This window comes from Rattus rattus, chromosome 6, assembly GCF_011064425.1.
Source record: "Rattus rattus isolate New Zealand chromosome 6, Rrattus_CSIRO_v1, whole genome shotgun sequence".
NCBI classification, from domain to species: Eukaryota; Metazoa; Chordata; class Mammalia; order Rodentia; family Muridae; genus Rattus; species Rattus rattus.
The window spans coordinates 60667742-60782550 of NC_046159.1; the positions used below are offsets into that span (position 1 = coordinate 60667742).

At 49.0% G+C, this 114809-nt stretch overlaps 6 protein-coding genes across 9 annotated transcripts; 3 read left to right on the forward strand and 3 right to left on the reverse strand.

Moving 5' to 3' along the window:
* The first annotated feature begins 22263 nt into the window (after window positions 1-22263).
* On the forward strand, window positions 22264-24734 carry Egr4 (early growth response 4). The gene is made up of 2 exons (XM_032906189.1): window positions 22264-22591; window positions 22907-24734. Exons 1-2 carry the CDS (start codon window positions 22459-22461, stop codon window positions 24205-24207), a joined length of 1434 nt encoding a protein of 477 aa, XP_032762080.1. The 5' UTR covers window positions 22264-22458; the 3' UTR covers window positions 24208-24734.
* Window positions 24735-50578: 25844 nt separating this feature from the next.
* On the forward strand, window positions 50579-62225 carry Fbxo41 (F-box protein 41). The gene is made up of 12 exons (XM_032906190.1): window positions 50579-51594; window positions 54035-54260; window positions 54708-54781; window positions 55014-55372; window positions 56152-56393; window positions 56575-56690; window positions 56788-56940; window positions 57071-57166; window positions 59034-59152; window positions 59330-59488; window positions 61315-61430; window positions 61543-62225. Exons 1-12 carry the CDS (start codon window positions 50696-50698, stop codon window positions 61603-61605), a joined length of 2622 nt encoding a protein of 873 aa, XP_032762081.1. The 5' UTR covers window positions 50579-50695; the 3' UTR covers window positions 61606-62225.
* A 3928-nt stretch (window positions 62226-66153) lies between these two features.
* Window positions 66154-83096, reverse strand: Cct7 (chaperonin containing TCP1 subunit 7). Its single transcript, XM_032906191.1, has 12 exons — window positions 82442-83096; window positions 74736-74889; window positions 73916-74022; window positions 72752-72877; window positions 72338-72390; window positions 71754-71925; window positions 69758-69922; window positions 68638-68826; window positions 68001-68098; window positions 67527-67659; window positions 66903-67109; window positions 66154-66588 (listed from the first exon to the last, which is right to left on the reverse strand). Exons 1-12 carry the CDS (start codon window positions 82445-82447, stop codon window positions 66364-66366), a joined length of 1635 nt encoding a protein of 544 aa, XP_032762082.1. The 5' UTR covers window positions 82448-83096; the 3' UTR covers window positions 66154-66363.
* Window positions 82623-87725, forward strand: Pradc1 (protease associated domain containing 1). 4 transcript variants are annotated; one of them, XM_032906194.1, is made up of 6 exons: window positions 82720-82812; window positions 83176-83431; window positions 85852-85952; window positions 86422-86531; window positions 86838-87005; window positions 87219-87725. In XM_032906194.1, exons 2-6 carry the CDS (start codon window positions 83365-83367, stop codon window positions 87337-87339), a joined length of 567 nt encoding a protein of 188 aa, XP_032762085.1. In that variant the 5' UTR covers window positions 82720-82812; window positions 83176-83364; the 3' UTR covers window positions 87340-87725. The 4 variants fall into 4 exon arrangements, 3 of the variants coding, with proteins under 3 accessions (XP_032762085.1, XP_032762086.1, XP_032762083.1); XR_004388287.1 differs by lacking the exon at window positions 83176-83431 and having other exon boundaries at window positions 82623-82812; XM_032906192.1 differs by lacking the exon at window positions 82720-82812 and having other exon boundaries at window positions 83072-83431.
* A 975-nt stretch (window positions 87726-88700) lies between these two features.
* On the reverse strand, window positions 88701-102871 carry Smyd5 (SMYD family member 5). The gene is made up of 13 exons (XM_032906196.1): window positions 102761-102871; window positions 96667-96775; window positions 96041-96180; window positions 95161-95282; window positions 94764-94833; window positions 94182-94286; window positions 93330-93392; window positions 93133-93203; window positions 92807-92913; window positions 92368-92424; window positions 90293-90387; window positions 89640-89710; window positions 88701-89560 (listed from the first exon to the last, which is right to left on the reverse strand). Exons 1-13 carry the CDS (start codon window positions 102854-102856, stop codon window positions 89413-89415), a joined length of 1254 nt encoding a protein of 417 aa, XP_032762087.1. The 5' UTR covers window positions 102857-102871; the 3' UTR covers window positions 88701-89412.
* A 4091-nt stretch (window positions 102872-106962) lies between these two features.
* Window positions 106963-111668, reverse strand: Noto (notochord homeobox). Its single transcript, XM_032905288.1, has 3 exons — window positions 111290-111668; window positions 110032-110243; window positions 106963-107109 (listed from the first exon to the last, which is right to left on the reverse strand). The coding sequence occupies exons 1-3, from the start codon at window positions 111666-111668 to the stop codon at window positions 106963-106965; spliced, it is 738 nt and encodes a 245-aa protein (XP_032761179.1).
* Window positions 111669-114809: the final 3141 nt, after the last annotated feature.

The window sequence follows — 114809 nt, forward strand, 5'->3', positions numbered from 1 at the left end:
TTTTGCATTGATGTTGGCGAGGTGGGACTTAAGAGGGATTACAATTAGGAGTGTGAGGGACAGCAGGAAGGCAGAGATAGCAAACCAAGGGTAGTGGGCAGTAGCTGGAAACATGAGTGAATAAACTTCAAGCAAACGTAAGCAGTCCGGTTACACTGAGAGCACAATTCATTCCTGTCAAAGATAGAAAAGTAGACACGAGAGACTTAGAGACATTTAGAGAAACAAAGAAAACAACAAAGTAATAAAGCTTGAAATCTGATGAGCTACGTCAGTTAGGATTTTCCTGATGGGTCTGGAGAGCCAGACAACTCAGAGGTTAAGCACACTTCCTGTTCTAGCAGACTAGCAGAAGACCCAAGTTTATAGTTCAGCACTCACCATTAGGCTGCCTGTAACTCCAGCTGTGGAGGATCTGACAACCTCTTCTAGCCTTCACGAGCACGGCACTCACATAACACACAGGAAGCATACACTCAAGGACGGATGAAAACCAGAGAGAGAGAGAGAGACAGAGAGACAGAGAGACAGAGACAGAGAGACAGAGACAGAGAGATGCACACACAGAGAGAGGCAGAGAGAGAAAACTTCACCACTTCAATGGGAAATAGGAGGGACAGATTCCCCCGTAACCACAGTTACCCATGCTTACAAGCCATTTGACGTAGGTGCTGGCAATCAAATGCCTGTCCTCTAGAAGATCAAAGTACCCTATGCTCTAACTACTGAGCCGTGTCTGCAGCTCCTCAGTCACTTCTTACAAAGCCCAGGACCACTTAGAAACAAACTCAGTGCTGGGAGGGGTGGCTAACCAGCAACCTCTAAATTGTTAGACTAGAAGGAAAACTCAGGAGCCATTACGCCCCTCGGCAGAACCTCAGGAGAAAACACTGACCAGCCCTGGAAGGGAGGCGCTGTCCTGACAGAGGCGCTGGGCGGGCTCCAGTTCTTTTAGCCTAAGAGTCCTGTCCTGGTGGAATTTCCAGAATGTGTAGAAGGAAGTTATATCCAAATTGGTGGATGATGGCTTCAAGATGAATAATATCTCAGCTATATTTGAACTCTTCTTAAACATAGAAAAAAAAAACTGCTACAAGAAATAGCATTTAATCCGAGCGCTCCTCTCTGCCAAGTGAGGCCATTTAAGGATCTGCTAAATGTTAAACCCGCTGAGCTGACTTGCCCTATTGGTACAGAACAAAGCAGACAGGAGGGAGACAGCACAGAACAGGCCTGACTGGAACACAGGAAAATCATCTTAAGTGAGGGGCTGTGTTAGGTGAGACTTGGACCACATTAAGGTTACATGTGGGTTACTACCCGAAGACTTGTTCATTGAGTTATTTGCTTGGTAGAACTTATTGCATAATTAAAGTTAATTAAATGAGGGGTTGGGGATTTAGCTCAGTGGTAGAGCGCTTGCCTAGCAAGCGCAAGGCCCTGGGTTCGGTCCTCAGCTCCGGAAAAAAAAAAAACAAAAAACAAAAAAAAACCAAAAACAAACAAAAAAGTGAAAGTTCTCTATGAGGGTGAGATATGGAGTGGAAAACCAGGAAATCTTGTGCATCTTCACATTACTTTTCGATGGGATGTCCATTTTTTTTAAATTCACTGTGTGTGTCTGTGTCCACGGATGTGTCACCGTGTGAGAAGACATCTTCTCTCCTCCTACCACGTGGGTTCTTCGAATTGAAACGAGGTCATCAGGTTTGACAACCAAGTACATTCACCCACTGAGCCATCTCACCAGCCCATATTTTTGGCTTTTTTTTTTAGATAGAGTATCATGTAGCCCAGGCTGGCCTTGAACTTGCTGTGCAGACAAGAATAACCCTGAATTTCTTTTTTTTTTTTTTTTTTGGTTTTTTTTTTTTTTTTTTTTTTTTTTTTTGGCGGCAGGGACCGAACCCAGGGCCTTGGCGCTTCCTAGGCAAGTGCTCTACCACTGAGCTAAATCCCAACCCCAACCCTGAATTTCTAATCCTCCTGAATCCACATGCCAAGTCTGGCATTTTAGATGTGTACCAGCATGCTCAACAAAATTGGATATTTTTCAATTTAGAGGGTTGAGGATTTGGCCCAGTGGTAGAATGCTTGCCTAGCAAGTGCAAGGCCCTGGGTTCGGTTCCCAGCTCCGAATTAAAAAAAAAAAAAAGGGAAAGGAATAAGGAATTCAATTTAGAAAATATTAGCTACACAGAAAGAAACACGCTTCTCCAAATCTGGTGTGTTTCAGATGCGCTCCTCCAAGTCTCAAAAGGGGCATCCGAAAGCTTGGGGTGGACACCTCCTCAGTGGTGAGCTGTTGTTGTAAGAGGAAGCTCCTGGGAGTGGAGACATACAATATATACTTGTATAAAAACACAAAATGAATAATTTCTTTTTTTAAAGAAGAGGACACTCTTTGGCTTCATCTTCTTCCCACTCTAGTCCATTTGGTAAAAAACTATCCCTTCAAGGGGGCTGGAGAGACGGTCTTGTGGTTAAGAGCACTGGCTGCTCTTCCAGAGGACCTGTGTTTGATTCCCAGCATCCACACGGCAGCTCACAGAGGTCTGTGACTCTGGTCCTAGGGGATCCAAAGCCTTCCCCCTGGCCCTCACTGGCCCTCTACGCTTATGGTGCACAGACAGTCAGTCATGCAGGCAGAACACTCATGCACATAAAATAAAAACAAAGGTTCCAAAAATTCTTTAAAATATCTTCAAAAGTGCTTCTATGGCATGGGGTCATGTACTGAGCAGGGTGAGGTGAACAGGTCCTGATTCTGGAATTCCTACGGACTTGTAACTTATAAATGAGGAGGAGAGGCTGCATTCAGACTACCCTGAAAGCGCCCGATCCTGTTTGATCTCTGAGGTCAATCACGGCCATCCCTGATTAGTATATGAATGGAAGAAATGGCTAGGAAAAGCTGAGAACCTGAGGGATTGGTTTTTATTTTTGAGACGGGGTCTCACACTATGACTCAGGATGGCCTGGAACTCCCAGTAACACTCTCCTGTTGTGATACATCGATGCCGGAATTAGAGACATTATCCACCTTGCCCATGTGTCTGTGTGCATTCACATGAGGGTGTATATACAAAGAGTCATTTTATTTGTAATCATGTGTGTGCACATGCGTGTGTGGGTATGTAAAAGTCTGTAGATGTGCCTTCTCCCCTGGATCTGGAGTTGCAGGCTGTTTTGATCCTCTCTTTGTGGGTGCTGGGAACCCGATTCAGGTCCTTTGCACGAGTAGTTTCTCTTAACTTTTGAGCCATTTCTCCAGCACAGGGAATACATCTGTGTGCATGTGTGCATGTGTGCATGTGTGCGTGTGTGCATGTGTGCGTGTGTGCATGTGTGCATGTGTGCATGTGTGCATGTGGAGGTCAGAGGACAACTTCAGGTGTCACTCTTCCGGTTTGTTCCATCTTATTTTTTGTGACAGGGACTCTTACTGACCATACAGACTAAGCTGGCTGGCCCTCGAGCCCCAGGGGTGCTCTTGTCTCCACCTCCCCATCAGTGGGATCACACCCAACATTTTTATGTGAGTTCTGAAGATGAAACTCAGGTCCTCACTTTGCTGGCTGATACATCTCGCCAGCCGTGAGTTTTAATACATAAATCTCAAAAAGGTAACTTTTACCTTATAGAGCCCAAGTAGTCCATTCCAGGTAACAGTCTTTTGTTGAAGGAAGTCAGGACAGGAACTCAAAAATCAGGGAAGGAACCTGGAGGCAGGAGCCGATGCAGAAGCCATGGAGGGCACTGCTTACTGGTTTGTTCCCCATGGATTTCTCAGCCTGCTTTCTTGGAGCACCTAGCACCACCAGCCCAGGGATGGCACCATGTACAAAGGACTAGGCCCTCCCTCACCAGTCACTGACTCAGTCACTAAGAAAATGCCTTGCAGGTTTGTCGTTGTAGGTGCCACTGTTGGTGGGCTGTTTCCTGGAAGTGTAAACCTGATTAACCTTTCCTCCCCAACTTGCTTTTGGTCATGGTGTTTCATCATAGCAATAGGGACCCTAACTAAGACATTGCTCACGGGGTTGGGGATTTAGCTCAGTGGTAGAGCGCTTGCCTAGGAAGTGCAAGGCCCTGGGTTTGGTACCCAGCTCGAAAAAAAAAAAAAAAAAAAAAAAAAAAGACATTGCTCAGGACTTCTTTGGCTCTACAAGGTAACCAGATCTTATAGAGGCATTTTCTTGATTGAGGCTCCTCTTAGAAGACCCCAACCCATGTCAAGTTGACATAAAACTATCCAGCACAAGCAAGAAGAACAGAGATTGACTTGAAGACATCACATTTACTGATTTCAAATAGATCACAAAACAGGGATCTACAGACACCTCTCTCAGTCAAGTGCCTGCCACACAAGCATGAGGACTTGAATTTAGATCCCCAGAACCCGCACAAAAAGCCAGGCATGGTTTGTAACCCCTGGACAGGGAAAATGGATCCCTGGGGCTCTCTGACCAAACAATCAGGCCAAATAGTGAGCAAATGGTTCACTGAGAGACCCTGTCTAGGAAGATACTGAGGAAAATGTCTTGGTTAGGGTTTTACTGCTGCAAACAGACATCATGACCAAGGCATTTCTTATAAAGACAACATTTAATTGGGGATGCTAACAGGTTCAGAGATTCAGTCCACTATCATCAAGGTGGGAGCATGGCAGACATGGTACAGGAGGAGCTGAGAGTTCTACATCTTGTTCTGAAGGCAAACAGAAGACTGACTTCCAGGCAGCTAGGACTAGGGTATTAAATCCCATGCCTATAGTGACACACATACTCCAACAGGGCCACACCTCTCAACAGTGCCACTCCCTGGGCCAAGCATATTCAAACCGTCACAGAGACTAATTGAGGGAGACAATTCTGTGGACTTCCGACCTGCACATGTATGCACTTTGCACATAGTCATACCCTTGTACACACATGTACATATACACATACACTGTGCATTCTCACACACAGTAATAAAAAGCAGCAAACTATTAGCATAAAAACAGACAAGTGGACTGACAGATCAGAATAGAGAGCCCACAGACAAACCTCTCACACATCTCAGGCCAACTGAACTCCAACCTGAATATCAAAAGAGACACACTGAAGAAAAGTAATTTGTTCAGTAGCTGCCATTGGGGAACAGACCCATGCAGTAAAGGATGCAACTGGACCCTTAGTTTACAATAGTACAAAAATACAAAACCCAACTCCAAACAAATGGGAAGCTTACTTTAAGACCTGAAACCTTCAACCACTAGAAGTCAGTGTACATGAAAGGCTTCTTGTCATAGGTGTGGGTGACAGTTTTGATAGGGGAACACATCAATGAGGACAGCACCCAGCCTGGGGATGTAACTCAGTGGCAAGGCACTAACGGGGCACTTGAGAGGTCCTGGGTTCAATCCCCAGCATTGCAAAGGAAGAAGGAAGAAAGAAAATGGGAATGAGGGTAACAGAACAGAAAGGCACCCTTTGATGAAAAGATGACTTCAGGTCATATATGTATCAAAGGATTAAGCCCCAAAATATATTAGAAACTAAAAATTTCAGTAACAACAACAACAACAATAAAACTTACTGGGAACTGGAAAGTATGACCCTCAGATTCCTCCCCTATAAATGTTGACTATAAAATCATCTGCCTCGGGGTTGGGGATTTAGCTCAGTGGTAGAGCACTTGCCTAGCAAGCTCAAGGCCCTGGGTTCAGTCCCCAGCTCCGGAAAAAAAAGAAAAAAAAAGAAGAAAAAAAGAAAAAAGAGAAAATCATCTGCCTCCCGGGTACCTCCCAGTAAACTGAAAGGAAGTTTTAAAAGGGGGGGCAGTCTTCTGTAGCTGGTGTCCCTCAAATTAAAAAATTAAAACATTCCCTGTAGGGGTTGGTGATTTAGCTCAGTGGTAGAGCACTTGCCTAGCAAGTGCAAAGCCCTGGATTGGGTCCCCAGCTCCGGAAAAAAAAAAAAAAAATTCCCTGTAAGGTTCAAGAGGTGAGCAGAATTTACAAAGTCTCAGAAAGCTCCTGAAATTTACAAGATTCAAAGATCTGGTGTCATGTCCACACACACATACACATACACACACACACACACACACACACACACACACACATACACACACACACACACACACACAACCCGCTCCCAATTACACCAGTAGTCACAACTGTTGAGACACCAGCTGCTGCCTGCAAGTTCTGTAGGGAGCTCCAGGGGTGAGCGCTGCTGGGAGGATGGGCTTCTCCATGGCACAGCTGCCTCCAAGTGACATCTCCTACCTCCTGCCGCTCTTCGAACCCCTCATACTTACTGGAGCAAGAGTTGAGTTTACATCTTGATCCACAATCACAGGCTAGCCTTTGAGTCCTCGAAGCTCACCCCAGTGACACACCTCTCCCAACCAAGCAATGCCTCCTAATTCTTCTCAAATAGCTCCATCAAGTGGGAGACAGGGCGTAGCTTGGACAGCCTCTGCTTAAATCACTGTTCATAGCGGTTGTTCCCCAATAACCTGAATGCAGCTCTCCATTACCACTGATTCTTTCTCTTCTCCCCACTCCTTTTAAGGCTGGATACGGCAAACTGTATTGATAGCATTTGAGAGAGTATGGCTCCCTTCTGCCCATACAACATCAGTGGATGCAGAGATGCTGCTCTGGGCAGCAGCACGGCAATCACACCACAGTTTCCCAGAGAGGCCATCCACAGTCTTCTGGGTGATGGCATGGACTGTGGTCATGAGTCCCTCAACAATGACAAAATTGTCATGGATGACATTAACCAGGGGGTTAAGCAGTTGGTGGGGCAGGAGGCATGGCTGACAATCTTGAGTTGTCATAGGTATCGTGGTTCATGCCCATTACAAACAGGACATCACCAGAAGAGGCAGAGGAGGTAACAATCCTTTTGACTCCATCCTGGAAGTGGGCCCTGACCTTCTCCAAGGTAGTGAAGTTACTAGCAGACTCCAAAGCAGACTCGGCACCAGCATCGTCCCATCTGATGTTGATGGGATCTTATTCTTGGAAGATGGAGATCCCATTGATGACAAGCTTCCTACTCTCGGTTTTCACTGTGCTGTGGATCAGGAGAATGTGGACTTCTGAAGCTAAGCCTGTTAATCAGTCTTCTTGTGGCTCTAACAGAACACCTGACACAAGTAAATTAAAGAAGGGAAGGCTTACTGTGGTTCACGATTTGAAGGAACACAATCCATTACGGTGGAGAAGGCATGAGGGCAGGTGGGTGGTTGTGTTGCAAACACAGAGAAGATTCAGAGGGAGTGAGCTAGCTCAGCAGGTAAGCTGCCGTGGTACAAGCCTGGCAGCTGAACTCAGTCCCCAGAACCCACATAAAACGGAGGACAGAGTCGATTCCACAGATTTGTCCTCTGATCCTTGCACACACGTGCCATGGCATGTGCATGTGCACACACATGCACAGACACACACACACACAGACACACAGACACACACACAGACACACACACAGACATACAGACACACACACACACATGCACAGACACACAGACACACACACAGAGACACACACAGACACACACACAGACACATACACAGACACACACAGACATATACACAGACACACACACACAGACACACATACAGACATAAACACAGACACACACACACTCGAATAAAGTAATTTAAAACAGACAGAATGGAAAGAGGAAGGAATGAAGAGATGAAGGTGGAAGGGTAGCAGGCATAAATGGAATCTTCCCGTGTGTAAATGAATATGCAAGACAAGGAGGACTGAAGCAAGGCTTCCATGGTTAAGAACACTTGCTGGGGGCTGGAGTGATGATGGCTCAGTGGTTAAGAGCACTGACTGCTCTTCCAGAGGTCCCAAGTTCAATTCCCAGCAACCACATTGTAGCTGGCAACCATCTGTAATGGGATCTGATGCCCTCTTCTGTAGACAGTGCAGTGCACTCATATACATAAAATAAATAATTCTTAAAAAAATACCAAAACCAAAAACACTTGCTGCTCTTGCAGAACACCCAAATTCCCTTACCAAGTCACATGGCAGAGCGCATGGCCTGTAACTGCAGCTCCTGTGGGTCATGTGCTCTCTGCTGGCCCCCTCGGACACTGGCACCCATGTGCAAAAATCTACACACACCACATAATTTAAAATGAGTACTTTTTTAATGTGCAAAACTAATCTTTAGTGATAGAACTGAGGAAAGGGGTGTCTGATGGCTAGGAAGGGGACAGAGGTGTCTCATGTCTTGATTTTGGAGAAAAGTCAACAGATACCCAAAGGATTTGCTTACTGCCCTGTGTGTGAAGTATAACTCCATAAATAAACAGTGCGTGGGTGGGAAGATCCTGCTGCTGCTGCTGCTGCTGCTGGTCCTCCACCTGAGAAAGTACCCACCCCACTGTGGGAAGAACCCAGGAACCCTGACCCCTCTGCCCAAGTGAAGCTAATCAGCCCCATGTGTCCCTTATAGGATGGCTTCTGAGCTGGTGTGCAGCTCAGGGATAGAGCACCCAGCACCTGAGGGCCTGGGTGGGGGGGATACTAGGGGGTGGGGCTGCCAACAGGCGGTACAAGGGTGGGTGGGGTCCTCAGAACTGAACTTTGTCCTTCCTGACTTCCCTTTGGAACATCCTCCTTACTATATCACACTGATCTTTCTAAATTTAAAACTGTCACCTGCAGTGCGTGATGGCACACGCCTTCAATCCCAGTACTTGGGAGCCTGACATAGGCAAATCTCTGTTGAGTTTGTAACCAGCCTGGTCTACATAGTGAGTTTCAGGCCACCTGAGTCTATATAAGACCCTATCTCAAAACAAAACAAACAAACAAACAACCCCCCCCAAAAAAAAACAAAATACCTGTCTTACCTATATAGCTTGACCTTTCCTGATGCCTCTGATTACTTAAGTGAGTGGTAAGGTCCAGATACCTTAGCAAGTTTTTAAAACTATCCTTCATGGGGGCTGGGCAAAGGAGCTTGCTGACAACTGATGGTGAGTTCAATCCCCAGGACCCAGAAGGTAGAAAAAAAAGAACTGATTCCTCCACCTGTCCTCTGAGCTCCACACTGGTGCACATGGTGTGTCGTGCACATGCATAATACAGGTAATAAAAATCACTTTTCAGTTAAAGGTCCTTCGTGGTCCTAAGCATGTGCAGCTAAACCCGGCTTCTCCTTTCCGGCCCCTTCCATGACTTCTTTTCCAGCCGCGGAGGACTTTCTCCAGCGCCTTGAATTTCATTTCTTTGTTCTTTGTCTCCGACTTTGTATACACTGTAGCTTTTGCCTCCCACGTCCACCCTCTCAAACTTTCTCCGTTCCTTGGATCACTTCTACCAACCTTCTGAGAGCAATTCCAGTAGCACTACCCAGGGGATTCATCCTAGAGAACTCTGATTGAACTTCTTGCTTCCCTCTCCCTAGGCTCTTAAACCATCCTGTTCCACTACTATCATGGGCATCACACATTTATGCAATAAGTCAGTGACCAGGCTGAAATTTAATCAGTAAATATTTAGATGGACGGATCGATGGATGGAGGAGAGGAAACTGCAAGATGGTGGCACACACCTATGCCCCTCAATCAGGAGGCAGATGGGGCTGGATCTCTGTGGATTTAAGGCCAGCTTGATCTACATTTTTTAGTTCCTTGCAGTCTAGGGATACAAGATGAGACCCTGCCTCAACAACAAAGGAGGTGCCAGAAAACACAGAACACAAGGCTATCGCTGTTTCTTTCTTCTTTTAAGAGCTATATTTTTTATATATGAGTGTTTTATCTGCATGAATGTAGGTTTGGCCCTCATGAAGCCAGAAGAGGTGGATGGACATCCTGGCGTTAAAGGGGGTTGTGGAGTCCTGGGAACTGAACTCCTGACCTCTTGCAAGAACAAGTGCTCTTAACTGCTCCCCAGCCCCAACCCCCTTTCTTAGATGAATATATTGTCTCACCTTGCCAAATCTTTTCTTTCCTTTTTTCCCCTCCTATAGCAAGCTCTGACCCTCGACTAGTTCTTTTGTTCACTCTAACTCCTTTTGTTGTTGCTGTTTTGCTTTTTGTTTGTGCTTTGCCTTGCTTTTGTGGTCATTGTTTTGAGCTAGTATCTCATGTAACCAAGGCTGACCTGGAATTCCCAATGTAGCCAAGGCAGGTCGGGAACTAATCTTCCTGCTTCACCTCCTATGTGCTGAAATTACAGGTATGGACCACCTCATCTGGGGTGTGTGGTGCAGGAGATGAAACCCAGGGCTTTGTGCCTGTCAAGAAAGCACTCTCGAGACCTGGCTACATTATGTCCCCGGCTATGTTTTGATTTGTACACAGGGTCGGTCCACTCACTATGAAGTTCTGACTGGGCTGGCTGAGTCTTGAGTGCTAGGATCAGACTTCTGTCACCATGCCTAGCCATAATTCTAACTCTTTTCCAACTGTGAGTGTTGGTAGGATTTCATTGGTAAGGAAGCACAGGAAAGGTTAGCCGAATGTTCAAGGTCAGAGAGCAGGCGAGTGGTAGAGCAGGGTTAATTCACTTCCCATGACTCCCAGCTTGATGTCTTTACTCCTTCACTAGTGTCTCTGTCTCCCTGCAGAACATGGATCCCTAACGAACATAGGGATCACTGGTTCAGCCTTTGCAGGAGCTGCCGTTTGAAGTCCTATTGGAGTTCTTTCTTCTTACTAGCTATCCTGTTCCAGAAACCCACTGCAGAGCATTGAGCAAACCGGCCTTGTTCTCAGCCCCTGCTTGCTACTGCCTGGGAGGTGACCACAGGCCCTCTTCTTGGGTCTTGACTAACAGAAGTCCCTGCTGGTGCACGGCAAGAATCTGTGGAACCCACTGGTTGCCAAGCCAAATGCAGCTCCGGATTATTCTAGGAAACAAATAAGTTGTTTTGCTCTGGATTGCAGGAATTTCTAATTGGGGATTTTTATTTTGGGCATCGCTCCTTGGAGCTGGCAGACAGATGGAGGAGGTGACTTGCTCCAGGGGCATGTTAAGCAGAGGGAACTACTGATTTGCCCTGGGGTAGGAGAAGGTGCCAGGGCCTGTGGTGGCCCAGCTCTTGTCTTCACTGGCTGAGGCCGAGGCCTCTTGGAAGGCTTCCTGGTTCACAGTGGTACCCTCTTCTCTTAGAATGGTCCTGAAAACAAGTGCAAGCCATTAATGATGCTGTTAGCTGTGTGCTCCCCTGCCCAGCAGCCAGAACACTGCCTTAGGAAACAGGGCAGGCCTTCCCTGCCTGGCACTCACTCCCTGCCTGGGACTCCCTGCCTGGGACTCAGAAGGAGCCTTCCTTTACCTCAGCAGTAGAGGGTAGCACAGGAATCTGCTAATGGCCAAGTTTCCAGTCACCAGCAAGCGCATAAGAAGATGTGAGAACACTCCAGAAACTCTTCGCTTCCTGATTCAGCTATAGCCCAGACTCCCTCATTTTGTTATTTTGTTAATCAAATATGAAGTTGATGAGTTATCTGTTCAAGGTCATGGAATGATTAAATGGAAGACCTGGGCTGAGCCCACTATCTCTGACTCCTAAGCGTAGTCTTTGCTCTATCCTTGGGTCATCCTTGAATTTCCTAAATGTAGGCACCCCCTTTTAGCTGATGAATTCCTCCCACACCATCACCCCAAACTCACTCAGGTCGTATTTCTGTCCTTTACAACTAGAAGCCTAGTTTGGTGGTAGACAGGATTCAGGGACGCAGGCAGAATACCCAGACTCAAGAGTCATGGACCCATCTGCCCGTGTGTGTCTTACAGTCATGTTGGGTCCTAATTTAATGACCAATCTATTTCAGAGAGGAAAACTAGAAAAGCTGAGTCAGCCAGCAAAGTGCTTTCCTGCAAGCTTGAGATTCTCATGGAAATTCTGGATTTTGTGGCATTCAGTTGTAATTCTAGTGCTGGGGTCTGGGGAGGGAGGTACAAAGTTCAAGGTCATCCTCAACTATCTACTAAATACAAGGCTAGCTCGGACCACCTGAAACCTTAGCTCAGACATTTAAAAAGAAAAGGAAGATGAAGGAGAAGAGAAGTAAAGAATAAAAAGATGAGCTCAAGTCAGACGAGAGGAATCAGGTCTGGAGAGATGGCTCAGTGGTTACAGGCACTGACTGCTCTTCCAGAGGGCCTGGGTTCAGCACCCACATGGCAGCTCTTGACACTCTGACACAGACACACATGCAGACAAAACATGGATACAACATGATAGAAGGAGAGAGGAAGCAGGAGGATATCAGAAATGACTGGAGTAGGATGTAGTGGGCTTGACCTGAGCGTCTCAGTTCTGTTCTAGAATTCCAGACCCGCCAGTCCACTCCAGCAGCCTCCTTTTTTCCTGTTTACCCCATGAACTGAAAATCAGTGTTCTTAACATTACCATCAGCTAACATATCCAGGGCTGGCAGGATAGCTTAGTGGGTAACAGTGCCTGGTGCTAAACCTGACAACCAGAGTTCAAGCCCCAGAGAGCCCACATTTGATTCCCAGCATCCACATGGCAGCTCACACATCTGTAAGTTGTCTTACAGATGTCCAGATCTGGGGAGCCCGACACCTTCTTCTATGTGAGACCCTACGGGCTCCCCAAGTGTCCAAATTTCATTTCTGTTGCTGGATAAAATATCTAGTAAAAAGAAGAAGAAGAAGAAGAAGAAGAAGAAGAAGAGGAGGAGGAGGAGGAGGAGGAGGAGGAGGAGGAGGAGGAAGGGAGGAGGAGGAAGAGGAGGAGGAGGAAGAGGAGGAGGAGGAAGAGGAGGAGGAGGAGGAAAGAAAAAACGTTAATTTTAGCTCACTACTTGAGGTTTCAATCCATCAAGGGAAGTCATGGCATCGCACTCATCTATGCAATGAACAATTATATTGCAGTGAGTCAATGGTCTGGTTTGAGGTCTTCGCTTCTGTGACACCATCAATATTGGATCCTCACTGGGACTCTGGGCTGTCCTGTTGTTGCCCTGTGTCATGGAGATCCTGCAGTTTTGGATGGTGGGACTGGCCGTTTTACACATCCCAACAGTTCGCAGATGATACAGATTTTGGGGTGGACCAACTCAGAGCCCTGAGTCTGAGCCTGGGTGACAGCTCAACTGGTCAGTGTGCTGGCTCTCCCTGACCCACACCAGCAGGGGGAGCTCTTCAGCACTGCTCCAGCTAGGCCATGGGCAGAAGGCAGGGTTAGTTCTCCTGCTCTCATGTCCTTGGGGACAGCTCATCCACACCCACACCTCCAGAGCCAGCTCCACTGTGCTGCCCCGCCAAGGCAAGGGGCCCAATCCCCCAAGTGCTGCAGCCTTCAAGGGTCAGCTCTCCTGCTCTCAGAGCCTTGGGCACGGCTTCCCTGTGCCTTTGTCATCAGGGTCAGTTCCATTGCATTGCACAGACATCCATGCAGGCACAGCACCCATACACATAGCAAAAAAATAAATACATCCTTAAAAATAAAATAAGCTGACAGGTGGTGGTGGCACATACCTTTAGTCCCAGCCCTCAGGAGGTAGAGGCAGGCAGATCTCTGTGAGTTCAAGGCCAGCCTGGTCTATAGAGTGAGTTCCAGAATAGCCAGAGTTACAGAGAGAAATCCTATCTTAAAAAACCACATAATAAAATAATGATATAATGATGATGATGATGATGATGATGATGATGATGACGACGACGACGACGACGATAAGCGGTGGAAGGTAATGCCTTTAATTCCAGCAGAATTGGGGACAGAGGCTAGCTGATTGCTGTAAATTTGAGGCCAACCTGGTCTATCGGCCTGATAGTGAGTTCCAGGTAGTCATGGCTGTGTAGAGAGACCCTGTATCCAAATAAATAAATAAAATTAAATAAAAATAAAACATACAAGAAATCCAAATCCACTGTTGGCCTCAAAGGAGGACCATGCTTAGAAACAGAAGGAGGCTGACTCCAAATCCTCTGATCCATCTATAACTCATCTGAGCCATACCTCTCCAGTGATTATCTACCCCTCAGCTCTATCCAATATTTACTTTGAAAGAAAAAGATGTTGTGAGACTTTTCTTAGAGTCATAAATCAAGTTCTTTCTAAGTCCAGTTTGGGTTTTAATTATAAGAATATGGGAAACTCGAAGGCAGCTAAACCATTAAGAAGTCTGAACACTGTCAACTGCCTTTTATACAATCTTTGGGGAAGGAAAGATCTCATAAGGATCTTAATATTGTTGTTAGCTTTAATTTCCAACTTCCCTCAATCTAGAATTACATGGAAAGAGTCTACATAAGGGATTGTCTTCATTAAACTGGCCTTTGGGAGTTTGTTTTGATTATATTAGCTGATTAGTCCACTGTGGGTGGCACCATTCCCTAGGCATGGAGTCTCAGACTGTGTAAGAATAGAGAAAGCCAGATAAGCATGAGGGTTGGGCGGGGTGCATAGGTTCATTGATTTTCTCTCTGCTCTTGACTCTGCATGTGACTAGCTGGTTCAAGTTCCTACTGTCTGTGACTTCCTTGCTGTGGTGGACTGTAACCTAGAATTTTGAGCTAAAATAAATCTTTTCTCCCCTAACTTATTTTTGTCAGGATATTTTATCCCATCAACAGAAATGGAAGGAGGACATTTTGGAGGAACTCTGGTCTCTTGAGGGCCTCGTGTCAGTTACCACTGCTGTTATGCTTCAGCATGGCCACCATGGGGTCCAACCCGGAGGAAACAGTTGCACTAGAGAAGGGTGCAGAGTGGAAGTCAAGAGAAAAGCTAACCTCCCTCACAGTGGGAGAGTAGCTTCTAGGAAGCCATCTTGTTCTCCTCTCCACATTGCCCAACAGCCAAAACAGAGGAAAGTATGGAGGGTACAGAACCAACCCCCATTCCAATCTAGTCCTTAGCCCAGCCACTGTAGAAAGCCTCACCTTCAGAGTCCACCATGCTGTAGAAGGATGCTTCCATTCATGTGCCTGGATGGGAAAAGAAGGCACACCAAGGGCCTGTGCAAGGATGCCCATCCCTACTAATAATGTTTACAATGCATCTGGGAGAGCATTGGCCAGCTTGCCGGATGGCTCCCCGTGCCTCTGCTTGACCTAGAAACTGAAGTCTTTTTTTTTTCCCAAGGAAGGCTTGGCAGTATTTATAATGTTAAATGTTGCTACCTTTGACCCAGCCACCTCTAATCTTGGAAATCTAGGGAAGCTAATGACTTCATGCCTCAGATCACTCACCTGTAAAATAAAGGTAATAATAATACCGGTGAGCTTGTAGAAGTACGTGATGTTGTGTGTGAAATCTCAACGTCCAGCAAATGGTGCCCATAGTAAGTGGTACCTGAACTAACATGTTAATACTCCACCAATAAGGAATGGAGAGATGTCTCAGAATTTGAGGGCAATAGTTGTTCTTTCAGAGGACCTGTGTTCAATTCCCAGCATCCACATGGCAGCTCATAACTGTGTAACTCCAAGTTCTGGGGGGCCTGACACCATCAGACATACATATATACAGGCAAAACACCGATGCACATAAAATAAGTAAATAAGTAAATATTTTTAAAAATACCCCATCAAGGGGTTGGGGATTTAGCTCAGTGGTAGAGCACTTGCCTAGCAAGCGCAAGGCCCTGGGTTTGGTCCCCAGCTCCGAAAAAAAGAAAAAAAAATACCCCACCAATACTCCAAATATAAACAAAAGACTTGAGGCAGTTGGATTCCTTTTTATCAATTTTTCAGATAGGGTCTCAACTATGTAGCTCAGGATATCCTTGAACTTATGATCCTCCTGCCTTCGCCTCCTGCGTGCTAGGTAGACAACCGTGTTCCACTGTGGCTGGCTCCTGTTTTTAGTTTTTGTTCTTAGATAATTCTTTTTAATCATGTGACGTGTGTGTCTGCGTGTGGGTTTGTGCACACAAGTGCAGGTATCAGAGGGGTCCTGAAGAGGGCATCAGATCCCTGGAGCTGGAGTTGCAGGTGGTTGTGAGCCATCCTGTGTGGGTGCTGAGAACCAAACTTGGGTCCTCTGCAAGGGCAAATTTGCTATTAACTATGGAGCCATTCCTCCAGCCCTTTTTAAACACGTTTTTAAAAAATGTTTTATATTTATTTTAATATATATATATTATATATACATATATATAATATATATATGAATGTTTTGCCTTCATACATGTATCTGCACCATAGGAATACCTGTTGCATGCCCTGGAACTGCAGTTGCATGGTTTATAAGAGACCACGAGGGTATCAGGAATTGAACCTGGATCTTCTGCAAGAGCCAAATAGTGCTCTTAAATACTGAGCCACATCTCTAGCCCCAGTTCTACTTTGTTTGGCACAGGGTCTCACTGGGTAGCCCAGGCTAGCCTTCAATTCATTATGACATGGTGGCTATGTAGCCCATATTGGTCATGAACTGCTAGCCCTACCTCCTCTACTTCCCAAGCGCTGGGACTAATTCAAACATAAGTCACTGTGCCCAATGATTTTCTTTTCTTTTTTTCTCATTAGTTACCATACAGAATGCCCAGATTTTCCTTTACAATCAGTAAACTTTGGGATTTAAAACATACAGATGATGCTGAGAACGTCACTGGGTTGTTAGAGTGCTTGCTTGTACGCACAAAGCCCTGGGTTTGATCTCCAGCCCTGTATATACCAGGCACAATGGTGCGTGCCTGTAATCCCTGCTCTTTGGAAACAAGAGTAGGAGAATTAGGAGTTCAAGGTTATCCTCTGCTACACAGCAAATCCAAGGCTGGTCCTGGATGTGCGAGACCATCTCAAACGACAGCTACAATTTCAAAAGCAGGGTGTGTACAAGACAGAAGAGGCGCTTGTCCAACATATCATGAGGGTCTGGATTTCAGCCCCATCATGAGATCGAGAAAAAGAAAGAGAAGGGGGAAGGGAGAAGGAAGAATGAAAGGAAGAAAAAAAAATAAAACGACTGCCTATTTTGCAGAAGAGAGAAGGGACAGAAGACCCTGGCAGGGGTCCCTCACTCCATGACCAGATGATTAGATTCCTGCCCTGGTGCTCATGGAAACCTCGGGGCTCTGCATGAGTTGAGGGGAGGCTGGGCACACTGTGGACACTCCTTCCATCCCTGCTGAAGTTTCATTGGCCTTTGGAATTGTCAATCTGGTAGCCCCATCCTGCTTCTATTCGTTTTAAAGTAAATCCTTCAGGAATTGGAAAAGGGAAGGGATAGACAAAGGAGGGAAGAAAGAACAGAAGAGGGGCGAAGCAGAAAGAAAAGAGAGGAACAAGCTAGGGATACGGTGTCCCTGCATCCCCGTGGCCCCAGGAAGTGGGGCAGGGAGCTGCTCTTCAGAGCTGTCAGGAGTCACCATGGCGACCGAGCACTGGTCTCTTCATGATTAATACTCCCAGGCAGCTGTCTTCTCGGAGTCTTTTAAAATACACACAGTATTATTTGAACACAATGATATTTAGAGCAGAAAGATCAAGGTAGGGTGTGGGGAAAGAGCGGTCCTGTTAGCTGAGCTGTGGCAGGGGGCTGGGTTTCTTCTCAGAGAAGAAAGTAGGCTGGCTTCCCTGCCATCCCCTCCTGGCTCAGCTTGCTCTCTGGATGCTGTGCTTCCCCTGCCAGGTGCTGCAGCATCACCATCTGAACGGCCCTCACAGCGCCTGGCATCAGGCTGTGTTCAGTGAACACTTGGTGAATGAAATCATTCATCCATCCATCCATCCATCCATCCATCCATCCATTCATTCATTCATTCGGCCCCATTTTGTTCGATTATCTAAAAATAAACTCCACCTTGCCTCTACCATAGAAATATGAAATATCCTTTTCCTCTCCTCAAGGACACACACACACACACACACACACACACACACACACCTTACTGCCACCATGATCAGATCAGGTTCTACAACAGGCATCTGTATGAGCCCCTGTGGTCTTGTCCATGGTGGCCCTGACAGTCTTTCAGGGATCAGTGATGGCTAAGTTGTGTTCCCACCTTGAAAAGCTAGAAGATCTACCACCCACAAATATGTTCTGTGAATCATTCTGTAAACAATGTTTTCTTAAACTTGTAGAGCAGACCAGCCTGAACGCACCACTCTGCCCCCACCAAAGAACAGAAGTTGCCCTGGCTGCTTCACACATCTCCAGTGTTTCATCCTTGAACCCTGAAAACAGGAATCTGCAGCTCCTTACTCCAAAGAGGTAGGAAAATGATACAATGTTTGCAAAGTCTAGGCGGAGAGTTTTTCCCTTTTGAGCATACATGTTTTTCTACCTGAGGTGTAACCACCAGAGCCTGGCTCCCTTATCTTCTATCCCTCCCCAGAGATCTTTATTTCCTTTGAACCCAGAGTGTCAAAAAGTTCAGAGGGAAGGCAGGGGAGATGAGGCAGGGGAGATGGTGTGGTTGGTAAAGTACTTGCTCCACAAACATGACGTCAGAAACAAAAACAAAACAAAACCCAGTCAGGTGTGGCGGCGCTTGCCTTAGTCCTAGATCAGGTCCTAGGAGCTTGGGCTCAGCTTGTCCTTCAGAACCCATGGACCCTGAGGTCAGTGAACAATCCTGCCTCAAAAGATGGCAGGGCCGTGTTAGCTAGGTTTCTACTGCTGCGATAAACACCAAGATCGACAGGAACTTGGAAAGGAACGCGTTTATTTCAGCTTACAGTTGTATTCCGTCATGAGAGAAGTCAGGGCAGGAACTCACTGCAGGAAGCTAGGGGCAGAAACCTTAGCAGAACCCTGGAGGACCACTGCCTGCTGGGTTGTTTCCCAGTGGCTTGCTAAGTCTGCTTTCTTATACAACCCAGGATCGAGAGCAGCAGAGCCAAGAGTGAACTGGCCCTTCCCCCACACCAGCCACTAATCAAGAAAATACCTGATGGTTTTTTTCTCAGTTGAGGTTCCCTTTCCTCAGATGACCCTACCTTGTGTCAAGTTGACAGAAAATTAGTCAACCGGAGAGTGATTGAAGACGGGGCTTGGGGATTTAGTTCAGTGGTAGAGCACTTGCCTAGCAAGCGCAAGGCCCTGGATTCAGTCCTCAGCTCGGGGTGGGGGTGGGGGGCAGTAATTGAAGACACTTGACATTGGCCTCTGACCTCCATATGAACGTGCATGCACAAAGTTGGAGGAAAAGGGAGCCACAGTAGAAGGCAAATACTCAAGTTTCCCATCTAGTCCCTCCTTGTTCACAGGGAAACAAATACGGATAAATGCTTTATCCTCCAGGAGTAGCCATTTTGTGTGAATGTGTCTCCTGATGTAAGTACACAGAGTGACAACCACACCCACCCACCCCACATGCACGCACACACACACACACATACACACACACTACCGCCACTACCATGTCCTGTCCTGGTGTGCCAGGCCCAATTCAGATCTCGGTCTTCCTGTCTCCTAATCTCTCCTCCTTTCCAGCCCAGCCCCAGGTCTGGCCTCTAGCAAGAGCAAATTGAGGTGACTTGGATGCTTGTCCCAGCACAGACCTAGCCCAACAGCTCTTGGCAGAGAGCGGTAGTGGCCTGGCACCCCACACAGGACTACGGGACTTATCCATGACTAAGAGGGAGGAGGAGGCTTCGGCTGAGGGAAGAACAGAAGGAATGAGCAGCCTGGGGCTGGCCAATCTGGCCCGACGGGCCACCCGAGGAGCCCTGGACACCTGCCCAGCCACGCTCCTCTCTTCCCCTCCCCTTAGGCCACAGGATGCCAGAATATATGTGAGACACGTGTGCCCTTCCTGTCTGGTGTGGGCTCACCTGGCCTAGGCAATGCCTTTGGATTCGAGTCAAGCTCTGGGTCTGAAATAGAGCAGAAGAAAAAATTTCTGTGCATGTGTGTGCATTCCTTACAAACAGGTTTCTTTTTAGACAAGGTTTTATGTAGCTCAAGTCTGGCCTTGAACCTCTAACCGCCCTCCCCCACTTCTCCCTCCACAGTGCTGGGATTACAAAGGTGAAGCACCACACCTGGTCCACATAGGGATGTGTCTGCACCTACCACTGAGCCGCAGCAACATCCCCGCTTCTGTATTTTCAAAATGGACACATGAGAGCTAATGACATAGAATTTGAACCGTGGCCATCACGGGACCACATCTGTGCATGGTTGCAAAGAATCTTTCACCCAGCTTGCAGACTTGGGAAGATAGATGCATGGAAGTCTATCAGAGTGTTCTGCAGATGTGTGATGGAGTTGATTCTGTTAGCACTTGGAAAGTCACTGTGGGTGGAGTGGCTGCTAAGGATGGGAGTGGACCTCCCCAGTGGAAGCTGAACTCTACCGTCTGGGCCCAGAGAGGAGCCTAGGGGATGAACGCTGAGAGGATGCTCAGTGTTCTGCCACACTGCGTTTATGCAGCAGATAACGGGGCACAGACTATTGACAAAGCATAAAGGGAGGGGATTCTCGGAGATACACTGGTAGCCTCTCTGAAGCCCTCACCCCACGAGGAATTTATCTCCATTTTGGGGAGAGTGGAAATGAGGTAGTGGACCTCAGACCTGCTACCCTGCCCTCCGGTGCTCAGAGTCCCTGAAATTGAAGCTCTTTACTTTTCAATATTGTTTCAGGCTGGAGAGGTGGCTCAGCAGTTAAGAGAACTCACTGCTCTTGCAGAGGACCCAGGTCCTGTTCCCAGCCCACACTGGGCTACTCATAACCACCTATAACTCTAGTTCCATGGGGGCATCCAGCATGTCTGGGCTCTGTGGGCATCTACACTCGCATGCACATACCCACACAGAGACATAAAATTTACAATAATAAAAATAAATCTAGGGGTTGGGGATTTAGCTTAGCAGTAGAGCGCTTGCCTAGCAAGCGCAAGGCCCTGGGTTCGGTCCCCAGCTCCGAAGAAAAGAAAAGAAAAAAAAATCTAAAATGTAAGAAATGTTATTTCAGGCTGCCATAATGGCCTTTAATCCCAGAAGCATCCGGTCCCCTGCAGGTGGCAGAACAGGGACTGCCACTTCTTTGGAGGACAATTTGTCAGCTGTCTGTCAAAACTTGAATATCCTGTAGCTTAGACTTACATGTGTGAGAATTTATCCTGGATGAGTTCATATTCATAGTTAAGGACAGCGACACCAACATTTTTTTTAAAAAACAGAACGTTGGAAGTCACCCATGTGTTCATAAATAGGAACCAATCCGAGGCTAATTCAGGGTCTTCCTGAGAACTATTCAGCCTTAGAAAGTAACAAACTAGGTCTTTGTCTTCAGACACGATGCAATCTTTCAGCTAAAGTAAAAAGAAAATTTCCAGAACAGTTTGATGTATGGACAAAAACATTTTCCCAAAAACTACTTAAAAAATGTCAACATGGCTACCTCAAGAAAAAAAAAATGAGAAACCTTTAATTTTCAGAATGTACTTTCAGCTTGGCATGGGGACACCCACCTTTACTCTCAGGGCTCAGGAGGCAGAGACAGAGGCTGGTGGATCTCTATAAGTACAGGGCCGTCCTGGTCTACACTGTGAGTTCCAGGTCATCCAGAGCTGCATGTGAGACTGTCTCAAAAAAGAAAGGAATGTTCTTGTATACTAGTTGATTCCATCCACCTCCATTATCAAATCTTTCATTATGACGATTTTTTGTTTTTCCAAAGCACAGAGTAAAATGTTAAAACAGGAACACACACACACACACACACACACACACACACACACACACACACACACACACACACCTAAATAAAGGTGATCTTTAAGGACCTGCTCATCTCAGACCCCCAATGCAATCACATCTAGCTTTTTCTGTGGATGGTTTCAAACTCAGATCCTCATGCAAGTCAATCCTGCTTGCACCTCATGTGCTCTTAACCGCTTCAGGGTTCCTAAGTGTGCCGGGGACTTCATGTTATCTGGTTATGTCTCTCCTTAGCAAGCGCACAGGTGAAGAAACTGGTGTTAGGTGGAAACGAACGTTTTAAATGGGAAACAGCGGACTCGAACTAGTGATTCTACGGACTGGAGGGCGCCGGGCATCCCGGGCTCTCACATGGCCCTCAGCCCCTGCGGGGCGCACCCGTGGCCCGACGCGCACGAGGCTCCACGCTCTGGGGACTCGCGCGCACGCAGCGGCGCGAGCCCGGCGGCGGCAGCGACGTCACAGGCCGAGCTTTCCTTTTCGGGAGTCCCCGGCATACATCCTGTGTCCATGTTTGGTCATTTACGTCACGGCGCCAGGGCCGGGGCCTCCCGAAATGGCAGTAGCCCGGGGAGTCGGAAGCCCGGAGCCAGCGCCGCCGCAGCTATATAAGTGGGGGGACTGTAGGTTGGGGGAGCCCGGTTGCACTTTGGAGAAACCAGGAGCCGCCGCCCGAGGCAGGTGCGGGCGAGCCAGGGCGCCGCGGCCCCCCAACCCTCGTCCCCGAGCCAAGCGCCGGGAGCCTGGAGCTGGGGCGCCTGGATTCCCTGCCAGCCGCGCGCGCCCCAGCCCAGCGAGGCCCCGGGCGCCCCGCCGCCACCACGCCATGCTCCACCTGAGCGACTTCTCCGGCCCAGACGCGCTCCTCTCCAAGCCCACCGAAGGCTGCGCCCATACCAGCCCCGAGCTGCCTCGGCTGCCTGCTAGGGACGCTCCCTCGGCCGCCGCGTATCCTGGAGGTAAGGAGCGGGGCTAGGAGCTCGAAGAAGCCGAATGCGACGAGGGGTGATGGGAGAGGCGTGCGGAGGTGGGGTGGGGGTCCCCAAGCGCGCGGTACCATTCCCACTAAGGCCACAGGCGTCTGTGTGGGAGCCCGTGCGTATGCGCGCCCTGGGGCGTCCGTGGGGGTCCCTGCGCTGCAGGATCCGAAGTGCACGAGGCGCTCTGCGGGTGGCTTGCGCCAGGAGGGCTCGGGTGGAGGGGCTCGCGGCTGCAGGCTCCGAGGCACGCCCTTGGATGTGTGCGGGGCTGATGCGTGGTCCCTCCTTTGGCAGGCGACTTCTTGAGCTGGGCTCTGAGCACCTGCGGCGCCGGGGGGGACTTAACAGACTCCTGCTTCCTGGAGGGCCCTGCACCCACGCCCCCTTCGGGCCTCAGCTACAGCGGCAGCTTCTTCATCCAGGCGGTTCCCGAACACCCGCACGACCCGGAGGCCCTCTTCAACCTCATGTCTGGCATCTTGGGCTTGGCACCCTTCCCTAGCCCCGAGGCGGCAGCGTCTCGGTCCCCCCTGGATGTCCCTTTCCCCGCGGGCCCCGATGCCTTGCTGCCGGACCTTTACTCCCCGGATCTGAGTTCGGCCGCCTTCCCGGAGGCGTTTTGGGAGGCCGCGCCTTCGGCGGGCGCTCCCTCGCAGTGCCTGTTCGAGCCCCAGCTCTCCCCGCCCGACGTCAAGCCCGGGCTGAGGGCGCCTCCCGCTTCGCCAGCGCTGGACGCTGCTGCTTCGGCCTTCAAAGGGCCCTACGCCCCCTGGGAGCTGCTGTCGGCCGGGGCTCCGGGGAACTGTGGGTCGCAGGGAAGCTTCCAGACCACCCCGGAGGCACGCTTTTCCGCCGTGGGGACCAAGGTCGAGGACCTGCTGTCCATCAGCTGCCCCGCCGAGCTGCCCGGTCCGGCTAGCAGACTCTACCCGGCAGGGGCCTACGATGCCTTTTCGCTGGCCCCAGGTGACTTAGGGGAGGGGACCGAGGGTCTCCCGGCGCTGCTGACCCCTCCGGGCGGGGAGGGAGGGAGCGGCGAAGGCGGAGAGTTCCTGGCCGCCCCTCAGGCGCAGCTGTCCCCGCTGGGCCTGCGCGGCGCCGCCACGGCAGACTTCTCCAAGGCCCTGGTGGCCGACCTCCCGGGGGGCAGCGGAGTGGCGGCGCCTTCATCCCCCGCCGCCTCCTTCCCCGCGGCCAAAGCCCGGCGCAAGGGACGCCGGGGCGGCAAGTGCAGCGCGCGCTGCTTCTGCCCGCGGCCGCACGTCAAGGCCTTCGCCTGCCCCGTGGAGAGCTGCGTGCGGAGCTTCGCGCGCTCCGACGAGCTCAACCGCCACCTGCGCATCCACACGGGCCACAAGCCCTTCCAGTGCCGCATCTGCCTGCGCAACTTCAGCCGCAGCGACCACCTCACCACGCACGTGCGCACCCACACGGGCGAGAAGCCCTTCGCCTGCGATGTGTGCGGCCGCCGCTTCGCGCGCAGCGACGAGAAGAAGCGACACAGCAAGGTGCACCTCAAGCAGAAGGCGCGCGCCGAGGAGCGCCTCAAGGGCCTGGGCTTCTACTCGCTGGGCCTCTCTTTCGCCGCGCTGTAGCCGGAGCTGGCTCCGTAGGTCGGCGCCGCCGGCGCTCGGCGCACGCGACAGGGTCCTGCCGCTTCCTCGTCCCCGCTGCCTTCCCTGCCTCTTCCACGCACGTCCGGGGCCACCCGCAGCCCAGCTCCTGTTCCCCCGAAGCGCCCGCCGCTCACGCCCTTCAGCACGGGCTCCGCGGACAGCGCCCGCTGTTTTCGGAGCCGCCTTCCTCTAGCCAGCCGCTCTGGGGACAGTCCTCTCGGTCCACCCACAGAGCAGGCGATACCTTAGGACTGAAGAGAGTTTTTGTAACTGGCGTAAGCCCCACGCCTTCCTCTTTATCCCTTCCCAGAGTCAAGCTGGGGATGTACCGAGCCGGTCTCTCAAGAACTTTGTACAGCAAGTCCAGCAAGCCTTTGGATGTGATGTCTTTGCTTTGGGGTTATTTCCTTTTTGTTGTCGTTCATTTTTTGTAAAGCAGACGCTACTCTCAAGCATTTGACAAAACTGTTTATTTTTGCAATTAAAATTATTGTGCTAAAAGTTTACCGAATCTGCCTTGTAAAAACTCCTAATCCTGAACCCCTAACTTCTGTCCCGGGACAGTATATGCCAGGAAGCAGAAAATACCCACATTGGTGAGATGCATGCCTCTAATATATTACTGACAAGCACTCCTACGGGACACTGTGACACACACACATTAGGCATTTCATGAATACAAGAGAATGAATTGATAAGCATCTTCACAGCTGATTGAAGGGTTAGCAATGTTTCTGGAACCAAAAGTGGAAGGCAAAGAAAGGTAGTAAGGGCATGATGTCCTCTAGGCCTCAGTTCTCTAGTACTATTTTCAAAATCAGTCAGTGTAAGTTGCTTACTGTGTGATCCAACTGGAAACACCAGGGTCAGTTAGTTATCCCTAACTCGAAAGGCTTGCTTTCCAGTCCTGGAATGGAAGGAAGGAGGAGCCTTTGGAAACGGCTTCCCAAACAGGAAAGATGTGGCACTAGAGGGCGCCCTGGGCGGCAGAGGCCGCTGCATTTTAGTGAATGTGATTATTCTGTTAGTGTTTGCTACCATAGATACATCTGTTCAAGAATTTCAAAGATGAAAAAAAAAAAAAAAAGAATCACATGGGTTCAACTAGATCAGGCCTGAGGTTGTGAAGAACAAGCTAGAGGCTCCCAGAAGAGCCCTCTCCAGGAGAATACAGTCCTTTTATTAAACAGCCTTTTATGGCACAGTCAAAACCCTTTCCAAAACTTTACTTCCAGGTTAAGCTTTTATGGTTTGGGGGGTGCAGGCAGGCACAGGAAAGCATGATTCTGTAACAAGGAAGGTGGGACATCCTCTTTATCCTCTTGTTTTGCTCCTCAAAGTCTTCTGCCTTTTATAAGGCCTACCTTTGCACCTCCTGAATAACAGCTCTATGCTAAAGCAAGGGTAGGCCAGCTCAGCTGCCTCTCAGGAAGGGAGGGGGAGGGGGAAAGAGGGAGGAGGAAGGGGGAGGGGAAAGTGTTTAAAGGTCAACTTTATGTAATGTTCTTCAGGAGCCATCTACTTGGGGTTTCAGTCGTTTTTATCTCTGTATGTGTGTACATGTATATGTGTGTGTGTGTGTGTTGCATATGTGTTTACAAGTGCATACCTTTGCAGAGGCCAAAGGAGAATGTCAGATGACTTCCGCCACACTTCACCATATGCTTTTTCACTTAATTACTTTGGATGCATAACTGTTTTGCCTGGATGTATGCATGTGTATTTGATGCCTATGGAAGTCAGAAGAGAGCGTCAGATCCTCTGGAACTAGAGTTCCAGATGGTTATGAGACACTGAGTGGGTCATAGGAATCAAACCTCAGTCCCCTGCAAGAGTAACAAGTGTTCTTAAGCAACCACCAGGACATCTCCCCAAATCCCTCCTACTGTAGTTTTTCTTTCTCTTTCTTTCTTTCTGATCTGGTCTCTCAAAACCTAAAGGTCAGGGTTTTGGCTAGACTATCTAGCCAGTAAATTTCCTAGATGCACTTGTCTCCACCCCTCCACCCTGGGCTTACAGGCATCCACATGTTATCATTGGCCATGATCGACTTTTACTGTGAGTACTGATAATTAAAATTCACACCATCCAGCTAGCATAGCAAATGAGCTTACCCATTGATCATTTCCCAGCCATCTATCTTGTTTAGTTATTTTGTTTTGCTGAAGAAATGTAGCTTTCTTAAAAGAAAAGGGGGAAAAAATTCCCAGAGTAGGAGATACTCTAAGAGAGAAATGCTCTCCTTGACTTTTGAGATAAGGTCTCTTACTGATCCGGTCTGACTGTCCTTCTAGTGAAGCCCAGGGACCCTCCTGCTTCTGACTCCCCAGCTCAGTTATCATACTCTGCCCAGATTTTCTTTTTTATCATAGGTTCTGGGGCTGGAATTTAAGTCATGCTGGCAAGGCAAGCACTTTACCAACAGATCTCTGTCCAGCCCCCAGCTGCTCTTGAACCAGGAAAGACCACAGACAGATGATGCCCTGGGTTGGTGTTTCTGCTTTCTCAGCCCCTACTCTCCTTGGTGCTTGCCCTTCAGTAACCTGAGATTAAAACATTCCACCCTGCAGGGGAGCTCCTTAAACCGGGAGGTGAACGACAACAAAAAGCTTCAAGACCTCCCGGAAACTAACCAGATTCACTAGGCTCCTCCCTTCCAGAGTAAGTGGAGCCCAGTTGCACACTCAAACTAGGTGAGCCGCCAAGAGAACTGAGAAGGGGAAAATCTGCAGAAGACTCAGACTAGATCAGGTGCCTGAGACCAGTCAAGCTTCCAGCTGAAGCGCCTGGGAAGTGCCTGGAAAAGACCCTCCAACCTGCTGAGCCGCCTGCAGGCTTGTGCAGTGCACGTCACGTTTCCCAGCTTTTACAAGATGTGTCACCCAGGCTGCAGTGGGCCGTGGCGATGCAGCTGCCTTTGAGTCATTTCTGCTCCTGTGAGTAACCTCAATAAAACTCATTGGTTCACCAAGTTGGATGTTGGTGTCTGTACTTTGGTCTGTCATGAGTTCGCATCCAGGGGTGAGTAGATGAATGTGTTTTGTCTCCGAAGGAGATGCCACTCAAATGCAACCCCAACAGCTGACGGGAGACAAAATGACTGAGTCCCAGACCTGTAGCCTTTTCTCTCCCTAGTTATTAAGTGCCTGAGGACTTGTGTATAATAAACTAGTTGTGACAAACTGATGCTGTCTCTTCCAAAAGAATTGCTATTTCAGAAGTACGGCCTGCAGGGGCAATATTTAACCCTTTGGAGCTCAAATAATGATTGCCAGATAAGTGGTAGATTCAGGAGACCTGAGATAAAAGGTGAACCTCATTATCTTACTAACTATACCTTCATTCACAGGCATGGACCTCAGACTTTATTTCTGTGCAGAGTTGGACAAGGAAAAGCATAAAGGCCCAGCTCCTCCTCCTTCTCTTCCTCTTCTTCTACTTCTTAACTTTTTATTGGTTCTTCGTGAGTTTCACATCATGCACCCCAGTCCCACACATCTCCCCATCTCCTTGTATCCACCCTCTGCCTTTGCAACCCCTCCAAATAAAAAACACAAAAAATAAACAAAGCATAGAAAAAACATCTCATCGTGGAAGCAGTAGCGTATCACAGAGTGTCCCATGGTGTCTCCCTCTGTGCACACATAATCTCTTGCAAATGTTCATTGCAATGAGTCATCATCCTGGTTCGAGGTCTCTGGCTTCTGTGTCATGAGGATCCTGCAGCTTAGAATCAGCAGGACAGAAAAGGCCCACATTTTAAGCAGTGCCAAACCATACCACCTGAACAAAAGGAGGTCATATAGACAGGCTGTCGTTGGTGGCTGGTCTCTGAACCAGAAGGTCCTTGCCCAGTCCTGCTGGGTTCCATCACCGTGGTCATCTCTGTCCTTCCCCACATTGTCCTCATACCCTACTATTAAGTTTAGCTTGTAGTAATTCTGGTGAGTGGCCAAGAAGTCCTTTTTGTCCCCACGTAGTAGAGATTCCCCAAGGGCTTTGAAGGAAGAGAATGTTAGGCCAGAGATGGAGAAAATTAAAGTCAACCAGAAAACCTAAATCAAACTCAAAAAGCATCAAGGGATGTCAGTTCATTTTCATTTTGACTTGATTTTTATTGTTTTATGGTTTATTGTTTTAAATTTTATTATTTATTTTGCTTTTTAAAATAATTTATTTATTTATTTATTTATTTATTTATTTATTTATTTATTTTTTGGTTCTTTTTTTTTTTTCCGGAGCTGGGGACCGAACCCAGGGCCTTGCGCTTCCTAGGCAAGCGCTCTACCACTGAGCTAAATCCCCAACCCCAAAATAATTTATTTTTACTCTATGTGCATTGGTATCTTATCTGCATGAACCCCCAGAGCTGGAGTTAAGGACAGTTGTGAGCTGTCACGTGGATGCTGGGAATTGAACCCGGGTCCTTTGGAAGAGCGGCCAGTGCCTCTAACTACTGAGTAGTCGGGCATTCTTTGGCATCTTGCACATTTTCCTTTGTGATCCATTGTTTTATGAGTTACTGCTTTTAGCTTCTAAAGTCATCTGGCATTGGGGATTGACCTGGGCAGCAGGGCCCTGTGGCCCAGATTGAGGATATCTTCCCTCTTCCCCTCACCTGGCACGCTAAGAGTATGAGTCAGTGAAGTCCTTGGTTGTGCTGAGTGGAGTCATGAGCCCAGGCCCTCCTCAGGCTCACTCAGCCTCCACAGTGCTACTACAGGCGCGCCACACCACACCCAGCTGAATCTGTTGACAACTCCTTTGCTTGGAGCTCCTGTTCCATACAGGTATAAATAGTTACAACTTTTCAGAGGCAGTCTCTCCTTCTCCAAAGGGCTTACAGGTTACGTGACTTCCTCCCCAAGCCTTCCAGGGGCTGCACTCAACATTTTTCATGCTTTTGTGCTGACATTTTTTTCTCTGTCTAAATTCCATTCCCTTCATAAAATTGTGCATGTATCTGTCTGTCTGTCTATGTATCTATTTATGTATATATGCATGTATGTTTGTATGTATGTATGTACCTATGTATGTATGTATGTATCTATCTATCATTTATCTATTATCTATCTATCATTATCTATCATCTATCTATCATCTATCTATTTATCATCTATCTATCATCTATCTATCTATCTATCATCTATCTATCTATCTATCTATCTATCATCTATCTATCATCTATCTATCTATCTATCAATCATCTATCTGGCACTGCTATCTATCTATCTATCTATCTATCTATCTATCTATCTATCTATCTATCATCTATCACCTATTTATCTATCTATCATCTATCTATCTATCAATCATCTATCTATCATCTATCTGGCACTGCTATCTATCTATCATCTATCTATCATCTATCTATCTATCTATCTATCTATCTATCTATCTATCATCTATCTATCATCTATCTATCTATCTATCTATCTATCTATCTATCTATCATCTATCTATCATCTATCTATCTATCTATCACCTATCTATTGTCTATCTATCATCTATCTATCTATCTATCTATCTATCTATCTATCTATCATCTATCACCTATTTATCTATCTATCATCTATCTATCTATCTATCATCTATCTATCATCTATCTATCTATCATCTATCTATCTATCATCTATCTATCTATCTATCATCTATCTATCTATCTATCTATCTATCATCTATCTATCTATCTATCTATCTATCTATCTATCTATCATCTATCTATCTATCTATCTATCTATCATCTATCTATCTATCATCTATCTATCATCTATCATCTATCTATCTATCATCTCTCTATCATCTATCTATCATCTCTCTATCATCTATCTATCTATTATCTCTCTATCATCTATCTATCATCTATCTATCTATCTATCATCTATCTGGCACTGCTATCTATCTATCATCTATCATCTATCTATCTATCTATCTATCTATCTATCTATCTATCTATCATCTATCTATCATCTATCTGGCACTGTGGGCCCAAGCCAAGGCCTCATGCATGCTATGCATGCCCTCTACCCACTGAGCTACATCCTCAGGCCCAGAAATAAGAATTTTGATGAGATAAGCTCTGGAAACCTTGGACAAAGCAGCCTAGAACATTTGCTCTGTCTTTTCCTTTCACCCCAAGCAACCCCTGTTCCGTTTGAAATAAGACCAGTATAACCAGTTTAAACTGCCCAACTATTTCCTGACTCATATCTCCTTCCATTCCATCACACAGCACTAATAGTAGAAACTCTGTAGAACATCATTCGTGACATAATAGTGGTTTAACCCAAATTGACCAGGACATCTAGCCTTGTACCAAAATACTTACACCTGGGCCAGGGAGATGGCTGTGGAGGTAAAAGTGCCAACAGCCCACACAAAGCCTGATGACTTGAGTTTATTGCCCTAAACCCACTAAAAAACCAGACGTGACAGGAACCTGTAATCCCAGCATGCCTCTCATAAGGTAGGAGGTAGAGACAAGAAAAGCATAGGAGAATCACATGGACGTTCACAGCCAGCTAGCATGACGTATGGAAGGCAACTGCAAATAGATCAAGAAAGACCCTGCCTTAACAAAATGAAAGAAAAGTTGCCCTCTAACTTCCACACACAAACCATGGGACACATGAGCCCATATTTATATATGTATGCACACCAAGGAAATATTTTTAAAACGCATACACTTGGGGCATGGTGGCACCTGCCTGTAACCTTAAGACTCAGAAGGCAAAGTGGATCTCTGTGAGTTTGAGGCCAGCCTGGCCTATAGTGAGAATTCCAGGACAGCCAGATTAGGGCTGTATAGAGAGCTCTTATCTCACAAACAATAAAATCTAATACATAAAGACTGGGGAGGTGGCTCAGCAGCTAAGAGCACTTGTTGTTACTGGATTGGACCTGAGTTCAGTTCCTAGAACAGCAGCCCATAACCATCTATAACCCCAGCTCCAGCTCATGTTCCATTCTGGCCACTGTAGTACACACACACACACACACACGCGCGCGCGCGCACACACACACACACACACACACACACACACACACACAAACATACACATAACTAAAAATAAAATCTTAAAAAGAAACACACGTATACTGCACAGATAAAACCTCCCACGTGCAATGTAAATTTGTCTTCCAGCCACCTCCATCTCTTTATCCTCTCCCTTAGCAAAACATTCCCACCTTTGAGCTCCCTTTAGGGTGGAAACCTCCTCTGATCCATATGTGTGACCTCCACCTCAGCAAGACAGCAGGGTTCACTTAAGGATTTAATCGCCGTTCTGACTAGTTCACAAGAGCAGGAAGAGAGAAGGAAGGTGTCCAGAGAGCATGGAGCAGGGAGAGGAGGAGAGATGAGAAAAGGCAGAATGGCAGCCCTGACACAACAGGGGGATCCTGAGAGCAGGACTATACCTCTGACTGGCTGGGACCTGCCTGATTCTTAATTCATGTTTCCCTGCGTAGCCTTGAGAGCCTTAGATGTGTTTGTCACCGAGCACTCTCTCTTTTGGTTTCTCTGGACCACATGGAGTGGGATTTACATTTTTAGAACAGTGGTTCCCATAACAACCAAGCAGGAACTGTTGTCTGTGAAATATAGCATGGTCACACATGCGCACATGCAGTCATGCATATGCACATACATATATGTGTGTGGGAATATGTGTGTGTACCTATGTACATAAGCACACACACCGTCACATATACATCCACATGCATACACAACCATGAACACATGCACTCACAAATACACACATGCACCTATATATACCTGCATAGCCATTCAAATGCATGTATACACGTACACAGCACACTCCATGCCTTAAATTGTTTTCATGTAAGCACAACATGCACAGAGTAAAGGCAATATCACAACAAAGGTCAAGATGACAAAGAGACACTTTTGGCTAGCTACAGAAACAGGTGGATTTATCAAGTTTTCATTTTGACAGGCTCAGGCCGGGAACTCTATTGCAACAAAGAAGCAGTGTGCAGACGCTGTGTTTTGCTCATAGGATGGATTGAGTACCTGGCCTTCAAATTGTGGTCTTGCTGTTCGCTGAACTTTGAACTTTAGCTTCTCCAATGCAGAAGTGTGTGTATTTTCTCACTTTTGTGACAAAAAAAAAAAATCTTGACACAAGCAATTTAAGGCAGGAAGGGCTTACTTGGGCTCACTGTTTGACGGGATGCAGTCCAGCAGGGCCAGGAAGGCATGGCAATAGGAGTGATTGGCAGCTAGTCACACTGTGTCCCCAGTCAGGAAGCAGACGGCAGGAGCAGTGCCCGACATACCTTTGTTTTCAGTGTGGAACCTCAGTGCATGGGACAGTGCTGCCCACGCGGGTGAGCCTTCTCATTTAAACCTCTCTCTAACCCCCTTTCAGACACACCTCAGGTGACTGCAAACCCCCTAGAGCTCACAGAGAGGATGAACCATCACAGAGAGGTAGTAATAGCTTCTGCTTTGTTACTCTATTGGAAAGTGAGTGATGTGTATTAAAGCGCCATCGGGATGCCTGCTGCTTAATTGACAGGGACTTATATCTTAGAAGCGTCCCTTCTTAATCTAAGAAGACTTCCTGGAGGTGGAAAGGCTTCAGGGATTCAGGAAGAAAAAGAGGGAATACTTCATTGGCTTGGCCACTGTACACTCCCCAATTCTTGTTAGATGTATCATTTCCCCCTAGACCAGTCTACAGATTCCTTACCCACACTCCATTTCCCTGTGGCTTCTGCCTCTCATGTATGGGATGGGGTCAATGGAAGCCTCCCAAAGCCTCCAGCGGAGTACTGGAACTATGCTGGATTTCTGCTCTGCTGCAGGCCCCAGGGTACAGACCAGCAGAGGCGATGGAGCCCAGGCACCACTGTGTGGTTGAAGTATCATCTCCCTTTTCCTCGTTCAAGGCCTAGTTCAGCCCTAGCCTTGTTTGGGAACACCAACCGGCTGTTTTGTTTTATTTTCCCAGTTCAACTCCAGCCCTACGAACTTCCTCTATTGCAGGGCAGCCAGGCTGTGCCTACCTCCGCAGATAGGTAGGCCTGAAGTCAAGGGTGAGGGGTCTTCTAGGTGCTTCCCACTCAGGAATTCTGGGGCTAGCCTATGGAAGCAATGGGTTTATCTGGAGCAAATCAATGTCCGGTCCCCACTCCTTTCCTTTTGTAGGACCTACGTGCAATATTAGGTCCGGAAACATGACACAATGTGGCCCAATGCAGCCAAGTCTTCCCAAAGACAACACGTCTGACCTGAAGTCACTGAGCACAAGACCTGTACTTGGGCTTGCTGCCCAAGAGGATGCTGAACTGTGGTATATGCCATAGCGCCCATGCCAGCCTCATTTTGGTCTCCAGAACCACCCATCCCAAGATCTGCTCCTCACTGGGTGCAGGCCAAGTCCTAGGGGTGGGTTAGGGTGGACAGGCCCTGATTAAAGGTGGGCAGCAGAGGACACAGCTGGAAGCTCCAAGGCACAGGAATGCCTTGGTGGTGGTGCCTGGTATGGGGAAGGTTGCACTCCCACCCCAGTAGTACCCATCCTCCACCCAAGCCACCAGCTTCTGCGGAAAACGTGGGGACCAGGCGCAGCCGCTTCTGGCTGCAACTGCCGCTCCCCTCTTGCTGGAGAGCCCGCCCCGGAGGAGGGGCCGGCTCCGCCCCACCTCCGGGCCGCCTCCCTCCCTGTCTCCTAGCTGCGCCCCGGCCGAGCGCCCCCTCCTATCTCCCCCTTCTCCGCCCTGCGTACCCCGCCCGTGATCGCGTCGTGAGCCCCTCCCGCTGCGCCGGGCTGGGGGATTCGGCCGCCCCCGCCCCAACCGGGAGGCGGCGGCGGCCACCCAAGGCTGCAGTGGGGACCAAGATCTAAGGCCCAGCGGCGGCCCTGCGTCTGGACCGGGCACGCGGGGGTCTGTGCCTCTGCGCCCCCAGCCCAGGGCCACGGTGCCTGGCCTCACCACAGGCTGGAAGAGGTAAAGGCAAGTCTGGAGCGTGCTGCGGGACTGGTCCTGGAGAGGCTAGGCAGGGAAGACCTCAGCCGCTGCCCCCTCCTTCCCTGCCTTCTTCCCTGTTGCCCTCCTGAGGCCGCGAGGCCGCTAGAACTGGGAGGGATTCTGGGCAGGCCAGGCTTCCAGGCAGCCAAGGGGTTAATTTAAGGAATTAAAATCAGAACGGGTTTGAGACCAGGCTTCCCCTCCCCCCTCCCGCCTGTCGCTGCCTGAGCCTTGTTGGGGGGCGGGGGCGGGCTCCAGAAAAAACCCACTGGGACTCTGGACCTTAGAGAGGGAGAAGGGGGAGTGCCCTGAAAGCCCAGTCCTCTTCACCTGCTGGTGATGGAATCGGGGAGGGTCTTGGTAGGCCTGGCTGGGCACCTGTGCGGGTTGTAGGTGCGTGCCGGTGTGCACGTGTGATCGTCTGGAGGTGTTCATATATGTGCACACATGTTTCTGCCTCCCCACACCCCAGTGCCTTTGCGGGTGACTGTGCCCACAGTGTCTCTGGAGGTGTGGGCTCCACTCCATCGCCTTGCATGTGTGTGTGATACTGTGGCTGTGTACACTGCCTACAGTCTGCCTAGGGAAGAGTGAGGCCTGCCCCCTCCCTCTGGTTTAGCCTGCGGTGAGGGGCTCAGATGGCTTTCCGGGTGTGGGATCCAGGTGCTGGAGCCTGTGTGTGTGTGTGACCTTGGGAGGCGTGTGCATGTTTTTAGGACCACGAGAGGGGGTGCTTAGAACAGAAAGGCAGTGTGTGTGTGTGTGTGGGGGGGTGGCCGGGAAGCAGAAGATTGGCTGCGATGGCTCCTGTGGGTTTTTCAGGCTGGGTGACCATTCTGTAGGCACATAGCTGCAGGGTTCGGGCCCAGGCTTCCTGGAAGACTGGGCAGGGGGTTTAGACAGACAGGGCATTCCTTTATTCTCCACCCACTGGGGCATAATGGGGGTATAATGTGGACACCTCCAGTTACCTCTTCATCCTCAGAGGCCTCCACCTGCTGGTGGAGGCCTCTGGTAAACACCTAGTTTAGAGCTTCTAAATCCATCCACCACCACCCAAACCTTACCCGCTCTGTTGTCGGATTTCTGCCTTCTGTGCTTCTTTCCTGCAAGTGGATTTTTCATTGGAAAGAGGGAAGTGCTCCTGGGCCCTGAAAGCCAAGTGGGAGGGAGAGAAGATAACAGTGGGTAGGTCAAGCAGGAAGTTGGGAGCCAGATAGGGAAATCACAAAAACAAACTCTGCTAGCTTCTTAGTTTGCCTGATCTGAATTTAACTGGTAGGACAGGGGACAGAGATCTGTGACATATTCATTCCCACACTGAGGAGTACTTAGCTTTTAGGGAGAGTAAAGAGGTGGTGAAGGTTGTAAAAATGTAGTAGTTACCTGGCCTCTGAGCTCCCTAGACTTTCTTCTGATAATGCTTTGTATAGTCAATCAATATTCCCTTAGTGCTACTATGGGCCCTTTATCCAATGAATACTTCAGGATTGGTACAGACGCTCCACTCTCAGCTAGAAGGAAGGTAGCACAGAATAAGAGTTGGTCAGGTTGTTGGAAGTCTTATGTTCAAATCCCAGTTTGTAAAGGGTTTTTTTTATTTACTACTATATAACCAACACCCACAGAAACTTTGGATGGAGGTTGTTTGTTTGTTTGCTTGCTTATTTCAGTGCTGGGAATTGAACTCAGGACCTTGCACCTACTAGGCATATGATCTACCACTGGCCTTAAACTTTCAGTCTTTCTGTCTCCCAATTTGCTAGGACTTCAGGCATGTATCAACCACTAGCAATGACACTGTTTCTCATGGTCTGTGAGCTGCCCGTGACTGTGGCTAAGGGAATCTGTGAATATCTCTTGGAATCACATAGTGATCCTCAAGGTGGCCTTTCAGCGCCCCCCCCCCCGGCCTCCTTTCAACAGTAGCCTCAGGTAATCCTTCCTACACAACTGGGACCCAGCCTCTGGGTCCCAAGGCTCCTTAAGGGAAAATGTTCCAAGATGACAAGTCCTGATGTACAACTACTTAGTGGCTTCTGCTTGCATGAAGCTTGTGATACCCATCTGGCCGAGCTCTGAGTCAGTGTGGGAGGCACAGAAGGCACACAAGGGCAAGACTAGAAAGCTTGATTCCTCAGCAGCAATTTGTTACAGGTCTTTATCGGCCGTGGGCAGGTGATCTGACCAATCCAAGCCTTGCCTTCCTCATTCCAGCACTGAAGCCTTCCACCTCTTTGGGAGCACTGTTGTGAATGTGGTGATGGACCAGAAATAATTAGGAAACAGACGTCGGTCCACTTGACTCTGTCATCTTGTGCTGGACACATGACATAGAATAAAGCAGGTGATCATGAAGCCTCAGAGGTCAACTAGAGCAAACCATGGGGATGAGAAGACACAGGGGATTCTGACCTCTTAGTAAGTGACCAGGGAGGTACAGTGGCCACCCCAGCCCAGCCAAACTAGTGAATCCCAGGTTCAGTCAGAGACCCTGTTTGCTAAAGAACAAGTAAAGAAAGCATCTAACACATGCACATGCACACACGCATGAACACACACACACACACACACACACACACACACACACACACACGACACACACCAGACAAGTAAAATAATCTCTGAAGAATGGTCTCTTACTCCTCCTTCTTTGAGACAGGTTCTTATGTCGCCCAGACTGGTCTCAAACTTGCTGTGAAGCCAAGGATGGGCTCGAACTTTAGATCCTCCTGCCTCTACCTCCTGAATGCTTGGATAGTACCAGCAACCCAACTGAGTTATATTCCCACCCCATCTGCTCGGGGGTGAAGTATACCTGCAATCCTTGCCTTCAAGGGTGGCTGAATCTGTTCCGCCCTCAGCTTTGCCAGCACCAGCTTTTGCCTCTTCTCCTTTTCCACACAAACTGCCATTGAGCCTCATCAGGGTTTTGCTCCATTGGGAAGCACTGGGCCCTGTCACATCTTCAAATAAAGGCTCAGACTGGTCTCCCTTCTTGGGACTTTATTCTCCAGCTAGTAAGGCTGCTGCATGAGGACCTCTGATAAATCAAGCCTTCTTGTCTCCACCTTCCCAGTTCTGGGATTGTAAATGTACACTGAACTTTTTGTGTGAGGATCTGAATTCAGTTTGCATGCTCCTGCAGAAAGCACCTTTCCACAGCCTGTGTTTTAGATCATATGTGACATGCACGACTAGGTTAATACTTGCAAAAAGCTTCAGAAGTCATGAGGATTGCAGGATAGGTGAATTTAAGTCTAAGTAAACAAGGATAGAAGTCCAACGGGCAACAGTGACTACAGGAAAAGCAAGAAGTCGACCACATTGGACAAAAGCGAGTCGTGTTGCTGTCCGGGGTGCTGAACTGGTAACAAGGCTGTTGGTTAAGTTGGGAATTGTAAGAGTGTGTACAATGGTATTAAGAGTTTAGAATTACCCACTTAAAGGTTTTGGCTGCCAATATTGAAATAATCCATTTGAATCTATTTATTTGTTTGTTTTTCTTTGAGATGGTGTTTCTCTGTGTAACCCTGCCTGTCTTCAACTCACTCGAGATCAGGTTGGCCTTGAACTCACAGAGATCCCAGATCCACCTGCCTGTGCCTCCTGAGTGCTTTGATTAAAGGCATGCACAGCCACTGCCCGGGGAACTCATTTCATCCTTTATTGATTTTTTTTTAAATTCACCTCAAGCTTTAAAAAAGAGGAGAGAAGGGAGAGGGAAGGGGGGAAGGAGGAAGGAAGGGATCTTCAGCGCAGTTTCAAGCTCAAGGCATTATCTGTATCTCTGACCCATGGAAGTAGGTTATCTCTAAGATGTTCATCCTCTCCTGTCTTAAAAATTTCGCCCACGTTGCCTCCTTCCCAGCACAGGGAACTCATGTCTTAAACACACCCCAGCCCACAGCAGCCAGACTCACTAAAGCAGCCCTCCTAGCAGTCCCCAGTGGGTCTTCCTCAGTTCCAGTCCTACATGAACTTGCCCACTCCTTCCAGATTTCATCCACTCTTCCCTAAGTTTCCTGCAAACTCCTGTTTCTGCTGTTGGTTCTTGAGATTCTTTGGCTCTTCTCTGTCCTCCATCTTTTGAAGGTTCCATCTTCCCCTCTACCCCCTTCTCTTCTCTCTCTGTGTTCCCACCCTGGGTTTGCTTGCCCAGTATCATTTTATTTTAAAGCATAAGTTTGGGGCTGGATAGATCACTAAGCGTTAAGAGTGCTTGTTGCTCTTGCAGAGGGACCCAGGTAGGGTTCCTTAACCACAGGCAGCTCACAACCATCTGTAACTCCAGTTCCAAGGATCTGATTCTCTCCTGGCCTCCAAGGATACAGCACACACATGATGAACGGACACATATTCAGGCAAAACACTCATACACACAAAATAGAAATAAATAAGCCTAATTTTTTTAAATGCTTACATTTTAAAAAATGGTGTAGCTTGGGCTGGAGAGATGGCTCAGCGGTTAAGAACACCCGACTACTCTTCCAGAGGTCCTGAGTTCAATTCCCAGCAACCACATGGTGGCTCACAACCATCTGTAAAGAGATCCGATGCCCTCTTCTGGTGTGTCTGGAGACAGCTACAGTGTACTTATATATAATAAATGAATGAATCTTTAAAAAAAAAATGGTGTAGCTTGAGCTGGCTTTGAACTTGCTATGTAGTTATGAATGACTTTAAACTTTTGCTCCTCCTGCCTCTGCCTTGGAACTTCTGGGGTTCTAAGCGTTATCTGGCCAGAAATGCATTTACTTTCTTGAAATTGCACTCGCTTGCTTTGTGTATGGGTGTATAGAATTGGATGTACACACGGACAACTTGGGAGAGTCCATTTTCTCTTTCCACCATGTGGACTCCAGTGCCACTCAGGAATGTGGCAAGTGCCTTTACCCACTGAGCCACCTTACTATCCCCAATAATGTATTTTTGGCTGCAGACTGCAAAGTAGGTACGAGTAGCTTCATTCCTGCTTTGTATTGCTGTTGTCATTACCACCACCACCACCACCACCACCACCACCATCATCATCATCATCATTTTAAGTGTATGCATATTTTATTGCATGTCCGTGTGTATGTGTGCATCATGTATGTGCCTGGTTCCTGTGGAGGCTCAAAGTATCCTCTGGAACCAAAGTGACAGGTGGTTGTAAGCATCCATGTGGGTGCTGGGAATCAAACTTAGCTCCTGGAAGAGCAACAAGTGCTCTTAACAACCGAGCCATCCCTCCACCCCCCATTCGTTTGTTTGCCTTTGCTCCTTCCTCCAAGACTGGGTCTCACTCTGCAGTCCTAGCTGGCTTGGACCTTGTAAACCAGGCTGACTTTGAACTCACAGACGTCCACCTGCCTCTATCTCCCAAATGCTGGGATTAATGGCATGTGCCACCACATCCAACTCTTTGAATGGTGTGGATGTCAGGGTTTGCATTTGCCTTCTCGTCATAGAGATCATCAGAGCACCTGAAGCCACAGGGAAGTGTGGGCGGGAGCTGCCTGAAGTGGGTACTGGGGGTTGAGCTTAGGTCCTCTGCAAGAGCAGTGTGTGTTCTTGACCACAGAGGCTTTGTTATCTCCCATGCTCTTTCCGACCATATCCTCTTCTACCCAGATGTGTCTGTGCGACCTGTATGTCCTGAGCACTGTGCCCGTGTGGTATGTGTGACTTTGAGCAACACTCAGTAAGTGGAGAATGAACTCCTGTTTAACTACAGCTTAGGTAAGAAGTAAAGGCTTTGGTTGATTAGGGGAGAAGAAATCCAATCTTATTTACTTTTAATTACATCATTTGTGTGTGTGCATGCATGTGTACATGTGCTATGACCTAGAATAGAGAGGTCAAAGGACAACTCAAAAGTCAGTTCCCTCCTTCGATGTGTGGGTCCTGGGGTTTGAACTCAGGTTCAGGCTTGGTGACCATCTCACCCATCCCCAATTTTATTTTAACCAATAAAAGATCTTTTTTAAATTTTAAATTTATTTATTTATTTTATGTATGTAAGTACAATGTCCCTCTCTTCAGGTACACATCACATCTCATTACAGATGGTTGCGAGCCACCATGTGGTTGCTGGGAATTGAACTCAGGACCTCTGGAAGAGCAGTGCTCTTAACCTCTGAGCCATCTCTCCAGCCCCCAATAAAAGATCTTAAGACCTCTGTAACTGTGAAGAGAGGAGATGAAAGGGTGTCGGGCATACCTGCATGCAGGGTCTCAGAGAAGTGGGGTGACTCCTCAGCTCCTGGCTCTGCTTCCTTGGGTATTGGCACGTTTTCCCCTCTGTGCATGGACTGTGTGGCGGGTCAGTCTGTGCACTGACATCCTTGTTCTCTTCTAGAGTTGAGTGGAGACTGCACAAGGTCTCAGAAAGCTTCATCCTAGCATGTGATCCCCAAAGGAAAAGAGGACTTCTCTCCCCCCTCCCGCAAATCTAATGAAGGGTACCTCTGACTCAGTTTAAGAATTGTACCCATCCTGGGTCAGTCATGACCAGGGAAACATGGCTAGATCCTTTGTCCACTTCCTGGGGATTAGTAGGCCTGCCAGTAGCACATGGAGTACAAAGGGGTAGCTCGCCAAAGAAAGGCTGGTTGCTGCGTGATCAAAAGGTGAAGTTGACAATAATGTCCCCTGCGGGACTCAGCAGGGTCCACATGGCAGTGCAAGCCATAGAGTAAGATTCCCTATGCTTCTGGCAGGAATAACAGATAAGATTGTGACAGGACACACTCAGCTCGGGAGGATTTAAGTCTTGTTTGGAGTGGTGAGATGGGCCTGAAAGGCTAAACATAATAAATAAATAATCCTAGCCAGAGAAAACTGAAAACTGGGCTTAGAAAGAAAGGATCGCTGAGATGGGTATTCTGGATTAGAGCCCCCCCCCGCTCTCCCACCCGCCATGCTCAGATACAGGCGGGAATCTAAGTAGATGATGAAACTGCGTCTTTTTCATCTTTTCTCATCCTACTCTCTACCCTCCATCATCCCCCCACCTTCTTGTGTGTGAGGGAGTGTGTGTGTGTGTGTGTGTGTGTGTGTGTGTGTGTGTGTGTGTGTGTGTGTGTGAATGTTCGCATGTGTAGCACTCATACTCGTGTGAGTGTGCCAACGTGTGATGGTTGGCGGTTGATGTTAAGAGTCATCCCTCTTGATCTTCCACCTTAGTCATTGAGGCAGAGTCTATCAGATGAACCTGGAGCGCTCTGATATGCCTGGTCTTGTAGTCCAACTTGTTCTGTGGATGCCCTGTATCTTTTTTTTTCTGATGCTGGAATGACAGGCGGGCTGCCATGCCCACCAGACGGATGTGGGTTTCTGGGGTTCTGAACTCTGGTCCTCATACTTGCCCAACTAGCACTGAATCATTGAGCCACCTTCTCAAGCCCCATCAACTTCTGGGTTGCCTTCAGGGAAAGCTTCATGCTCACGTGGAGGTGTGCAAGTCTAGACAAGAGTATTCCCAAGAACAATTCACAGTCATTTCTCAGGTGCAGTAGACAGCAGGCAGCTGCGGGATGTGCTGGGGTAAAGAGCTTCTGGGAGATCAGTAGCCTCTCTTCCCATCTGTGGGTGTTTACCCACAGACCTGCCGCAGGCCTGTTTCTCCCTCTCCTTGATTTCCTGGAGCCTGGCTAGTAGGGTGACATGGAAGCTAAAAAAGTGCTCTTCAAACGTGGGAAGGGACAGGGAGAAAGTTGGAAGCACACATAGGACACTGGTGCAGACAAGTACTCAGGTCAGAGCAGCCCTGCTCCCCACCAGCTGTGTATGTGAACTGGGGATCTCCAGGCCCACTGTTGTGTGACAGGAACACTACACACTTGTCCACTCACCCCAGATACAGAGCCAGCAACAGATCAAAGTACGGATATCGCCAAAGGCCACCTTGGCAAACCAATGAGTTTTATGGGGGTAACTTAGAAGAATATGGATGAAAGGTGGCTTACAGAAGCAGAAAGGACTCAGAGTCAGCTGCATTACCAAGGTCCCCCTCAGCCTGGGTGACAGCTCACAAAGGCTGGGAAATGGGAGCTCACTGCACAGCCTGCAGGAAGCACAACAGGTTGGAGGGCGGCCTTCCCAAGAGCCCCAGCTGGTCTAGACTGCTTATTTTTGCTTCTTCCATGCAGCTGGTCAGCACAGCTCCTCTGAGGATGATTCAGCTGTCTTCATTGTTTACTCTTGGGAGAGGGAGCCTACTGAGTCTGCTCAGTTTCAGGGACTTGGAACAATTTTGAGTTGTTTACCTTCTAGTCTAATGCCCCCTCAGGATAAAATGTTTCAATCTCAGAGGAAGTTGTTCCACAAGTCTGGCCTCTTCAGTCTTGCCTTTTCTAACGCGTCTATTTGGGTGTTCTGTTCCTTTTCTTTTCTTTCCTTTTGCTTTTGGTTTTTCCAGATAGGGTTTGTCTGTGGAACAGCTCAGGCTGTCCTGAAACTCACTCCAGACCAAGGTGGCCTCAATCTCGTAGAGATCCACTTGCCTCTGCCTCCTGAGTGCTGGGATTTAAGGCATGTGGCACTGTGCCCAGCTCAAGCTCTTCTATTTCTTCTTGAGTCAGTTTGATGTTTTATATTTTCCTAGAAAAGCACTCAGCTCATTCAGATTTTCAAGATTTTGGGCCAAGAGTTGTACCTAGTAGTATTTTCATAATTGAAAAAAAAAAATCTATCTGCATGCCAGTCACGTCCCTCATCTCATTATAGGGTTGCATATATGTTCTTGTTCTCTCTCTCTCTCTCTCTCTCTCTCTCTCTCTCTCTCTCTCTCTCTCTCTCTCTCCCTCCGTTCCCCTTCCCCTCCCTCTCCATATATATATTTAGTGTTTTCTAGAAAGTCATTTTTAAAATTTATTTCCTCTGGCTACTTTTTAGAATTTAGTATACCTAAAGGACGGTGACCTTGGCACACTGAGTATTTAGTGACCTTAGCCTTTTTTGTGTGGTGTTGGGAGTTGAATCTGGGGCTTGTGTAGGCAAGACATGTGCATCACCAACTGAGCTGTTCTTCAAAATTAATTACCAGATATTTGTTTAAAATGAAGGAATTAAGTTGGGTGTGGCATAGAAGTCCTGTAATCTTATCACTTCAGAAATGGAGGCAGAGAAGTCAGGAATTGAAGGCCAGCCTTAGCTACATGAGACCCCACTTAAGAAGAAAAGGGGGAGCTGCAGAGACGCACATCAGTTGAGAGTGCTTGCTGGCAACTCATAACCCCCATAACTCCAGCTCCAGGTGCTCTTTCCTGGTCTCCTCAGGCACCTGCACTCTCATACCCACACAGACACAAACACATGTTAAAATGACGTAAATATTTTATTTATTTACATTCTTAAGAAGGGAGACAAGAAAAAGTTCCTCTTGACGGTTCTAAATGTGGGGAAAGAAATTTAACTGTGGATCCAAATGTGAAGAGGGCCACACAGTCTGTCATACGTGCACGTTTCCCAGTTGTCATCAGCCGTGGTAGCAGGGTTATTTACTTAAAACACTTATTCTTAAAATATCCTGTGGGATAGCAAGATGGTTCAGAAATAAAGAGCACTAACTGTTCTTCCAGAGGACCTGGGTTTTATTGCCAGCACCTACATGATGACCCACATCTGGTTCCAGTTCACATCTGGTTCCAGTTCTAGATCTAACACCCTTTTCTGGCCTCTGTAGGCACCAGGCCCACAGGTCGTTCAGAGATATAAATGCAGACAAAATATTCATACACACAGAGTCGATTTAAAAATACTCTGGAAAAAAAATAAAGTCTTAAGCACTAAAGAACACGTGTAATTGGTAACAGCCTTTGGGTGGGAACAGACTTCCTCAGCATAGCAACAAAATCAGAAATCATTAAAGTTTTACTGAGGTGTACTTTTAACATATCAATAAAAATATAAAGTAAAAGCCAATCAACATACTCGAGAATATATTTGCAGTACATAAGGGACAAGAGATCAATATTATAAAGGCCTTTGCAGATCAGTAAGGAAATAGGAATATTCCATGTGAAAATGAGCAAAATTGGGCTGGGCATAGCAGCTTGTGCCTGTAATCCCCAGCATTTGTAAGGCTGACAAAGAGGCCTATGGGTAGTTCGAGACCAGCTATGGGGATATGGTGAGATGCAGGTTAGCTTGGGCTATATGGTGAGACCCTGTCTCACAAAACTAGGTCTGGTGAGATAGCTCAGTAGATCACGGCATTTGCTCCTGCTAGCCCTAACAATCTGAGTCCAGTCCCAGGACCCATATGGTAGAAGGTAAGAACTGTCTCCCACAAACCTCCATGTGTACTGTGGCCGTTGTGCACCCCTCCTAGTATGTGTACACACACACACGCACGCACGCACGCACGCACGCACACGCACGCACACACACACACGCAAAGTAGTTTAACACTCCCACCCCATATTCAGATAGCATAGTATATAGTCAAATCACTAAGAGACCAAGATGGCTGGAAAGTGGTGGGGAAGCGTCCAAACAGGGCAATCAAAGAAACTCAGGTGAAGAAACCAGGTCCGTTTTCACTTTCAAGTTTGTAAGAGCACACAGAGACCAGACAGGAGACTGGAATCTGGCCGTGGTAGGTAGGCAGTGGGGAGGCTATGAAAGGAGTCTTGAACAGAAATCCTGTACTGAAAGACAGGTCTGGAGTGGGGCATGAAGGCAAATGCCTGCACTCCAGACAGTGGCCACAGGAAGAGCACAAGTGGCAGGCCAGCTCAGCCTGGGCTGCAGAGTGAGACCATGTGGTAACAAAAACAAACAAAAGAATGGTAATTTAAAAGGAGGGCATATAGTTATGTAGGATAAAAGAGAGTTGTGAGACTGAAGGCCAGCCGGGGTGTAAGGAGGCCTTGGCCTGAAAGAGCACAAAGCACTTGAAACAGAAAAAACAAGATGGCTATCGTATATCTGGGAGGAGGGTGGCAACATTGAAGAAAAGCAGGTTGCTGGGAGTGAGTGGGAGTTTGGAATCTGTTTTGACACCGTGGGTCGCTGAGTTCATCTAGAGTCTCTTTGCTAGAGACTGGCAACATGTTCAAGTGAGTCATTTGGAAAATTAGAAAAACAAAAGCTGGAGAGATGGCTTAGTGGGTTAAAGCCCTTTCCATGAAAGCCTGAGAAATCTGGGTTTCATCCCAGAACCCCTATCAAAGCTGGATGGCATCGTACACGTCTGTAATCCCAGCATTCCTTGGAGATGGAGGCAGGAGAGCTGTCCAGAAGCTCTCAGACCAGCTAGTCTGACTTCTACAGCCACTAAAACAGGGACCAAACCTTTCTTTTAGATAAAGTGGAAGGTGGGGGGATGGCTTAAAGTGCTTGTCCCACATAAGTGTGGATCCCCCATATAAATGCCAAGTGGCCATGATGGCCAGCCTGTGACTCTGGCCCCAGAAGGCAGAGATAGGGGATTCCCCAGAGCAGCAGGCTGGTTGGCAGGACTAGGTATAATCAGTGAACTCTGGGTTTGATTAAGAAACCCTGCCTCCGTGAATAAGGTAGGAGGGTGATCAAGGATAGTCTCATTATTAGCTTAGGGTCTCTATGTGCACACAAAATAGAAAAAGAAATTGGAAAGGCAGGGACCAACTCCTCAAAGTTGTCCTCTGACCTCCACATATGCTGTGGCAGATGGGTGCCTACAGTCACACACACCTCAGCACATGGGAGCCTGCAAAAGTTGTATACATCATGTTGCCAACAAAAATCTATGTGTTGAGTAAAAAGTTTTGGGCAGATTTGGGTGTCACTGTTCAAGTGACATCGGAAGCTCCAGGCTCCTGTCCTGCTAGTTACACACAGGTCCCGGGGTACCTGTGTTAACCAGGAGTGGGAGACTTGTTCATTTCTTTCCAGACGCGTCCTTCCTTGGAGCCAGGGCTGCGGTCAGCTCCGCCCACTCAGAGTTGACCGGAAGCAGTTCTCCAAGAGAAAACTGGGTGTGTTAACAAAGAAGTAAAGATGGCTAGCAGTACTATAGGACACTTTTAATAGACACGTGGGTTTCCACTCAACTGGTTAGTAATGTAGGATGGTCTCCCAGTTCAGCCAGTGCAGCCAGCCTTCACAAACTTATGGTTGCCCTGTGTCCAGAAGAAGCAAAGTCACACTCTCGTCCCCACAACACAGCCAGTCCAAGTAGAACATTGTGCTGTGTTTGATTAAATAGTAATCTAGTCTTTAGGGTCTTTTAGTCTGGGACCAGAATCAATGATGGAGGGAAAACTGTATAGCTGGGGCGGGGGTGGGGTGGGGCGCTGGGTGGGGGTGGAGTACCCAGCCGAAGAGGGAAAGGGAGGAAAAACACCTAGTCTACAGCCCACAGCCTTGACTGTAGCAAGGACTCTGACCTCCCCAGCTAAAGCCAGTGGTACAGTCTCCATCCTTGGTACTCTGAGGCTCCTTATGAGGGGACGAAAGGGAGCCTCTGTTTGGGTTACAGGAGGCACAATCGTAGGGGTAACATTTTCTAGGCTTTTCTAGAAGTGTACTGGTCTTGATTTTCAGGAGGGCTTCCTATCTCCTTGCCTTCTTTATCCCCAGCGTGTTTATACAAAGCCAGAGACTTCATTGAAAGTTTTAATTCTAGAATCGATTCCACGATGGTGGTGCGGATGGGGAATCGAGTTATCTCTTAGCAACAGGCCCCCTGTGTAGCCCGCTTGGGAGGAGGGCTCTAGCCAGGGCTCCCTGCCATGGGGCGATGCAGGACCCCAAGCTCCTTGGTCTCTTCCTACTCAAGCTGAACTCCCCCTCACCCAGACTGCTTATAATGGCCGTTTCCATGGAGAGGACACAGGAGGGCCAGAGAAGTTGAGAGCAGGCTGGTCCCAGACTGCCCTCCCGCTGAGCTTCCTGCCTCTTCTCTTTTTTGCTTGAGTTCACTTTAGTTTAAAGCTAAGGACCGGCTCTTCATTATCTCGGTTATATTAGATTACTGGCTCCCGGCAGAAGGGCCCTCTCCAGGAAAGCGATTTTTCCCTCTGCCTTCAGGTTGACTGAAATAGGTCTTGTTGGACTTTACTGAGGAAGCCATAGCAAAGACCACAACCCCTAACAGCATTCTAACACTTAGCAGCCTTTTGGGGACATGGCCTCAGCTCCAGGGGCTGATTTGCTGTTGTGACGGGGTTCACGTATTTATTTATTTTGAAGCCCTCATTAGGTAGACCAAGCTGACCTCCAGCTCACAAACCTCTGCCTGCCTCTGCTTCCTGGGTGCTGGGAGCACCACCAACTTTTCACTAGGGAGTGCAGGCAAGTGGGGTGGCTTTGTCTTGGTATCTTAATGTTCCCCGCATGGAGGGGGACGAGAAGGCATGCAAGACAGAGTTTCTTTGTGTAGCCCTGGCTGTCCTGGCACTCAACTCTGTAGACCAGGCTGGCCTTGAACTTAGAGAAAGTTCCCAGTGTTGGGATCAAAGTCGTACACCACCACCACCTGGCTGATCTGGCTCGAATGCCATTTTTCAACAGCTTGGTCAAGAGCAGTCTTCATAACAAAGACAACTCGGGGGAGAAGGGGTTTATTTTAGCTCAGAGTTCACCGTGCTGTTCACCATGGCGGGCGGGATGTCCAGGTTACAGGAGCTTGCAGCAGCTGTTTGCATTGCAGGGTCAGGAAACAGCACTGAAGCGAGCTGCTGGTGCTTCTTCATCCATGTATACAGTCTAGGGTCCTGGTCAGAGATTGATGCCACCCACGGTGGGCAGTTTTCCCACCTCGACAACCGAAATCAAAATTCCCCAGTGGCCCATCTCCCAGATGATTCTGTGAACCTGACAGTTAACACTAACACCACAGGGCGAGGGAGATGTCTGTGAGGTAAAGGTGCATGGCAGGTACACAGCGTTACCACCAAGCCCGACAACCCAGGTTTCCTTGTGGTGAGAGGAAAGAACTGACTCTCACAGCCTGACCTCTGACCTCCACACATGGGCCATGGCATGATCAACCCACACAAAATGGACTAAATGTAAAGGGAGAAAAAGCCACTAACTACCATAGGGCCTAGCCTATTATTTGGAAAAGGAATCTGCCTCTAATTTCTCAGCTGTTTTCCCCTAGTACAAGGAACGCAGAGCCACTGTAAGCAAAGCAGGGGAGTTGATTATTTGCCCTAGTCCACATGGATGGACTGAGAAAGTGGGAAAGGCAGACTTCCCAAGATCCAAGCAGAGTGCTGATCTGAGGTGGAGGCTAAGTGCTGGGTGGTCATGGGATGTCGCTACATCTGTGTAGAAATGGCAGAAGGCAGGAGAAGTCTGGAACCCATCAGGAGGTAGAGGTGGAGCTGAGAGAAGCTTGGTGTGAGTCACTGGGGACAGAGAGAGGCCGTGAGGCTACCACACAGAGGCTGGAATCCATTAAGCACAGAAAAGTCACAAAACCCAGAGGAAAATCTCCATCTTAGTTGGGGTTTTATTGCCGTGAAGCAACACCATGACCACTGCAACTCTTCTTAAGGGCTGGCTTACAGTTTGAGAGGTTTAGTGCATTATCATCAATGGTGGGAAACATGGCAGGCTATGTCCTAATGGTGCCATCCGTAAGGCCATGGAGTCTATGGGGAACGTTCCTATTCAAACCACCACATCCGCCCTGGGCACTATCATGGCAGCCTAGATGGAAAAGTTGAGCATCAACAGACAAAGTGGACAAAGATCTTGATGACAACTGCATTGTCCTCAGAGGGAGCATGAAGCCTGAACTCAGGGAGTTAAGAAAGGAAGTCTGTGAGAATGGAGTGGAGAAGTCAGAAGATGGGGAGGGGTGAGAAGCCGCAGGCAGGCAGGAGGATGGGTGGCTTGCTGTCAGGAATGGTAGGAAAGGAAAGATAATGGGGCCCTTGGAGGGAGCGGCAGGAGCACTCCCTGAAAGCTAACTTATCCAAGTTTGAGGAAGGGACATCAGTGCCTGGAATGGTGGCATGGAACAGTGCCACCCACAGCGTCATATCTGGGTAAGCATCTTGGTCTCTGCAACTTAGTTCTAGCGTCCGGCCTACATGTCGGATGTGGTCTTCATAAGATAGAAATTAAGTGTCTGTTTGAGGACCTTGGATGTCACATACATGAGCTAGGGCGTGTGCAATAAACACCCCGGGGTTCATGTACATGTCTTGATGATTTTTATCTACATAGGCGCACACAAACACAGCCCTGATCAAGCTACAGGACCTCCTCAGTAGCACACAGGGCTCCTTCCCAATTCACGAAGCCCTCAGGGAGAGCCTCTTACTCTGACTTATGCTTGGTCTTGCTTTCCGGCTCTGGAATCCTGCAGTGTATTCGGTTAGGCTTCTCTCCTGTAAGTAAATCTAAGCAGATCCATCTTTTGCTATGGATACTGGTTCACTGCTCGCTGCAGAGAAGCAGTACGTTATGAATAGACCAAAATCGATCCATTCTGTTTTCTTGCTTGGGATCTTAATTCTGTAACATTTGGCAATTCAAAATTTGCTTTTTCCTACTAAGTGCTGGGATTAAAGGCATACGCCACCACGCCTGGGTCCCACTCTGCTGTTGAAGAGTGCCTGGACAGTTTTTCTTCTAAGTTGGGAATCCTTACAATTATAATTATTTCTTTAAGCCAGGCACGGTGGCTCTTGCCTATAATCTTAGCACCTGAGAGGCTAAGGAAAGTGAATCCCTGAAAATTCAAGACCTGCCTGGGCTGCATCGTGAATTCCAGGCCAGCAAGTCTCCGGATTAAAACCCCATCGAAAACAAAACATTTGGCAGCATCTCATGTAGATCAGGCTAGCAGCCGTGCCTCTGCGTGTAGCTGAGGATAATCCTGAATGTCTCATCCTTTTGGCTTCCCTTCCCAAGTGCTGGGATGATAAGCACCTGCCCATTGGCAAACAAACATTCCCTACATTTTTAAAAATTTACTTTATTTTTTGTGTATGAATGCCTGCGTCTGTATATGTGTGTCGTGTGCTTGCCCAGACGTGTGTCAGGGACGACTGAAAAAGGAAATGGACCCCTGGAACGGGAATTAGAATGGTTGGGAATCATTTGTGTGCATCTGGGAACCAAACCCAGGTACCTTGCAAGAGCAACAACTGCTTTTTAACTGCTGAGCAGTCTTCTCCAGCCTTCCAAAACAAATATTAATGAAAAAGAAACCCAACCACCAAGACCTAGTAATCTTAGCACTTGAAAGGCAGGAGGCCAGTGGCTCTTGGCCACCTCTGGCTCTGCCGTCCTGGGCACATTGGTTTCCCGCTGGATGGGGTACAGGGTTGCTGGAGCCGGGAGTAGCAAGTGGGAGCAATGCTAGCAAGATGCTGAGCTTCACTTTCTCTCTTCTAGCCTCCGGGACCCTGGCTGTTGGTGTACCGAGTCTTCTTGACCTCACAGGCCGGGCCCACCCACGGCCCCCCATGAGCGCGCCCGGCTGACCCTGGAGGCGGCCGCGGTGGAGCCGGCGCGCCCCGAGGGCGGCGGGGCCATGGCCTCGCTGGACCTACCGTACCGCTGCCCGCGCTGCGGGGAGCATAAGCGCTTCCGGAGCCTGTCGTCGTTGCGCGCGCACCTGGAATACAGCCACACCTACGAGACGCTCTACATCCTCTCCAAGACCAACAGCATCTGCGACGGCGCGGCCGCCGCTGCAGCTGCAGCTGCCGCAGCCTCTGGCTTCCCTCTGGCGCCTGAGCCCGCGGCCCTGCTGGCTGTCCCCGGGGCCCGGCGCGAGGTCTTCGAGAGCACGTCCTTCCAGGGCAAGGAGCAGGCAGCGGGGCCGGCGCCCGCGGGGCCGCACCTGCTGCACCATCATCACCACCACGCGCCACTGGCGCATTTCCCGGGTGACCTGGTGCCCGCCAGCCTGCCCTGCGAGGAGCTGGCCGAGCCCGGGCTAGTGCCTGCTGCGCGCTATGCGCTACGCGAAATCGAAATCCCACTCGGCGAGCTCTTCGCGCGCAAGTCCGTGGCATCCTCGGCCTGCTCGACGCCGCCACCCGGACCTGGCCCTGGTCCGTGCTCCGGGCCTGCCTCTGCATCGCCGGCGTCGCCATCACCTGCGGACGTCGCCTACGAAGAGGGCTTGGCACGCCTCAAGATCCGCGCCCTGGAGAAGCTGGAGGTGGACCGGAGACTAGAGCGGCTGAGCGAGGAGGTGGAGCAGAAGATTGCGGGCCAGGTGGGTCGGCTACAGGCCGAACTGGAGCGCAAGGCAGCAGAGTTGGAGACTGCACGACAGGAGAGCGCGCGCCTGGGGCGTGAGAAGGAGGAACTGGAGGAGCGCGCGTCTGAGCTTTCGCGCCAAGTGGACGTGAGCGTGGAACTGCTGGCTTCGCTCAAGCAGGACCTGGTGCATAAGGAACAGGAGCTGAGCCGCAAGCAGCAGTGAGTAGGCCCTGGAAGTCCAGTATGTGTCACACACTTATCCACACACGTGCTTGGGGTGTCTCCATGTGGCCAGGCTTTAGAATGTAGAATGTAAGTTCTAAGATAAGTCTGTGACGGTAATGTCACTGAGTTCAAGGGTGTCGTGGTGATGATTTGGGACCTCGGACTATGTGTTATTAGGACCTTGTGCCCACCCTTGAAAAGTCTTTCTTCACCTTTGCTATCCAGGCCAGGCAGCGCTTGCATTTTGGTACTATATCTTTCGGTTAGCCTACTAAAAGAAGTGACCTAGTTCTCCATGTCTTGTACTTCATAGAGCATGCAGACACAACTGTATCCCTTCTTTAAAAACAGAAGAGGTACCGTGCGCCTGCTTCCTCTTGTCCTGCTACCTCTGTACTCTTGCATTCTTGAAGGCCTTCCTTGCATTTCTAGTTCTTTCTTGAACCTACCCACTGGGGTCAGGTTGCCACTTCCACCACCAGCCACTATGTCATTGGTAAACTTCGTGTTCATCCTCCTGGATCCATCTACAGCATCCTGACACAGACCCCCTCAGCCCCACCCCGTAGCCCAGGCTACCTTTGATCTGGTGATCCTCCTGCCTCAGCCTCAGGAGTACTGGTATTACTGCCGTGCATCACCACACTTAGTCTTCCTCTGTCTTTATCCCCTTTCAGCCATCTTTTCAGGTTTCCCCTTTGCTTCTCTAGTCTCAAAGGGAACCTTAGGAACTGCATAGAGTCAGACATTGTGCTTGTCCCCATTGCCCCCCCCTTTTTTTTAAAGAGGAAAGGATTTATTTTTATTTATAATTTATACTCCTCCATCCATCATAAAAAGAAGTCAGAGTAGGAACTCAAGGCAAGAACTGGAACAGAGACCAGGGAGGAGCATTTACGTAATGGTTTGTTCTCCACGGTTGCTCAGTTTGCTTCTTTATATACAGCCCAGCACCACGGACCTTGGGACAGCACCATCCATGATTTCCTTTTTTGTTGTTGTTTAGTCACGTTTTCCCGGTATTTCAGATGGTGCCTAGCACCCGGATGAAGTGTTGAATGCATGTGGGGATACACACACTTGGGTAAAAGTGTGCTGTGTTTGGATGCTGGGAGGTGGTACCTGGTGATGCTGTAGGCGTTTTTTATGTCTGTGTAGATGGGACTCCCTTCATTTGGACGCTTCTGGAGCACATGTGAGTTTGAGCAGGTTGGGGGGCTGAGCCTCCGTGGTCCTTGATATACTTCAGAGCATGAGTTGCCCGAGGATGAATATGATTGCATACATAGGAACATGTTGGGGGCTGTGTGTTGGGTCAAGTTAGGATGTATGTTCACTGCTGTGAAGTTTTCAACGTGGCTGGGCATGGCCCTTGGTGAGGAGGCAGTGTATTGAGGCCACGGGGAACTGAGAACTTCTGCTTTTTGTTTATGGGAGGGACTTTGTGTGTAGGAATGAGCCTTCCCGTGACTGTGTCAGGGAAGACCCGGTGTCTTTAGTAACTTTGCTTGTGGCCTTGACAAATGAGCTGACATGTTTAGAGTGCTGCCACTTTGTCCCCTGGGTCTCATGGTGACGGAGAGAGCCAACTCCTTCATGTTGCCCTCTAGCCACTGCACGGCATTGGAGCCCAGACTTGCGTATGTTTTTGCTTGAGTTTTATCTTTGCTATTTTATGTGTAAATGAGTATCATGTGTGCACACATTGCCTCTGGTGCCCACGGAGGTCGGAAGAGGGTGTCAGATCCCCTGCAGAGGGGGTTACAGGCCGTTGTGAGCCAGGATGTGGGTGCTGGGAACCAAACTCAGGGCTTCTGCACTCTGAGTAACAAGTGGCTGAGTGACACATGTAATAGAGCTTTGTATTTTGAAAGCAACTTGAAGGAGGAAAGGTGTGTTTGGCTTGTGGTTTGGGGAAAGACCTTATTGTTGTAGGGATGGTGTAGTCCTAGGGGTGTGAGGTCACATCAAGTCAGCCAGGAAACAGAGGGGAGGCGGCTGCTCAGCCTGCTTCAACTTTTTGTTTAGCCTGGGACCCCAGCCCATGGAATGGCGCCACCCAAATTTAGGGTGGATCTTCCCCCCCTCGGTTAGCACCATCCAGAAACTTCCTCATAGATTTGTCCAGAGGTTCATCTTGTATGTGATTCTAGATTCTGTCAGGTTGACAATATTGATAGGGAGGTCCTGAACTGTGTGCCTTGTGTGTCTGCCTGTTTGTGTTTTGTGTGTATCTGTGTGTGTGTGTGTGTGTGTGTGTGTGTGTGTGTGTGTGGGGGGGTTGGGGAGGGATGTGGTGGGCCTTATCCATGGGATCGTGAGCAAACACTTTAGGCCACTGTGTTAGCTCTCTCCTACTGGCCACTTTCCTCCAATGGGAGGTTTGAGGGCAGTCAGGTCAGGGACCTGGGGTAAGAGACTGCTCCCGGCCCAGGGAGGTGGTGCAGATCGACCAGTTCCTGAAGGAGACGGCAGCCCGGGAGGCCAGTGCCAAGCTGCGGCTGCAGCAGTTCATTGAGGAGCTCCTGGAGCGTGCAGACAGGGCGGAGCGCCAGCTGCAGGTCATCAGCAGCAGCTGTGGCAGCACTCCCAGTGCCAGCCTGGGCAGAGGAGGCGGGGGCAGTGCCTCGGGGCCTGGGCTGAGAGGCCCAGGCAGGATGGTGAGTGTGTGCCTGCCCTAACTTCTCACGTGCTCATGTGCGTCCCCCCACCGCCTTCCCATGCACCACTCCATCTCACCCCCTCTGCCTATACCCCTAGAAGCAACTCCAGGTCTAAAGTGGGAGGGAGGTGCACTCTTGGCAGGGCAGCAGAGCTGGCTCTGAGGCTGTGCAAGGCAACTTCAGTCGCCTCAGCCTTCATAAGCCTTTCTGCACATTTCAGATGAGAGCCTAGGAGTCACGCGCGGGGCCCTGGGATGCTGGGTGGGTGGCTTGGGAGGGAATTTGGGAGTCTGCCTGTCTGTCTGTCCATTCGTCCATCTTTCCCAACTGTTTTCTTCTCTCTCCTTTCTTTCTTCTCTCCATCTCCCTCTCTCTCCTACAATTGCCTTCTTCTCTGGCCTCCTCTGCCCATCCTTTCTTTCCCTTCCACTCTGGGGGCTGCAGCGAGAACACCATGCAGGCCCAGCTGTGCCAAGCACATACGCTGTATCACGGCATGGCTCCTCTCCCAGCACAGGGTAAGCCTTGGGTTTGGCCCACCCCAAACAGCCTACCCTCACCCTGGAAGGTCTGCTGGCCCGTTAGAGGCTTGTCTCCTGGGTCCACCCCCCTGTTGTCACCAGTCTGGCTTTCCATGCTGAGGGAAAGCAAGACAGTGGGCTACCCTTGGCTGGTGGTAAGGATATCGTGGGGAGCTGGGACAGCCTGGTATCCCTCAGTCTTCAGTATGCACTCCCCCACCCACCCCAGGGCCTCCAGCCGTGTGCCAGCTGCATCCCAGAGCTCAGGCTGCTATGACAGTGACAGTCTGGAGCTACCCCGGCCAGAGGAAGGGCCTTTGGAGGACAGTGGCCCTGGGGGCTTGGGTTCACGGGCCCAGGCTACCAACGGTGGTTCAGAGCGGTCCCAGCCCCCTCGTAGTTCAGGTCTACGAAGACAGGCCATCCAGAACTGGCAGCGCCGACCGCGCCGTCATAGCACGGAGGGGGAGGAAGGTGACGTCTCAGATGTGGGCTCCCGAACTACTGAGTCAGAGGCTGAAGGACCCTCTGATGTCCCACGCCCTGGACCTGCTGTGGCTGGACCCTTGAACAGCTGCCGGCTCTCGGGTAAGTCCTGGGGGTAGACAGCCCAGCTTCTCGTAGGAGACACAGGGTGGAGGTGGTGACCCTCTGCTCCTACGCCTCGCTTCCTCTTGCTTACCTAGCAAGTGTCCTTCAAGCTTATGTGACAAGGCAGCAAGGAACAAGGGTTTATGTGATGGGGAAGGCCTGCAGTGACCTAAAGACGCCCTGTTTAAGGAGTCTGTGTACATGGTAGGCTCCATCACGGGTAGGGAGAGGAGCTGAGCATTTACTCTAGGCTCTCAAGCACCTGGCATGGAGCAGGGGTTTGAGGGAGTAGCTCTGTACTTAGGTGGATGGGTTAGGGGGTTAGAGTCAGGGTGACTCTTAAATAGAAAGTTTGGGGCTTTGGGGTGGAGGTGCGTGTGTGTGTGTGTGTGTGTGTGTGTGTGTGTGTGTGTGTGTGCGTGTGTGTGTGTGTGTGTGTGTTTCAGTTAGTGCAGTGCTTGTCTAGATCCATGCGGCCCTGGCTTTAGGTGATGCACACCTGTAATCCTAGTATTTGGGCAGTAAATGCAGGAGAATCTGCAATTCAAGGCCATCCTGGGCTTGAGTTCAAGGCCAGGATAGAACTTGTGAGACAACTTCGTTTTCCAATTAGTAAAATTTGGGGTACTGCAAAGAAAGGGGATGCAGAGGCGCTGCTGTCTTCCCAGGGAGTCAGTCCTCAGGGGGTGGGAGGCCTCATACTCACCCCTGCTGCTCCTCACCCACAACCCTAACTGGTCTTTTATGCTCCTCCTTTTGGCCCTGGTGTTCTCCAGCCCGCCCTGAAGGAGGCAGCGGGCGAGGCCGACGGATGGAGAGAGGCAGCCCCTCACGCTCCAATGAGGTCATCAGCCCAGAAATCCTCAAGATGCGTGCTGCCCTCTTCTGTATCTTCACCTACCTGGATACCCGGACACTGCTACATGCTGCAGAGGTCTGCCGGGACTGGCGCTTTGTGGCGCGCCATCCCGCTGTCTGGACGAGAGTGCTGCTCGAGAACGCTCGAGTCTGTTCCAAGGTGCCTGCCCCTGCCCTCCTGGGAGCCCTACTTTGCTCAGCAGAACTGGCCCAAGACTAGGTTTTGTAACCCTTACAGCCCTGGTTCCCTAGGATGCTCTCATGGTGCCTCCTCCTCAGGGCTAACCCATCACCAGCCAGTCAAGTTCAGACCTCTGCTCATATCACTTGGTCTTTCTCAGTTCCTGGCGATGTTGGCTCAGTGGTGCACCCAGGCTCACTCATTAACATTACAGAACCTGAAGCCCCGGCAGCGGGGAAAGAAGGAAAGCAAGGAGGAGTATGCCCGCAGCACCCGGTAAGGCCTGCAGTCGGTGGGTCGGTGGGTGGGTAGCCGGAGAGCTCAGCGGGGGTAAAATGACCACCAGCAATTCCCTGACCTTGGTCATCCCCAGGGGCTGCCTTGAAGCAGGGCTGGAGTCCCTGCTGAAGGCCGCTGGTGGGAACCTGCTGATCCTGCGGATCTCCCACTGCCCCAACATCCTCACTGACCGGTCACTCTGGCTGGCCAGCTGCTACTGCCGCGCCCTGCAGGCTGTCACCTACAGGTGGGTCCTCTCTTGCAGAAGCACAGCTCACCCCTTGTGTGCCTCAGGCTGGCTCCAAAGATCCTTAGGTACCACGTGGTCTTGCCTCTTAGTAGGACCAGTGGCTACTTGAGCTTCGACTTTTCCACAGGAGTGCCACGGACCCCGTCGGCCATGAGGTGATCTGGGCCCTGGGTGCAGGCTGCAGAGACATTGTCTCCCTCCAGGTGGCTCCACTTCACCCCTGGTAAGCCTAGGCCAGGGGGTGGGTAAGGAGAGAACAGCAGTGGGCCCGCCTGGTCTGGGGCTGAGGACCGAGCTGGTTTGCTGTTGCTAATTAGGAGCTGTGACAGAGAACCTGGAGTCTCCTCTGGCTCGCTGGCAGTGCCACTTAAAAATTCATTGCATATTTTGGCGAGGGACTTGGGTATGTGCCTTTCCACCATGTGGGTCTCTGAGATTAAATTTATGTCATTAGACTTGGTGGTAAGTGCCTTTACCCACTGAGCATTCCTAACAGCCTGGCATTGCCACTCAGCCCTGTGATTCACAGCGTTGATGATGAGAGCTGTCACTACTGGCTCAGTGGTATCCTGTCCACAGAGACTGAGGTCCGTGATACACGTTCAGTCAGCACTGCCCTGACATAGTATAGGCAGGTCAGGGAAGTCAGTAACAACAAAGAAGCTGGGGAGGACATCATACGCCCGTCGTCTGAGCTACTCCAGAGCTCAGATCGTGAGTTCGAGACCTCTGTGAGCAACTTCTTGAGATTCCATCTCAAGTCAAGAATAAGTCTGTTGTCGTCGGAGAGCCCAGGGTGTGAATCGTCCCTTGCTCTCCTTGGAACTTCCTCACGTTAACCAGGCCTGTGTGCTGCCCCTTACCCTCCCAGTGTTCTCCCCAACGTGCCAGCTCCTCTACACTGTCACTGTTGGAGTCTGTCACTGTGGTCCCTGCTTGGCTCCCAGTGTCCCCCATCCCGAGCCTTGATAGCACCTCTTCTGTAGTGATTTCTGCTTCAAGCTCCTCTGCAAGGCTTGGTTCTCGAGGCAGAGTCTCCGCTGTCATTTCTGTGTCCTTGCTGCCGTGGGTGGGTCAGAGGACGGAGATACTGATGCCTGAGTGGATGTTGAGGGATGAGTAGTAGTAAGGATGCCTGGAGTGCGTAGGGCAGGCAAGCCGACAATGATAGGGGAAGGCAAGTGGGACAGTGCCATGAAGGCCTTGGTAAAAGATGGCAGAGCTACGGGTTGCGTGGCACACACACCTCTCCTTACTTCAACGCTTGGGGAGCAGAGGGAGGCGGCTCTCTGAGTTCGAGGCCAGCCTAGTCTACATAGTGAGTGCAATATCAACCAGAGCTACACAGAAAAACCCTGTCTCGGGGTCGGGGGGTAGAAACAGACCCTGTCCAGGGTTGGGGGTTGGGGGAGGTGTAGACCTGTGTATCTTATCTAGAAAGTGTGATGTGGCTATTTGGAAGATTGTCAGTTTTAAGAAAGGTCTTGAGCCAGACACGGTGGTACACACCCGTCATCTCAGCTCAGGGTCCCTCAGCTTCACGAGTTTGAAGTCACCCAGGCTGGGCTGCATGAGCTACTTCTTAAAACAAAATCTAAACAACAGTAAAAATCTAATAAATTTATCAAAAACAGAGCTCTGTGACCTCAGCACTCGAAGCAGGAGGATTGCTGCTAGTTCAAGGCTAGGTGGCAGTGGCAGATACAGGTCTGATGCTAAGTCTGTTGGCGAACCCAGGGTGTGAATCGTCCCGTGCTCTTGAGGGTGGAGCTCTGTGTCTTCATTGTCACCCTGCATTCCGCAGCCTGGCTCCTCTTCACTGTAACACACACTTGATAAGAACTTGGTGCCAATGAGGATTTGGTCACCAGGTACAGGGTGAGTGGAGACCAGGGTGGGCTCTGAAATCTGAAGGTGCCAGATGTAGCAAGAAGGGAGAGGACAGAGTCAGAGATGAGAGACTTTCTGACTCGAAAAGCTAGCTGTTGTTGGCAAGGCGCTTGCCTGAGGCATGAAAAGCATCCTCCTCTAGGCTGTCACACTTGGGAGTGCAATGCCTCCCTGACCACTTTCCACTCTCCATTCTTCAGCCAGCAGCCCACCCGGTTCAGCAACCGTTGCCTGCAGATGATTGGACGCTGTTGGCCCCACCTCCGGGCCCTGGGCGTAGGTGGTGCCGGCTGTGGGGTACAGGGCCTGGCATCACTTGGTGAGTCTTCCCTTGGGGTCAGAGTGTGTAGGTAAGAAGCGGGCAAGGGTGAGATACGCCTGTGAAATCTTACGAGCATTAGGGGCTGCAGTCTGGGTGACGGCAAAACTGGGTGCTGGGCAGGGGGATGGGGGGGGCAGGGAGTTTGTCACCAGGCCTATCTTCTTCCTCTCCTAGCAAGAAACTGTATGCGGCTGCAGGTCCTGGAACTGGACCACGTGTCAGAGATTACCCAGGAGGTGGCGGCTGAGGTCTGCCGGGAAGGCCTGAAAGGACTGGAGATGCTGGTGCTCACAGCCACCCCTGTCACCCCTAAGGCCCTGCTACATTTTAACAGTGAGCAATGGGGGTTTGGGGTTGCAGGGCATGGCTACAGCCTATCCTCTGACAGTTTGCAGCACTGAGTGAGCTCTTCCCGGGGGGATGCAGACAGAGATACCTGCTTCTCCCAGAAGGGGCATCTGTGCTGTACTAAGTAGTGCTTCCAGAGTCCAGCTTGCTGAACTGTGGTGTTGACTGGGTTTACCTACAGAACAGGGGTGAGGATTGCTTACAGTGTGGCTCACCCCAAAGCAGCCATTCCAGCAAAAAGTCTCGGCACAGATGACAGCCTCCTCATAGCTGTATGGGCGGAGTTCTCTTCTTACTCTGGTACCTCCAAAGACCACATGTAGCTGGAGCAAAATTGCCCACACCTAGGGGAGGCAGGGGGCAGGGACTGGGTGATAGCCTAGGTGAGGGTCTCTGACCTGGTGACCCTGAAGATTCTCCAATTCAGAAAAATCAACAAGACCAATCTTGGGGGTGGGGGGGGTCTCTTGGGATAATCCTAGCTTCTCCAATGAGATGGTGATGGTTGTTACAGAGTCTTGTACAAGCAGGCAGTGTAACTATTTCCTATTGCTCTAACCAGTGCAGGAGCAGAGTTTTTGCCTGGGCTTGTTTAGTGCCTCTGAAGTACTCCAGGCCTGGCAGCATTCAGTGTCAACTGTTGAGTTGCATAGGGTGTCTGTTGTCCTGTCCCCAAGAGCTGTGTGTATGGTGCCACTAAGTTTGTCTGTGAGCCTCCCACTGAGGTAGAGACAGACAGGCAGAGAGCAGCAAGAGATAGTACTCTTCTACACACGATTCTGCTTCCTGAATTCTGCAGTCTCATCTTTCAGCGTTTTAGGCGGTAGATTAAAATACATGTGGGTCCTCAGGGACATTTCTTGGAGGTAAGGACTTCGCTATGGCCCTTTCTGCTGCTTACGCCATTCCAGCTGCTCCGTCGCGTCTCTGCCTTCACTGTGGACCACCACTCGGAACCCAGTGGTCTCTGGGAGGTTGCCACGGTTTTCCCCCAGTACTGGAGCTCAATCCAGCTGCTTTAAGTGCTATGTTCCCAGTCTCCACCCCACCCCCACCCCATCCCCACCTTTATGAGACAGGGTTTTTCTGTTTACCCCTGATTATGCTGGGACTTAGATCAGGCTGGCCTGAGACCCGTCTGCCTCTGCCTCCTCTCCCCATACAGGGAGGAAAGGCCATGCCCCACCATGCCTGAGCCTTTTGCATTTTTACTTTGAGACAGTCTTAACTAAGCTGTCCCTGTAGGCCTTGACTTCTTGAGTAGCTGAGGTGACAGCCGTGGGCCATCACACCTGTTTCCTTAACCTTATTACCTCCTGGACCTTCCTGTTACCTTCGGCTCATGTCTACCTAAATGGCCACCCAGAGCTCACTACCCAGTCCCCCAAATCATGTTGTCCAGGCCCCTCCCAGCTCCTGACCTCATTCTGCCTCTCCCTGACATCATGGCTGCTAGTTATTGAAACCTTTGCTTCATAGTCTGATTGCTTCCCACTCAACACTCAGCCTCAGTTCAACAGCTCTGCCCCTCAGGTCATTTCCAAGTGCCCAGGCCATGGCACAGCTGTCCCCTCTGCCGGGAAGTTGCTAGGGCAGTGAGCAGCTTGCTGTCACACACTTGTCCTCTCAGGATATCTTTACCTGTCTTAAGACGTTTCTTTATGAGCTGCAGCCAGCACAGGCCTGGTCCTCTTGTTCCTGTACTGGCACAGGTGTGCTTCTCAGTGGGGCTCTGGTTTCATACATGAGAGGAAAAGATGCAGTGCACTCACTGCCCTTGCCAAGCACTATCTCCCCTACTTGCTTCCCAGGCATCTGCCGGAACCTCAAATCCATTGTGGTGCAGATTGGGATTGCAGATTACTTCAAAGAGCCCAGCAGTCCCGAGGCCCAGAAGCTGTTTGCGGATATGGTGACAAAACTCCAGGTGAGACGTGGCTTTTAAGGCCACATAAGACCCCCTTGACTGAGGCTGGTGAGGGTGGTAGTAGTTTACCTTCCCAACCTAAGGAGAGCTAATTTAGGGCCCTTTCCTACAGGCCCTGAGACGGAGGCCTGGCTTCTCGAAGATTCTGCACATCAAGGTAGAAGGTGGCTGCTAACCCGGGTGAGGGGCGGCAGGGCACCTGCCAGCCCCACACCAAGTGCTCTTTGGACCTCTGGAGGGGCCCTGGCTTGGACTAGACCTTTGGAGGCTTAATGTTTCCCCAGGTTCCAGACAGTGGTTGAATATCCTGTCCAGTTGGGACAGCAGAGTGACAGGTGACCCAGAGCACTGCCTGCCCAGGACAGGGGCTGAAAAGAAGCTGCCCTGAGACACCTCCCCCCTCACATTCCCAGCTGAAACAGCCTCTGGCACAGCCAGCAAGGAGCTGAGCCGACACACCAGCAGCTGGCTGTCACTGCTCAGAGGATCTGCAGGAGCCACCCAGCGGCTCCTCAGCTGCTCAGGCAGGTCTCCTTCCTGAGGCCATCTCCTGGTCAGGAGCCTGTCAAGCCACAGGCCAGGAGGGGCTTAAGGCAGCTCAGACATGACAAGGAGGTCTCTTCTCCCCTTTCCCTGACCAAGCCCTCTGTAAGGCACTCCCTTTGGACAGAGAGACTTTCTTCCAGGTCCACATTCTCCTGTGATAATCCAGGCAAGTCTAGGAATCCCAAGTACAAGGTTAGCTGAAGTTGGGGCAGGGCCGTAGGGATGAATTTCAAAAGGTTAAAAAAAAAAGGTCAAGAACACACCAGGACGAGACCTGCACCTCCCAAGCAGGCAGAGGACTGGCCAGTTGGAGGAGGCTACTCTTAAGATAGACTTCTTGTCATCACACTCCAGAGCTAAGCTCAAAGTAGTCTATACCGCTCCTTGCTGAGGGATCAGAGAGCTGGGGTCGCACCAAAGCCCTACAGTGAGAAGGGACCCAGGCATTTTGGCAGGATTCCCAAGCCTTTCAGGCCCCTAGGCCATTGGGAGGGGAGACTCTGGGTTACCTGCTGTGCTGGAGTTTGGGGGAGGGGGAGTGACTTTACCTAACAGCTTGAGCAGGCTTTGGCAAAGAGCCAGATCCTGGTGCCAAGGCAGAGGCATCATTTCCACAGCCCGTCTTCCTGAGTCTTTACAGTCCTGGGCTGAAACTATAGTAGGAGAATACTTGTGGTATGGTGTCGCTGGCCCTTGCATCATACCCAGGAAGTCTGGTCACCAAACCCCATAGACTGAGCATCCCCTAACTGAATTCCTCTGCTCGGAACTTGCAGTGGCCAAGGCCACAGGTCTTGGCCACCCTCATTTGGGCAGATCTTTCAAATGCCTGGTTTGTCATCCACATCTTAGGGTTTTCTTTGCTCCTTTATAAGGTGGGATCCTCTTGCCAGTTTTCTCCAGCTGTGCACAACCTGGACTGGGCACAAACCCATCTGTAGGTTGTTGCCAAACAAGTCCCTTCCATTGCTGCACAGCCTCCAGCTGGATGCTCCCTGACCCTATAGCTCTGTCCCAGTTTGTCATCATCGCTGAGCTGTGTGGCTTGTTCTGTACCTGCTCCTTACAGACTGAAATGCCAAGGCTGTCATGCTGGATACTCCACGCCTCGTCCTGCATGAAACCTTGGCTGTGTGGTATCTATGCCCCTACCTCTCACAGCTGCCTCCGGTTGCTCCCACCTCCCCAGCCTTGTCCCCAGGAGTCACAGGCAACAGCACAACTTTCCTCCTTCAGTGGCCCAGAAGGGGGGTGGAGGTGCGCTTGGGCCCCAGCTGCCTTTAGTAGGTCAGGTGTTTGCCAGCTGCATCCATGTAGCTCCTGCTTCCTGTGACTCTCAAGACTGAGGTGCTGCCCTTTCTGTCTCTTGGATAAAGCACAAAGTAATGTTGTTGGCCAAGCCTGCCCCCAGGGGTTCCGATTCACAACCCCAGGATTTGGACATCTCCCAGGGTAGGGGAGGCACTAGAATGCCTGCTGTTGGGGGAAGTAGATCAGGGTGCACAGCCATCAGGGCAAGAAGCTAGCCCCGGGCATTCTGATCCACGGAGAGGGAATCCTACCCCTAAGAGGTCCCACCCGTGTTCTTGTTCTGAGTAAAGGTGAGTAAAGTGTAAGTTTTAACCTAAGCCTTTACTAACCTAAGTGACAGGTCACTGTGTCCTGCCTGGCTGAGTCTTGGGCATCTAAGTCTTCGGGCATGCCGAGAGCCAGCAGCTCTGACACCAAGTTGTGGGCCCTTTGCCTTCTCCGAAGGGGACCATCCCTGCTTCTGGGTGCTGTGCTCATTTCCAACTTTAGCAGTCACAGACCCTGTTGGGCATGGGGTGAGCACCTGGCTTCCTTAGAAGCACCCCAGCCTTTCATCAGCCACTCAAAGTCCCCTGCATCTCATATTTACTGAGGTACAGGAAACTCGAGTGGGCATGCCCTGCTCCAGAAAGCAGCTCTGGGTCAGCGGAGAAGGCTCACAGAGGGCAGCCACTTGCTATTTCTCACACTCCCATCCCCTGCCAAACAGCCTGGCACATCTAAGTTGTGGCATGGTTTGGCTTGAGTACTTAATGCTTATGCAGGCTGCTTTCCCCCCCAGTTATGGCAAAAATGTATGCGCCCTGCCCAGACACCCAGCTTTCCACCCCTGGAGAGAGTACCCTAAAATTAGGCTTTTCTTTTTTTAAACCCCATTGACAACTGAGGCTAAGTCAGCCTCAGGAATTGCATCAGAAACTTACCAGGCCTTCTTCCCAAGGCCTGCTTTGCTCTGTCACCAGCCCTGATCTTGAATCCAGAACACAGGCAATAAGCTGTCAACCCCAGTGTGTAAGGCACAATGTTGAAGGAAAATTTCCCAGAGTTGACAGCTGGTGCCAAAGACAGTTCCCGGTGAACTTGGAGAGGTGAGACCTCAGTGGGACATGGTCCAGTGCCCGGTGGAGTTAAGAACTAATGGGGTCTACCCTAGTCACCAGCCTGAGGACCTGACAGTTTTCTGCCCTTGGTGGCCATGCTTTTTCATCCAGCCTTGGCTCAGGCCAGCATCTCTCTGTATATATTACTGTGTATATTCACTCCTGGACAAGTGAGCTCAGCTGTAGTCCTTGCCCGAGGACAAGGCTTAAGGGTGGGTGAAGAGCAGACCATTAGGCTTTCCTTAACTTTTTGGGACCTTAGTCCTAAGACTGCCCGACAATCAAGCAGGCACCCCACCAGGAGGCCAGCTCTGGGCCTCTGTGGTTATTACAGCCCTGGGGAGGCTTGACCTGGAATTCCCAAGGCTTTACTCAGCCCTGGCAGGGATCTCAGGCAGGGACCTGAGGTGGCTCAAGAGGGCACAGCTAGCCCTTAGGCCCTGACTCCCTGCACAGCCAGGCTGCAACCTGCCCTCATGCACACTAGGCAGAGGGGTGGACAGGAACTTTTGATTTTAGTTTTGTTTCTAAAGTGGTGCCTGTACCTCCAGCCCCCAGGGGGCCCTCCCTGGCCCCACTTATCTGCCCCACCCAGGCATTGCCATTCCAGCACTTTGCTCCATGTCACCCAGATGCCCTTTGCAGAATGTATCTGAGCATATGTATTTAAAAGGACTCATGGGCATCAGAATTTATGATTCTGTATCCAATAAAAGATGGTGAACTGAAAAGATGGTGTGCGGCCCAAGGAAATCTGTGGCATGTAGCTGAATTTGTGAGACACCAAACCTGACCCTTTGCTTCTGAAATCTAACATAGCTCAGGCTGGTTTCAAAGTCAATACGGAAGACCCCTTCAGCTTCTGCTCTAGCTGTCTGGTGCTAGGGAGTACATGTGTGTATCATACAGTCTGAGGGTGGGGATTGAGCTCAGGATTTTGCCCATGCTGGGTGAGCACCCTACAGACATCCTCAGGCCTCCTTACAGCTCTTCTGCAACTAAGGACACGGAGATAGGAGGAAGGCAGACCTGTTTAATTACTCACGTACTGGGTGTCTGGGTTAAACTGCTGTACCAGTAGTCCTCTAGAGCCAGAGGATTCCAGTTAGTTACAAATCCTATCCTGCCTCAAGGCCATCTAACCATGAGTGCAGGGCTCCTGAGGTTCTCTATCACTTCACAGAAGTTCCTTCAGTTATTCAGAATGACCCCTCCAACTCTTAATAACTCTATCTTGGGGCAGCCAGAAGGGAGGAGCTATAAATCCTGCCAGTCTTCTGTGCTGACAGCTAACTGCCCCTGGTCAGAAGAAAGCAGGAGCTGGGATGGTGGCTTATTCAGGAGATAAAGCAGGTCAAGGCCAGCTTGGGCAATTTAGTGAAACCCGAAGAGCACAAAGACTGATGAACGCAAAGTAAATATAGGGCTGAAATGTAGTTAAGTGGCAAGTGGCTGCCTAGCAGACCTCTGAGGCCCTGGCTTCAATCCACAGAATCAGTTTAAACAAAAAGGGATGCTCAGGATGACTGAACAAGACAATAGCTGTTTTCTTACAAGGCCCAGAAAGATTGAGAAGTTTAAAATACTGCAAGAGGAACACACCTGAACTCCAAGGACGTGAAGTGTGGCAAAGCAGACAGAATGCACTCCGAGTATGTTCACAATACTGCCGTGTGCAGTGCCTGAAGACTGATACTGCCACTACTCAGCCACTTCTCACAGGCACTGCACTGAGGCTTTTAGACAAGGGCCATAGCAGAACAAGCAGCAGGCCAACACAGTTCTTTATTTCTATTTCCAAGTACACATAACTCAAATTCTAAGGCAGGAAGATGTTTATGGAAAAAAAAAAAAAAAAAACAACTCTGACCAAGTAACCTTAATTTTTATTTAAATAACCTCCAGTGAGAGCACAGTTAAGACTAACCATTTTCTCACCCCCAATACACCTCACAAGGAGGTATACGGACTGCCTCTCAATGGAAGCGGCCCTGGCCTCTGCCCCGGCCAGCTGCTGGAGCTGGAGCATCCACAGTGGAGCGGGGGTTCTTGATGGTCTCATCCACAGACACAATCAGGCACGCAGCCTCAGAAGCTGCTGTCAGAGCATTGATGCGCACCATGGCTGGCTCCCACACAAATGCCTGGAAGTTGTCAGCAATGTCCTCGTTGTTGATGTCCACCCCATACCACATGCCCCCCTGAAAGAGAGGAGAGGTATCAAGGCACATTTCTTCTCGAACCTCCAAAGGACTCCAGGAACCTGACTTAACAGCACTTTCTCAAGGCAAACAGCACAGGACATGCAGTGCACCTCCCCTACTTGACCTCCTTCCACTGGGCATGCTGACCACAAGTACCCAGGCCCTGCCAGGAAGCTGCTGTCTCCAGGCCTGGCACTATGGCAGGAGGCAGTTGCCCATTGTACCTGTAGTGACTACTTCTGGTAGGCACAGCACATACCTAATAGCCTGCCTCACCCACCCAATCCCTGAATCCCAGAGAGCATAACTACCTGTGCGTGTCGAGCCCGCAGTTTGTTGAGGATGTTTGTGGCATCAAAGCCAGCGTTGTCACACAGCTGTCGTGGAATAATCTCCAGGGCCTTGGCATATGCCCCAATCAACAGCTGCTGTTTCCCTGGAATGGTCCTTGAGTAATCCCGCAGGTATTTGGAAAGCTCCATCTCAATGGCTCCACCACCAGCCACCACAGAGTCGTTCTACAGAAACCAAACATCTCAATGCTGTGGCCCAGCCCAAGGCTACAAAGCAAATCTTCCAGCCCAGAAAATTGAATATTGACTTTTCTGTCCCCTTTCTCAAGCCCCAGGAACCTAGACACCGTGATCATCAAGCACATCCCAGCTTCAACCCTAGGTGTTTTAAGGTCACTGTCAAGGTGGGCCATAGCTTGGGGGTGGTGACTTCAGGAGGACAACTAAATAGATCAGCCCAGTTTGTTTCCTATGTGAGGCTGAAGTCTTTTAATGATTTTGAGGGCAAATGAAGACCTACTCTCTAGTTTACAGGAGAAATCAAAGGCCAACATGCCACCAAGGAAAGGCAGGTTAGATGAAATCCAATCTTATCAGCTCCAGGATTAGGTGATGGTAAAGGTAAGACTGTCATCCCAGTACCTTGATGGCCCTCCTCACAATCATGATGGCATCATGTAGGGACCTCTCTGTCTCCTCCATAAACTGCTCAGCACCACCACGGAGAATGATCGTACATGTCTTGGCCTTAGGGCAGCCAGTGAAGAAATTGTACCTATGTCCAGGAAACAATGGTGCTCACATGAATTGCCGCCATCCTGCCAGCTGATCGCCCTGCCAAGCCTTCCCAAGAGAGAGAAGTTCTTATTCACTTAGGCTGTTGATTCTAACTTTGAAAGGTAGTTTTTCAGGCAGGTCTGTGTGTATCACTAGAGCATCAAAGCTTGTAGAATCAGAGCCAAGACCAGAACTTTTCCCCTTCTGTAATTATCCCCCACATCCCAACAATAGTACCTTGAAAAATGAACAGTACAAGCTATATGCCACCCAAAACACGGCCAAAGAAGGGTTTGGGAAGATCCAAGCAGTTCATGGGAACTGAAACCATGAGCTCACCTCTCTCCTCCAATTTGGGTCTCTTCAAACACCTGGCAGCGGCCCAGCACATCCGGAATCAGAGCATTCACACTGGTCTGGATTGAGCCTCCACAAGCCTAAGGAGCAAGGAAAAGATCAATGAGGCCAATTGGCCTCTTGATGCCCACTCAATAAACCAGTTCCCAAGCTGAATCTGCTGCAGAACCTTGGAGTCCTCTGCATAGGATAGCCCACCTTCACCTTGACCTCTAGATAATTCCTACTACCCCTCAAAAAGATGACAATCAAAACAGAACACACAAAGGCCAAAGGAGACAGGGACCTGATGTCAGTGCTCTGGGTCCAGCAACTCTACTCAGTTCTTTAGACTACAGGCTCAAACCAAGAGGGCAAGCCCTGGCTGGAAGCCATACGCATTGAGTTTAACCTGCTGACCACAGTGCTAGTGGCTGTGCACCACCCACTTCCTGACTTGACTTGGTTGGGGAATTCAAAGGAGTTTCTATTACTGGGCATATGGACACTGGGTTGGAGCATTTCTTGACAGAGTTAACATAGGGACAACTTGCTAGTCTACATTACATCCATTACATCAGGGACAGAGGAAACAGTTCAGGACCATGATGGATAAGCAGCAGCCCGCCCATGAAGTTACCATCATCGTCCTCTTCAGATCCTCCTCAGGCACACGGCCAGCACAGAACATGTCCCTATCAGCAAAGTACTGGGTGGCCACATCCCCAATAGGGAGTTTAGACAAGATGACTTTGGCTCCAGACTGATGAATCTTCTCTAACTTGTCATAGAGAATGTTCCACTCGGCATCAACAATTGCCTGGTAATCCTGGAGACCCCACCCCCAAAGATGAGGGTGGTTAGAATGGAGGTGGATATATGACAGGCTAACCCAACCCTCCTCCCTCTAAGGAAAACACACCAATTTATCACAACATAGGAAGTAAAGGTACTCTCAAGAAAGGAGCTTTGCCACAATTTGTGGTACTGCTGAGGTGTGGAGACTAGTTTAACCTCTTCTGAAAGCTGTGCCTAGGATTTCCCAATAAAGACCTCTCCTATCACAAAAGCCATTCTGGGCTGGGAGACACTGCTACCTAGAGGCAGCCTTGGGAACCACAATCCTTGAGACTAAAGTCTAAAACAGAGAAGACCTGTCTGACCAAGGAAAGCCACAAGTTAGTATAAGCTTGTCATCCCAGACACTCAGGACTGAGATAGGAAAATCACAGACTTAAGGCCAGCCTGAGCAACTTAAGATGTCATCCCAAAATAAACATTTTAAAAAGGCCTAGCAAGCACACACCTTTATTCTCAGCATTCAGGAGGCAGAGGCAGGCAGATCTCTGTGAGGCTAGCATAGCAAGTTCCAGGAAAGACAGAGCTACATAGTGAGACCCTGTCTCAAGAGGGAGGGGGCACCTTGTCTCAGAAAAACAAGTTAAAAAGGGGTCAGGGACTGGGGGTATAGCTCAGTGGCAGAGCCCTACCAGATGTCTGTGAGTTTTAGGTTCAATTTCCATTACCAAGGAGAAAAGAAAAATGAAACAAAAATTCAGGTGTTGTAGGGTCCACCCCCACGAGGCAAGAGCAGTCACTCAGTAACTTTTCACATTCAAATTACCCCAGGTGGAAGTCATTTAAGGAGAACAAAGAGAAAAGCAAGTGTCCACAGGAACCTGAGAAACAGAGCTTAGCCACTTAGAGACCCATCCCTCACCAGAAAGCAACCCCCTCCCCACCCCTGCAGGGGAGCCTACCTCCACTGTGTGGACCCTGATTTCAGCATTATCTTTCTCTGCTTTCAGTTCAAGCTCAACATTTAAGAGGGCAATCTTGGGGTTCTTATACTTCTTGGGCTGCATTTCAAACCCAGCATAAGAGAATGTCTTCTTGAACGCAACACCAGCCACCAGTCGAGACTCCTGGTTAAAGCAGACAGATCAATGGTTTGGTTACAGCCAGAAATCCATCAGTCTATGAACCCAAAAGAATGAACCTCACTTGGCATTCCTGTGATAGTCTTATCATCACCATCACAAATTCATCTTTCTTTTGCTAAGTGACACAGAATACATTTTACTTGTCCCTTTATAGTGATATCATTCAATTTGTAGAGATGTGCATGGTACAGGGTATCTGGGCTGTCCCCTACAGCTGGCCTCTGAAGTAGCAGACAGAGGGCAACTACCTACAAAGCAGTGCCAACAAAGGAACAGGTGGGCAGGAGAAAGTCAGACACAGTAGAAGAGAGAGGTAGTCCAAAGAAGTGGAAATAAAAGAGTAGGTGTGTACATGCACACATTGTTGTCTTGTAGACTCAGGGAATGAAAAATTCTTTGAATTGCTGGAACACAAAATAGAGGGCAGGGACCAGAGAGTGACAGTACAGAAGAAAAAGGGGGGAAGGTACCAGTGGCCAGTGTAGAAGGATCTTCTGGGCCCTGAAAGCTTTGGTCTAGGTGTTCGAGATGCACCGAGTCATCTCTCAGCTCTCTATACATGAACCTAAAGCTGAGCAATCTGCTAGGTCGCTGGCCAGGAGGCTCTGGGGATCTTCTGTATGGGTGTCGGAATACTAAGATTCCTATGCCTGCATGCACTGAGCCATCTCATCTCATCAGTCTCTCTAAGTATTTTTCAAAGGGTCAAACACAATGGTAAAAGCCTGTAAACCCAGCATTCAAGAAGCAGAGACTGGAAAATCATTACGTCTGAGGCCAGTTTGAAATAGGAGCAAGACAAAACTAGAGTTTTTCATGAATTTAATGAAATGCTGAGCACTCTGGGGAAAATTCAAGTTTGCCAGTTAAAACTATTAGTTCTAAGGCCTGGGCACCCTGCATCGTTAGAGCACCTGTGTGGCACATGTACAATCTCGTTCACTCTCCTCCACCCAGAAGACAGGAGTTTTCCTATACAAATGGCTCCCACTATAAGAAGTCTTAAGAGTACAGCAGGCCAGCAATGAAAACTAATGTCACAGAATGTTTCTAGATAGTTGTTAAAGGTGAATCACAGCTATGCCATCCAATACAGCAGGCACCAACCACGTTATTTAAATAAGAGAAATTTCAATTTAAACTTCGGTTTGTTGCATTAGCTGTTATTTTCAGTGCTTACACATGGAAAGGCTTTTGTCCCAGACAGCATAGGATGTACTGGACATTATCAAGGGAATACAAATGCTCACATGGACCAATTGCTTCAATAGTGCTATATGCACAAAACCGTAGCACAGAATACCAGCATGCATTAGAAACAACCCCTGGCATTAAAATTACACACACGCACGCTCGCACTGTGTATGCAAATTTTAGGTTACACTATGTAGCCTGTTAACAGTGGCTACATAAGGGATAGAAGTGGTTATGTGACAATTAACTCTAAGCTCTCTTTACAGTCTGAACTATATATTATGTATCCAAACGAAATCAATAGTTTGACAGTACCCCTTGGAGAGTGAACCGCCAAATAGCTCCACAATACATCTTTGGGGAACTCACAAGTAACTTATTTCAACTAATCCTTCTATAGACCCTGACTCTGGCATAAAGAAACAAGACTCTGAATTGGCATGGGTCCACTTTCCCATCCTGATGATAAGCAAACAGGTCCAAAGAACACAGGCAGCATGGGCAGAGTGGTCCCACCTACTTTCCTGCCTTAGCTGCATTCTCCCTTTACCCATACGTACTGTGAACCCTGCTCCCACATGAAGCTGTCTGTTGTCTAGGGAGAGCATAACAGGCTCACCTCCAGGGCTCCACCCTGCACCTTCTTGATGCCAATCATTTTAAGCTGCAGCAACTCGTCAAGCATCATTACAGCATCAACCACCATCTTAGCAAAGAAGACCTTCTGCTGGGAGATCAGCTTGGAGCTCAGGGCAGTCATCGCACACTTCTCTAGCATCTTCCTCTGTTCTCTGCAACACAGGGAAGAATTGGCATTGAGCCTCTTACCTGATTGTAGTACAGTGTGGGAGTGGTGCACAGTAAGCAGACAATTCACACTTGACCCAAGCAGTATCAACCTGTCATTTAAATAAAATCTACACACATCACCCCATTATTCTTCCTTTAACCAAAATTTACCGCCCACCCCTCCACCTTTCACCTTCTCTATCATTAGCTTGTATCATCAGCGACAGAGAGCAGATAGTCATGTCCGCCCCATTCCGGTTCTTGACAACAGTTACACCCTCTTTCATGTCAGCACCAAGGGTCTGTGGATCCAAAGCCCCTGCCTGTACATCCAGAGTCGTAGCAGGCTTACTTGGCCACCACACCCCATTTGGCCTCAAGTATCAAGACTGACACAGCCCACTGGAAACTTACACTTTATCTTGCTTCTTCACAGTCACAGCTATCTCTTTGATTTTATTAACAGCCTGCGAAAAACACAAGGTGAATGAGGCTCACAGTAAACACAGAATGGTAAAGTTGATCCAACCACGGCTAAGAACCTAAGCCCTTCTCCTGGGCCTGTAGCTGCTTAAGAAAATGTAAAGGTCCACTGCTGGGGAAACTCTCAGGGTTCTGAAGAATCATCAGGCACTTCTAGAACTTGGCTCTGGACTGCCAAATAAGGACCCAGAGCAATGCTCTGGGGGGATGCAATGCACCCGGGGGATGGCTGGGAATGCCCACACACTGTGTCTTCTTCATTCCCCAGGAAAGGCATTATCCTCTGTAACAGAAACGTTCAGGTCCCTAGGTGTAGATCATGTGAGCTGACTGGTGTAGCCATACCAACTGGGTGGCTGTGCGGAAGGCTCTGATGATGATCTGAGGGTGTAAACCTTCCTCCACGTAGGGCTTCACCTGCTTCAGAAACTCCGCAGCCAGCAGGGTCACTGAGGTGGTGCCATCACCAACCTGGAAGAAGATGGCAAGAATACATACATGTTTTCTGGTACTCAGGGAGTGAAGCACTGAAAATCACTTTTAGGCAACCTACCAATTTAAAATGGACATTGTTTAATTGGTTGTAAAGCTCTTTCTTCAGAAACCCACAAATTTTTACAACAAATGGAAAGATGAAAGCACCCAGGGTAGCCTTGAGCACAAGATTAACTCTCCGGACAGCAAGCACATTCTCCAAAGGGTCCAGGGACAATCACTCTCAGGATACAAACTTAGGGTTACTGTGGCTTCAATGAAACACCATGACCAAAGAAACTTGGGGGTGGGGGGAGCCTTTAATTGGCTTATAATTCCACATCACAGTACATCATCAAAGGAAGTCAGGACAAGAACGTAAGCAGGGCAGGGACCTGGAAGGAGCTGATGCAGAAACCAGGAGTGCTGCTTATGGGCTTGTTCCCCATGACTTACTCAGCTTGCTTTCTTATAGAACCCGGGACATCAGCCCAGCGATGGCCCTACCCACATCAATCACTAAGAAAAGGCCCGCTTCAGCCTGATCTTATCGAGGCATTTTCTCAATTAAAGCTTCTCTCCAAAGACTCTAGTCTGTGTCAAGTGACATAAAACTAGTCATTGTATTTTATATAGTGTACAGAATTAGTTAAGAAACAGTTTCACGTTCATATAACTATGCAGTACCAAGAAGAAAGATTAATTTTAAAAAGCTGGGTGGTAGTTGTGCCCACCTTTGATCCCAGCACTTGGGAGGCAGGGGCAGGCAGAACTCTGTAAATACAAGGCCAGCCTTGTCTACATAGCCAACTTTAGGATAGCTGAACTACAGAAGGACTGGACCCTACCCCCCACCCTCTAAAAAATTTGTAACTATTTTTATGAGTATGGAACAAGTACAATTATAATTTTAGACCTAAAAAAAAAAAAAAAAAAAAAAAAAAAAAAAAAAACTTCAGTGAGAAGAAGAGAGAGGCAGCAAAGTAATAAGCACGTGTTCTGGCCTCCACAAGTTTCTGTGTCTGACTTTCTTACCTCAGCATCTTGGGATTTGGCAATATCCACTAAAGTCTTTGCTGCAGGATGGACAACATCAAGGAGTTTCAGAATTGTGGCCCCATCATTGGAAATTGTTGCTTTGCCTTAGAGAAAAAGACAGTAACATTTAAAGCCCCTCTTCCTTTCTTGAAGATTTATATATAAATACTCTGTTACTGTCGCTGTCTTCAGACACACCAGAAGAGGGCATCAGATCCCATTACAGATGGTTGTGAGCCACTATGTGCTTGCTGGGAATTGAACTCAGGACCTCTGGAAGAACAGCCAGTGCTCTTAACTGCTCAGCCATCTCTCCAGGCCCTCCCCTCTTTCTTAATTCTATTACTGGACCTGGACTCCATATATACTTTTTCCTCAGGATTAGGTTTTAAGTAACATGGGCTCTTGGCCTTCTTTTGAATACAGGTTAACTGAACACAGAGAAATGTTTTAAATAGCCAAGCATGGTGTTACACAACAGTAATCCTGGCACCCAGGAAGCTAAACAAGAACATCTTCAGTTTAAGGCTAGCCCAGGCTATACTATCTCAAGAGTAACCAGTTAAGATATTTGGAATACAGCTGATATCCTAGTATCTCTGACGGACACAGGTGCTAGAACTGACCTCAGTCACGTGAGAGAGCAGCAAGCTTTCCTAACATTGCGCATCTACCTCTCTCTAGCCCATCTGTTCTATTCATATCTCTGGGCCACTTCACTAGAAGGCAACAGACTCCTGAGCAGGTTCTCCCACAGATCCAATAGGGTTCTGCATTTAAGACCCGTACAAAGCCCTGAGGAACCATGAAGACTTACCTCGGCCATCCACAATAAGTTTGTCCATGCCACGGGGACCCAGGGTGGTTCTTACAGCCTCAGCAATCACTTGGCAGGCACTGATGTTACTCACAAGCTGAGGGATGCCTTGGGAGCTATCAGTACCCTCTTTCAACAGGATAACAGGTGTGGGCTGGAGAAGAGAGAGCAATTGACTGCTTTTAATTATCTGCTACTTGAGACTCAGGACAGTGGGTGGGGAAGATGCTCCCAATACCACCGTGGCTGAGTTATCCACACTCTTGAAGCGCATTCCCCTGCTACCCAGACTGATTCCCCCAACCGCGACAAATTCTGAGATGCTGCAGTAATGAAGCCTAAACAATACACCATTATTTCTCCCACCCTTTCAACTTCTGACAGTTTGTCTTGTGCTTCCCAACCAGGTTATAACACACAGCACAGAGTACACAGGCCCTGCTTTGCACTTCCACCCCCAATAAAACAGCCACTGGGTTGTTAGAGAAGCAGAGGGGAACTGGTATGGAAACCAAGACATTGTCTAGAAATGCCTAGGGAGGCAGCTTTACCAGAGACCTCAGATGCAACACCAAAAAAGCATGTCTGTCTTACCTTCCAAAGTGACATACTGACTCCATACAGCAATGCTGTCACCTCTCATACCCACTCCAAAATGCCTTCATGTGACTCCATCCTAGTGACACCACAGAAAAGTCTTTGTGTCTCTCAGGACTGACTTGGAAAAGACCTCACCCCTGCAGGGGTTTTCTCTGCACTGCCACTCTAGAAACTACCAGACAGTAGAAAGTTGCCTGCTGAAAGGCCTGCTTGGAGACTGCACTGGCTAGTCCTCTGTCAACCTAAAGCAAGCCAGGTCATCAAGGAAGAAGAACAGCAACTGAGAAAATGCCACCAAAGTGGCCTCTGGACACAAATGAGAGAGTTTCTTGATTAATGACTGATGTTGGAGGGCCCAGCCCACTGGGGATGGTACCAGGTGATCCTGCATTGTTTAAGAAAGGAGACTGAGGGGGCTGGAGAGATAGCTCAGTGGTTAAGAACACTGGCTGCTCTTCCAGGTCAAGGGTTCAGGTCTCAGCACCCACATGGGGGCTTCACAACTATCTGTTTATCTCTATGGGATCTAATCCCCTCTTTTGATGCAAAGACAGACATGTATATAATCAGTAAACCATTAAAAAAAGGGGGGGGTGCTGAATGAGGTTGTGGTGTTACAAGCCTTTAATCCCAATACTCAAGAGGCAGAGACATGTGGTCTACAGATTGAGTTCCAGAACAGAGAAACCCCCAAGAACAAAAACAAACAAACAAACAAACAAACAAGGAAGGAAGGAAGGAAGGAAGGAAGGAAGGAAGGAAGGAAAGAAGGAAAGAAGGTAGGTAGGCAAGGCAGTCGGGAGTCTTCCTCTACGCTGTTTCAGTTCCCGTAATGTACACTGCCCACCCTTCTTGGTGGACTCTAAGCAGGAAGAATAAACCCTGCTCTTTCCAAGTTGCTTTAGTCATGGAGGTGGTTTGAATGAGAGTGGCCCCCATGGGCTGACATGTTTGAATGCTTCCTCAGTTAGGGAAACTGTTTAGAAAGAGTTAGGACTTTAAGGTTTCAGAAGTTCACACTAAGCCCAGTGTCTGTACATCTGTCTCTGCCTGTTGCCTGTGGATCCAGATGTAGCTCTCAGCTACTTCCCCAGTACCATGCCTGCCTGCCTGCCATCCCTCACCATGATGAGAATGAACTAACCCTCTAACAAGCCCCCAATTATCTGTTTTCTTCTACAAGTTACCCTGGTCATTATGTCTTTTCACAGAAACAGAACATAACGAAGACAATCCCAGTGTTTAATCATAGTAACAGAAACTTAACCAGGATAGATAGGTTATCTTTCCTCCAGTGTTCAGGAACTAGCAGACAGCAGCTAGCAAACCAGAGCTCCCTATATATGTAAACCGAGCCTTCAGGGATGAATGGTCAGCTTCTCAGTATTGGACTATCTCTGCAGGACAATTGTAGATGCTAACTGCATATTACAGCACTCCACACTAGCAAGAGCAAAACCTCTCAGCAGAGCTGCAAATGGGCACTAAGATCGCAGCACCAATAAGGAAAGCCAAGGAATCATGACAGCGTCACAAAAGATTATGCCTTTGTACATAGGCAGCAGACACCCCAGGGGCCTAGAAGTTTCCAGGCAAAAGATTACATGTTTATCAACTGGCTCAGGGTAGTGCCTAAGATGGGAAACTGAAGCAAAAGAAAAGAGGGAGCACTGGTTAGAAAAATATCCCACAGAAGATGGTGGGCAGCATGGTGGACTTGAGTAAGCAACATAGTGAACAATAATATCGAGGAGTGCATACACTTTCTATCATGAGCTATGGAAAGTTACTGTACTAAAACATGCTCAGACTGAGTGCTCCAAGTCCGCTACAGTCATTGTCATGAGGCAGTGGTAGCTGCCTTTGCTTAGAATTATACAGAACAGACCCTGCTCCAGTTGCAAGTCCCCAATACATCTACGGTCAGTCAACTTACTCTACCTCCCTTGATGCCTATACTAATTTGTTGCACACTGCAGCCTGAGACCCCACTGTCAGAGAGTTAGGGGCTTAGAGAGAGCTGCCCACATTTCTGCAATCATGTAGATTGCCTGCTGGATGTGTCTTTGTGTGAGCAGTATGTGGTCTGGACACAGTACTAAGGCTTTTGAAGTGGGAAGGAAGGGCAGGGGCAGAAACTTGGGAGCTTTCACTGTACAGAGGACTCACTTTTCATGGCACCCCATTTCCTGTATGGAAACATGGATCTCTAAGTACCTTGCTAAGTGCAGACTGCCTTTGCTTTTCTTTCTCTTGTTGTTGAATCCTTCTGTGGGTCTGTTATGCCTCCTTTTAACCCTAGTGGATGTTAGAGCTGGAAATGACCTTGGTGAGTCTCTGCTCCCAGCTTTCTTTTTTAAAGGCTAGGCTAGATCTACAGAACTGGACTACATTTTTCTTTTTGGTGAAATAAATGACCTTTCATCTTAAAATAAAAATGTGTAATTGTTGAGGAAACATAGAATACTATTCAACTTTTTGTTAGATTATTTCATAAACATTTTTTGAACCAACTGCTTATCTGTCAGGATTCTCTGGAGCAGCACATCTCACTGCATTGCATTCCAGACCCACTGATGCAGGGGCTGAACTTCAGAAATAGTACAAGTGGATTTACACACACTCTAAAGCTTGAAAACACCATACAGGTCATACAGCAAAACCAAAAGGCCCACAACTGAATTTAGGCTGGTAAATAGTGTACATTCACCAGAACTCAGACAAGGTATGAGCATGGTTTCAGCACAATTACTGACAGTAATAAGGGATCCAGTACGGCACAGTTGTGGGCAAAAAGACATTAACTACTTGTAGTTGGGGAGACAGCTCAGCAATTAAAAGCACTGGCTGCTCTTCTCAGAGACTAGGGTTTGAATCCCAGTACCCAGCTCACAACCACCTGTAACTCCTCCAGGCTCCGTAGGTACCCAAATACACAATGATGCAGACCCACAGGCAGATAAACATCTAATACAACTGAAATAAAACGTAAACAAGACGCTAGCAGTCCAATGAGATAAACATTAAAACACACTTAGTACCACACATACCATATCCTAACTTGGTTAGAGAACCATTGTCCTTTACTGAGTGAAAAATTACCAGGGTGCTAGCCTCAAATTGTACACAGAAGTCACAGTATCTAAAAGGTATAAGCCAATAAAGACCTATTTGTTTTTTCAAAGAAAAATGACCAGTTGTAGGCAAACAGGCTTCCAAATCAAAGAAATATTAAAAGTCTGTATCAAGAGTGAAATGTAAAAATAGATTTGAAGCTGGAGAAAACAACTCAGCAATAAACAGGGCTTCCTGCTCTCCCTGAGGACAAAGTCTGGTTCGGAATACTGCAACTATCTGTAAAACTCTATCTCTAAGATTGAATTCACTGCCTTTTCTGGCCTCCACACATGTCCACACACTAAAAAGCTAAAGAGACAAAAGGTTTGCATATGTTGAAGAGCATGCTTCAGTGTACTAAGACAGCTTATATATAAAAGGAGAATTGAAAAAAGATTAGGCTGTAAGGTCTTGGAGACTATTAGCAAAGACAAAGAGGAAGACAAGGAAGGGGGTATATATATGCTTCCTAGGTCCAGTTAAGAACACTAGACAATCCCCATTCTATACGTTATTACTTGTTACAGCAAATTTACCATAAAATAAAACAAAACTAGCATACAAGGAAAGAATGCTGGTCAGGAAACTCCCCTACATCCTGGCCAGGCATGAACTGAAGAGTAAACACTTTCCTTTTCCCAGAGTATCCATGGTCTCGGGACAAGAAATGGCTTCTCTATACTCTCAGTATTCTTGGGGGCACTATAGAAGACCTGATGATTGGTTCCATCTAGAAGGAACATGCTTCCCCAATGGTTCCATAGCCTCATGGTCCTTCTGAATCATTCCTTAGGACGGTCAAGAGCAGTGGTTCTCAACCTATGTGTTATATCAAATGACCTCTTCACGGGTTTTGCTTAACTAAGACCATCATTACAACTCTCAACAATGGAAAATTACAGTTATGAAGTAATAATGAAATAATTTTATGGTTGGGGGTCACCACAACACAGGGAACTATATTAAAGGGTTGAGCATTAGCAAGGTTGGGAACCATTGGTCTGGAGGTGGAGGCAGGAGGACTGCTGTGATTTCAAGGCTAGCCACAGGGGGAAAGGCGGACAACAGTACAGTAAGCCAGGCTATAGTAAACAAGGCAGGTCCCTTCTGCCACTCTCTGGTGACAGTACTGCCTACTGCCCACCATCCCTTATTTTCCATCTCACTCTTCTTGTCCCTTCACTACAAGGGACCCATAAAAGGCTCTAGTGCTTCATCTTAATCTTCCTTTCAATTCTCCTTAGAGTTGCTTATTAAGGGACTAGAAGAACATCTTACAAGAAAGAACACTGGCTGCTCTTCTGACTTCCACTCATCCACACAGATGTGGTTCACATGTGTAACTCTAGTTCCAGAAATCTGACACCTTGTGGCCTCCATGGGCATTACATGTACACAGTAACCAGGCATTCATGTAGTCCAACACTCACATACACTAAATAAAATAAAAGCCAAATCATTTGTTAAACAATTAGTCAGAGGAGGCCCTGAAAATGGCTCGGAGGTAGAGGTGCTGGATGCACAAGCCTAACCACCAGAACACATAAAAAGGCAGTTGTCGTGATATATACCTGTAATCTCAGCACTCCTACAGCAAGACGGGAGGAAACAAGAATCACCAGGAAGCTCACAGGCCTTGAGTATGCAGTACAGCACCAGAAACAAGAGCTCCTCCTGTTCTTCAACAAGGTTGAAGGTAAGAAACATCCCTGGACTACCATCTGACCTCCCTGAGGCCAGTGCGGTGGCATGCACAGGGCATACACTATAAGCAAGCAAGCAAGGCAAAGCAAGCTAGAGTGGAACACAGTAGTGCACGCCTGTAATTCTAGGTACCAAGAAAGCTGGAGAAGAATTATCTTAAGTTCAACATCACTCCAGATATCTTACTTAGTTTCATTCTGTCCCTGTGATAAAATACCCTGACCAGGAAAAGCAAAATAAAAACAAAAAATAAAAATGAGAAGAGCCCAGGGAGTGGCACTATTAGAAGGTGTGGCCTTGTTGGAGGAAGTGTGTCACTCCAGCTTAGAGACCCTCCTCCTAGCTGCCTGAGGATGCTCAGGCTGTTCCTGGCTTCCTTCAGGTAAAGATGTAGAACTCAGCTCCTCCTGCACCATGTCTGCCTGGATGCTGCCATGCTCCCGCCTTGATGATAATGGACTGAACCTGTAAGCCAGCCCCAATTAAATGTTGTCTTTTATGAAACTTACATTGGTCATGGTGTCTGTTCACAGCAATAAAACCCTAACTAAGACACTGAGGGAGCTAGTCACATCATCTGCAGCCAAGATCAGAGGAAAATGAAAGTATGCATGCTGTCCCCTCGCTAGTCCTCAGCTAGCTTTCTCCTCTCAGACAGTCCAGGCTCAGGAACTGTGTCACCCATAATGACTGGGTCTTCCCACAACAACTAAAGCAACCCAGTTAATTCCCACCAGGACCAACCTAATCTAGACAATCCCTCACTGGGACTTCCTTCCCAGGCCATTCTAGGTTGTATCGGGTTAATAAAACAATCCCCACAGTGGGCTGCATAGTGACTTCTAAACAAGCCTTGAGTTACAAAGAGCAAGCCTGCTCATAGCTAAGTAGTAGACGAAACAAGGCCTTAGATTCAATACCTAGTCCCTGGAAAAATAAAAACAAAGCCACCATTGACATTCTATAGAACAAGACCAGCACTCTATGAATGAATACATACAAAATAATGCTAAAAAGGGAAAGACATATCCTGCTATAGATGTACCAAAGCCAGAAAATCGGGATTTCAGGGGACTTAACTTTCCATTACAAAAGGCTTCTAGACCATCTAATTAATATCAGCCTGTTGATAGAATGGTGAAGATTTATATTTTAAGAAGGGATACTCAGAAGGCCATCAAGTCAACTGCACAGAACAAGAACCCTCAATTCAGGTTAAACCCAGATGTGGTGGTCTGGGGCCCTTTGATAAAAGGTTTGCCACTTCTTTGGCAAATGCTGGGCCGATGGTCACATCAGCAGCAATGATGAATATGTTACTGCGGTACATAAGAGTCTTGAATTTACTCCTCAGCGCTGGTCTTTGCCAACCAAATCAATTTCAAGAATAAGTAACTCTGAAAAGGACAGTGTTAGGGGTCAGGGAGCTTCTGTAGGGGTTCCTTCTGAGTAGGAGCTGTAATAGCAAAGCTTTAATTTGGTAGCAAAGAGAGCGCCTTACAGGTTATCAAGTTTGTCTGGAATCTATGGAGATAGGCAAAGGATTGACACTTTTTGCAAAATTAATTAATGAGTGCACTGATGCCAATTAGGAAGTTGACACCCTCACTAACAACTCGGGTTTATCGCAAGGAACAGGGAAATATTGGAGCTCTGTCAGGGATTAAGGGGTGATGAAGGAGGACAACCACAGGCCGACCTTTAAGAGACTCTTGCCTAAGGTACTCAGGTGGTGCTGTGTAGTTCAACTGCCCTTTTCCAGAACCGAGAGCGGCCTGTACACTTAGGAAAATTAAAAATGCCCCTTGCTGAACGACCGAGAGAATGAACAGGTTCCAAGAGGAATGAAGGACTCTGTCTTTGTGCACGTGGGGACGTAAGCGACCACAGTGCCAGGCAGGGCGTCACTCGGCCCAACCTAAAGATCCTCACGCTGCCTCCGTGCGCCCTAGAAGCTCGCGCCTTCACTTCCGCTCCTCCCAGAGCGATGTAACCCGGCCCTATGGTAGAGGTACATAGCTCAACACGCACTCGGTCCTGAAAACCCAAGCCTCCATTACGGGAAAGGGGCTGAATAACGGGCTAGTGGTCCCAAAGCATCATGAGACCCATGGTTTCCAGGCCCAGCGGCATCGCGAGCCTCATTCGGCTCTCGCCAACCACTGCAGCTCTGGGCTGAGGCCACCCCTAAGCAGGGGGTCGTGACGAGCCGCTGTACACCGTCCGCAAGGCAGACAAGGGCCCCAGGGTCGTGGATGGCAGCGGATGCGCGGGGAGCCACTCACCATCATCTTGGAAGCGGTTTCAGGTACCCGCAACTCGTCTGTTCTCCGCCTAGGGGCCGCCCACCCAAGCCCACAATGCTCCGCGCCGGAGAAGTCCCCAGAAGCTTCTGGCGAGACGTTAGCCCGGGAGAGGAAGAGAACGGACCACTTCCGCCACTCTATGGTTACCTAAGAGGTGGCCGGCTAGAAGAGTCGGAGGCCCAGGGACGCTCTAGGAACTCGAGTTAGCTTTGGCGGGGTCATCGAGTTTCGTTGTGCTTTTGGTCTGGGAGGGTGCAGTAAGGTCCCACCTTCAGCCCGCGTACCCAGGCACCATGGTAGACGTGCAATGAAATGTCAACACTGAACACCGGCTGTGAGAAGCACCTTAGGTGAGTGATCTCACTGCAACCACACGGCTCCGGGGCCTCGGAGCTCTGTGCGTTTCACAGGTAGCCTGGGAAGTTGAGAACAGTGTCCCGGGTCACAGGTGCGCAGCCCGCTCGGGCGCGGGAAACTTTATCGGAGCAGCTTCTAGCTCTGTGGCGCCTCTTGTCGGCTGAGGCGCCACCTTGCCGCGGCCAGCCTCTGACTGGAAGGAGATCCGTGGATCCCGCGCGTCCCCCGCAAGCCGCCCACCCCAGGATCGGGGAGGTGCGTCTAAAATGAGGAGTGCGGGGGCGGGGCTGCGAACTGCAGTTGCTATTAAGAGTTTTGGCAAATCAGCTCCGGGTTCCACTTCTCCTGGCCAATAGGAAGTGGCCTAAGGCGCAGAGGCGGAAAGTGCGGCCACACGAACAGACGTGGAGGCCAATCAGCCGCCGGCCTCCGTTCCGCGCTCCAACCGGCGCGGAGAGCGGGCCTGAGGGAGGCCGTGGCAGCTGTCAGGCTAAAGTCCAGCGAGAGATCGCGGCGGGACGGCGGCGGCGGGACCGGCCCTGGAGATGAGCCGTGGTGCCGCGGGCTGGTGCTGTCTCGTGCTTTGGCTGCCCACGTGCGTCGCGGCCCACGGTGAGCGGCGACGGACGGGCGGGGCGGGCATCCAGCATGCACGCTGCTCGGGCCGGGGGCCACGGGTCACCTTGGGGACCCTGTGAGTTTGGGCCGTACAAATCCAGGGGCCAGGCGGCTATAGCGGGTAGATGCTGGTTCCTGGGTCTGTGAGTAGGCACAACCTGACAACCCTCCCTCCCCGTCGAAGCAAGATCCTTCAGATTTCCTCCCACTGAGGGCGATCCTGGTGACAGCTAGAGATCCAGAACAGAACGAGAGCGTTCATATAGGCAGGAACACACACATGGGCTCACACGTACAGGCACCCACTTACACAACTCGAACATAAATGTACACACCTACGCGTTAAGTGAACATATGCATATAACCGAAGCTTATTAGATAAGCACATCAAATGCCAGACAAGTGTGTGCTTGTGGAAAGGGTTGCCTATGTTAATCCAGAAGGCTTCCTGGGGGGTGCATCCATCTGATGAGGTGTACCTACACTCAGGACAAAAACTGCAAGTCCCCTTAGCTCTCTCTGAGCTGTGATTTGGAACATAGAAACAGCTATAGCCACGAACAGTTCTGGCCACAGCACACACAGTGATAGCATGGTAATTGGATTGACAACAGACCTGAACTTTCATCTATCAACATTCACTTGCCATTCTGGGTTTAAGGAATCCAGGGACTCAAACCCCAGGAAAACATTAAACTTCAATGCTGAGAAAAGTTCCTATATCCTAGCAAAGCTCTGGTTGTTGTGGTCGTTCTCTTGTTCAGGACAACAGAGCTCGGCAGAGTTCTTTGTTCAGTAGCCCTTACTGAGCAGCCACTGTGCCTTAGGCAGTAGGGAGGCATTGCCGTGTAAAGCCACATACTTAAAATCATTGCTCTAATGAAAGAATCAGATATGGAATGTTAGGGGTCCACCATAATTACAGGGGAAGTATTAGCTGGAAGAAAGTATATTTTGAATGGGTGTAGGAAGGGACAAGGCAGCATCTTTCTGAGAAATGACAGGTAAATGTTTAGGAAGACCCAAAAAGATGAAGACACTGGAAAGCCAGTACAACTTGAACATGAGAAAGAGGAGATAAGATTGGAGTGGGTGGGTATAGGAGTCAAGTCAGACAGGGCTTTCTACACCTCAGCCAACAGTTGTAGCATACACTTTAGTCAGTGAAGGGGACATTGCTCTTGCAGTGGGGTGGGTGGCAGGTGGACTTTAAGGAGCAAGAACAGGCAGAAAGCTGGAGAGACGCTCAGCAGTTAGGAATACTAGTTGTTCTTCCAGAGGGTCCAGCTCACAACTGTCTGTCCCTCCAGTTCTGGGGAGTTGATATCCTCTTCTAGACTCTGCATGTACCAGACACACACATTGTACATAAACATGCAAGCAGCCAAAGCATACATATACATAAAATAAAATTTAAATTAAAAATACAAAAAGAGGGGCTGGAGAGATGGCTCAGTGGTTAAGAACACTGATTGCTTTTCCAGAGGTCCTGAGTTCAATTGCCACAACCACATGGTTGCTCACAACCATCTGTAATGGGAACTGATGCCCTCTTCTGGTGTGTCTGAAGACAGCTATAGTGTCTTATATACGTAAAATAAATAAATTTAAAAAAAAAGATTGACTAATTTAAAAAAATTACAAAAAGAATGAAGGCAGATGAGAAGCTGAGGCAGGAGGATTGCTTGAGCCCAAAATGTTGAAAATTAGCCTGGGCCACATAGCAAAACCCCATCTGAAAAAGAAGACATGGAAACAAGACAAGTTAAGGTGGAACAGTGGGGACAAGAGATGACCGTGACTAATCTAGGAGATGTTAGTGAGACCAGAGCCAACTTCTAAGTTAGGGCTTCTTCAGAGAAGGGGTGAATGTTAACCCAAGAGCTCTGGGTCTTTGTGGCTCACTTACTGTGGCAGGAGCAGCAGCAAACACAAGTCTGCATCCAGTCTGCCCTCTCCTAAAGAAACCAGATCTCCAGCTGGGCACGGCCATGTTTGTGGGGGAGTCAGGAGGAAGGATTCAAGGCCCATCAAGGAAACAACTAGTACAAAGCCAGCCTGGGCAGTATGAGGCAGGCCATTTTAAAAAAGATCCCTGGGTACGACGGCACGCACCTTTAATTCCAGCACCAAGGGTGTGTGTGGGTGGGTGGGGTGGTATCAAAGACAAGTGGAATTCTGAGTCTGAAGCCAGTCAGGGCTATACAGTGAGACTCTGGTTTTTGGTTTTTTGTTTTTGTTTTTTTTTTTTAAGTTAAAATTAAAAATAAAGTCACGCTCCCTGAGGATCAAATCAGCTGATGCCACAGTCTGGACCCAGACCATAGCCCACCCAGTTGAAGACATAGAGAAAACCGTAATCCAAACCTGAATCCGCCTGCTCGAGAGGCCTTCACCTACACTCTTTTCCTTAGGCTTACGCATCCATGACTACTTGTACTTCCAAGTGCTGAGTCCTGGGGACATTCGGTACATCTTCACTGCCACGCCTGCCAAGGACTTTGGTGGCATATTTGTAAGTTCAAAGATGCTCAGATTTCTGACCTTCAGTCACCTCCCTGCCATCATTTAGCCATGGTGGCACCCATAAAAGTGGCATCATCTCACTTTTATGCTGGGACAGGGCAAGAAGTAGAATCCAGCCGTGCCCTCCAGGAGCTGCTGCATACTATACAAACCAGGGAGGGACTGCCTTTATTGGTGGAAACTACCTGAAAAACCAAGGGTGCCAGCGTCCTGTCAGTTCTATCTACTTCCCTCTGTCCCTGGGTTATAACCAATTGCCCTGTCACAGAAAGGCAGGTCAAGTAATCAGACTGGACTTTGTGAAAATCAGATTAAAGTGCTTAGGTGCTCAGCCTCAGAGAAACACTGCATTTTCTTCCTTTGCTCCTTATGAAGCACCAGTCAGATGGGATTGTTAGCCCATTCCAGAAAGTGTTTTCCTACGTTCTTATTTGCCCAAATGTCTGAACATTTTTCAGCACACACGGTATGAACAGATTCACCTCGTCCCTGCTGAACCTCCAGAGGCCTGCGGGGAACTCAGCAACGGCTTCTTCATCCAGGACCAGATCGCTCTGGTGGAAAGGGGGTAAGGAGTGGGCAGGCATGGGAAAGGCAGATTCCGCACAGCTCTTGGTACTTTGAAATGTTGACTTTAAGAATGGTCTGCTTTGGGGCTGGGGATTTAGCTCAGTGGTAGAGCGCTTGCCTAGGAAGCACAAGACCCTGGGTTCGATCCCCAGCTCCAAAAAAAAAAAAAAAAAAGAATGGTCTGCTTTCAGCTGTGTACTGAGTGACCCTCAGTAGTTTTTTATGGTCCTTCCATCCTCCCCGAGAGGATGTGAGGGAGGGCAGCTAGCACCTGCCTTTCCTTTGGTCTCATCACCTCTTCCAGGGGCTGCTCCTTCCTCTCTAAGACCAGGGTGGTACAGGAGCATGGTGGGCGGGCTGTGATCATCTCGGACAATGCCGTTGACAATGACAGCTTCTATGTGGAGATGATCCAGGATAGTACCCAACGCACAGCTGATATTCCTGCCCTCTTCCTGCTCGGCCGAGATGGGTGAGGACTCTGCTTCGGGCTGGCCACACTACACTGGGTATCGTGACTTGGTGGGGGTCAAACACCAGTGCCCTCTCACAGGCCCTGTCCTGAATATCTCAGTCAGAGGGCAAAAACGTTCTGAGGTTCTGGAACTCCCAGAATAACTGGGGCAGAGGGCCGTGTTAGGTGCTGAGAAAGTGACCGTCGCTACTGCTCTTCATGCCCTCCCAGCTACATGATCCGACGCTCTCTGGAACAGCATGGGCTACCATGGGCCATCATCTCTATCCCAGTCAATGTCACCAGCATTCCTACCTTTGAGCTGCTGCAACCTCCATGGACTTTCTGGTAAAAAAGCTGACCCCAGGTTCCAGCGACAAGTGACTCTCGGGAAGAGGAAACCCAAGATTCTGCTATATGGAGTTTGGAGATAGATACTGAGGACAAGATAGATACTGAGGAGCCAGGGAGAGGACAAGGAGGCCATACTCCTGACTGTCCCTTCCCTAGGGCCTACAAGGACATCTCATGCTTCAAGAGGCTTCTGGCTAGAATTTGGAAAAAGTGCTGAAGGCAGGTGGCCCTGACACATACCGCCTGTTTCAGCTTCCAGAAGCCAGGCCTTGTCACAGGGAGCCTTGTAGCTGTTGCTGAAGTGGCTTAAAGAAGTGGTCTTTGGGGACTAATAAATTAGCACCTACTTTCAGCAATAAAGCCAAATAAAGCTCATCAGATTTGTGCCTGTGTCCTAACTAAGAATGCATAGGTGCGGGAGGAGCTCATTTATTTAGTCCCATATTCTGCTGATTTTAGGGGAAGCTCAAATACAACCATGGCTTCTCAAGACCCATTAGGATGAGCACATCAGATGCCAGTTGTAGTCCAGCCCTCCGGAAGAAGACTCTTAGGGCCTAGAGTCAGAATTGAAACCAAACCTCTGAGACTCTTGTTCTGGCTTTAGGGACATTTACACCATCGTGGTGACAGTATGAGCACTGCTGAGGAAGTGGGAGCATTCTGCTGCCACCCAGTGGCCTAACTTGTGCCTTTGCATCCCCCTCCTTGACTACTGCAGGCCCAGAGTGGCCCACCCAGCCCACGCCCCACAAGGCACTGTTAGAGGCAGATCACCACTCACATTTTATTGAGACCAGAGGGAGAGGGGTGCTGGCTGTTGTGAAGGAGTGTGCCCAATAGGTAAGGGGACCAGTCAGGCATGCTCCATCTGGCTCTACCTTGAAAAGGGCCTGAGGCATAGGCACTGGTCCTCCCTGGAAGCTCCTAGCAGAGCCATGTGCGAGCCTCTCTGAACAAACGGGGAGTGGTTGCTGTAATTCCCACAGTGCCCACCCAAGAGTGAGATGGTCATCTGTGGCGAGGAGGCAACAAAGCCCTGGCTCCTCTTCAAGTGTCCTGCCCAGCCTGTCAGGTTTCTGGAAGACTGGTGCTCCTCTTTGGAGATCGTAAAGGACCCTTGCTGGACCACTGCAGCTGGTCTCAGGCAAGACTGGGCATCCTAAATTATGGAGCAGTCTGTCATCTGCCATATTGTTAGTCTGAGAAAGGATGGTGGTCTCCGTCCTGATAAAGACAGGCATCGTCAGGGGTTGGGGATTTAGCTCAGTGGTAGAGCGCTTGCCTAGGAAGCGCAAGGCCCTCGGTTCGGTCCCCAGCTCCGAAAAAAAGAACCAAAAAAAAAAAAAAAAAAAAGACAGGCATCGTCCACACATTATGGAGCTAGCCCCTTGCCTGAGCCTCAGAGGCAGAACACAGGCATAGCAATTCTGGAGTTTGGCCAACAGGTTAATCTCCACCTCCCCACTGTCCAGTGGGAACAGCCCAGCGCCCCTGGCAGAGTCTTTTGCAGTGTTGTTCTAAGGCCTACTCCCTTGTTCCTGCCTGTTGCTGGCAAGTGGCGGGCCATTACTTCAGCAGCAGCTGTGGTAAGTGAGCAGTAAGGAAGAGAGAGGTAAGGCTTCATATCACCTCTTTCTGGCAAGGAAACCAATCTGCTCTCAAGATTGGCCATTTTGTTGCCACCCTCAAATTAATAGCCTGTCAAGAGGCGCCAAGCCTCTGGTGGATGCATGAGTTGAGTATGGGCTGAGGGGCCCAGAGGAAGAACACTATGAGGCCTGAGACTTGATTCAGTCTCACAGCTACACTGGAGCATGGCAGGGGAGGCCAGTTCTGGAAGGCTTGGTGATGGCACAGGGCCAATGCAGCTCAGCAGCAGTGCTCAGGGCATGAGGTCTGGTGAGGGGGCTCAGGTCCAGCCTTTATCCTACCCTCCAGCAGAATGCTAGAAGGGAGAAAGCAGGCAGTGGGTGCAAGGGGGAGGGGATGGTCCTTCCATCCACATTTGTGGAGGACAGGCCCCCTTTCCAGCAGGGTCTGGGCAGGGCCCCTTCCAGGCAAGGTGACGTCAGACATCAGTCATCTCATCCCCTAGTTCTGCATCTTCTGGCTCTCCTTCCTCCTCATCTTCCTCTTCCTCCTCTTCTGAGGTCACGTTAGGGTCATCAGCCTCTGCCAGGCATTTGGGACAGGAACAGACAAACAAGTAGTTCTCCCTTCAAAGTAGAGGGGTGACAAGTCAGATAGTTGCTGGGGCAGAAGAGCTCAGAGCCCAACCATGTCCCCATTTGGCACCTGAGGATCTTGTGGCGGCTATGGCGGCTGCGCTCCCGCTGACAGCAGTCTAAGTAGCTGATACAGATTTCCTGTAGGGTAGAGGAGGATCTGATTGCCTCTGCCCTCCACCAGAAAGGAAGAGCTTCCCCAACAACTGCCTTGTTCTCTATTGTTGACCGCTGCTCCCTGCCGAGAGCTAGGCCTCCAATGTCTTTCAGCACTGGTCCATCCCATCCTCCAGCTGGCAAGCCTCCATCCAGGTCAAGACAAGGGATGGAGGTCGCTTCAGGCCCTGGGGAAAACCTGCTAGTAGCCAAGGTCTGTAGATGGGATCAGAGTTTAATCTTGGTTAACCTGTTAACTTGTGTAGGAGAAACTGTCAGGCTATGGTCACCAACCAGCACTGCCAATCCACACTAGCTCCTGTGGCCCAAGCCACTAAGAAATCAGAAAGGTAGCTGGGGTTAGGGACTGGGCACATAGCTCCACCTCAACCTGAGACTCTCTGAGGTAGCTTAATTGCTGGGAGGGGTTAGAGCACACTTATGGCCAAAAGGCTCAGGCCTGTGGTGACTCACCGCCAGCCCAACAAAGGGCTCCAGCTAGTTCCTGCTGCTTCGGAAGAAGAAGCTGCAAGCCCTCTGCCCACCCCTGCTGCCCAGCCCTCTCACCTCGCCTGGCTCAATATCCTCCAGGGCAGTGACGTGTAAAAGGAAGTTGTTTTCTGGGAAGGAGGTCTCCGCATTGGGGACACAGCTGTGGTTGCCTAGGTCACAATAGACAGGTAACAAGTAAAGAGTGTGTATAACCCAAGACCTTGCACATGCTAAGCAAGCATTCCATAACTGGTCTACACTCAGCCCCTAGTTTTGAATCTGGGTCTTGCTATGTACCTCAGGCTATCCTTAAACTTGTGACACTTGCCTCTGACTCCTAAGTGCATCACGATACCCACCATAAGAATCAGCTTTAAAACTGGTAATTCTACAGGCAGGTAGATGGCTCAGCAGGTAAGGGTGCTTACTTCAAGCCCGACAGCCTGAGTAATCCCTACAACTGACTCAGTAGAGAGAACTGACTCTGACCTCCACGTGCACACCACAGCCTATGTGTGTAAATAAATAAATGTTAAAAACAAAACAGCCACGCATGGTGACACTGGCCTTTAATCAGTACTCAGGAGGTGGTGCAAGGGGATCTACATAGCAAGTTTTAGGCCCTGCAGGGCTACATAGTGAGACCTTCTCTCAAAAAATACACACACATACATATACCAAACTAATATTCTCTTTTTTTTTTTTTTTTTTTTTTTTTTTTTTTTTCGAGCTGGGGACCGAACCCAGGGCCTTAGCGCTCTACCACTGAGCTAAATCCCCAACCCCCCAAACTAATATTCTCAAGCCAAGCATAGTTGTTCACACAAGTAATCTCTACTCCTTGAGCCTGATAAGATTTGCTATGAGTTTGAGTTCCAACTGGACCACACAGTGAGTTCCAGTCTAGTCAGGACTCAAGACCCTTGTCTCAAAACAAAACAAAACATGCTGGGCATGGTATAATAGTGTCAGCACTTAGGAAGGGGAGCCAGGGATCAGGAGTCCAAAAGTCATCCTTGGCTACACAGCAAGTTCAAGGTCAACCTGGACTACAGGAGATCCTGTTTCAAAACTATTTGTTTATTTACTTAGATGTGCATTGGTGTTTTGCCTGCATGTATGTTTGTGTGAAGGTGTCAGATCTTGGGAGTTATAGCCAGTTGTGAGCTGCCATGTGGGGAACCAAACCTAAGTCTTCTGGAAGAGAACCAATGCTCTCAACTACTGAGCCATCTCTCCAGCTCCTATGTCTCTTTAAAAAAAAAAAAAAAAAGGCCTTAATTCAACAGAGCTGTGGGTTATTTTTATTGTGGTTGAACACTGCAGGGAAGGGCAGGTCTGAGGCCCCATTTCCTTTCTCCCTACCCAGTGTTCTTTCCTGAAGACCACAGTGAGAGTACAGTGTGCCTTGTGTCACTATGGGTTGCACACACACCCCAGACTGACCATTGTTCTCATGTGTCCCATGACACTGAGGGAGGCATGGGCTCTGAGGACTCGCCTACAACAAACCATTTATTTCTGTCTGTGGACATGGATCTCTGACCACACAACCTGGGAGAAGTTAGTAGTGGGAAAAGCAGGAAGTGGAAGGCTGGGATCTAGAAAAGTCTTGATTGGAGGTGGCCTTGGCCTTCCCAGAAGGTGCTAAGGACTTCCAGCCCAACCCCCTCCCCCAAGATCCTACAAGCCTCAGGCTCTTAAGTGATTCCTGACCACACTCCATAGGGTAGTGGTGGTGCAATGCCTATGCTTCCCCCCTTTGCAAGAAGGAGGACTCTGTGCCTCCCCTGTAGGTGGATGTGGCCCACTGCAAACATCTATTAAACACAGGCAGGAGGCTGGGCATGAAGCCTGGGGTTTGACTCCTGGAAACACCACAAACAAGTGAATGAGTGAACCAGAAAGAAATAAAGAAAGAAAGAAAGAAAGAAAGGAAGGAAGGGAGGGAGGGAGGGAGGGAGGGAGGGGGAAGGGAGGAAGGAAGGAAGAAACTGATAAAGCGATAATTTCCAAGAAAATCTCCAAAGACAGACAGACCTAACCCCACTTCTAGACTTGCCCTGGTCAGCCTAGAAGGCGCAAACTGGGAAAGATGGCCTGGTAGGAAAGAAGCATGTAGGCCCATTCCTCCCCAGTCCAAGACTCACAGCAGCTTTGAAGCACGAAGAGGCCGGATCCCTCACAGTTAAGGAACTCTCCGGTTGCTGTAAGAAAGTAATGTGCAGATACACTAGAAAAGGAAATTAAACTTACGAGAATAGACATCAGCTCTGCTCTCCTGCCACTCCTCCAAATTAGATAGCTAGGCTCTACCATTTTACCTAAATTTGCTTCCCAAGAAGCCTTGTTCTTCGGTCTATACCACTACCTATTTATCTGGCACTCTCCCTTCCCCCACCATGGAGCCTCTGGATGGGTCTCAGGACCACTTCTCCCCTCCAAGTCCTGTGGACAGATCTGAGGCTTCCCATGGGCACATAGAGATTCCCTACCCCTTATAAGCTTAGAGCTCCCGGCAAGAACATGTCCACTATCTAACTAGGAAGGCTCCAAGGGTAGGGGAAGCCACAGTCCCATCTCACCAACCTGCCTCGATGTCCTTGTACAACTGGTCAATGAAGGTGTCTAGCTGTTCCCGTTCCTGAGGCTTCAGCTCCAGTGCATCACAGGCATGTACCCACTGACTGAGGGAACTAAGCAGCCATGGATGGAAACAACCCAGGTCACAGAGCTCTCCATGTCTAGGCACATTAAGCCCAGGCAGAAGAGTTTCCTCTGCCTCACTCCTCCCATCCAGGTAATGGCAACACCCAATCCCACCATCTTGAAGGAATCTGTGACTACCTTCCTCCATTAATCTTCTATCTGAACCCGGGGGATTACCTAATAGATCTAGAACATTCTCTCCTAACCTGGTTCCAATCCCTTGACCGTTGGTCCCAACAAGGGCAAAGAGAGACCGGAATCCATCTGGTGTGAACCACTGTAGGGAGAGAAAGGTGAGTCTAATGCTGCTTTTCCTAATCCGACCACACTGAGAGTTGTCCTCACTTCAACTCCAGGCCTAGAGCACCAGGAAGAAAGGTCTTGTGGGCCTTCCCACACTTACCTGACTGAGGGTCTCCTCATAAAGGGCCTCTATGAAGAGCCTACGCAGAAGTTCCAGCTGGCCCTGGTTTAGGGGAAACAGAGGGACACTGCAGCCCTGGATGGAAACTTCCCCTTAGCACCAGGTAAGTGGGAAAATCAGGTACTAGAAGGGAAAGGACCAACTGTGTGGCCTGGGCTTTCCCGGGGGACAGTACTTATCTCTAAGTCTGCAGGCTCCAAGTGAAGGTGCACACTCCAACCTAGCTGTTTCCAGTACTTACTCTAGCAAGGCTGAGGCAGTGTGGCTGAGAACACCTCTCCTCACCTCCCTTAGAGTGTCCCTGAGACTTGCTTGGCCTCTGACCAGCTTGGCTTCCCCCCTCTTTCTTCTAGATCCAGTACAGCAGCACTTACCCTGAGGGATACATCTTTCCCACAGCTTCATTCCTACCCTCTATATCCCTCCCTCGAGCATTCTCTACCTCCGGCAGCCTCCCCACTTGGGCAGTTCCAAAGGAAGGCTGAGGTCCTTAGTGTCTCATTCTGACCACATGAATTTCACATAACTCTGATCTGTGGACCCCCAGCCCTCCACTCTCCAGAAAACCTGATGTACCTGCTTCTGCCTTCCTCAGAGTCTTGCCTTCCCATGGAATGATGAGCACTGGGGTACTTCCAATTTTAGGTCTATCTTAGGTCACAAAGGTAAATGGCACTAGGAAGGCACATTCTCTGAAGGGACTTTTAGGACCAGGTTTTAACCCCCACTGTAGCCGAGAAGAGACCAAAGGTGGAGTTTGTCCTCTACAGGTAGCCATACACTCCAGGCTACTTGAGGGGTGGGGGGAAGGGGTCATGGGAGAAAACGAACCTTGAATTTGTCCCCCAGGAGTTTGTGGACAATTTCCTCCTCCTCATTGGCTGTCTTGCTGCAGAAATGGGAGAAGAGCCTGACCCAGTGGTCCTTGTCCTTGGCCTGCACAGCAAATATACGTGTCCATGTGGAACAGAGAGATTATGAGTCTCAAGTCCCTTCCCTCAGGATATGACCACCACCCAAGAGTTTGGGCCCAGGTCTCCTTCCCCACTCTGCTCACACATTTCCCAGCTGGGACAGGGCTTGCCAACTCAAAACACCCTGAAAACAGAAGGGCACGAGGAGAAGAGTAAAGACAGAGGGTCCACAAAACTGCTCACTCTGTGTGAGAGACACTATCCTGGGATAGTGACACCTATTGATCAAATTCAGGAAATGCTGCTACATAAGACAGAAATCTCACAGAAAACCAAGGCAGGCAAAACCAGGGCCATAGCCTGGTTTCTGGTTAGCATGCTCTGGAGGTTCTGCAGAGCAGGCAGCTGTCCTTCAGTTAACCCAGAAGCTAGAGCATCCAAGCAAGGTCAGGTAGCTGAGTGAGACCCAGGACTGACTAGGGCCAGCTTCTCTGCTCACCTGCTTCACTGTGGCTACCATCCGGGCCATCAACATTATACTCGCAGTCTCAGGAGGATAGTGAACACTCCTAGGGAAAGAGAAAAACATGTGACCTAGGAGTCCCCCCTCTAAGGGCAGAGCCAGGCAAGGCCAGTATGAAGGCTACAGGGACACTTCCTGCCTTCCATCAGTTATCAAAGGCTGGACTTAGGCAATCCCTTAGGGTCTGGTGGACTCTGGAGTGTGTAAAGTACTGACAATGGTAGGGTGGCTGTTTACATTCAAGGCTGAAACTGTGCCTTCTGTTTAAGCCTAACAAGAGAGAACACGACTTATGGATATAACTCACCAGAGCTCCCCACAGCTACTGAGCTGAGGCAGGAATGGAGGGAAGGGTAAGGAGAGGAAGACTTACCTCCATGCCTCCTGCAGCTTATTGAGGGGGTGCCGGGGGTCATCCTGGGATGGGCCTGGGCACAGGATCTGGTGGTACTGCTCTGCAGCTGCCAGCCGACATTCTGCACTGCAGTACGTCACCTGTTAGGTGGAGTGGAGGCTAGCACACAGGACCTGGGGCCCTCTCCTCATCTAACTGCATTCTTTCCATAACAGCCCTGGAGCAAGAGCTCAGTGAGGATAAATAGAGTGTTCTAGGAGCATGAACCTACCCTAAGCTTGTTATACTACATGAAGGGAAGAGAGCTTTTCAGCTGCCTACAAACTCCCAAGAAAAAAGCATGTCCCACCGTGATGGTTTGATAAGAATGGCCCTCACAGACTCATGTGTTTGAATGCTTGGCCATAGGGAGAGGCACTATTAGGAGGTGTGGCCTTGTTAGAAGAAGTGTGTCACTGTGGGGGTGGGCTTTGAGGTCATATATGCTCAAGCAACGCCCAGTGTGGGACAGTCTCCTGCTGCTTGTAGACCAAGATGTAGACCTCTCAGCTCCTCCAGTACCATGTCTGCCTACATACTACCATGCTTCCCGCCATGATAATGGACTAAATCTATCAAACTGTAATCCAGCGCCAATTAAATGTTTCGTTTAGAAGAGTTGTGTGGTCATGGTCCCTCTTCACAGCAATGGAGACCCAAAGGCCCACCATACCCATTCTGAACAATGGACACGGGCAGCAAAGCAGCCGAACTGTTACTGGGCCCTTTCACGATCACACACTACACTGTGAGCCCTGAGGACAGACTAGTTCAGTTCAGACCCTGGCTCACCAGTAAAGACTTAACTAAAGCCTCCTTGGCCTGCCTCCTTTCCTGTGCGTTCCCCAGGGGTGCTCACCTGGCAGCGGGGGCAGTTCTGGTGGAGGTCCTTGCGCACACTGCATAGCTCTGGGTGTGGTAGAACCTGGCCTGGTTTCCCAGTCAGCCTCTGGGCATTCTCCTCTGCCTTTTCCAGTGCCCGAAGACAGTGGTCACAGGCTGCAGGGAAGCAAGACACAGTAAGTCCCTCTTTTAAGAACTTCTAGCTACTGATCCCTGCTTCCCCTTCAGACTCAGTCTGTAGGGTTTCCTGCCTCAGACTGGTGCTGCTTTCTGTTTCTCTCTAGCTTAAGAAAAATATGAAAAAGCTGGCAAAGTTAAGGGCATCTCGCTCTGGCACCTAAATGTCTGCACTGAGCATGGGTTATGCACAACGTTTCAGTCGGGATGTCTAAGGTACACAGCCCTTCAGCATGATGTCCAAGAGAGCTGTTCCCAAGAAGCATTTTGGAGGCACCTCCCATCGCAGCTACACAGCCCCAAACACAAAGGTAGCCAGAGATGTGGTTCTCAGGTCCTATTCTCCAAGGAAAGACAGCATTTCCTTCCAACACCCAGAAGGTCGGCCAGGAGATGTGTGAGGCTCTGTTCCATGCACAAAATGGACATTTCAGGAGCTGCCTGAAGTAGGCAAGATGTACTCACCCCGGTACCGATAAAGTGCATTCCAGAGAAACTGTGAAGCTACTAGAGGTCTTTCGATGAAGATGGTCTCTCCCTTCCGAATCAGCTGGGTGGCAAACAGTCCCTTTCCCTAACAGGGCAAAGAACAGACAGGGTAAGACATTGCTCCAAACCTGCTGGAGCCTGGGCTACCTAAGACATTGTTTAAAAGAAAACAGGCTTGAAGGATGGGTCAGTAGTTAAGTGTGTTTGTTTTATAATCATGAGGACCAGAATTTGGATCCCAATACCCATATAATAATCCAGATGTCTCTACAAATGCCTGAAACCCCAGGTCCAAAGAGGGCAGAAACAGGAAGATCACTGGGGCCTGCTAGCTTTCAGTGAAGCCAAGCCATGAGCCCCAGATTCAGGAAGAGACCCTACCTCAGGGGAATAGGTGGAATGTAATGGAAGAGGAAACCCAATGCCCTCTACTAGCCTATGTTCACATACACAGGCATGCATATCTACATACACAGAGGGCACGCACGCTCGCACGCACACACACACACACACACACGCACGCTCGCACGCACACGATATAACTAAGAACAGGCTAAAGAGAATTTAGAATGTTTACTGCTCTTCTACAAGACACACTGTTTCTCAGCATTGACAACAGGCAGCTTACACACACTTCTTCTTTTTTTTTTTTTTTCTTTTCTTTTTTTTCAGAGCTGGGGACCGAACCCAGGGCCTTGCGCTTGCTTTGGCAAGCGCTCCTACCACTGGGCTAAATCCCAACCCCAGCTTACACACACTTCTAACTACATTTCTAGGTGACCCAAGGCCCCCAAACCACTGGCACCAAACCTATGTGGGACAAAGACAAATCTCCAAGAGCTCACGGGAGGCTGCCATCTGCTCCTCTCTCAGCCCACAATACCTGGCCAAGGAGGGAGCTACCTCCTCAGCCATCGGAACACCTGGACAATCTAGAATGGCCAGGGCAAAGCCACGGTTCCTAGTAATGCTGGGGCCTCCTACACCAGCAGCGGCTACTAGGATGGCACTATCCTCAATTCCCCATGAGACCTTGTGCGCTGTTCAGGGTTTCAGAGACATCCTATATCCCAACAAAAGCAGCCTAGTTTGGGGGAGAACTGACCTCTTTCTTGCAGTGTTCAAAGGATGCACAAAGCACTGAACTAGTCCTAGAACCAGCTCCCGACATCTCCTGGGAACCTCCTAGCCAACTGTTTCCCATTGGAGAAGTGGGTATTGAAATAATTCTGCCAGGCAGTTTCCAAGGTGTGGTAATATAGTGCAAGTGAGCACCCTCGTGAACTCTACCTCTTCACCACCCAGTGTTTAAAAGGCCCCCTTTTTCTTTTAAAGATTTATTATATATGAGTATATGCCCAGACCTGCTAAATCAGAATGTGCACCCCTGTGTGTGTGTGTGTGTGTGTGTGTGTGTGTGTGTGTGTGTGTGTGCGAGATGTGTATGCACGAGTGTGGGCGCTGTGGAGCAATCAGATGAAAACCTTTAGCAATCCGCTCTCTTTTTCCACTATGGGATCCAGGCAATAAGCTCAAGCTGTCAGGCTTGTATGGCAAGCATTTTTCCCTCATGAGCCATCTCACAGGACAGAAATTTGCATTTTAAGAAGATACCAGTGATCCCTTTGCACACTAAAGGTTAAGAAGCCTAGCCTGGGGCTGGAGAGATGGCTCAGTGGTTAAGAGCACTGACTGGGGGTTGGGGATTTAGCTCAGTGGTAGAGCACTTGCCTAGGAAGCACAAGGCCCTGGGTTCGGTCCCCAGCTCTGAAAAAAAGAACCAAGGAAAAAAAAAAAAAAGAGCACTGACTGTTTTTCCAGAGGTCCTGAGTTCAATTCCCAGCAAACACATGGTGGCTCACAACCATCTGTAATGGGATCCGATGCCCTCTTACAGTGTACTCATATACATGAAATAAATAAATAAATCTTAAAAAAAAAAAAAAAAGCCTAGCCTGAGCTAGGCAGTGGTGATTCTAGCACTAGGAAGGTAAAGGCAGGCAGATCTCTGAGTTCAAGGCCTGCCTAGGGTCTACAGAGCATAATCCAGGAAACTGTCTCAAAAATAAATAAATGCATACACAAATAAATCAATAACAATAACAATAAAACAGAACAAACCTAGCCTGGCAGACTGCACATCAAGAGCCTAGGCAGTTAATGGTTCTGCTGACACTGCTTTAGCAAATGCTTCCAAAAAAGAGCTGCCATCAGAGTGGCAGAGAAAATGCCCCATCACTGCTGTTACCACAGCAGCTTCCCGTTTCCCTTCAGCAGGGTGCAGATGGGCCTTTGCCACCTCAGCCTATACATAACCCAGAAAGCTTCTTTCCTTTCTGGACAGTGTCTCCCTACATAACCCAGTCTGTCTCTGAACTTACAATAGCTCTTCCTGGGCAGCGATAACAGGTGTGTGCCACTACCCAGCTCTAGAAGTGTGCGCCCAGGCTGACTTCAAATGTGTTTCGTCCTCTAGAATACAGAAGCAAGCAGACCTCTGAGGTTGAGGCTAAGTTCCAGGACAGCTCAGGCTACACAGAGAAACCCTGGGAGTGGAGGTGGGTGTGGGACAGGGAGGAGAACTATAGAGTTCCCCTCCCTTAGGTCCTGGAAGACCAAATGCAGAAAAGATTTAGGCACTAAAGTAGAGAGCCAGAGGAATGGTGGTTGGTGTCTGTAACTCCAGCATCTAGGGGGAAGGAAAGTCAGGAGTTCTAGCCCCCTCAGAAACAACATTCTACTCATTCCTCAGATATACGAAAGTATGAAAAATAAAGAAAATGTCCCCAATGCATAAGATCAAGAAGCATGCAAGGTTAGGCACTGTGGCTCATACCTGTTTTCTCAGAATCCAGGAAGCTAAGGCAAGAGGACTACCTTAAGTTCAAGGCTAACCCGAGCTACATAATGCAGTGGTTCTCAATCTTCCTAATGCTGTGAGCTTAATACAGTTCCTTACGTTGTAGGGACCCAGCTATAAAATTATTATTTTTTCTTTTCTTTTCTTTTTTTCAGAGCTGGGGACCGAACCCAGGGCCTTGCACTTGCTAGGCAAGCGCTCTACCACTGAGCTAAATCCCCAACCCCCATAAAATTATTTTTGTTGCTACTGCTTAACTGTAATTTTGCTACTGTTATATTGCAAAGTAAGTATCTGGGTTTTCCCATGGTCTTAGGTGACCCCTGTGAAAAGGTCATTCGACCCCTAAAAGGTCACAACCCACAGGTTGAGAACTGCTGATATAATGGCTTCTACATCAGGAGGATAAGAGAAGGGTGAGATCAAGGGAGGGAAGACAAACTTTAAGAGAGAATTATACAACTCTTAGCCCAGACAGTACAGTCAACAGTCTTTACAAGGCCAGCCGATAGCTCAGTGGGTGAAATGCTCTCTTCGTCAAGTCTGACAACCTGCGCTCCATCTTCAGATCTCACACTGAAAACAAGAGAACCAGCTACTGAGAATTATCTTCTGAGCTCTACATGTATGATGTGGCACATATGCATCCATGTCCAGAGACACACACATATCATACACACAAGTAAACAATACTTTAAAGTGCTTGAGGTTCCATTAAATAACTGTTTAGACAAATACAATTATCAAAATGATTTTAAAGGAAGCAAGCCCAAATTAGTGCACAGTGCTAGGCTTTAGCCGGTGTACAGCAGTATACCATTCCAATTGGCACCGACTAGACCTCGTTAGGTTTCATTCTCCACTGCTTGGTCCCTGGCATAACAGTTCACCGAGATCTAAAAGTCATTCCTACTAACATCCACAGAAGCAGAAGTTCCCCTCTATCATGCTTTAGGAGATAGTTCTCTAAAACATTCAAAGGATAAGGGATTCTCATTTCACTCTAAGCAGACATGAGTGTTCTATGGTAACCCCAGGAAGACAGCACAAAAGGAAAGAAAACTTACAAATCAATCACAACAGATGACTGCAGCTGCCAGAGCCCTCCATAAGCTGTGAGTCCACAGGAAGGTGGTTCTCCCCAGCAGAATAGTGGGGATAGGCAGAGGATGTGACCAGCTGGAGTTTGTTTTTGTTTTTTTTTTTTTAAAGATTTATTTATTTTATGTATATGAGTACACCGTAGCTGTCTTCAGACACACCAGAAGAGGGCATCTGATCCCATTACAGATGGTTGTGAGCCACCATGTGGTTGCTGGGAATTGAACTCAGGACCTCTGGAAGAGCAGTTAGTGCTCTTAACCACTGAGCCACCTCTCCAGCCCTGGAGTTTGTTTTTTAGACATGATTTTACTCTGTTCCCCAGGCTGGCCTGGAACTCACAAGAGTCCCCTTGCCTCTGAGTTGCTGGAATACAGGCCAGGGCCACAAAGCCTAGGCACTAGCTGGGGTCTTAAGAGAAGGCTAGGAAAGAACTGGGCAAGGAGACTGAAGGCTAGGAAAGAACTGGGCAAGGAGACTGGTGGAGTGAAAAAATGAGAAGTGGAGAAAGGAGGGGCCAAGTTAGGGGAGGATTACAAAAGGGTGATGTAAGATGAAAGGATTTCTGATCTGAGATACTTCAAACCGTGGGCCCCGAGAAGGACCTGCTCTGGGTGGTAATGGGGATGTGAGCAGCTAAGGACACTAAGGAAACAGGAAGCTGACTTCCCACCCACAGATGACAGGAGCACTCCCTCCCAACGCCTATGGAACACAAAGACAAGAGAACTTAGGATAGGAACCTAGGCAGGTACAGAGATGCAAATGATCTCAGAGCTAACATCTTGGGCCAAGGACATGCACAACATTATTATTGTTCAACATGACTTTTACCCCGAGGAATGCAAATGAAGACAAAACCATACCATTCTGCACATATCAACTGGCAAAGGCATAGAGGGAAAAACAGTGCTGGAGAGAAACAAAGTTTGTCTGCACTGAAATCCCAGCAGCAAGACCTTTGCTCTCAGGACAGACAAGATATGGAGCCATAAATAGGGCTGGAGAGATGGCTCAGTGGTTAAGAGCACTGACTGCTTTTCCAGAGGTCCTGAGTTCAAGTCCCAGCAACCACATGGTGGCTCAGAGCCATCTATAATGAGATCTGATGCCCTCTTCTGATGTGTCTGAAGACAGCTACAGTGTACTCATATATAATAAATCTTAAAAAAAAAAAAAAAAGCTATAAATAAGGATTTGGTTGAATGAAGTGTGCCCCCCACCCTAAAATACTATCGGCTAACTCTTTAACCAAGTAGAAATGGGATCACTGATACTAAAGATGTACTGAAAACATGTATTAAAAGAAACTGTGGGGGTGGGGAGGATGGGTGGGTGCGGTGTTTCAGTCACAAGGCCCGTAACCCAACACGAGGTGAGTTCAAGTCCAGCCTCGAGTACAATTTGGAGTGATTTTTATCTTTACTTATGTGCATTTTCTACTCTACAGGGAATAAAACACGATTAATAGAGCCAAGCATACTGGCACAAGTCTTTAATCTCAACACTAGTGAAGCAGGGCCAGCCTGGTTTACATAGTGAGTTCCAGGGCAGAGCTACATAATGCGACCCTGTCTCAAAACAAAAAACAAAAACAAAAAACACAACAGCAGCAACAAAAAGAACCATAACACAAATCATGAAATCATGTCATTCTCTTGCTTAAAATCCTTCAGGATGAGTGCTCGGTGTGTAGATTCTGGTCCATGTCTCCACCCATACCTTAGTCAGAAGGGTCGCTGGGGGCCCATGCTGCTTTATACCTCAGTTCCCTCGGCTAAGTACTCCCCACCCACTACCTCCAGAATAGTAGCTAAGCCCCAGCCTAGCCAAAGATGGTTTTAATCTGGCCCAGGATATCCCTCAACCCCAGGACCTCCCAGAGCCTCAACTCCACCCAGGACACCGGCAGCACGGCCACCCGTGAACCGGGTTACTCCAGGAAGAGTGCGCATGCAGGGTCCCAGGCTGGAATTTCCCCGCGCGATATTGCCACGAGCCTGGCCACGAGGACAGACCCTGCACCCCGGGCCCAAGCAGGAACCAGACCAGCGCCGAGGGGCCCGGACTCCAGAATGGCTCTCCGGGCGGGGTCCAACCCGGCCTCACCTTGGCGCTGCTCACAAAACGGACTTCCACGGAGCCCCGGGCACCGCCCGCCACGCCCACGCAGAAGGAGAACACGTCGCACATGGAGGCCGCCATCTTGGGCACGCCTCCGCCTTCTGACCCTTGACCCCTTCCTGGGATGCCCCGCCCACCCAGTCGCCAAGCGCTCACTTCCCCACCTTTCCCCGCCCCGGGACGTGGCAAGCAACACCGACCACTTGCTCTGCAGTAATTCAAGGCTTTTGGTGTCTTGGTTGCTTAATTGGGTGGAACCCGGGTGACTGTGTGCTTGGACTTCTGGTAGTCTGTGTCTGACTCGGTGTCCTATGTCGGAGTCCATGAATGACGGCTGATGGAGTAGCTCAGGGGAAACCCCTAGCCTTTCCCAGCTGTGTTCTTAAGTGTCCATAGTTGCTTCTTTTCATGCTGTCTGGTTTTTGAGACAGGTCTATGTATGCTAGGCTGGCCAAGAGTTTGCAGCCATCTTCCTGCTTAAGAAGCCCCTTACCATACCAACGCCGAACAAAGAAAGCCGTTTTTAGACCCGGAGAAGGCTGACTTAATTATTTTTGCTCTGACCCTCATCCTGAAAAGCAGTTTGGTTGCTGGGCTCATTCGGCTTAAAATTTTCCCCTCCCTCCAGTGGCAACGTTTCTCTTCTATGTTTGGGAGAGGTTTGCTTTGAACACATGAGGGCAGAACTTTGAGCCCCAACAAGGCTTAAAAAACGGCATGATGGGGGTTGGGGATTTTTAGCTCAGTGGTGGAGCGCTTGCCTAGCAAAAGCAAGGCCCTGGGTTCGGTCCCCAGCTCCGAAAAAAAAAGATAAAAAAAAAAATCAAACCAGCATGATGATTAAGCCTATAACCTCTGCATTCAGGAGAGGGCAGTGAGGACCAGAAGTCCAAAGTCATCCTCAACTACATAGTGATCATAAGGCTAGCCTAGAATATGTGAAACCTGCCTGACAGAGAAATGTAGGGGTGCATTTGCAGTTAACACTTGTTGCTCTAGCTGAGGACCCAGGTTTGGTTCCCAACACTTGTTTACAGCTATCTGTATGAAAGTCCAGTTCCAGGAGCTCTGATGCCCCCTCTTCCAACCTCCTCAGGCACCAGGCAGATACATAAATACATGAAGGCAAAACAATCATATGCATAAATTTAAACAAAAAATAGAAAGTTATTTCCTTTTTCTATAAATATTAGCTGGGTTGGAGCAGTACCTCAGAGAGTAGTTGGGGACTTTGACTTGGGAGAGTGGGTTATGGAATAGTCATAAGTGGACCTCACACATGAGGACCCCTTAAGTAGACACAGAAATGAATGTACATAAGGCTGGGAGAGGGCAGGTCTTACTGTTTCTGCAGCGGAGCCTGACTACCACACCTTTTGTTGTTCTGTGCCCCAGTTGACTATTCCTTGACAAGGAACCTGTGTCTGCTATGGTTTCATAGTGACTTTTGAGGATTAAATAACCTAGTAATTGCTTAATGTTTTCTTTTTTTTTTTTTTTTTTCCCGGAGCTGGGGACAGAACCCAGGGCCTTGCGCTTGCTAGGCAAATGATTTTTTTTTTGTCCTGTAGTTTTTTGTTTGGACAAGGTCTCCGTCTCCTCAGTCAGTCCCCCCCCCCCTGCCCATCTCTCTCGGTGGGGTGATGTTTGAGACAGGATTTCTCTGTGTATCCTCGGCTGTCCTGGAACTCACTCTGAAGACCAGGCTATCCTCAAACTCGATAGAGAGAAATTCCTGCGGGCCTAATGCCACCGCCCAGCTGAGACAAGCTCTCACTGTGTAGACCAGGCTGGATCTCTGGATCTACCTACCTCTGCCTCATAGGTTTTTTTTTTTTTTTTTTTTTTTTTTTTTTTGTTTGTTTTTTTTTTAAGTGAGACAATTGGGCCTGTGTTTGCCACACAAGCATGAGGACCTGAGTCTGATCCCCAATGCCCACGTAACAAGCTATCATCCTAGGGTTGAAGTGGTAGAGACAGGGTGACACTTTGGGCTCCCCAGCCAATTAGCCTAGCCAAATGGGCTAGCTCTATGTTCAACAGGAGAACCTGACTCGAAAAAAGAGGAGAGCAATTAAGGCACTGTGTGGACCTCTGGCCTCTGATGAACACGAATGGGTGTGCACACATACATACACAATGGACCAGTTGTTCCTGAAAGAGACAGCTGATTCCTTTGGTGAATAGGACTTCTGACCCTAGCATTCAGAAGGATTTCCCCAAGGATATGAACAATGAAATTTTCAGGGTCCCCACCTTTTGTTGTCTTTGTACATTTTTACATTTTTTAATTTTTTTTTAACCTGTGTGAATGTTTGCCTGCATGTGCCTGGTGTCTGCATAAGTCAGAAAAAGACTTTGGGTCATCTGAACCAGAGTTATGGAATGTTCTGAGCCACCACATAGGGACTAGGAATCAAACCAAGGTCCTCTGCAAGATCAACAAGTGCTTTTAACTGCTGAGCCATTTCTCCAGTTTTTATACGTATCTTTTTCTTCTTATAGTTATTCTGTGAGTGTGTCTGTGTGTGGGTGGGTGTGTGCACTGGGAGAGATGACTCTCTCTGTCCATCACGTAGATTCCAGGATCACATTCAGATCTTCAGTTTGGCAGCAAGAGTCTTTGCCTGTTGAGCCTTTTCCCAGCCCTTGACTTTGAGACAGCATCTGGCTTGTTTACTCTAAGGCTTGCCTCGAACTCACTATGGTAGCTCTGGCTCCATCCTTCTGCCTTAGCCTCCCTGATGCTAAGTCTACAGGTGTGTACTGCCTTGTCCAGCTCCAAAAGATGGCTTTCTTGAGGATTCCCTCAAACCTGCCTCTTAATGTCTACAAGTCCACTGGTTTGTTTGTTTTTGGGGTTTTTTTGTTTGTTTGTTTAGTTTTAGGGGGAGGGGTTTATTTTTTTTTTAAGTGTTTCATGGCGGGACTTCTCTGTTGACCAGGCTAGCCTCTGCCTCCATGGTGATGGAGTTGAAGCACCACCGTACCTGGCTAACATCCACTGTCTTGGATGCCAATACTTTCCAGGCTCATCTGCCACCACCCACCTTCCTTCTCTTTCCCCAGAAAACTGGGCCTTGAGAACGACCTAACTGGGGAAGACCAGCCCTTCCTTTCCCCCATCACCTCACCTCAGCCCAGGAACTCGGATGAGCTGTCTTCAGTACAGAAAGCAGCCCTTAACTGTTGGAAATGATTTCACAAGAATAAGCTCTCAGGAGGCTTCCTGGCAAGAAACTCAGCAGGCTCAGAGGGTCATTCAGGGAGGAAGAGCTGTATTGTCAATACTGGGTGAAAAATGACAAAATTAGGTCAAGATAAATTCAGGGGGAGGGAAGGGTAGGGGCTTCAGAGAAAAAGTAGCTTGTTGCTCCAAGGAACCAATCACCATAAACCTGAGTTCACTATAACATGAACTCCTATTGAAAGTGGTATCAGACAAGACAAGAAAACTTTGGGCAAAGTATGTTGGCTCTCACTCGTTACCTCAGCACTAGAGAGGCTGAGACAGGAGAATTTCCATGAGTTTGAAGCCAGTCTGTGACACATAATGAGAATGTGTGGGTGTTGGGGATTTAGCTCAGTGATAGAGCGCTTGCCTAGCAAGAGCAAGGCCCTCAGCTCCGAAACAAAAAGAACAACGACAACAAAAAAAAAAGAAAGAAAAGAAAAAAGCTGTAATCCCAGCATGTGTGGGAAGTAGAGGATCCTCAGATACAGGGGAGAGTGACAAGAGGAAAAGGAATAGGCTTGAAATGCAGGAAACTTTGAAGTGAGCTAAGAAATCTCCTTCCCTCCAGACTCTGGGGAGAGTCTTCCACACCCTGATGCTGACTCAAGGAGGCCCCTTCTCCATAGCCAGTCAGGAAAGAGCTGGTGACTCCATCCTCAGGGCAGAGCCTCCATCCCATAAACCTCACAAGCTGGTACTTGGTAAGGGCTTTACAGACCTTAACTCACCCTGGGAGAGAGGAGTTATCAATACACCTCTATCCACAAGAAGTAAAACCTGGCTAAGGACACAGATCAATCCATTGCTCTGCTTCCGGAGTTCCCATTTGATCAAGTACATTTGGTGTCCTTTGACCTTATGGAGGCTTTTCACTGAGATGTTGGGCAGGAGGACCAGCAGGTACCACAGGAAGGATAGCTCACATGGCATGATTAGACCTCTTGCTCGGTCCTTAACTGCCAACTCCTGCCTCAGTGTCTTCATTCCGGATGTTGCCCTCTGAGCTGTTGGAGGGCTCCTCCATGGCAGCGGGGGGAGGTGACTTCAGTTTTTGCTGCTTTTGATACTTCACCCTGCGATTCTGGAACCAGATCCTTACCTGTAATTGGAGGCAATGAACAGGCATTAGAATTTGGCCAGCAGGCCCCTTTACCCGTCACTGTCACTCCTCCCAAGTGCCATTCCTAAATTCTCAGTCACTGAGCATCCATCCCTGTCTGTACTTTTGTTGTTATTTTTCGATCCAGTCTCATATCACCCAGGCTAGCCTCAAACTCACTATGTAGTTCAAGATATTCTTGAACCCCTGGTCCCCCTGCCTCCACTGTACTGGGGTTTCAGGTGTGCCACTGTACCCATTTTATGTGGTACTGGAAACCGAATACAGGACTTCAAGCATTTGAGGCAATCATATACTGAGCTATGTCTCTAGCCCCCAGTGAGTACTTATGACTACAATATGCTGGTGCTATACTCGGGGATGGTGACAGTGATGGCCGTGAGCAGAGAGGCATGGCCCCTGTCCTCTACAGCTCACCATCCAGTGGGAGAAGGCCCAGTGTAAATAAGGAGATATAATAGATACAAGAGGAGTCACAAACAGTGGCATGGGTTGGGGGAGCTCTGGTGAGGTCCATCCTAGTAGCTGACTGGGTAGAGCAGGAGGACAGCCTATAGAAAGGCTTTCAGTTAACACCAAACTCAAGGTAAGGACCAGAAAGAGGGGTATGGCTGTAAGGGAGAAAGGGCAGGGAAGGCAGAGGTCAGCAAGGGCCAGGACGCCCAAGACCCTGTATGGACACAAGGAGGGAAAGCTCATTTCGAGGCTTGCAAATGGGGTGAGACATAATCCTGAAGTAACAATGAAGGCAGAGGCGAGAAGACAGGTGGGAGGCTGGTGCAGTAACATGCAGCAGGGGGCGCTAGGGATGTAGGGATGTAAAGCAGGGGCAGTGGGAAAACTAATGACGTCATTTTTTAGTAGCCCCATGGGCGGTATGACCGTGGATGAGGAGAGGAACAAATAGAGGGGAGAAAATCAATTAAGAATTGAGGTTTTGGGGGGCTGGAGGGATGGCTCAGTGGCTAAGAGCACTAAGTGCTCTTCCAGAGGTCTTGAGTTCAACTCCCAACAACTACATGGTGGCTCACAACCATCTGTAGTGGGATCCAATGCCCTCTTCTGGTGTGTCTGAAGACAGCCACAGTGTACTCATATAAATAAAATAAATCTTTTTTAAAAAAGAAGTGAGGTTTTTGTAAAGTTTGCAACGCCTTCCTAGAGATGGCTACATGGAGACTTTAAGAGTTAGTGCCTGAGGATGTACTTTAGTGGGAGGGACTTGCCTAGGATGAGGTTCAATTCCCAGCAGAGAAGGTTGGACTCGCAATAGAAGTCTTAGCCACCAGCTTAGAGATGGTATTTTAAACCATGGCTAGAGGTGAGGCTAGATGGCATGGCGTCCCAAGGGGACAAATGGCCTAGAGAGGAGACAGTAATGACCAGAGAAGCAGGAGGAAGGTCAAGAGGAGAGTGTGTCAAAGTGGGGAAGTAGTCCATCATCCGGAGAGCTGTGACACTCAGGAGTCAGCTGAAGGGAGGAACATGTTTGTTGGCCTTGACAACAAGGATGTCTTGATGAAGCAGAGGGAAAATCATGTTGGGATGACTTCAAGAGAAAACAGAGGGCTGGGGTGTACATCAGATGGCAGTGTTGGCCTAGCACACATGAAGCCCTGGACTTGACACCCAGCACCATGGTGAATGTCATCTTAGCACTTGGAGTTGAGGGCAGGAGAACTAGAGGTTCAAGATTATCTTTAACTGTGTAGCAAGTTCATGGGGTACATAAGAACCTATCTCAAAACAGAGAAGTAGGGGTTGGGGATTTAACTCAGTGGTAGAGCGCTTGCCTAGCAAGTGCAAGGCCCTGGGGTTCGGTCCTCAGCTCTGGAAAAAAAAAAAAAAAAAAAAAAAAAAAAAACAACAACAAAAAAAGAACAGAGAAGTACACACAGAGAGATACAAAGAGTAGGGGAGGGCAAGCCGAGAGTGAGCATAGCAAAGTTCTGAGGAGTCTTCCTACACATGGAAAGGAGCAATGGAGCCTTTAGGAACACTCCCTACTTACAAATGGAGTCTCGGGAATACCTGCTTGGTTTGGCTGACAGCCCATTATTTGGCAAGGAAACAACCAGAAAGTCATAGAGAGGGCTGGGGAGATGAGCAGATGGCTCAGATCTCACTTACTAAGAAAGTCTAACGACCAGAGTTCAGATGCCCAGAAATTCACTTAAATGCCAAGTGGCCTGTGTGTAACTCCGGCCTCAGCAGGCAGAGACAGGATTCCCTGAGCAAGTTGGTCCAGTGAGACTAGCTATGCTGGCTAGCTAGCTCTGGGTGTGACTGAGACCCTGCCTCAGTGAACAAAGTGGAAATGGTGGAGGTGGTGGTGGTGGTAGTGGTGGTGTGTGTGTGTGTGTGTGTGTGTGTGTGTGTGTGTGTGTAATGTATATGTATTATAATTTATTTTTATTTTATGTACATTGGTGTTCTGCCTGCATGTATGTCTATGTGAGGATGTCAGAGCCCCTGGAACTGGAATTACAGACAGTTGTGAGCTGCTATGTGGGTGCTGGGAATTGAACCTGGATCCTTGGAAGAACCACCAGTGTGGTTAAGAGCTGATCCATCTCTTTAGCCCTCCCAAAGAATAATTATTGACATCAACCTCAGGCCCCAACACATACACACACGTGTGTGCCTGCACACATGCCAAAACATACATACACATATATGCCAACCACACACACAATAAACAAAAAGGAGGAAGCACTAGAGGAACCTTTGGTTATGTTTATAATGTGACTCCTGAGAGGAATATTACATAGGAAATGTGTTTAAAAAAATAGGGTCTCTCTCCCCATCATCCTAGCCCAGAGGGAAAAGGTCATGTTTTCTTCCCATCCCTTACTATCAGGTGTCACCAACACAGCGTGAGCCTCAGGTCCCTGCTCTCACCTGGTTCTCTGTCAAGTGCAGCCTGGCAGCCAACTGGGCTCTCTCCTTCCCCACCAGGTTGTGCTGCTTTGCAAATACCTTCTCCAACTCTCCCAGCTGCTGCTCGCTAAACATTGTGCGAACCCTCTTTTGGTGTCTCTCGGTATTGTGGTCCTGAAGGTTCACGGTGGGTGCCCATTTCAGAGGGCCTAGACAGGAAGGTAGTTCTGAGCCTAAAGAACAACCAAGAGCAGAAGTCAACCAGCAGCCACCTGCCCACACACGGTAAGAGAGAAAAAACCTCACAGGCTCTTCCCCTGGGCCAAGCAATATAGGATAGCCTGGAAGAGGAGGTGTAGAAATAACCCCAGAAGAACTAGGGAGATGATTCAGCCAGTAAATGGTGCATGATTGGGGACCTAATTCTGATTCCCAGCACCAAATTGTTGTTGTTGTTGTTTGTTTGTTTTGAAAAGGCCTTTGAGGGGGTTGGAGAGATGTCTCAGTGGTAAAGAGCACTGACTGCTCTTCCAGAGGTCCTGAGTTCAATTCCCAGCAACCACATGGTGGCTCACAACCATCTGTAATGGGATTTGATGCCCTCTTCTGGTGTGTCTGAAGAGAGCAACAGTGTACACATACATACATACATACATACATACATACATACATACATACATACAGCTTTGAAGAAGCAGACAGGAGGATCCTTGGGGAGGTGTTTGACCAGTCAGTCTAGACGACTGGAGAGCTCCAGGTTAGGTGAGAGGCCCTATCTCAATATTGAGATGGAAAAGAGCTAAAGAGTTGGCTTGGCAATTAAGAGTAACTAATTGGGGTTGGGGATTTAGCTCAGTTCAGTCCCCAGCTCCGAAAAAAAGAACCAAAAAAAAAGAGTAACTAATTGCTCTTCTTCCAGAGGACCTGGTGTTGGTTCCCAGAGACCTTGCTTACAGCAACTTGTACTTAAGTGTAAATAGCTCTGGGGAATCTGAAAGGTATTAAAGACACCTGATGTTGACCTCTAGCATCCACATCCAGGTGCACTCGCCTGCACACATATGAATACAAATTAACCACACACACACACACACACACACACACACACACACGTACGAAATAGGGGGATGTGAAGGAATGCTGTGAAAAGCTGTCTTCTGGATTTGACATGATTAGTAGAGCTATAAAGTCACAGCAGTGACTACAGGCATCACCATCACCCCTGGCTAACTCTAGGAGTTCCCTTTGACACCATCTGCCACCACCTCCATATCGATACCTGTGAGTCTGAGGCCCTGCTGGCAGAAGAGGTGAGTCACATTCAGTCCAGGCATGCAGGACATGGAGCACAGCGGGTAGATGCCTACGCTCAGGTAGGTGGGCAGCCAAGTCCCGGTGGAGCACACCCAGGGCAGGACCTGGTACTGGTACACAGAGCCAAAGTTCAGACTGGTGCAGGTAGAGAGCGGCAGAGACGTGGCAGCGTGCTCACGAGTCTCGGGTCTCGCCAGGATGGCCTCGACAGAGAAGGAGGACTCTAGGTGTCCCCGAGCTAGGCGGTTCGGGACTACTGGGGAAACAGCCACCGGACAGGGTCCCAAGTCCCCGGGCTGGACCTGAGTGCCTGAGGAAGCAGGCTGGGGCACTGGGCTGGACATGGCAAGACCCTAAGGAAACCTACACCGGAGATGCGTAGGAGGACCTCCCAGGCTGTGAGAGAGAGAGAGAGACCACCTCACTAAAGAACAGGAGACTTGTGAATCAGGATCCCTAGGGCCAGCTGTTTGCAAGACTCTTAAACTTAGCGGGTGGGAGGAGGCGGAGCAAAGGACTGACTTAATCATTGCTGAGTGAGGCCACGGTAGCTAGCTGCAGGCTGCATCCCACCGGGCTGGGGATGGGAGGTGGAGTAGGGGCCTTGAAATTTACTCACTGTGGTGCCCTCTCCCACTCTCTTTTGTTTGAGAAGGTCTTACAGTGGAACCCTGGCTATCCTGGACCATGTAGATCAGGCTGGCCTTGAATTCAGAGATCCACCTGCTTCTGCCTGTGATTGCTGGGATTAAATGCATGCTCCGCCAAACCTCCCCCTCCTCCTCCATTTCCTTTTCAATCTGTAGTCCAGGCTGTCATCCAAGTCACAAATCATGGCAATTCTGCCACGGCCTCCCAAGTACTAGGGTTATAGACATATGCCTCTGTGTTTGGCTTCGAAGTGGCTCTCTGATGATCCTGGATGTAGGTTCTTTGACCCTGCTCGTGACATCTGTGATGCCAGTCTCCTCTGCTGGTGTGGGGAAAAATGATCTCAGGAGGGTGGGGCAGTGCCCTGATGTCCTGAGTTTCCTAATCTTCACCTTCCTCCTGCAGCTGGGACACCTGCTAAGTGACCTTTCTACCTCTGAGCTCCTTGAAGAATCCTCTTAAAGCAGAGGCCGGGCTAGATCCACTTAGGGACTGGAATTCTAAAATATGTAAACATTGTATCCATAGTGAAAAATAGACGTCCTAGACTCCCTAAGCTGCTGCTGTTACCACTCTCTTTGAGATCTTTTCTGGATTAGCCTTGCCCTCAACACAGGGTCTTTCTAGACAGGTCCTTCCTGCTGGCACTTACGATGCTAAAGGAGGAAGAGCTACAGTACAAGGCCAAACCTGCTTTACAAAGCAAAACTCTGTCAGAGAAAGAAAGAATAAACAAGGGGTTGTGATGGTACTCTCCAGTGATCCCAGCTAGACTTGGGAGGTGGGGGACAACAGGACCAGGAGGACAAGGTCATCGTCAGTTACACAGTGAGTCTGAGACCAGCCTGGACTACAAAAGACATTGTCTCAAAGACTCAGAGGCCTGGAGAGACGGTTTAGAGTTAAAAGCTCTTGCTACTCTTGCAGAGGACCTAGGTTGGAGTCCCAGCACCCGCAAGGGGGATCAGATTTAATCCCAGCCCTCTGGAGGCAGAAGCAGATGGATCTCTGAGTTTGAGGCCAGCCTGGTCTATATAGCGAGACTCTGTCTTTTAAAAAACAAAGTTGAGAAGGGCCTGGGTAAAGTGCTTGCTACACAAACACTGAGGGCCTGAGTTCAAGTTTCCAGAATCTCATAAAGTCAGCAAGTATCTGCCATCCTCAGAGTTCCTAAGAGGTGACAGGAAACAAAGAGGATAAGGTCCCCAGGAGCTCCAGGGCCAGCTAGCTTCAGGGGCTGTGGGGGTAGGGTGGGGGAGAAGGAGACCCTGTTTCAGACAAGGTAGAAGGGAAAGACGGGCAGCCAAGTTTGTCCTCTGACCTCCATACATGGACCATGACCTTCGTGTGTGCAGGTACTTGTGCACACACACACACACACACACACACACACACACACACACACACACTCTTAACAAGAGAAAAGGGGAAGGGAAGGATTTGAAGAAGAGAGAAAGAAAGTAGGCAGGAGTTAGTTCTCCATGGCAAAAGGTGAGAACAAAGACACTGTACAGAGTTCAACTAAGACCAGGCCTGGGAGACACAAGCCAAGGTCAAGCGCCTATCTCGGGGCTGGGCGTGGCGACACACACCTTTAATCCCATCACTTGGGAGGCAGAGGCAGGTGTGTTTCTGTGAGTTTGAGGAAGGAAGGCTCTTTCCTATATCCAGCACTCGGCATTGTGTGTGTGTGTGGGACAGGCACTTGTGTCCCAACTTTGCAGGCCGCTACTAGTACTCCCTTTGTGTTTACCATCTGCGAACTGGAGAATAATGGGGGTTACCTTTATTTGAGGTGGGGCTTGAGGTAAAGCACATGGTGCTTTAGGACTGGTCTGGAGGGGGAGCCTTGAGAGTCCCCAATTCTCCATCTTTCCTGGCATCCTGACTTCTCAAATCAATGCCTAGCACCAAAGCTGCACCGCCATGTTGCGGCTGGTTCTGTGTCACCCCACGGTCCTCGGCTATTTGGGACCACAGCTGTGCCCCTCTGTCTTGCCAAACAGAGGTAGAAGGAACCTTGCTCTCTCTCTTTTTTTTTTTTTTAATTTATTTTTTTAAGATTTTATTTTATTGTATGAGTACACTGTCGCTGTCTTCAGACACACCAGAAGAGGGCATCAGATCTCATTACAGATGGTTGTGAGCCACCATGTGGTTGCTGGGATTTGAACTCAGGACCTCAGGAAGAGCAGTCGGTGCTCTTAACCCTGAGCCATCTCTCCAGCCCCCCTTGCTCTCTTTGGTTCTTTTTTTTTTTTTTTTTTTTTTTTCCTTTTTTTTTTTTTCGGAGCTGGGGACCGAACCCAGGGCCTTGCGCTTCCCTAGGCAAGCGCTCTACCACTGAGCTAAATCCCCAACCCCTCCTTGCTCTCTCTTGAATACACATCTGCTGTCCGAGTTTGCCAAAAGCAAAGCAAATTGGGAGGGAAAGGGTTTATTTCTGCTAACAAGTTACCGAGGGAAGTCATGGCAGGAAGTGAAGCAGAAACCATGAGAGAGAGAGGAGAGAACACTGTTTATGCCCAGTGTAGGAATGGTACCTCCCAGAGTAGGTCAGACCCTCCTATATCAATTTGCAATCAAGAACATTTCCTACAGACATGCCCAAAGGCCAATTGACGGAGGCAGTTCTTCAACTGAGGCCCTGTCTTCCCAGCTAACTCTAGTTTGTATCAAATTGATAATAAAAAGTAACCAATATGTCTGCTCTGACTCCCAAGGAATCCTGCAAGAGGCCTGGTGAGTGGAGGCCTAACGATGTGGCTCAGTGGTGGAGCATCTGGCTAGTATGCATGAACCCCTGGGCTCAGGACTCGGAACCTCATAAAACT

What these genes read in the sequence shown, in the direction of transcription:
- Noto (XM_032905288.1), bottom strand. Translation starts at nt 111,668, where the DNA reads ATGTCCAGCCCAGTGCCCCAGCCTGCTTCCTCAGGCACTCAGGTCCAG. An exon ending in GCAGGGCCTCAGACTCACAG is followed by an intron (nt 110,244 to 111,289) that starts GTATCGATATGG and finishes GTTGTTCTTTAG; the next exon opens with GCTCAGAACTACCTTCCTGT. An exon ending in TGCACTTGACAGAGAACCAG is followed by an intron (nt 107,110 to 110,031) that starts GTGAGAGCAGGG and finishes CTCCAATTACAG; the next exon opens with GTAAGGATCTGGTTCCAGAA.
- Egr4 (XM_032906189.1), top strand. Translation starts at nt 22,459, where the DNA reads ATGCTCCACCTGAGCGACTTCTCCGGCCCAGACGCGCTCCTCTCCAAG. An exon ending in GGCCGCCGCGTATCCTGGAG is followed by an intron (nt 22,592 to 22,906) that starts GTAAGGAGCGGG and finishes CTCCTTTGGCAG; the next exon opens with GCGACTTCTTGAGCTGGGCT.
- Smyd5 (XM_032906196.1), bottom strand. Translation starts at nt 102,856, where the DNA reads ATGGCGGCCTCCATGTGCGACGTGTTCTCCTTCTGCGTGGGCGTGGCG. An exon ending in TGCACTTTATCGGTACCGGG is followed by an intron (nt 96,181 to 96,666) that starts GTGAGTACATCT and finishes GCTTCCCTGCAG; the next exon opens with CCTGTGACCACTGTCTTCGG. An exon ending in AAGCTGCAGGAGGCATGGAG is followed by an intron (nt 94,834 to 95,160) that starts GTAAGTCTTCCT and finishes CTCTTTCCCTAG; the next exon opens with GAGTGTTCACTATCCTCCTG.
- Fbxo41 (XM_032906190.1), top strand. Translation starts at nt 50,696, where the DNA reads ATGGCCTCGCTGGACCTACCGTACCGCTGCCCGCGCTGCGGGGAGCAT. An exon ending in GAGTATGCCCGCAGCACCCG is followed by an intron (nt 56,691 to 56,787) that starts GTAAGGCCTGCA and finishes GGTCATCCCCAG; the next exon opens with GGGCTGCCTTGAAGCAGGGC. An exon ending in ACAGGGCCTGGCATCACTTG is followed by an intron (nt 59,153 to 59,329) that starts GTGAGTCTTCCC and finishes TTCCTCTCCTAG; the next exon opens with CAAGAAACTGTATGCGGCTG.
- Cct7 (XM_032906191.1), bottom strand. An exon ending in ATCTGAAGAGGACGATGATG is followed by an intron (nt 68,099 to 68,637) that starts GTAACTTCATGG and finishes CTTGCTCCTTAG; the next exon opens with GCTTGTGGAGGCTCAATCCA. An exon ending in TTGTGAGGAGGGCCATCAAG is followed by an intron (nt 67,110 to 67,526) that starts GTACTGGGATGA and finishes TGGTTTCTGTAG; the next exon opens with AACGACTCTGTGGTGGCTGG.
- Pradc1 (XM_032906194.1), top strand. Translation starts at nt 83,365, where the DNA reads ATGAGCCGTGGTGCCGCGGGCTGGTGCTGTCTCGTGCTTTGGCTGCCC. An exon ending in CACGTGCGTCGCGGCCCACG is followed by an intron (nt 83,432 to 85,851) that starts GTGAGCGGCGAC and finishes TCTTTTCCTTAG; the next exon opens with GCTTACGCATCCATGACTAC. An exon ending in AGGACTTTGGTGGCATATTT is followed by an intron (nt 85,953 to 86,421) that starts GTAAGTTCAAAG and finishes AACATTTTTCAG; the next exon opens with CACACACGGTATGAACAGAT.